The sequence below is a fragment of the Chlorocebus sabaeus genome, chromosome 9 (assembly GCF_047675955.1).
Source record: "Chlorocebus sabaeus isolate Y175 chromosome 9, mChlSab1.0.hap1, whole genome shotgun sequence".
Taxonomy (NCBI): Eukaryota; Metazoa; Chordata; class Mammalia; order Primates; family Cercopithecidae; genus Chlorocebus; species Chlorocebus sabaeus.
The window spans coordinates 90,725,585-90,869,763 of NC_132912.1; the positions used below are offsets into that span (position 1 = coordinate 90,725,585).

Below are 144,179 nucleotides of genomic sequence, written 5' to 3' on the forward strand. Positions count from 1 at the left end.
CGAGCGAGCGCTAGGCAGCCACACTGGGCATGCTCAGTAGAGCCTACGGCTTGGGGGCTTTGCGCTCGCACCCGGAGCTACCGCTCCTGCCCCCGCCTACCGCCCCCTGCCCTGCCCTCCCCTCGCCTGGCACGGTCCAGTCCGCCTCTCGTTCGCCTCCCGCCTCCCCTCGGTCTCCCGAGGAGCCCGGGCTCCCGGCGCGGCGGCGGAGGGGGCGGGCAGGCCGGCGGGCGGTGATGTGGCGGGACTCTTTATGCACTGCGGCAGGATACGCGCTCGGGCGCCGGGACGCGGCTGCGCTCAGTTCTCTCCTCTCGGAAGCTGCAGCCATGATGGAAGTTTGAGAGTTGAGCCGCTGTGAGGCGAGGCCGGGCTCAGGCGAGGGAGATGAGAGACGGCGGCGGCCGCGGCCCGGAGCCCCTCTCAGCGCCTGTGAGCAGCCGCGGGGGCAGCGCCCTCGGGGAGCCGGCCGGCCTGCGGCGGCGGCAGCGGCGGCGTTTCTCGCCTCCTCTTCGTCTTTTCTAACCGTGCAGCCGCTTCCTCGGCTTCTCCTGAAGGGGAAGGTGGAAGCCGTGGGCTCGGGCGGGAGCCGGCTGAGGCGCGGCGGCGGCGGCACCTCCCGCTCCTGGAGCGGGGGGGAGAAGCGGCGGCGGCGGCGGCGGCCGCGGCGGCTGCAGCTCCAGCTCCAGGGAGGGGGTCTGAGTCGCCTGTCACCATTTCCAGGACTGGGAACGCCGGAGAGTTGGTCTCTCCCCTTCTACTGCCTCCAACACGGCGGCGGCGGCGGCGGCGGCACATCCAGGGACCCGGGCCGGTTTTAAACCTCCCCTCCGCCGCCGCCGCACCCCCCGTGGCCCGGGCTCCGGAGGCCGCCGGAGGAGGCAGCCGTTCCGAGGATTATTCGTCTTCTCCCCATTCCGCTGCCGCTGCTGCCAGGCCTCTGGCTGCTGAGGAGAAGCAGGCCCAGTCGCTGCAACCATCCAGCAGCCGCCGCAGCAGCCATTACCCGGCTGCGGTCCAGAGCCAAGCGGCGGCAGAGCGAGGGGCATCAGCTACCGCCAAGTCCAGAGCCATTTCCATCCTGCAGAAGAAGCCCCGCCACCAGCAGCTTCTGCCATCTCTCTCCTCCTTTTTCTTCAGCCACAGGCTCCCAGACATGACAGCCATCATCAAAGAGATCGTTAGCAGAAACAAAAGGAGATATCAAGAGGATGGATTCGACTTAGACTTGACCTGTATCCATTTCTGCGGCTGCTCCTCTTTGCCTTTCTGTCACTCTCTTAGAACGTGGGAGTAGACGGATGCGAAAATGTCCCTAGTTTGGGCGACTATAACATTTAACCCTGGTCGGGTTGCTAGGTCATATATTTTGTGTTTCTTTTCTTGTATTCAACCTAGGGTGTGTTCGGCTAGACGGAACTCTTGCCTGGTTGCAAGTGTCAAGGCACCGATTGCTTGCTTAGGCTGTCTATACGGTCTCTTCCTGAGGGCTATTGTCCGTTAATACAGAATACAGTATGCTGTTAGTGGATTAGAGAGCTCGGTAATCCGGTCTCCTAAATGAACAAAAAAGTAGACGCTTTCAGGTTGTGCATATTTCGATTAAATCTTGGCTTAGGCCCTAGATCAAGGGTTTAGATCAGAATAAAATGAAAATTAGTGTTGCACGTATGCATATTGCATCAGAATCTTGCAGTGATTGTTTTAGTTTCCTGGGTTGCATTGATAGATTCTTTTAAAATATGACTGATTTGCATAACTTTAGAAGCAGAATAATTTTCAGTATATATGGTACACATTGAGTGCAAAAAGTAGTTAATGTTTTACACTTGTTACAACTTTGGACTGTATTTAGAAGTTTTGTAGTTTGAAATCAATAGTGCCATAATATACCTTATAAGGCGTTCTTACTAGATCTTGGTTATATTTACCTTTTTCTCTCCCTATGGGATGATGTAGGATAGGGCTTGAAATTTGCACTTCAGTAGCGTTTAATGTTCAGTGCTCTTGTCATAAACATGGAATGGATATTGAGTAGTTTTTGATCCCAGATGACAATGTGTAGGTTCAAGGGTATTGTGTGTGGCAAGTGAAGATTGCAAAGATAAAACTTCAGTTCATGCTTGAAATTTAAGTATTGTGATGCCAGAATTGCTGCTCACCGTTTTTAGATTTCAGGTTCTCTGACATCTTTTGGTATTGTTAATTTCACTGATTTGTGTAGAATGTCAAGTGAATTTTACCAGCTAATATCCAGAAATGCTGGCAAGAGGAGTTTACTCCAGCTTTAGATTGTAGGTATGTTAGCTTTTTTCATACAGTGTATTAAATTTACTGAGTCAGCTTGTTGAATAAGACAGAAGCCCAAGAATTTTAACAGTGTATAGCTTTAGTTGTCTGAAAGTTAGGCCTTCGGGCTTCAAAAGTTAGTGGTCACCGAAAAGCATGAATCTTTGCAGTTTCAGGTACAACAGACTGGTTTTGATTAGGGATGGGGATGGGGCCCTCATTTTGCAGAATGGAAAGTATTGACAGGAATTGAGAGCTATTGGTAGGCCAGTGTATAAGGTATGTGAAAACAGAAGTTATTGGTCTGAAGTGACTGAAGCATTTAGGCTCTATCAAGGCCTAAAATTTGGTAATATGAATTTGGTAATGCGAATTGTGGCAGTGGACAATATTTAGTTAAAATTATGTAATTGCATAAGTACTAGCAGAGTATTTTTAATAAAAATTATTTCTTAGCAAGTATCAGTTGCATTTTGTCTAAAGGTAGCGTGACACTGCAGTGTCTATATGTCCTGCTAAAAATTGTGGGGAAGATTTTTAAGACAACATTTATATCGGGAGAGGTTTTATTCCCTTGGATTATGTTAGCTGCATATACATGTGCACAGTTAATTTTGCCCAAGTTTTTGTTTTGAAATGAATATAAAACTTACTGAAGAAGTAGCTTCCCAAAATTTAGTTTTCTGTTAAGTCAGTAATATTATTTTAAAACAGTATTTGCAAATTTTGAAGTTGGCATTAATTGAAAATGTTACTAAGGCTAAACTGGAAGATAAAAATGTTACTAAGGCTAAACCCGCTTGCCCAGAAGATAATTATGGAAAAAATTCTTTTGTGACTTCCAAGCAGTCTACTATTAGCATGAATTACTGACAGTCATCCAAATATATAGGAACAAAAAATTAAATGTTTATATAACTTTGAAAAAAAAGCCTCTGAAGAAAATAATTGAATGCTGTCTGGGAGACAGATTTCTTTCAGCACTTAAAGTACATACACACTACTTTTACTTTTCCCACTTTATTTAAAATTGTCAGGGTTATTAAGACCTTAAAATTATTGTACCAGGTTTTTACATGTGAGCTGTGATGTGACTGGCATTTTCTTTGATTTCAGAGTATGTGGGTCTCTACACATGAAATTTATGTGACTTAAAACTTTCTCTAAAATTGTACTTTTAGTTATGCATAGAAAGCAGTATCAAATATTGTGTCAAATGACTAATAACACTTGATTTCTAGAGTTGTGGTTTTATTGAGCCAAAAGTTGGTATGAAAAAAAGTCAGTGAGGACAGTCAGTGAAGTGCTTGCTTTTTTGATAATTGCACTCCCAATAATTTTGATATTCCAAAGTACTTGGTTTGCTTGATTTTCTGTTTATGGGGGTGGGAAGGCATTAAAATGGTCATTGAGGACTTTGTCTTTGGCATGCTGTAGTATTTATTTCAGCAGCTAACCTGTGAAAAGTTAAATTCCTTTATGAAAGTAGTGATTGGAGTATTTTTATCTGATAAAGATTAATAATGAAGCCATTTCTCCGAGGAAAACTGAGGACAATAATTCAGTTTTAAAATATCGCAAAATTAAATTATTCTAAACATTTGTTAGTAGGGTTATATACTTAATATTAGTCTGAAATACAGTGCTGAATTTGAGACTTTAGAAAAATTTAGTGTATTTGGGGTATGTGGAAACTTTAGGCTTCTGTTGTATTTTTATTGTTTGGTAGATTTGCCTCTTTTCAAATAAATCTTCACAGGGAATACTTCTAACTTGTAGAGAGTACAGTGACTATTGAAGTTACCTAAACTACCTCAAGGTAAGTGATTACTGAAATTAATCATGAGGGTTTTAAAAATATTCTATTCACAATATTTATTTTACATTGTTTTGTATCTGCTAAGTTATATTTCCTGAAAAACGTGACTGGACCACCTAATTGCTATATGATAACTTACAAACTTCATTTTTCATAGTGCTTATTCAAGAGTAAAGCACAACTGAAAGGAGTAATGTACAGTTTATGTGAGGAAAAAGGAATTTTATTGCTGCCAGTGTAAAAGTTTGCACAGCAATATAGTCATCAATGCAGATTTACATTGCTTATAATATACTAAGTACATACTAAATGATTAAAGATAATAAAATATGGTGAGGTATAACCACCTTCATTTTAAACTTAGTTTTAGAAGATAGTAAAGTTCCTTTATTACCTTTTTAGAATTTTATTTTTAATAACATGGGGAAAGCAACTGGTGATATTTTAATTTTTGTATGAAACAGTGTATCTGCTTTCTCATAACCACATAAAATATATAAACTACTTAGTGTTACGAAATGGCTTACTTTTTGGAAGTGAAGTCTTCAGTTCTTATTTTCTAGTGTTATTTTGAAATTTGCCTCCATTTGCTGTTTGTTCATTTGGTGATAGCGCAATGCTTAAAAAAATATTTTAAGCTACTTCTGTAGTAATCACTTAAGTGACTTTTAATGGAGGAGTATTTGTTATGGGAAATTCAGTTCACAAAGTTTTAACATTAATTCACTTGAAGTAAACGTTTATTTTTAAATTTTCGTCTCAATCTTTTTGGTAAGACAAAAGCTTAGGAAATCAATTTTATTATTGATATTGTGTGTGACTTCAGAGTTTGTAAAGAGAATTGTAAAAGTGTTGCATGCATATGACAATTTTCTGCTTAATTGAAATGCGAGGCCTCTGCTATACTACAAGGATTTAGCTTCCAGAAAATGTGTTATTAACATAGCTTAAGAAATGTATTTTTTTTTTTTCTGTAGAAACCATTGGGTTAAACAAACAGTTCTGAAGTTTTATTACATAGAATCCATTAGTTCTTACTCTTGTTACTTTTTTCTTCATTTTTTCTGTTAAACTTGATTTTCAAAGTCAGCACTGAAGAATTCATCTCGTGGCCCAAATTCATTAAGAAAAGATGTTAGGATTTGTTCTGAAGATAGTGACTTAGGAAATTTGTGAGATTGGGGTAGTCAGTTCTGTTTTACAATTGCTTTCTATCTGGTAGCTTTGAAATTAATGCAGTTGCTATCAGAAAGAATAATGTTGAGGTTAGACTGACCTTAGATTGGTAAGGATTTGCTGAGCAAACTGATAACTGTAAGTCTTTTATAGGGTGTATTACCGCCACATATACATTGTTCCGTAGGTGGTTAAAAGTATATTGGTCTGTGTTTGATGATTCTCTTTGTACATATTGAATGTATGCATTCACTAATGTAAAATACTTTCATTTGTCAAGAAAGGTGAAATTAGTATATTGTACTTGACTCTTCACCTTTCCCCTAGTTTTTTGAATTTTTTTCATTGGTTGCAGAGGAAGTATTAGCAATTTCATTCTTCTAAAATAATTTGCACTGGATTAAATAAGTATTGGCAATTATTAATATAAGAAGAGTAACATAATTTAGGGGTGAATTAATTTTAGTTGGGAAGTTTTAGTTATGTATAGTTAAGGTAGACTGTTCATTTGCAACAGTTGACGTTAGGACATGTGTGGACATCTTCAAGGCATTACTTTTTGGCAGTGTTCAGAATTTTTTTTTTTTTTTTTTTTTTTTTTTTTGAGATGGAATCTCACTCGATTCCCCAGGCTGGTGTGCAGTGGCGGGATCTCGGCTCACTGGAACCTCTGCCTCCCAGGTTCAGGTGATTCTCCTGCCTGAGCCTCGCAAGCAGCTGGGATTACAGGTGCATGCCACCATGCCCAGCTAGTTTTTGTACTTTTAGTGGAGATGGGGTTTCACCACCTTGGCCAGGCTGGTCTCGAACTCCTGACCTCAAGTGATCTGCCTGCCTCAGCCTCCCAAAGTGCTGGGATTACAGGCGTGAGCCATTGCGCCTGGCCAGTGTTGAGAATATTTAGAGATGGATATTGTAGCTGTATCTGCCATCAAAGGAATTTTCTTGATCTCCACATAGTATAAAAAAGAAGACTGTTTATGCATTATATTTTAAGTAATTATACAAATAATTATTATTAGAACTTATCACTTTGAATATGAACAGTGAATTTAACAAGTATTTGAATTCTGTGTGTGTGTGTGTATATGTGTATACAAAGTTAGGAAACCTTTTATCTTAATATTTATTAAAAACAAAGTTTCGTTTCTTTAAAGAAAAGATTACCTTGGATTGTTCTAAAATTGTTCTATCATTTTAAAATATGGTCAGATCTATTTTAAATTACATTAAAATATTGAGTATTACATTTATCTATACTTTTAAGCATATACATTGTTTCATTGTAGATTTTAGGGAGGCAGTGTGGGCTCTGGAGCCAGGCTGCTTGTTTTATAATCCTGGATCTTCCATTTAGTAGCTGGATGACTTTGAGAAGGTTATTTAGATTTTCTCAATCTATTTTATCTGGAAAATGGGGATGATAATGGAACCTACCACATACGTTTATCTTGAATAGTAAGTGAGATAATATAAGTAATTCCTTTAGCATAGTACCTGCCACATTGTAAATAATTACATGGTAGTTACTGCTCTGAAAAACTGTAATTTCAGGTTATGTATGAAGGGAAGTTATTTGTGTTTTATGGTGTATGATTGTAACTGAATTTCCTCAGTTTGGGCCATGTTAGGATTTCAATTGTTTCAAGTTATAAGTGTCTTTAAAAATAAGGGTATTCCTTTAGGAAGTCCGAGTATGACATGTCTGTGATTTTGCTGTTTCATCAGAAATGGGAGATAAATCTCTGCTTACTCAAACTGTTGACCAAAGTAAATTATGCCAATCAAAAACTATTTGCTTTAAGATATAAAAGGCAAAAACTTCCTATTAGCATAGTGAAGTAGAATTTTTAAACTTTGTTATAATCTTAAATTTTCTTTAGTGTTGAAGATAGGTCAGTTTAACTATCATACATTTTTATTCACATAAACTCTGCCTCAAATGTAATAAACTTAGTATGAGTTATGTAAACTTTGGTCAATAGAGGTGTATTTCTTAGCATTTCCTTTTGAAAATTTCAGCTTTTCGAGGAAGTCTTGCAACTGAATGTCAAGTTACATTTATTACAATAAAATTTACACTTAATATAATCTGTAATGCATTAATATAATATGGGAACTTTTAAAGTATTCAATCTCTGTATTATTGTGTCCTATTTCCACATTTGGCCAGGATTCTCAATATGATTTAGGCGCAAGATGTGGGAAGAAAGAACTAAAGAACTAAATAATTTTTTTTTTAATGTTTTCTTATTGAATATGGGGAAAGATGAAATAAGCTTATCTGTCCAGTAAAGGCCATTGTGTGTACATAGGGATTGTTCTTTTTTTTCCCCCCCTTGACCTGTACTGATTTCCCAGATGTACCACAGCACCCTTAGTAGTGAAGCACTTGACTTCCAGTGAGTGGATTTTTTTTTTTTTTTTGCATGTTTTATATTGCAGAGTGAATACACTCTGTCTGATACTATGTAACTGTCTGATTATGTGATTTTTTTAAAATGCATTTTATGTGTTTTGTAAACTAGCTATATTTTTGGTCCATGTCTAGGTTGTAGAGTCGAATTGTGCATTTTGGCATCTTGAGCACAGCTGAGTTTTGTAAATCAGTCTCTCTCCTTGCACTTAGTTTTTGCTTTGGATCACTACCTAAAACTTACTATTGATTTAATACTAGAGCACTTAAGCATAGCTTTGACTTTTATTTCCTTTGATTTTTGTAGATTTTCAGGCTGAAGTACAATAAGGTTCTCTGTTCTTTACTAATGCAAAGATTGTATTCTGTGAATTTTGTTTGTTTAATACTTTTGATCTTTTGAAGAGGATGTAATTATTTGAGGTATTATGAAATGCATTGTGATTTGAATTAGATACTCTTTCGAGATGGAATTTAGCTCTTGTTGCCTAGGCTGGAGTGCAGTGGTGCGATCTTGGCTCACTGCAATGTCCGCCTCCTGGGTTCAAGCGATTCTCCTGCCGCATCCTCCCAAGTAGCTGGAATTACAGGCATGCGCCACCATGCCTGGCTAATTTTATATTTTTTTTCAGTGGAGATGGGGTTTCTCCATGTTGGTCAGGCTGGCCTCGAACTCCTGACCTCAGGTAATCTGCCTGCCTCAGCCTGCCAAAGTGCTGGGATTACAGGCATGAGCCACCATGCCTGGCCTCAGATACTCTGTTAATTAGATGCATTTAAAAATTTAACCCACCATTGCTGGCCTGAATAGTTGTATTTTTAGAGTGATTAATAAATATCATATACATGTTTAAAGTTACAAACTTTTTGCTTATTTTAAAATGCAGGATTCTTTTCCATTTAAAATTCCCTCTCTCTGTAAGACTTTTTGAGTATTCTGGTTACTCTAAACTGATTGGAGATTTAGAGAGAATTGAAAACTGTACTTCTGAAATGAAATTTTGGGGATGTCATTAAGCTTGATTTTTTTAGGTATTTTTTTTTTAGTGTGTATTATAAATTATTTTACATTGTCAGCGATAAAATGGAATACGTGGGATTTTTTAAAAATTTATTTTATTCATTTTTCTAAGGTAAAAACACTGTTTTGCTAGGCTTAATTTGACCATGTTGTAAAATTTATTGTATACCTTGAAAGAATCATTTATGAAAGATATTGAATTAGCTAGTATATACTCTGTCTTATGTAGTTTTTGATTAACAGTACACTTTTTAAATCATTAGCTCATTTGATTTTGCAAAGAAAAACAGGCAACCTAAGAGGCAGACAGAACAGGCATTACTTTTTTTTTTCTTTCTTTTTTAATTTTTGTTTTGCAGCTTCGGAATTGTAGCTCCAGTGGAATCAGTATCTTGTTAATGGCTAGTGAAAGAAATGAGTCTGAAGAAGGATGCCAGACTTTTTTGGCACTCGGTGCAGTATTTTTCCCATTATGTTACATCAGTGGTTCTTAAACTTCAGTGTGTTAGAATAACCTGAAGGGCTTATAAAACTATGGATTGCTTGCTCCACCCCCAGTGGTTCTGATTCAGTAGGTCTGGATTGGGACCTGAGAATTTTTATTTCTTAGAAGTTTTCAAGTGATACTGATTCTAGTGGTCTGGGGATCATACTTTGAGGACCACCGATGAACACTATCTCCCACCAACAAACCCTTAACACGTTATGCTCCTTTAGGTTATTAGAATTTATACATGCATTATCTCATTCTCATTTGATCTGTAAACTCTAAGTAGCTTTGCATGGAAAATGTTATCCTGATTTTATAGACGAGATAGTGAGTTTAGAAAGGCAGTGTGGTGGAATGGAGCATAGATTTGGAGTTGGCTAGACCTAAAGTCCAGATTAAATCTCTGCTCAAGGCTGGGCATGGTGACTTACACCGGTAATCCCAGTACTTTGGGAGGCCAATGTTGGCAGATTGCTTGAGTCCAGAAGTTCGAGACCAGTCTGGCCAACATAGGGAGACCCTGTCTCTACAAAAATATACAAAAATTAGTCGGGTGTTGTAGTGCGCACTGGTAGTCCCAGCTACTCAGGAGGCTGAGATGGGATCACCTGAGACTGGGACTTTGACGCTGCATCAGGCTGTGTTTGGGATATTGCACTACAGCCTGGGCAACAGAGTGAGACCCTCTCTCAAAAATAAATAAATACATCTCTGCTCAGCCACTTCTCAGTTATGTAGATACACTGCCTAACCTTAGTGAACCCTGTTTCAGCAACTCCAAAATGGGAGTAAAAATCCTAAATTTGGACAGTGGTTTTTTAGGTTTATTAAAAGTGTAGGTGAGGTCTTTTTTCAGATTATTGGTTGCCATCTGGGGATGATCCTCTTTCACCTCCTCTAGGACTTTTAGCATTGTCTGGAGACATTTTGGTGGTCACAGCTGGGGTGGTGGAGTGTGCTATTGGCTAGGGGTTTGAAGCCAGTGATGTTGCTTAACATCCTATATGGCACAAGACCCCTCCCCGTCAACGAAGAATTATCCCAAAATGGTGTGTAAAATGTCTGGTATATAATAAGTATAATATTTTATGAAAATCAGTACCTTTGCCCTCAGGTGTGATATTTAAGAAGGTCAACTTACCAATCAGTGATAGAGTTAGTCCTAATGTCTGGGTTTTCTGAATGCTGCTAGGCCAGTATTCTTTGTTTTAGAATAAGAGCTTTGTCCACAGAAGATATCCCTAATAACAAAAAAGGTTTATTTGCAGAGGGCTCATGTGTTCTTTGGCTGATTATGAAAGTGTTGCTTTGAACTTCTGTTAGAAAAGGTTGAAGATGTTTTCCAAGTGTTTTTAAGTATAATACTGTATGTAGTATTCAGAAGGATGTTTAAATTTTTTTTTAAATTTTGCTCGTAGTTTTTAAAGTAATCCTTTTTCCTTTAATTATGTAATTGTCGAACTGTTGGGAGTTACTTTTCTCTTACTATTTCGTTATTTAATGCATTCTTTGACCATATGCTTTTTTATTCTAAAGCTGCTTTTATTATAGTCAGATATGATGAAGTTAAATGTACAATGTAAAATTGCAAATTTCTGATGAGCTATACGAACTTCTTAAATATTTCTAGGTAAAGAAAATAGGGCTGACTCTAAGGTTCTCTGATCCATGTGTTGGCATTCTTTTCTAGGCCCTAAATTTGCTGCGCCAGCCTGTTGAATTAAAGTGCTTTATTTATCTAAATTAGAAACTTGTATTAAAGTGAAGTTTTAGAAAAAAAAACCAAAACGGAATGGAGTTTTAGGTTAGCCCAGAGATGGGAAGATGCCAAGGGGGTAACTTTAGTGGATTCTGAATTTTTTGGTTTTGTTTTGTTTTTAGGGCAGACAAATATAATTACGAAAGTGTTCTAGGAATAGATTGCTGTGATTTTTTTTCTGTTTGCGTGATTTTACAATTTGCTTTGCCTCTCTTTTTTGAATGCAGAATAAAATGTCAAGGCCTTATTTTTTAAAAAATTCTTAAGAAATTTAAGATTTGACGTTAACAGTTCTTTTTGAAATACAGAGGATATTTTGAGATACCAATTATTTAAGACAAATAGGACTCATTGTTACAATTCAGTTGAATAAGGCTTATGATGTTTATTTCAGTGTATGAATGAAAACTATGTGCTTATTGTACTTAAGAAAATTTCTTTTATTAAAAACATGACTAAAAAGAATTTTAAAAATCACCCATTGTCCTACTTCTGTGAAACTTAATGTTTTCATTTTAGCTTCCAGTTTTGTTCATATGCATGTACTTTCAAGCCTAGTTCATAAACTTGAGGGTGTTCTTTTTAAAAAATAATTTCCGTAGCACTTTGTCGTTGCCTTAATTATTTTAAATGGTGAAATCATCAGAAATATTTATTTTCCTGTACTTACACATTTATTAAACTTGTTTCCATTTTTTCTATTTTCTGATTTTTTTAATGGATTTAAGATGACCTAAATATTAGAGAAGATTTTCATGGTTTTGATTCATGAAATCATAATGTTATACAAACCCAACTGAAGTGTTAGAGCCTTGAAGCTTTTTCCCCCTAAATTACATATAGTAACTCTACTTGTATTTAATACTGAAAGCATATTTTACTTAAGTGAGACAAAGTAAAATTTAGCTGAATACTTTTGATCTATCAATTTCCTTTTCCTGTTGTAAGAATATTACATTGTATTGAAATTAAAGTGGATATAGAAGGTAATTAGAATAAACCGCCACATCATTTTTATAGTAAAGTGGTAATAACACTATTGCTTTCTGTTTTTTTAATCAAAAGGAGTATTGACTTGTAATGATGTTACTGTTCCCCGAAGCATGTTTTGAATGGTTTATATTTGCACAGTTGCCCAGGTAATCAGTGTGATATTAATAGATCAGTTTGCTATTTATTTGCATTTTTAATCAGTACTAGTATTTGTGCTAAAAAATTTTTCATTTGTTTTATCATAATTTTTAAGTGTCAGATACTAAAACAAATAACCTTAACTTTATTCAATTATAATTTTTTTTATCAATGAGGCGGTATTCATTTATTCATATAGTTAGAACAAAACAATATTTAAAATATTGAGGTAGAAACAAATTAGTCTCTTTTTAAATAAAAGCCAGATAACTTGTTAGACTACCATTTTTCCAAATGAGGTAAAATTGTTTCAACTCTTAAACTTAAGGAAATTTTGATCTAAGTGTGGTATATACCTTCTTGTGGGGTGCTAATGAACACAGGGATGGCAAAAAGAATTTTGTTTGTGAGTGTACGCATTTATGCTTTTTGGCAACCCAAGAAATACTCTTACATCTGAATATCTTCCATGGACTAGCTGTAGGAAATCTATATAAAATAAATAACTTAGTATACTGAAAGTATGACAGTTTTACATATCTATATTGTGGTTATGATTATATATAATACTGTAAAATATACTGAGATGCTGGTTATTAATACTATTTGGATTTTTTTTTAATACTGAAAAGGTTACACAGATTGTGATTATTGTGTAGTGTCCAAGAACTAAGGCCTACCATCTGTTACTCAAATGTATGAAAAAGTTAAGATAATTTAGTGATATAAGTGGTTTTGACACCACTGTTTTTGGAATAATCTAATTATGATTTTTATAAAGACTAATATCAAATTTTAAACTTTTGCAAAAATGAAACCTAATAGTTATACTGTTATTTATATTTTTCTATTAAAATACAGATACTGGCTGAGAACTAGAGATTGTGTAATAAACGCCTGGCCTTTAGTCATTTGGTTGTTTTTTTTGTGTGTGTTTTGTTTTTTTCTCAATTGTTTGGATAGTTAACTGGACATCATGTTTTAACTTGAGATATTAAGTTATACAAGATTTTGATATTTTAAACTAGTTTTCCTAATAGGCTGAGATATATAAGAATTCAGTATTACAGGACTCAATCAGGGAGCTGATTTAATAAGAATTTCTTAAAAATTTGTTTAAATGTTTTTCAAGTTCTTTGCTTCATCTTCTACAACTTAATTCTTGTCTGTATGCAAATTAGCTTCCCCATTTAAAATTTTGCTGTTGCATTTTAAGCCACTTATAGAAGTTGTTTCTGTAACTTTCACCCACAAGAATTTGGTCTTACCAAATTGTATAAGTCTTTAAAATTGTGTATTTGGCTTAATATTATAGAATCTGATTGATTTTAATTTACCTTGTTTTATTTATTATGTTGACATTTTCTTGAGAAATTTGTTATGCCAAATGATTAACATAATAATATTTAAGTTTAGATGCGGTTTTGAATTTACGTTTTCAAATGCAACTTTGTGTCTGTGGCCAATTTTTTTTTTTTTTTTTTTTACAAGAAACATCTTGCCAATTTTTAGATTAATCTGTGAGGAAAGTAGATTGCTTTACTAGAATCAGTTTGTAGACTTCGGTGAGAACTGAATTATAGGCTATGAAAAAAATACCTTTTGGGCCTTTCTGAATAGACATGTATACATAAATTATATCTCTTACATTAAGTGAGGCACGTATGTAGGTGAGATTTTTACCCGAATATTAAAAGTTTAAAAGTCATTACCTATTCTGTTTACTTAATAGTATTTAAAGGATGTGAAAGGTGTTATGTGTTTCTGTCCCTTGTTTTTATTCCTGTCTCTCCCATCTAACTATTGGCACTTTTATCTTCCCATGTGTTAAATTTGTATGTTTTAAAAGCTTATTTACTGGTTGAAATGGTTAACTTAGTTTTTTCTCTGAAGTTGCAGCCTAAATATTTTCTGTTTTTTTGTATGTCCTTTCAATATGAAAATTCTACAGCTAATCATAATTAGTAATTGTACTTTTTCACCATTACAATAATTGATTTCATAATAAAATGGTATCCCTTCGATAACAAGCATTTATAGGTAGTTTATTAAAACTAAGGGTGTTATCTATTCAAACCAAGCAGTACAGACTTACTCTTGAATCTGTTAATATATTTTACAATTGCATATTATTAAAATTTTAAATGATTTTGACTAGTATTTTAGTATATGTAATTTTAGATATTTTGATAATTCACTACTTGAGAATGAATTGTCAAGTAAGATTATAAAGTTGATGTAATAGTTAAAATAACCTTCTGTGGGAATAGGAATCATTTAATATTGTTAGATATTTATATTATTAGAACAATCTTCTATGATTCTTACTAATATAGTAATGAATGACAGACAATATGTTTGCTTTCATATTTAAAAATTCACGTGCATTTCTAGTTTATGTTTTTCTTTAGACTAAAATTCTGCAGCACTTAGACAAAGCTATTTTTACCAGTTGGAAAAAAAGTAAGTAATTTCCAACCAGTTTCCTGGCTTGCAGTATAGAATAAAGAGACTTGATTTTATTACATTAAAGCCAAATATAAAATGATGCAATCTAGCACACACTTGTTTGGAACTTTTCTCTTTTAAATATTCAAATTAAGAGGGCGTTGAAAGGTAGATTTTTGATTATTATTAGCAACTATAAAAGTTTTGCAGTTGGCTTATTGGAAAAAGAAAACTCCTTGCCAGAGACACATTTGTATTAGAACTTTGTTTTCTGAGTACCTTATGTATAGTAGGTTTCAAGTATTGGTGAATTAGTTCATGGTTAGGTCTGCATAATTACTGCATATGGAAATTTTGGAATCTTATTTTTTCAAAATGCAGCTATTGAGAGCATATGCACTAAATGTTACTAGATCTTTGTTTTTCAAAATACTGGTATCCCTTAACATCTTCTGCACTTTACCTGTTTGAATATCTTTTTTGCTGTAAAAATTAGTGGCCTTATGTCTTTCTGCATAATTATAAGAGTAGCCAAAACCTCTTTTAGGGTAATCACCTCTGGCAGAATAAATGATAAAAGCATAGCTTTTGTAAGCAGAATGATATTACAGAATCAACTTATAAATCTAACGTGGAATGTAAAGATGAGTATTAAAGGTGCTGTTTTAGGAACTTTATGGTATTGCCGGGTCAGCATTACGATTTTAACTTTTTACAGTTTTTCATATGCTTTTTTTGTGATTTTGTGTAGAAAATTAGTTGGCATTTGGCTTAGTTCAAGTATATGATGCTGTTGACAAGTATGTCTGACACATGTCATTGAACTAATAATATTTTTGAAAGCTGATAATGTAAGTTATATCTATATTTTGATTCTTCATTAGTGGTCAGTCTTAGATGTTTTTAGTGAGAGCAAAACTGTAGAGAAATGTGTGTGTGTGTGTGTGTGTGTGTGTGTATTTTAACAGCAGCAGAGTTCTGAAACAGGAAACCAGTCTTATCATATTCGTCCAGAGACCTAGGAAGAAGGTAATTGTTTGGTATACTCGTTAAAACCAGTTAGCTGGGCAACTTAAATTTTTAGAGGATCACAGATGTAGGCTTGAGCAGTTGTAGATACTTTCTTTTTTTTTCTTTTCTTTTTATTAAGATAGAGTCTCGCTCTGTCACCCAGGTTGGACTGCAGTGGTGCGATCTTGGCTCACTGCAACCTCTGCCTCCCAGGTTCAGGCATTTCTCCTGTCTCAGCCTCCTGAGTAGCTGGGATTACAGGCGCACGCTGCCATGCCCAGCTGATTTTTTGTATTTTAGTAGAGACGGAGTTTCACCGTGTTGCCCAGGCTGGTCTCGAACTCTTGAGCTCAGGTAATCTACCCACCTCGGTCTCCCAAAATGCTAGGATTACAGGCGTGAGCCACCATGTGTGACGATAGATTATTTCATAATTAATACCTGCTATGAAGAAAAGTTGATTAAAATAGTTGAGAAGTCTAGTGCACTGTCAGCTAATATACTAAATTATACTTTGGATTTTAGAGTATTGCTAACATTATCAGTGAGTGACTTGATATCTTCCTGAAGTTCTAATTTGCTTAACTTTAATCGAGGTTCAGAGCACCTTGATTGTTCCCTTAAAAATTAAATTTTGTAAAACTGTGTTTAATTTTCCTGTATCTGGTTTGGATAGATAGCTTTAAAAATGGTTCTTAAGTTTAATGAATTCAATTGGGAAAGTAAGTTAGTTCTATTTTAGATGTGTGTCACTGGAAATTATCTTTCCCTGTTTGTTATATGCACATTATTACAAAGTTGTAATCAGTGTTTTCATACTGTTCTCTGGTCTGCTTTTTTTTTTTTTTTTCACGAATACACTTTTTATTTGTCAACAGATACTTTTAAAGCTATAGAGGTAATATTTCATCAGGTGAGGCTAACTACCATGGTTTGCTTGCTATACTGTGTTAGGGTGATTTTCATTTTTTTTCTTTTATAAACAGTATAGTTGTGTATATGTTTATATAGTTTATTTTTGGTTTATTAGAATATATTGCTAGAGTGGGATTACTGGATTAAAGAGTGTACAGTATTTTAGTTTGTTTTTACAAGTTGCAGATTTGTTGCCAAATGAATCAGTTTGTAGTATTGCTAACGAGAAGAATTACTAGCAAGTCTTGATATTACTTTTGAAGAGTGTGATGATTCCATTTAGGAAGATATCTAAACTTCTATTTCAAAGCAAAAGTATGTGCAGATTTCTTACTCATGACAGATTCATATAATATAAAAACATGAAAGTTGTGAGGTCAGATTGTTTGGAGAAGTAGAAAACTTCATTAGAGTTTATAGATAGGCAGTCTTCCTTTCTGGTTTGGCACTGACAGCAGATTAACTAGAAACTGTTAGAAGGAACCTAAAATTTATGCTAAAGTCGATTTAAGTTAATTAATATGCCAGAATTCCTCCTTTTGCAATTTATTTATAAAAATACCATGTTGAGTTGCCTTGTAATGAGACATTTAAACTAAATTTAAATAACAGAATTCATGCACCATCTAATAACAACCCCTTATTTACGATTATAGAGTCCTTTTCAGTTTTATAGATATTTTCATGTATCCCATTTAGTCTTTGAAATAATTAGCGAAGAAGTTACACAAGTGATATTATCCTTATTTTACAGAAGAACAAAACAAAAATATATGTGGCCCAGAGACTGAGTGATTTACCTGAGGTTATGGGCTTGAGATTGCATAGCTGGAAGTAGAACCTTGGTCTTCTATATTAAATGACAATATTCATTAAGTTCTTAGCACAGGATTTGGTACCTAGTAAATATTTAAATGTTCCTGTGTTATTCCTGACTATTCCTTCTTTATTCTTAAAACCCCATTTTTTGAGCACTCTTCCTCTTAATATTTATAGTTCAAGCTTTGTACCTATGTACCTTTTTCCCTTTAGAAAATAAGATTTTAGGCTGCATTAATTTGATCTGTATAGGAATGATTATATGTTTTATATATTGGGACAAATTCCTCCTTTTTTTAATACTCTAAGTTCTAGGGTACATGTGCACAATATGCAGGTTTGTTACATATGTATACATGTGCCATGTTGGTGTGCAGCACCCATTAACTTGTCATGTACATTAGGTATATCTCCTAATGCTATCCCTCCCCCCTCCCCCCACCCCACAACAGGCCCCAGTGTGTGATGTTCCCCTTCCTGCGTCCAAGTCTTCTCATTGTTCTAGTCCCACCTATGAGTGAGAATATGTGGTGTTTGGTTTTCTGTCCTTGCAATAGTTTGCTCAGGATGATGGTTTCCAGCTTCATCCATGTCCCTGCAAAGGACATGAACTCATCCTTTTTTATGGCTGCATAGTATTCCATGGTGTATATGTGCCACATTTTCTTAATCCATTCTATCATTGATGGACATTTGGGTTGGTTCCAAGTCTTTGCTATTGTGAATAGTGCTGCAGTAAACATACGTGTGCATGTGTCTTTATAGTAGCATGATTTATAATCCTTCGGGTATATACCCAGTAATGGGATGGCTGGGTCAAATGGTATTTCTAGTTCTAGATCCTTGAGGAGTCACCACACTGTCTTGCACAATGGTTGAACTAGTTTACACTCCCACCAACAGTGTAAAAGTGTTACTATTTCTCCACATCTTCTCCAGTACCTGTTGTTTCCTGACTTTTTAATCATCACCATTCTAACTGGTGTGAGATGGTATCTCTTTGTGGTCTTTGCCTTTCTCTGATGGCCAGTGATGTTGAGCATTTTTTCATGTGTCTGTTGGCTGCATAAATTTCTTCTTTTGAGAAGTGTCTGTTCATATCCTTTGCCCACTTTTTGATGGGGTTGATTTTTTCTTGTAAATTTGTTTAAGTTCTTTGTAGATTCTGGATATTAGCCCTTTGTTAGATGGGTAGATTGCAAAAATTTTCTCCCATTCTGTAGGTTGCCTGTTCACTCTGATGGTAGTTTCTTTTGCTGTGCAGAGAAGCTCTTTAGGACAAATTGTTCTTAAATAATGAACAGTTGACACTTTTTCAACTGAAAAATTCAAGGAACTGCTCTTTCTGCTTTCTGCTCAATATGAATCTTCAATTTAGAAATGAGAGCCCATCATTAACAATTCAACATAGCTTATTAGAAAAAAAAACCTAGTAAGAAATGTAAAATCTTTGATTAAATGAGAAAGTAATAGAAGTTCATGAGATTTGTATTTAAAGCATACTTTCATTAGAAAAGTTGATAATATGGATTTAACTGTGACATAATTGGAAAATACTTGTTTAAACTTAAAATTTTAAAAGAAATGTAAATGCGATGTAACTTTTGAATCAGTTGCTGAGTTTCTTTTTTGCTCACAAGAACCCTAACTGTGTGTTGTTTGAAAACACTGATGGAAATCAGGGAAAAAGCTCCAAAAGTTCCTAGGAAATAAAACTAAGTGATAAAGTCCTGGTATCTGCTGACTTGCCTTCCATTCCTGTTCTCTTCTCTTCTTAATCTGATTTCATTAATTCTTTCACCCTGGCTACCGGTTTAAGTCAGTGTTTTATGAGTCACGCAGCTTCAGATTTTGCTTTTGAAGCTTTTTGTTCATTACCTCTAAAGCTGTATTATCACTTTCTATTTTATCATTCATATTTCATGTATATGTTATAGCTTCATATTGTTACTGCAGCTTTTAGTTAGCTATAATTTAAAAAATATCTGTGATCTGTGGAAATAATTATTCTTAAAATAGTTATGGCAGAAAAGTAGTTATTGGTTTGTAACACTGCATTTTACTGTATAAGTTGTTGAAGGATAAGCATACCTATATATTAAGCACTACAAAGAAACTTTTTACAATAGCTTTTAGCAAACCATCATAGTTAAAATAAGATTTAGTGTACATATCAGGAATACGTTCTTAATGAAATAAGATTTAGGGAGCTATTTTTAGTTACTATATCCTACTTGAAAATTGTAGTTAAATTTCTAGCATATACCCCATTAATTTAGATGCAAATACAGATTTGAGATAAGGTAGATACATTATTTAGATGTCAACTCAGAAGTTGTTCAAGAAAAGATATTTTGTTATTTAGATGTAACTTGGAACATATTTCTAGTGTTTCAAGTCATGATTGGATGCCTAGAACAGGCAATAAAAATTTACTTAGCTGGTAAGGATAGCCACATTATTTCAAATATAGTTTAGCTATATTATAGATTAAATTGATTTCTGTGGACAGACTTTAGAACTTAATTACATTTTTTTCTTTGGGAAGGTATTTGTTCTTTGGTGAGAAAGTATTCTTGTAACACCTAAGTCAAGACTGTCAAACATGGCATATGCAGTTTACCAATCAAAACAAACTAATCACTTAAAATCTGTGTATTTTGTTTTATTTGAATTATACCTCAATTAAAACAAATTTAGCATGTGGGAGGAAACTATCTACTATATCTGAGATCTCTTGGAGCTGTGGTAACCATCCAACTTAGGCAAAATAGCTAGTACCATGTATGCATTTCTATATATACAGAAATATACTGTATATTGTATATACAGTAATCACTGATATGAGAAAAATAATTTTTTAATCAGGAAATATTTTATCGCTAGTATATATTGAGTGCTTATTATGTGCTTTATATACATTGGACTCATTTAATCCTCAACACAACAACCCTATGTAGTTCATACTAGAATTATTCCCATTTAAAGACAGGGAAAGTGATGTTTAGAGAGGCTAAGTAACTTGCCCATGGCCAAAGTATTAGAACTGGGATTTGAACACGGGTAGCCTGATTCCTAAGTAAATGACCACTAACATTAAAAAGACATAAACATAGAGGTGTTTGTTACAATGTTTGTTATAATACCTAAAAATTGTGAACTAGTTAAATGTCCAACAGTAGTAAAATGGTTCATTAACTCACGGTACACCCATCAATATAATATTATATTGTCATTTAAAATTGTTTTCCCAATTTTTGTATTGGGAAAATATAATAAATTTTTGAAAAATGTAATAGGATATACTGTATGTATAATACAGTTATCACTATGTAACCAACATTTTTATTTCCATCAAAAATTAGTTAAAGAAATATAAATCTAAGAAGTGTAAAAGATACTACAATTGAGTACTAGATTTGTGTTAATATCTTTTATATTTATCTCTTGCATTTCCTATATTGGCCCTGTTTACTTTTAAAATAGTAAAAATCATATGCTCTATTTTAAAACTAAATGCTAGTTTATTAACCCAGGAATAATAGCTAACTATACATTCATATTTGATAAAATAAAAAGACACTCATCAGAAGGGATACATATGTATGCTAGTATATGACATTTTTTAAATCACATGAGTAATTTGTAATCATCATAGAAATATTAGAAATTACAAATAAGCAAAACACACACGCTGAAAATTTAGTGTTCCCAAATCTAAAACTCAGACATACTATTTTTTTCTTTTGGGATTGTATATTAGATATGTTCTTAAGTTACAATAAAATAAATACTTAAAAGGCAAATTGATATATTAAGGATTTCAAAGAGTAAAATTTTTTGTTAAGCTTTGATGTTCTTTAGAAAGATTAGGTTATTCCACAAGTCACTGTCATTGAAAGAAAAGTAGTTACAGTGGGGTCTTAGGGGATAAGGCATTACCATTTGTTCAATTGAGAGACAGCTATCACTATGTTTTAAGCATTGTTCATGTATTAGCTCATTTAATCCTCATAGCAACCTTGTATGATAGGTACCTTTACTAGCCCCATTCTACTTAGGAAGCAGGCACAGAAAGAGTATGTATTTTGCCTAAGGTGTCATAATAAGTGAAGCTGGAGTTCAAGTCCCAGCAAGTTGGTTCTAGACTGTATGTTATTAACCATTATGCCATACTGCTTGCAAGTAGATCTCTAGATGTCAGAAATACTCATCTTCCTCTGGTTACCTGGTTGTTATAAATCTTTATGCTTAATACTTACGTCATTATATGTAAATTTCATATTAAACACTCAACTTATTCAGAAGAATATCAGCTAAGTGTAGGTTAAGGCTGTTTTCTATCAGAAATCATTATATATATATGTATTCCTCAGTTCTTATGTTGTTTAGTTTTTCTAAAAGTATGTCAAATTTTATAACATACAGAGAAGTATAAATGTATATTAGAAAGATTTTGTTTATTTGTGTAATTTGTGGCATAAGAAATATTTGTCTCAAGATTCGGTGCTTGTTTAGGTAGTTGCTGGATCCCTTTTGGAAATGTCAGTAGATATTCATACTGTCTTTTGGAATTTTTTCAATTTTAACATTTTATTAGTAAATGTAATTACAGGTTAGTAAATCACTTTTATTTGAACCTGTTTCCTTTGAAAGTTTTATATTTTTATTTGGGAATAGAAAAACCTTAACCTCCTCTTGTTGGGCAGTATGGTGTAAAACGCTTGGGGTTTGGAGCTTCGTATATAATCTGGGTTCAAATTATAACTTACTTAATTTGCGCAAATTACCCAGTCTTTTTGACTCTCAATTTCTTTGTCTGTGAAATGTAGTACTATTTAGGATTGTTAGGATTAAATGAGAATATATTTGGCATACTGTCTGGCACATGATACTTAACAGGCACTAGTTGTCTACATCTTTCTAACTTATGGATGCCAATGTCTTGGGTAAAATCTCAAACTCTATGAGTAAGGAAGGTGAGAATTTGAGGAAAATGAAACCTTAAAAAGATTGAATTCCTAGACTCCATTTAAAGGAATAAATAGGTCATGAATAAGACTTGCTCTGCAAAGGCTTCCATGTTGATCCTGGTCTTTGACTCCTTATCTGTCTGATTAAATTGAATTTGCTGCCATGGCATCCTTAAAGCTGGACCTTACCTTGTCAGTCCTGCCTTCTCCATGTTGCTTTGTGTGTAAGCTTCACTGGACTGCTTGCTTTTTGCTGAATATTTTATGTATTTCCATATGTCTACTTTAGCCTTTGCTTGGAATGTTCTAACTGCTCTTGTTTCTTCCTCTGTTTACTGATTTCTGACTTAACTCTTAAGGATTATCTAATATATTACCTACTTGGTGAAGCTTTATCTGTGTCCCCACAGAATTAATCCTTCCCTCTTTAACTCTTAAGCTCTCTTATTTTTTATATAATAGGGCCTTTGGCACAATTATAGGTCTGTGTGTCTGTCTTCCCTAATAGAATAGGAAAGCCTTGAGGATAGTAGTCTTTGCTTACTTAGCCTTATATTATATTCTCAGTGCCCCTTGTACAAAACGTTCAATATATGTTTGAATGATTATGTGAATGAAGGAGGGGCCAACTGAGTTTACTTTAATGATTATCTAACACCCATTTATGTATAGTTATAGACTTGTCTGAAATGAGTTAAATCCTTTGCAACCTTTGCTACTATGCTTTGAATGTCTCTTACAAAACTCATGTTGAAATTTAATTGCCATTGTGATGGTGTTAAGAAATGGGACCTTTGAGAGGTGATTAGGTAATGGGATCTCTATCCTTATGAGTGGATTAATGCTGTTTGCATGGTAGTGCATGAGTTATCTTGGGAGTTTGGCCTCTGTCTCACGTGCTTCCTTACCTTCTGCCATGTGGTAACGCAACACAAAGATCCTTACTAGATGCTGATGCCATGCTCTTGGACTTCCCAGTCTCCAGAACCGTGAGCCAAATACATTTCTGTTCATTCTAAACTACCTGTTTTGTGGTATTCTAGTAAAGCAACATAAAACTTACTAAGAAAACTGGTAGCAAGAGTGTGATTGTTGCCATAACAAATACCTGAAAATGTGCAAATGGCTTGGGTTCTGGGTAGAGAAGGATGGAAGAGTTTGGATAAACAGGCTAGAAAAAGCCTGTGTTGCTGTGAATAGAGCACTAAGGACAATTCTGATGAGGATTCAGAAGAAGAGAGCTATAGGGAAAGTCTGGAACTTCTTAGAGACTATTTAAGTTGTCATGATCAAATGTTGGTAGAACTGTAAATAGTAAAGGTCATTCTGATGAGATCTCAGAAGTGAAGAACAAGATACTGGAAACTGGAGTAAAGGCCATCCTTGTTAAATAGTTGCAAAGTACTTGGTGAAATTATGTTCATGTCCTAGGACTTTATGGAATGCAGAATTTAAGAGTGATGAACTAGGTTTTGCTGCAGAAGAAATAACTAAGCAGTAGAGCATTCAGGCTACTGGATGGCTCCTTTTAACCACTTAAACTAAGCTGGGGGAAGGGAATGACCTGAAGACAGAAATTATAATTAAAAGAGAGGCAGAATGGAAATACTTGGAAAATTTGCAGCCTGGCCATAGTAAAGAATGCAAAAGGTATGTTTAAGAGAGCAAACTAAGGCTGTGGCCCAGGAACCATTTGCTAAAGAAATTAATATGCCTAGAAGAGAGCCAGGTGCTATTTATCAAGACAGTGGAAAAAGACCCCAAAGACATTTTGGAGATCTTTGAGGCTGCCTGCCCCATCACAGGCCCAGAGCTCTAGGACGGCAGAATGGTTTGTGGCTCAGGTGGTCCTTCACAAGCTTGCTGCCCAGGACTACCTCAGCTCCCCATATTTCAGCCCAGTGGGCCTTGGCTGTCCTAGGTCTGGTTCAGAGGGGCCCAGGTGTGGCTTAGGCTACTGCTGATTACTCAAATGGTAAACCTTGGCAGCGTCTATATGGTGCTAATTCTGCGGGCTCACAGGATGAAAGAGCTGTAGGAGACATGGCTACCACCACCAGGACTTCAGAGGATGATGGGGATAGTCTGGGAGAGACTTGTCACAGACTTCGAGCCTCTACAGAGTGGAAATGTGGGATTGGAGTCAGTACAGAGAGTACCTGCTAGGGCATTGCATAATGGAGCCATGGCAGCAGGCCACCACCGAGGCTTCAGAACTGTAGAGCTACTGGTATGCAGTGTGACCCTGGGAGAACTTGAGGCTTGAGACTCTAACCTGTGAAAGCTGCATGGGCTCAGTCCAGCAAAGCCATGGAGGTGGGGCTTCCCAGGGTCTATTGGGATGAAACGAATGTATTTTGTAGGTGAGAAGGGCATGAGTTTTGGGCAGAATGCTATGCTTTGGATGTTTCCTTCAAAACTCATGTTGAAACTTCATTGCCATGTGGCATTATAAAGAGGTGGAACCTTTCAGAAGTGGTTAGGTTATAAGGGCTTTGCCTTCATTAATGGATTAATGCCATTATTGCAGGTGTGGGTTAGTTATCTCTGGAGTTTGGCCCCCTTTTTCTCTATCATGTGCTCATGCCCTCTTTTGTCATGTGATGTCTTCTACCATGTTATGATGCATCCAGAAGACCCTCACCAGATGCAGCCCCTTGATCTTAGACTTCTCAGCTTCTAGAACTGTGAGTGAAATAAACTTATTTTCTTTATACATTATCCCATCTGTGGTAATTATTAATTAGTATTTATAGTGCAAGGATAAATTCAAGTTTAGCCCTCATTAGAATGACCACATTTCAAGGAAGGGGCTTTGTACTTCTGTGCATTTCTATAAGGATAAAAATCTTAATTATATTCTCACTGAAATTAATGGTTTAGGTTAGGTAAGGTTGTTAGTGCTAATAATTATTTCTTTTAATAAAATATTCCTAGTTGTATTAAAAAAACATAGATGATTTGAATTTATATTTTTTGACCAAAATATATTTGTAATTTTGAGTAGGAATTCCAGAGTATTGGTAGCTGTAACCACTTGGGGTTTCCTGCTACTGCTTCTGGTGCCTCATTTTTTCTGATGTCTTCCATTTTCTTACATTTGTCTTCTAAGGTGGAGTTGAGATTATTCAATTAAGATTATTTCACGGTAGCGCATGGTGGCTCACGCCTGTAATCCCAGCACTTTGGGAGGCCGAGGTGGGCAGATCATGAGATCAGGAGGTCAAGACCATACCTGCTAACATGGTGAAACCCTGTCTCTACTAAAAATACAAATAATTAGCCGGGCGCGGTGGTGGGCACTTGTAGTCCCAGCTACTCGGAAGGCTGAGGCAGGAGAATGGCGTGAAACCGGGAGGCGGAGTTTGCAGTGAGCTGAGATGGCGCCACTGCACTCCTGCCTGGGTGATGGAGGGAGACTCCATCTCAAAAAAATACCAAAAAAACAAAAAAGATTATTTCACTTTAGGCCTCTGCTGTCTTCTGCTTTCTTTTTTTTTTTTAGTGAATGGATATAATATCCCAATACATTTTGATAATTGAACAACAGCTACATTTTTAAGTGGGGCTGCTTTCTTCTTCTTATTTTTTAAATTCCTTTTTCTTAATTTTTTAAAAAACAGAGATTGGCTAAGAGTTGGGACAGCTTTCTTATGTGAGAATAGTAGATGACAGCAAATATTTGTGATGTTAAAATGATAATCCTAATAGTTTTCTTTTAGAATCTTTATAATAAAAATGCTTTGAGGCTGAGGGTGAATTTATATGTTTCTAAAGAGACAAAAAATGTTCCTGGGACATAGTAAATGTTATTTAAATCTTAGATTTTTTTTTAGTATAATTTTTGGGTAGAAATTTGGCATTAAAAAATGCATACAGAGCTTTTTCTAAGTCATACAGGGCAAGACAGCATTTTGTCATGGCAATTAGTAAATAGACTCAGATAATTATAAAACATCTAATTTTAAAAATTTATTACAGAAACGGTACAGGTACATTGTGGCAAAAATAGAAAATACAAAACAAGCAAATATGAGAAAAATATACATGCCGCCACCTACATATTACTTTCAGTACTTTAGTTTATAATCTTTTGTCTACATATGTCTATATGGATATATATATGTATTCTTTTATCCAAATGATATTGCATTGTACATTCTGTTTTGAAACCTGCCTTTTTAAGTCATTTACATCGACTTTTCCATTTCAGTAACTTTTCATCTTATATAATGCCCGGATCACATTAAAATTTTTCCAATTAGCTCAAAAATTCCTTTATGGCTGGTTTGGCTAAAACAGTATCCAGGTCAGCATTGCACCTATGAAATTGGCTGTTAGGAACCTTATATCTTTAAAAATTAAGGGCAGCAACCCATCCTCCCGCTTCCCCCACCTCTCACCCACCTCCTACCCTTTTTTTTTTTTTTTTTTAAAGATACTGGCTTGTTGAAGAGAGAATGGATCATGTCCTACCAATTTTCTGAATTTGTCCAGTTTGCTGTCTCATAGTGTCATTTAGCTTGTTTATCCTATGTATTTCCTATAAATTAAAATTTATATCTGAATCCTTGGTGGATTTGAGTTGGAGATCCTTAACTATCAAAGATGATACTGTGCCTTTGTATTGCATATCAGAAGTTACATGATCCTTACTTGATTCATGATGAGGAGATAGATGGCCACTGAAATTGGACCATGACAGTCTTTTCTGCCCATTGTTCAATTATATTTATCTCTTGACATTAGAAAGTATTTTAGGTAGTAGTATTTTGGTGCTGTAGGAAAGTTCATTTTCTCATCAACCACTCACCTATTGGTTTAACACCATTTGTTGATCTTTGAGTATATCAGTAATTTTATTAGGGTTTGCAAAATAAGACTTTAAATTCTATTCTTTTACAATATTAATTGATGTTTTTTGGTAAGACAGAACTTGTGAAATGGGACTATTTAGTTGTCTTTAAATACAGTCTCTATAGGAAAGACAAAATACTTAAATCTTTCTCTTTACCATTTTTCAAAGTGAAGAACTATTCCATTAACCACCTCAAAAGGTGATAAATGAAAAGGGTGTTTTTAGTTGTTTTAACTTTTTTTTTTTTTGAGATAGGGTCTTATTCTGTTGCCCAGGCTGGAGTGCAGTGATGCAGTCATGGTACACCAAAGCCTCAATCTCCCTGGGCTCAGGTGATTCTCTCACCTCAGCCTGGGACTAAAGGTGTACACCACCACAGCCAGACAATTTTTTTTTTTTTTTTTTTTTTTGTAGAGATGGGGTTTTGCCATGTTGCCCAGGCTGGTCTCAAACTCCTGGGCTGAAGGAATCCACCCACCTCAGCCTCCCAAAGTGCTAGGATTATTGACGTGACCCACAATATCTGGCCTTAACTTTTTTCTTTTGAGTGTCTTTATAGACTCAAGGACTTTTATTTAATTCAGGATGTTTTAATATACTACCATTTAAATGTTTTCTTTGATGCTCAGATTGTCACAGCTAGTCATTTGGACCTTTATACCACCTCCTATGTCCATTTGATATAGGCTGTTAATCTCTGTAAGCCTTCCTTGTTCTCTTGGAATGAAAAGGTATCCCAGACTCACCTGTACCTTCCCTACTCCAGAGCTGGCATTAATTCTTTTTCCAAGGAGTTTGGTACCTTTTGGTTTATTATAATATTAGAGATGAAAATCTGTGTTCTAGGAATATTTATTACTGCTATAATGATGTTGCTTTTAGGCCATTTCAGAGAAAAGACCTAGAAAACAGATTTTTATAGACATGAATTCATACTGATATTTTTAGTATTTTACATGATTTCTTGATTTTACAATATTATCTCTGTTTTCTTACACTTATTATTATGAACCTTAAAGTCATTAGCATAACTTCTTTGCTTATTTCTACAATATAAAGAAAATAGTCCTGGTGCGGTGGCTCACGCTGTAATCCCAGCACTTTGGGAGGTTGAGGCAGGTGGATTCCTTGAGCTCTGGAGTTCAAGACCAACCTGGGCAGCACGCTGAAACCTTGTCTTTACAAAAAATTAGCTGGGCATTGTGGCATGTGGTTGTATTCCCAGCTACTCAGGAGGCTGAGGTGGGAGGATCACCTGAGCCCAGGAGGTCAAGGCTCTAGTGAGCCATGATCATGCCACCACACTCTAGTCTGGGTGACAAAGGGAGACCCTGTTTCAGGGGAAGGAAAAAAAAAGATAAAATTGTTTGAGGAGGCTTTATGTAGTGGCTCATGCATGTAATCCTGGCACTTTGGGTGGTCGAGGTGGGAGGATGGCTTGAGCCCAGGAGTTTGAGACCAGCCTGTGCCACATCATGAGACCTGGACTCTATTTAAAAAAAAAAAAAAAAAAAGAAAGTATAGGAAATAGTTTGAAGATATCAATAATGATATTACTGGAATCGGTAAAACTCTCAAAAGAAATGAAGTTTCTTCCTAGTTTTTATTTTGTTTAGAATAGTTCCTATCAAGAAGTGTAGTAAAGTGCAGTGTCCAAATAGCCCTTGTAACAAAACCTTTCTCTTTCTCCTGGGTGCCAATTTGACATTTAATCAGTTTTGTTTCTAGCAATGTTCAATGTATGAGATTATAAGTCTTTTTTTCTTTATATCACAGGAATCCTGCTGCTGCCTGTTCTTGCTATGCTTTTCCCTTTTTCTTCCCTTTCTCTATGAAGCATCCATTTTTATTAGTTTCTCATTTATCACTGAGGCATGCGTATGTGTATTGAGGATGTTGACATTCAAGCAAATATATGTGTTAACATTCTTTTTGCCCTCCCTTATACAAAAGATATACCCTGTATACTCTATTGGGCAGTTTTTTTTCCTTAAAATATTCCGTAGATCTCTCCAGTTAGCACAGTTATCTTATAGATAGAGCGTATAGTATACATATAACCTTTTCTTAAACTATGCTATTAAAATAATAGCTTTCAGTAACTCGATAATTATTTTTGGATTGAAAATACTACTGAAATCAACTCAATAATGTGAAAGCTGCAGAAAGAAAAAGACCTAGAAAAGGGCATTGGATTAGGTCAACTTTGAATTTTATTTGGAAGATAAATGAGTCCGGAAGGGAGTGGGCGGGGATTATTGGAGTTGGTCTTAAAAGGAGGCATTAGGCAGATTATTGGCTGGGCTAGTGTGAAAGGTCTGTCAGAAAATCATGAGATTAGGTTGATATAGCTCAAAAAATGAGAGCTGTTGTGATGAGTGGGTAAGAATCATAAAAGTGTAGAGTGTTGATGATTTTTATAGTTTATAAATGGTTCTTGAGTGTAAAGGTTTGTTTTTATGCTAGCTATAGTCTGTAACATAATTGACTATAATAGGCATGCTAAATATCCATGACAGTTGACCCTTGAACAACATAAGGGATATGGGCACCTACCCCTGTGCAGTTGAAACTTCACATGTAACTTTTGGCCCCCCCAAAACTTAACTATTAATATTTAGCCTATAGTTGACTGGAAATCTTACTGATAATATAATGTTCATTAATACATATTTTATGTATGTGTTAGATAGCATATTTGTATAATAAGCTACAGAAAAAATATTAAAATCATAAAGAAGAGAAAATATACTTACTGTTCATTAAGTGGAAGTGGATCACCATGAGGGTCTTCATTCTCACTGCCTTCACTTTGAGTAGGCCGAGGAGTAGGAGAAAGTGGAAAGGTCGGACTTGCTGTCTCATGGGTGGCAGAGGTAGAAGAAGGTCCACATACAAGTGGTCCCACACAGCTGAAACCGGTTTTGTTCATTGGCCAACTGTAGTTTGATTGAAAGTAAGAATAATAAATAAGTTTCTACTTCAGTTCAGTATTATCAAGTCATAGATAGCAAGGGCTGGAAGAAACCTTAGTAGTAATCTCTTTGAGTCTAATTATGTAGAATATGAAACTGCGGTCTAGAAAGGTTAAGTGACTTGTCCAAATTACACAACTAGTTAGAGACATAGCCAGCTCTTAATTCTGACTTCCAGATTTTCACTGTGTCTTCTTTTTTCTACAGCATGTTGCCTTAATTTTTAGCCATGAAAAATTAGAAGTTGAACTCTTGTCTTTTCAGGCAGGTGCAGATTTTGGGGTTTTGTTTTGAGTTTTGATTTTTGACCTAAAGTACTTTAGTTCTGTGATTTATAAAGCACGAGTTTTCTGTTTTTCTTATATACATGAATACTGTAAATATGGAAGTTACCTTTTATCTTTACCAGTATTACACATAAATGGTTATACATAAATACATTGACCACCTTTTATTACTCCAACTATGGTGGGGAAAGCTTTCTTTTCATAACTAGCTTATGTTTTAAAATGTATACTTTTAGTTTGATTGCTGCATATTTCAGATATTTCTTTCCTTAACTAAAGTACTCAGATATTTATCCAAACATTATTGCTATGGGATTTCCTGCAGAAAGACTTGAAGGCGTATACAGGAACAATATTGATGATGTAGTAAGGTAAGAATGCTTTGATTTTCTATTTCAAATATTGATGTTTATATTCATGTTGTATTTTCGTTTAGAAAAGATTTCTAAACCACAGAAAAAGATACTTTGTGATGTAAACTTTGTTATTGTAGTGCTCTATAATCATTTTTTGGCTTACTGTACCTAATGGACTTCAGTGGGATACAGTTCATTTGATAAGAACTGACCTTAAACATAATCAGGTACTTAGGTGATATCATTTCTTGGACTCCATAAAATGCCTGTCACCAGGTTTAATACCTGAATTCCATTACAGTGTGATTGTTGTCTTATTTCATAATTGGGGATTAGGCTTAAAATCCTAGAGTGTATTTATTCAGTTAAATTTATTCACATTAAGATGTAGATGACTAATACTGATTCTTATGTAGACCAAATTTTAAGGTACCACTGTGCATAAGTATACCAAGTACTTGAAGAAGTATTTGGTTGTTAAAAGATATATAGAAAGGAATCGCTGGGTGTACCAAGGCTAATCAGTTTCATAATTTTGCATAATTTTCTAAGTGCAATTATCATTTAGTTTAGAACAATTCTCAAGACCCACGTAAATATTACTTTTAAAATATACAGTCTTAAGAATTTGTGGCATATTTTATGAGAAGAAGAATTCATGTGTGATGTACAAATAGTCTTAACATTTATATTGCCTAATTTCAGAGCAAAAATATGTATGTATGAATAAATTAACTGTAAATTGTCAGTAGGAACCTTGAGAATTCGTGGCGTAATTTATGAAAGAAGGAATTCACGTCTGATGTGCAAATATTCTTAACATATTTTTTCATTTCAGAGCAAAAACATATGTGTATTAATAAATCAACTGTAAATTGTCAGTAGGAAACTTAATGGCTTTAAAAGTTAAAATTTCAAGCCAGACATTGTGGTGTGCTCCTCAGGTCCCAGCTACTTGGGAGGCTGAGGTGGGAGGATCACTTGGCTGGAACCCCCAGGTAGAGGGTAGAGGCCAGTCTGGTTAACACAGCGAGAACTCATCTCTTAAAAAAGTTAAAATTCTGGATTATTTCCTTTACACTCTTTCATTAGTATCTTTCCTGGAGATTTTCAGTTTAAATACTTGGTGATTATGACAATTAGATGTTAAAATGGATGGGAAAGTACTTTGTAACTTATAAAGCGTTATGCAGGTGTAGACTCCTTTTATAATAGTTGTGTAAGTATATGAGACAACCTACATTCTTTTATGAGCTAGCTATAAGTTTTAGCAACTTGCTTTGAACCACAGTAGATTTACAATTTTTTGTAGTATTGAGTTGTATTCATTTAGAATTTTGTAATATATTCAAAATCAAATTTTTGTACCTACAAAAACTACAAAAAAAATCCCCCTAGTTTTTATAGTTTCTATTAAAATTATAGCCAGTACATAGGGATGCCAGAAGGACTGTTTAAGAAGCTGAAAATAGAGAAATGAATTTATCTTCTCATAGTTAGGCAGGGCACAGTAGAAGGATGCTTAACATTGCAAGCTGATGGGAACAGCAGGTTGATATAGCTTGTGATAACACTTCTAAAGAAAAAGCAATGAGCCATAGAAAAAAGAAACAGAGGATACATTTTGAATTAAGAAAGATGGTGAATCTGGGAAACAAGCAGTACAGTCACCAGACGTGTATTCTCTGCTATGGTACAGAAGTGTTTATCAGGCCTCTTTATGCCCTGCATGATATATCCCACAAGATGACCTACTTCACATTATTTTAATTCTGTGTTCAACTAAGCACTAATTCAACCCAGCCAGTTTAGTACTCATACCAAAAAAGAGTGAGCACTCTGAATAGAGGGCAGGTTTTCTGATTATGGTGAGAATATCTTTGTGGTAAATTAATCTGGTGTGCTAGTTTTTACGTTGGTCTCTTCTGAGTGTCATTAGTCACTGAGGCTGATTGATCATCTTTTAGGTTACTGATAAAAGTTCCTGTACAGCTGATTATCAGACCTTAGATTGCAGTAACTTCACCAAAAAAATACTTTGCTGGGAAGCATTTTGGTCCTTCTATTTGATTCATAACTCTTACCTTTATGCCTCTGAATGAAAAGATTCACATATTCAGTTTGTAATTAGTAATCAAGGCTGAGGTTTATTCTATCTAGCTTCACGATATATCTAGTTTGTTTTGTCTAGCCATATGATTTCTTCAAATCTGCTATGTCTAAAAAAAAAGTTTTATGTATCCAGATTAATACTTAGCCAGTGCTTCCTTAGCCAGTGGATCTTATCACCTCTTAACTATTGATAGCATGTCAACATGAAGAATTATCTGCTGAATATAGTAGCTTTGCTGTCCTTGTTTCCTTTTGTCTCATTCTTTTTTGAGAAAGCTTTGATAGCCTTCTATTGCCTAGGCCCCTCCTCTTCTTTTATGAGAGAAAGGATGAACAGTGACCAGAAATTAAGGGTTTGTTTTTTTTTTTCTATCAACTAAAATGGAAATAAATAATTCCTAAGTAATTTGTCTGTTAGGATTAAAGTCTTCAAGAGAATGGCTGTGCCTAGTACCTAAGTGATTAATTTCCTTGATTGGTTTACATTATATTGAGGATATTAGTAATCAGTAGTGATTCCTTTTTTGGTTCAAAGATGATACTGTCACAGTGAAAAGTGTTTTTACAATTTTTGTATACTTAATTTTTCTGTAACAAAAGTATTTTCAGTTGGATTTTTCTCTGCCCTCTCTATTAGAATGCCCAAAGAATATTTAAAGTTATCCTTTTCTCTCTTACTGCATATTTTTTCCTGTGATTTTTACCCAAACAGAAAATACTCTGCAGAGATTAGACTTGGTTATTGTTGTACTACATCATTGCTTTGACTAAAATAAACTTAGATTGCAAATGCTTTCAGGCTTACATTGCTCAATATATATATATTTTTTGGTAATATAAAACATTGTTTTATTCAGATAATTGATTATTCTGTAATATGTATGTTAATTTTTTTAAATTATACTTTAAGTTCTAGGGTACATGTGCACAACTTACAGGTTTGTTACCTATGTATACATGTGCCATGTTGGTTTGCTGCACCCATTAACTCATCATTTACATTAGGTATTTCTCCCAGTGTTATCCCTCTCCCATCCCCCCACCCCACGACAGACCCCGGTTTGTGATGTTTTCCGCCCTGTGTCCAAGTGTTCTCATTGTTCAGTTCCCACCTGTGAATGAGAACATGCAGTGTTTGGTTTTCTGTCCTTACAATAGTTTGCTCAGAATGATGGTTTCCAGCTTCATCCATGTCCCTACAAAGGACGTGAAACTCATCCTTTTTTATGGCTGCATAGTATTCCATGGTGTATATGTGCCACATTTTCTTAATCTATTCTATCATTGATGGACATTTGGGTTGGTTCTTTGCTATTGTGAATAGTGCCACAGTAAACATATGTGTGCATGTGTCTTTATAGTAGCATGATTTATAATCCTTTGGGTATATACCCAGTAATGGGATGGCTGGGTCAAATGGTATTTCTAGTTCTAGATCCTGGAGGAGCCACCACACTGTCTTGCACAATGGTTGAACTAGTTTACACTCCTACCAACAGTGTAAAAGCGTTCCTATTTCTCCACATCCTCTCCAGCACCTGTTGTTGCCTGACCTTTTAATGATCACTATTCTAACTGGTGTGAGATGGTATCTCATTGTGGTTTTGATTTGCATTTCTCTGATGGCCAGTGATGGTTAGCATTTTTTCATGTGTCTGTTGGCTGCAGAAATGTCTTCTTTTGAAAAGTGTCTGTTCAAATCATTTACCCACTTTTTGATGGTGTTTGATTTTTTTCTTGTAAATTTAAGTTCTTTGTAGATTCTGGATAGTAGCCCTTTTGTCAAATGGGTAGACTGCAAAAATTTTCTTCCATTCTGTAAGTTGTCTGTTCACTATGATGGTAGTTTCTTTTGCTGTGCAAAAGCTCTTTAGTTTAATTAGATCCCATTTGTCTATTTTGGCTTTTGTTGCCATTGCTTTCGGTGTTGATTAATCATGAAGTCCTTCCCCATGCCTATGTCCTGAATGGTATTGCCTAGGTTTTCCTCTAGGGTTTTTATGATTTTAGGTCTAACATTTAAGTCTTTAATCCATCTTGAATTAATTTTTGTATAAGGTTTAAGGAAAGGATTCAGTTTCAGCTTTCTACTTATGGCTATCCAGTTTTCCCAGCACCATTTATTAAATAGGGAACACTTCCCCCATTTCTTGTTTTTGTCAGGTTTGTCAAAGTTCAGATGGTTGTAGATGTGGTGGTATTTCTGAAGCCTCTGTTCTGTTCCGTTGGTCTATATCTCTGTTTTGGTACCAGTACCATGCTGTTTTGGTTACTGTAGCCTTGTAGTGTAGTTTGAAGTCAGGTAGTGTGATGACTCCAGCTTTGTTCTTTTTGCTTAGGATTGTCTTGGCAATGCAGGCTCTTTTTTGGTTCCACATGAACTTTAAAGTAGTTTTTTCCAATTCTATGAAGAAAGTCATTGGTAGCTTGATGGGGATGGCATTGAATCTATAAATTACCTTGGGCAGTATGGCCATTTTCACCATATTGATTCTTCCTATCCATGAGCATGGTATGTTCTTCCATTTATTTGTGTCCTTTTATTTCATTGAGGAGTAGTTTGTAGTTCATGAAGAGGTCCTTCACATCCCTTGTAAGTTGGATTCCTAGGTATTTTATTCTCTTTGTAGCAATTGTGAATGGGAGTTCACTCATGATTTGGCTCTTTGTCTGTTATTGGTGTATAAGAATGTTTGTGGTTTTTGCATATTGATTTTGTATCCTGAGATTTTGCTGAAGTTTTTTATCAGCTTAAGGAGATTTTGGGCTGAGACGATGGGGTTTTCTAAATATACAGTCATGTCGTCTGCAAACAGGGACAATTTGACTTCCTCTTTTCCTAATTGAATACCTTTATTTCTTTCTTTTGCCTGATTGTTCTGGCCAGAACTTCCAACACTATGTTGAATAGGAGTGGTGAGAGAAGGCATCCCTGTCTTGTGCTGGTTTTCAAAGGGAATGCTTCCACTTTTTGCCCATTCAGTATGATATTGGCTGTGGGTTTGTCATAAATAGCTCTTATTATTTTGAGATACGTTCCATCAATACTGAATTTATTGAGAGTTTTTTAGCATGAAGGGCTGTTGAATTTTGTTGAAGGCCTTTTCTGCATTTATTGAGATAATCATGTGGTTTTTGTCTTTGGTTCCGTTTATGTGATGGATTATGTTTATTGATTTGCGTATGTTGAACCAGCCTTGCATCCCAGGGATGAAGCCAACTTGATCTTGGTGGATAAGCTTTTTGACATGCTGCTGGATTCAGTTTGCCAGTATTTTATTGAGGATTTTCTCATCGATGTTCATCAGGGATATTGGTCTAAAATTCTCTTTTTTGTTGTTGTGTATCTGTCAGGCTTTGGCATCAGGATGATGCTGACCTCCTAAAGTGAGTTAGGGAGGATTCCCTCTTTTTCTATTAATGGGAATAGTTTCAGTAGGAATGGTACCAGCTCGTCTTTGTACCTCTGATAGAATTCAGCTGTGAATCTGTCTGGTCCTGGACCTTTTTTGGTTGGTAGACTATTAATTATTGCCTCAATTTTAGAGCCTGTTACTGGTCTATTCAGGGATTCAACTTCTTCCTGGTTTAGTCTTGGGCGGGTGTATATGTCCAGGAATTTATCCATTTCTTCTATATTTTCTAGTTTATTTGCGTAGAGATATTTATAGTACTCTCTGATGGTAGTTTGTATTTCTGTGGGATCGGTGGTGATATCCCCTTTATCATTTCTTATTGTGTCTATTTGATTCTTCACTCTTTTCTTCTTTATTAGTCTTGCTAGCACTCTATCAATTTTTTTGATCTTTTCAAAATACCAGCCCCTGGATTCATTGATTTTTTTGGAGGGTCTTTTGTGTCTCTATCTCCTTCAGTTCTGCTCTGATCTTAGTTATTTGTTGCCTTCTGCTAGCTTTTGAATGTGTTTTCTCTTGCTTCTGTAGTTGTTTTAATTGTGATGTTAGGGTGTTGTTTTTAGATCTTTCCTGCTTTCTCTTGTGGGCATTTAGCACCATAAATTTCCCTCTACACACTGCTTTAAATGTGTCCCAGAGATTCTGGTACGTTGTGTCTTTGTTCTCATTGGTTTCAAAGAACATCTTTATTTCTGCCTTCATTTCGCTATGTACCCAGCGGTCATTCAGGATCAGGTTGTTCAGTTTCCATGTAGTTGTGCAGTTGTGAATTAGTTTCTTAATCCTGAGTTCTAATTTGATTGCACTGTGGTCTGAGAGACAGTTTGTTGTGATTTGTTTTCTTTTACATTTGCTGAGGAGTGGTTTACTTCCAACTATGTGGTCAATTTTGGAATAAGTGTGATGTGGTACTGAGAAGAATGTATATTCTGTTGATTTGGGCTTGAAAGTTCTGTAGATGTCTATTAGGTCTGCTTGGTGCAGAGCTTAGTTCAAGTCCTGGATATCTTTGTTAACCTTCTGTCTCGTCGATCTGTCTCATATTGACAGTGGGGTGTTAAAGTTTCCCATTATTATTATGTGGTAGTCTAAGTCTCTCTGTAGGTCTCTAAGGACTTGCTTTATGAATCTGGGTGTTCCTGTATTGGGTGCATATATATTTAGAATAGTTAGTTCTTCTTGTTGAATTGATCCCTTTACCATTATGTAATGGCCTTCTTTGTCTCTTTTGATCTTTGTTGGTTTAAAATCTGTTTTATCAGAGACTAGCATTGCAACCCCTGCTTTTTTTTGCTTTCCATTTGCTTGGTAGATCTTCTTCCATCCCTTTATTTTGAGCCTGTGTGTGTCTCTGCATGTGAGATGCATCTGCTGAATATAGCACACTGATATGTCTTGACTCTTTCTCCAATTTGCCAGTCTGTGTCTTTTAACTGGAGCATTTAGCCCATTTACATTTAAGGTTAAAATTGTTATGTTTGAATTTGATCCTATCATTATGATGTTAGCTTGTTATTTTGCCTGTTAGTTGGTGCAGTTTCTTCTAGCATCGATGGTCTTTACAGTTTGGCATGCTTTTTGCAGTAGCTGGTACCAGTTGTTCCTTTCCATGTTTAGTGCTTTCTTCAGGATCTCTTGTAAGGCAGGCCTGGTGGTGACAAAATCTCTCAGCATTTGCTTGTCTGTAAAGGATTTTATTTATCCTTCACTTATGAAGCTTAGTTTGGCTCGATATGAAATTCTGGGTTGAAAATTCTTTTCTTTAAGAGTGTTGAATATTGGCCCCCTCTGTCTTCTGGCTTGTAGAGTTTCTGCCTAGAGATTTGCTGTTAGTCTGATGGGCTTCCCTTTGTGGGTACCCCGACCTTTCTCTCTGGCTGCCCTTAACATTTTTTTCCTTCATTTCAACCTTGGTGAATCTAACAATTATGTGTCTTGGGGTTGCTCTTCTCTGGGAGTATCTTTATGGTGTTCTCTGTATTCCCTGAATTTGAATGTTGGCCTGCCTTGCTATGTTGGGGAAATTCTGGATGATATCTTGAAGCGTGTTTTCCAGCTTGGTTCGTTTCTCCCCGTCACTGTCAGGTACACCAATGAAATGTAGATTTGGACTTTTCACATAGTCCCATATTTCTTGGAGACTTTGTTTCTTTTTACCGTTTTTCCTCTACACTTCTCTTCTCACTTCATTTCATTAATTTGATCTTCAATCACTGATACCCTTTCTTCCAGTTGATCGAATCAGCTACTGAAGCTTGTGCATGCGTCACGTAGTTCTTGAGCCATGGTTTTCAGCTCCATCAGGTCATTTAAGGTCTTCTCTACACTGTTTATTCTAGTTAGCCATTTGTCTAATCTTTTTTCAAGGTTTTTAGATTCCTTGCGATGGCTTTGAACATCCTCCTTTAACTCGGAGATGTTTGTTATTACTGAAGCCTACTTCTGTCAACTCGTCAAAGTCATTCTCCATCCAGCTTTGTTCCATTGCTGATGAGGAGCTGTGATCCTTTGGAGGAGAAGAGGTGCTCTGGTTTTTAGAATTTTCAGCTTTTCTGCTCTGATTTCTCCCCATCTTTGTGGTTTTATCTACCTTTGGTCTTTGATGATGGTGACCTACAGATGGGATTTTGGTACAGATGTCCTTTTTGTTGATGTTGATGCTATTCCTTTCTGTTTGTTAGTTTTCTTTCTAACAGTCAGGTCCCTCTGCTGCAGGTCTGTTGGAGTTTGCTGGAGGTCCACCCCAGACCCCGTTTGCCTGGGTATCACCAGTGGAGGCCACAGAACAGCAAATATTGCAGAACAGCAAATATTGCAGCCCGATCCTTGCTCTGAAAGCTTTGTCTCAGAGGGGCACCTGGCTGTATGAGGTGTCAGTAGGCCCCTACTGGGAGGTATCTCCCAGTTAGGCTACATGGGGGTCAGCGACCCACTTGAGGAGGCAGTCTGTCTGTTCTCAGAGCTCAAACATCGTGCTGGGAGAACTACAGCTCTCTTCAGAGCTTTCAGACAGGGGCGTTTAAGTCTGCAGAAGTTTCTGCTGCCTTTTGTTCAACTATGCCCTTTCCCCAGAGGTTGAGTCTACAGAGGCAGGCAGGCCTCATTGAGCTGCAGTGGGCTCCACCCAGTTCGAGCTTCCCGGCCACTTTGTTTACCTACTCAAGCCTCAGCAATGGCAAACGCCCCTCCCCCAGCCAGGCTGCCACCTCGCAGTTCGATTTGCAACTGCTATGTTACCAGTGAGCAAGGCTCTGTGGGTATGGGACCCGCTGAGCCAGGTGCCAGATATAATCTCCTGTTGTACCATTTGCTAAGACCATTGTAAAAGTACAGTATTTGGGTGGCAGTGTCCCGATTTTCCCGGTACAGTGTGTCACGGTTTCCCTTGGCTAGGAAAGGGAAATCCCCGACCCCTTGCGCTTCCTGGGTGAGGTGATGCCCCGCCCTGCTTCGGCTCGCCCTCCATGGGCTGCACCCACTTTCCGATCAGTCCCATTGAGATGAACCAGGTACCTCAGTTGGAAATTCAGAAATCACCTGTCTTCTGCGTCGATCACGCTGGGAGCTGCACACAGGAGCTGTTCCTATTTGACCATCTTGGAACACCCCCTTTTTTTTGCTGCACACAGGAGCTGTTCCTATTTGACCATCTTGGAACACCCCTTTTTTTTTGTTTTGAGGCCGTTTCTTGCTCTGTCACCCAGGCTGGAGTGCAGTAGCATGATCACGGCTCACTGCAACCTCTGCCTCCTGGGCTCAAGTGATCCTCCCACCTCAGCCTCCCAAGTAGTTGGGACCACAGGCATGTACCACCAGGCCTAGCTGATTTTTGTGTTTTTTTGTAGAGATGGGGTTTCGCCATGTTTCCCAGGCTGGTCTCAAACTCCTGTGCTCAAGTGATCCACCTACCTCAGCCTCCCAAAGTGCTGGGATTACAGGCATGAGCCACTGCACCTGGCCAATTATGTATGTTAATCTCATCCCTCAAGCTAATATTGAAGTTATCTAATTTATGTTATCTGGTATAAATCTAAGCAGTCTTTAACAAAATTGGTGTTTCATATGTTTAAGAGGCATAACTAAAGAATTGTTCTGTTTCTCATAAATCAGGAGAATGGAGGTTTCATAGAGGTGAACTGTCTTTCTCACTGCAGGACCTTTAATATGCCACTATGCGTTGTAAATCTCCCATGAGTGAGATTCTAGTATGATGCTTTTTCTTTTTCCGTTCTTTCCCTTTCCCTCTACCTCCTTTTTCTTTTCTTTCTTGGTGGCATGAGTCCTATATTATAAGGAAATGCTTTTAGAGTACAGTCTTCTGATATATAGTGATTTTTGAAAAAGATTTATTTATTGTCATGTTCACTGTGAGCTTTTTCCCCCGTGTGTAAGCAGCTGTGTAATAGATTCAAGAGCACTCCCCCCACCTTTTTTTTTTGAGACAGAGTCTCGCTCGGTCACTCAAGCTGGAGTACGGTGGTGCTATGATCCTGGTTCACGGCAACCTGGACTTCTGGGCTCCAGTGATCCTCCCACCTCATCCTCTCAAGTAGCTGGGACCACAGGCATGCATCACCGCACATGGCTAATTTTTGTATTTTTGGTAGAGACAGAGTTTCGCCATGTTTTCCAGGCTGGTCTCAGAACTCCTGAACTCTAGCAGTCCACCTGTCTTGGCCTGCCAAAGTGCTGGGATTACAGGCATGAGCCTCCACTCCCAGTCTCAAATATTCTTTTGAAATATTTGAAATACGTTGATCTCTCAGTCTGTCAACCTTAGTTGTATGTTGATTTTCAATAAAAAGGAGGTATTTGTTGCCCTAACATCACTATTGGCTATTCAGTTTAAAAAAGGAGTTAAAGAGGTATTATTTATAGGCAGGCTTCAAAATAATTTAGAGGAAAGAACGATCAGTTTCATTCTCCCTTTCTAGCATTTTCTGACTCCATCTCTCATATTACCTCCTTTTTCCCACATTTTTTCTTTAATGAGGTGAAATTCACATAACAGAAAGCTAACCATTTTAAAGTGTACATTCCGTGACTTTTATTACCTTTCCAATGTTACCTCTACCTTTGTCAAGTTTCAAAACATTTTATTACCCTAAAAGAAAGCCCTATTCTTATTGGGTCCCTCCTGCTTCTTTTTTTTTTTTTTTTTGAGACAGAGTCTAGGTTTGTTTCCCAGGTTGTAGTGCAATGGGGCTATCTCATCTCACTGCAGCCTCCACCTCCTGGGCTCAGGCAATTCTCCTGCCTCAGCCTCCTATAGCTGGGATTACAGGCTTGCACCACCATGCCCGGCTAATGTTTGTATTTTTAGTAGAGGTGGAGTTTCACCGTGTTGGCCAGGCTAGCCTTGAACTCCTGACCTTAGGTAATCTGCCTGCCTTGGCCTCTCAAAGCGCTGGGATTACAGGCGTGAGCCACCGTGCCCAGCCACCTCCTACTTCTTTTGTTAGTCTTAATTCCTTAGTGGATTCAACAGTGTTTATATTATCTACACCAATCCATTTTTTTGTATGTTATATAATAGGTAACATTTATTGGACATTTATTTATATACTTATTTGCATGTATAACTGTTGTATAGCCAGTTTGTATGTATTATCTTACTAAATCTCTACAGTAAATCTATCCCCATTTCATAGATGGTTTAAAAGAAGTTAACTTCCCCAAGCATTACTTTTAGTAAGTAGTGAGACTTAAGGTTGACTTCTGGTCTGTCAGATTCCAAAGCTGTTTCCTTAGGAACCATATTATCTTGTATACAACTCTTGGGCTAATCTTGTTAATATTCTTTATTTGACCTAACACTGTCGATTCATACCATATTTAAAACTGAAATACATTACCTGTATTTAGAAATTGAGACCTTACATAAACAGCTGTATTTCTAGCTGCTTTTGAAATTTCAAAGGATCTTCCAACACTTGGCTCACATTCCTGCGTGACAAAAATCAGCTGGAGTTGTGTAATGTCTGACCTGTCTCTGTCAATGAACAGATTATTCATTGCCGTTTCTCATCTATTTTGAGACTGTAACTTTGATTCTGCATAATTCATAGAATTAGTAGTCAGACCTATATATGTTAGTTATTACATTATTTGTATATGTATAGACTGCTTTAGACAATATTGTAGAGTGTTGTATGTTAATTTTATCAGTTAAAATGTGCTGTAAGATCATTGTAGAGATCTTGTCTCTAATTAACAGGATTCATAAAGAGAAAACAAGGGAGAGAAATCATCCAGATTGAAAAGACCTACATAGTGCCAAGCACAATAAAATAAAGCCTATACTAGGCAAATTATTATGAAATTTGTTTTAGGACATCAGAAATAAAGAGAATATCTAAAAACTTTTTAGAATCACTTAGGAGGGCTTAGGAATATGAATAGCATCTAACTTGTTGGCAGTAGAATTAAAGGTAGAAGGTGGTAAAACATCAGCTTGAAAGTTCTGCATTCAGCCTAGAATTCTGTATCCAGTGAAACCATCAATCAAGTGTGAAAGTGGGGGGAAAAACTGAAGGACTAAAAAAATGTACTCATGAAGAACATTTTTTTTGGACATTACTAGAAGATGTGGTTCAACAAAACAAGAGAATAAACCAAGAAAGGAAATAAAAGAGCTTCAGTAAACACAGAATCCCACTCAGAAGCAACAAAGGAGAAAGTCCCAGGATGACAGCTGTGACACAAGCTGAAAAGTTACCAGTTTTGATTGGAGCAGGAGATTAAAACTTCCGGGAAAATAATCAAACTGATAGATGGACGTTGAAATATTTGGAGAAAAATGTAATGGATTCTTACAAAACTAAACAAATTAGGAAAAGGAAACAATTACTAGCATTGGTTGATTGAGTTAACCCAAAATTGTGATATTGCTATTTTAGAGGAATTAAGATAAGTGAAACGTATGTGTGGAGTACTACTAGTTTTGTAAGTCTCCTTTACCATGGCAGGAAATCTGTAGTTAATAAATCTGTAAGAAGCAGTATTAAGAATAATATTTTAAAATACCTAATTAAATACGAGGAAAAAGAATCAGAGTAGTTGAGGGTGGTTGCATCTGGGGAGAAGCAGGAATAAAGGTTTGAAGATAAATAGGGCCAGAGATGAGTAATTTTGTTACTGTGATATTTTATATATATGTGTGTGTGTGTATATATATATAAAACATACACTTCAGTAGCATTAACATTTAGCATTCAGTACATTTACATTGCTGTGCTGTTGTCACCACTGTCCATCTCTAGAACTTTTTCATTATCTTACATTGAAATGCCAAACCCATTAAATAATAACTCCTCATTGCTCCTCCTCTTAGTACCAACCATTGTTCTACTTTGATCTCTATGTATTTGACTATTCTAGGTACCTCATATAAGCAGAATCATGCAATATCTTTTTGTAACTGGCTTATTTCACTGTCTTCAAGATTCATCCATGTTGTAGTGCACATTAGCATTTCCTTCCTTTTAAAAGGCTGAATAATATTCCATTGTATGTATATACCACATTTTGTTTATCCAGTTATTCATCAATGGACACTTTTGACTGTTGTAAATAATGCTGCTAAGAATATGGGTATATAAATACCTGTTTGAGTATCTGCTTTCATATCTTTTGGATATGAGATTGCTGGATCAAATGGTAATTCTGTGTTTAAATTTTTGAGAAACCACTATACTGTTTGATACAGTGACTGCCCAATTTTACATTACCACCATCACTAGGGTTCTGAATTTGCCACATCCTCACCATCACATGTTGTTTTGTTTATGTTTTTTTGTTTTTATAATAATGGCCATCCTAATGGGTGTGAAGTCTCATTGTGGTTTTAATTTGCATTTCCCTAATGATTAGCGATATTGAACATTTGCATGTGCTTATTTGGCCATTTGTGTATCAGCTTTGGAGCAATGATGTCTCTTCAAGCCTTTTGCCCATTGTGAATTCAGTAGTAGGACTTTTAAATTGTGTTGTAGAAGTTCTTTGTATACTCTGGCTGGGCACGGTGGCTTATACCTGTAATCCCAGCACTTTGGGAGGCCAAGGCAGGTGAATCATGAGGTTAGGAGTTCGAGACCAGACTGGCTGGTATGGTGAAACCCCATCTCTACTAAAAATACAAAAATTAGCTGGCATAGTCAGGCGTGATGGTGCACACCTGTAATCCCAACTATTGGGGAGACTGAGGCAGGAGACTTGCTTGATCCTGGGATGTGGGAGAGTTGCAGTGAGCCAAGATTGTGTCACTGCACTCAGCCTGGGTGATAGAGTGAGACTCCGTCTCGAAAAAAGAAAAAGAAAAAGAAGTTATTTGTATACTCTGAATATTAATCCCTTATTGGATATGTGATTTGCAAATATTTTCTCCCATAAATAATGGGTTGCTTTTTCATTCTATTGATTGTTTCCTTTGCTGTGCAGGAGCTATTTAGCTTGAAGAAATCCAACTTGTCTGTTTTCTTTTGTTGCCTGTACCTTTGGTGTCACATTCAAGAAATAATTGCCAAATTCATACCATGAAACTTTCCCCAGTGTTTTCTCCTAAAGGTTTTTATAGTTTTAGCTCTCACATTTAGGTGTTTGATCCATTTTGAGTTAATTTTTGTATATGATGTTACGTAAGAGTCCAGCTTCACGCTTTTAGATGTGAATATCTAGTTTTCCTAGCATTATTTGTTGAAAAGAGTGTCTTTTCCCCATTGAATAGTCTTGGCACTCTTGTTGAAAATTATTTGACAGTAGATGCAAGAGTTTATTTTTGGGCTCTCTCGACTCTTCTGTTGGACTATGTGTTTGTTTTCTTTATGCCAGGACCACACTAATTTTAGTACTGTAGCTTTATAGTAAAATTTGAAATCAGGAAGTGTATGTCTTGTGTATTTATTTATTTTTTGAAATAGCATCTGGCTCTGTTGCCTAGGCTGGAGTGCACTGGCACAATCTTAGCTCACTGCAACCTCCACGTCCAAGGTTCAAGCAGTCCTCCCACCTCAGCCTCCTGAGTAGCTAGGATTGTAGGTGCATACCACCATGCCCAGCTAATTTTTGTATTTCTTGTAGAGACAGTGTTTTGCCATATTGCCCAGGCTGGTCTCAAACTCCTGAGCCCAAGCAATCTGCCCTCCTCAGTGTCCCAAAGTGTTGCGATTACAGGCATGAGCCACCATGCCCGGCCCCAACTTCTTATATTTCAAGATGGTTTTGGCCCTTCAGGGTCCTTAATGAGTTTTAGGATAGCTTTTTTTTTTTTTTTTAACTTTCAAGTTTAGGGGTACATGTGCAGGTTTATTACATGGGTAAATTTGTGTCATTGTTTTTTGTTGTATAGATTATATCATCACCCAGGTATTAAGCCTAATACCCATTAGTTATTTTTCTTGAGCTTGCCTCCTCCCACCTGGATTTTTTTTAATTTCTGCAAAAAACTGTTGGGATTTTGGTAGGGATTGTATTAATCTGTAGATTGCATTGAATAGTATTGACATCTTAACAATATTAAGTCTTTTAACCCATGAACACCAGATGTCTTTCCATTTATTTACATATTCTTTCCTTTCTTTCAGTGATGTTTTGTAATTTTCAGTGTACAAGTATTTTACCTCCTTGGTTAAGTTAATTACTAAGTGTTTTATTCATTTTGATGCTCTTGTAAATCTGTTTTCTTAATTTCCTTTCCTAATTGTTCATTCTTAGGGTAGAGAAACACAATTGATTCTTTGCACATTAAAATTGTGCTCTGCTTCTTTGCGAACTTGCCTCATATTAGTGTGTTAGGAAGTGTTTCCTCATCCAGTTTTGGAAAAACTTTGGGAAAAAATGGTGTTAGTTCTTTAAATGTTTGATAGAATTCACAGATGGAAAAATCATATCTAGGGCTTTTGTCTGGAATTTATTTATGTTATTATTGATTTAGTCTTGTTACTAGTTATAGGTCTGTTCAGATTTTCTTTTTTTTGTGATTCCATATTAGTACATTTTGTGCTTCTTGGTATTTCTCCATTTAATCTAGATTATCTAATATGTTGGCATATAAATTGTTCATAGTACTATCTTATCTTTTTTTTAAACTCCTGTACAATTGATACTAGCGTCCCCACTTTTATTTCAGATTTTAGTAATTTGAATCTTCTTTATCTTAATATAGGTAAAGCTTTGTCAATTGTTAAATTTTTTTCAAAGAACCAGTTTTTGGTTTCATTGATTTTTCTCTGTTATTTTTCTATTATTTATATCATTTCTAAACTTTGTTATTTCCTTCTTCCTGCTAGCTTTGGGTTTATTAGTTTCTTCTTTTTCTAGTTCCTTAAGATTTGAAGTTAGATTATTGATTTGAGATCTCTTTCAATGTAAATGTGTACAACTACAGATTTCCCTCTTAGGACTGCTTTTGCTGTTCTGTAATTTTTGGCATGTTGTGTTTTTTTTGTTTTCATTTATTTCTAAGTATTTTCTAAGTTCCCTTGTGATTTGTTCTGTGTTTAACAGTGTATTTTTTGATTTCCGCAGTTGGTGAATTTTCTACTTTTTCTTCAGTTACTGATTTTATTGATTTTCAGTATCATACTGTTGTGATAGGAGAAGATATTTTATTTGGTTCCTTTTTTTTTTTTTTTTTTGAGACAGAGTCTTGCTCTGTCACCCAGGCTGGAGTGCAGTGGTGCGATCTTGGCTTACTGCAACCTCCGCCTCCTGGATTCTAGCGATTCTCCTGGTCTCAGCCTCCTGAGTAGCTGGGATTACAGGCACACGCCACCACACCTAGCTAATTTTTGTATTTTTAGTCGAGACAGGGTTTCACCATGTTGGCCAGGCTGATCTCGAACTCCTGACTTCGTGATCCACCCGCCTTGGCCTCCCAAAGTGCTAGCATTATAGGCATTAACCACCTTGTCTGGCCCAGATCCTCTATTTTCTTACTTATATTCTGACTGGGTGTTTTTTTTTGTCCATTATTGAGAGTAGGGTATTGAAATGTCCAGCTGTTATTTCAGAACTATTTACCTTCAGTTCTGTCAATTTTTGCTTCATATAATTGGGTGGTATCTTATTAGGCATGTAAATGTTTTTGATAATTATATCTTCTTGCTAATTGACACTTATTGATGTGTAATATCTTTTTCATCTCAACCTTTTTTGATTTAGTTTGTCTAATGTTAATGTAGCTACCTGCACTCTCATTTGGTTATTACTTGTATAGAATATCTTTTTACATCCCGTATTTGTGTCTTTGGATCTAAAATGAGTCTCTTGTAGATAGCATATACAAGCTCTTATAGATTGTGTTTTTCTTATACATTCTGTCAACCTCTGCCTTTTGCTTGCAGTTTTATCATTTACAATTAAAGTAATTATTGATAAGGATTTAACTGCTGCCATTTTGCTATTTATTTTCTATATGCCTTACAGCTTTTTTGTCCCTCATTTCCTGCCTTACTGGCACTTGTGTTTAGTTGATATTTTGTAGTGAAGTGTTTTACATTTCCTTGTTATTTCCTTTTGTTTATATTCTGCTATTTTCTGTGTGTGTGTGTGTGTGTGTGTGTGTGTGTGTGTGATTGCCATTGGGGGTTACATTTAATGCCCTGAAGTTCTAATACTGCAAATTCAACTTATACCAGTTTACTTTCAATAGCATACAAAAATTCAGCTCATAAGATTCAGTCCCTGCTCCCTTCCAGTTACTGATGTCGTAAAATTACATTTTTATGTATTGTGTGTCTAAAAGCATAGACTAATAATTGTTTTTTAATGCAGTAGTGTCTTAAATTATGTGGAAAACAAAAAGTGGAGTAGTAAACCAATGTTACAATAATGCTAGCTTTGGTAATTGCTCGTGTATTTATCATTTCTCAAGATCTTTATTTCTTAATACAGCTTCAAGTTACTGTCTAATCTTTTATTTCAGCCTGAAAGACTCACTTCAGTGTTTCTTGAAGGACAGGTCTAGTCATAATGAACTCTCTCAGCTTTTGTTAATCTGGAAATGTCTTAATTTCTTCATTTTTAAGGACATTTTTGCTAGATATTGTATTCTCAGTTGACAGGCATTTGTGTTTGTTTGTTTTCCTTTCAGGATTTTAAATATATCATCCCACTGCCTTCTGTCCTTCAAGAGTTCTAATGAGAAATCTGCTGATATTGAGGATCCCTTTTTATGTTACAAGTTGCCTCTCTCATTCTGTGTTCAGGATTCTCTTTGTTCATAGTTTGATTATAGTCTATCTCAGTTTTTCCTACTTGGATCTCTGAATTTTTCCTACTTGGAGTTAATTGAGCTTCTTGAATATTTATATTCATGTCTCATCAAATTTGGGAAGTTTTTGATTAATATTCCTTCACCTAATCTTTCTTGCCCCCTTTCTCTTTTTATGCTGGGATTCCCAGAGTGTTTGTGTGTTGGTCCACTTGATTATGGTGTTCCACAGGTCTCTTAGGCTCCTGTCTTCAATTTTCCTTCAGTTTTTTTTTCTGTTCCTCAGACACATGGTATTTTCAGTTGTTCTACCTTCCAAGATTACTGATTCTTCTGCCTGCCCAAATTGGCTTTTGAATTCCTCTAGTAAATTTTTATTTCAGTTTTTGTACTTTTCAGTTCCAGCATTTATTTTTTGATTTTTTTATGTTTTCTGTCTCTTTATTGATATTTCAGTTTTGTTTCTTGACATTATCCATATCTTCCTTTAGCTTTTTGAGTACCTTTCAACATTTGTTTTAAAGTCTATGTCTAGTAAGTGTCTGCCATCTGATCTTCCCAGGGACAGTTTCTGTTAATTTATTTTTTTCCTTTTGGCCTATACTTAATGCTTTCTTTGGGGTGGGTTTTTTTGTTTGTTTGTTTGTTTGTTTGGTATGCCTTGTGATTTTTGTTGTTGTCAAAAACTGGAATTTGAATCTTAAAGAGTGGTAACTTTGGAAATGAGATTTTTCTCTTTTCTCTAGGATTTGGGTTTTTTTTTTTTTTTTTTAAATTTATTGTAGAGTATTTCTATGCTGGGTGTAATCTTAAGATCTTCTTGGCCTGTGTTTTTCGCTGGGCATGTATGGTGACTCTCTAAATTGCTCTATGTATGCAGTTCCTTTGCAGTAGTATCCTCCTTAAATGTTTGGCTCCTAAAAGGCAAAATAAATACATAAATAAATAAATCAAAGGGGTGAAATAGCTCTGGATCTTTAAATCCCCTGGAAATTTTTTCAGCCAATGGCAGTTGAACAATGATAGTCTGCCTCTGTGTCACATTTTGATCAGAAGCGGCAATTAGTGATCAGAACACAGATTCCTGATATTTGGAGGGTCAAGTCTTCGTTGCCAACCTTAACTCTTACAAACTGTATGCAGGGTCCTCTAGGAACATGTGCATGGTTGCCTGCTATGAGAGTGGGTGATGGAGTAGCCACAACTGCACAAAGAGCTGAAATGGACTGAAACTGTGATTTACCATTCAAGCCTTTCCTTAGAAACTGAAAGCCTGAATAGACTCCAGAGTTCCAGAATCACAGATTCTGCTTGCAATTGTCTAGGTAGGGAGATGGGTGCCTGGTATTTCTTATTCTACCATCTTTCTTTGACTAATTTTTTTGTTGTTGTTCTTGAAATGGAGTCTCACTCTGTTGTCCGCCCAGGCTGTAGAGCAGTGGTGCGACCTCAGCTCATTGCAACCTCTGCCTCCCGGGTTCAAGCAATTCTCCTGCCTCAGCCTCCCAAGTAGCTGGAATTACAGGTGTGCACCACCATGCCTGGCTAATTTTTTGTATTTTTAGCAGAGACATGGTTTCACTGTGTTGGCCAGGCTGGTCTCGAACTCCTGACCTCAGGTGATCCACCTGTCTCATCCTCTCAAAGTGCTAGGATTACAGGTGTGAGCCACTGCGCCCAGCTCTTGGACTAATTTTTTATTCCAAACTTTTTTTTTTTTAATCATTTGAAAGGTATATGTTTATTATTTTGTCAAAAATAATTTTAAAATGTATTCTTGAAGCTATCTGTTTCATAGGAACTGTGAAGAAAGTAAAGAAACTAAAAAATAAAGACAGATTTTCTCACCCTGCTTAAGGGTGCATCTCTTGCTAGCCTTTTGCAAGTATCAGGAAGTGTAACCCGCAGGAGGCATCAGGGCTTTGGGCCTGCATGGTCTGAGTGCTACCCCGTGAGTTTCAGAAGGCGCAGCAACCGGTATACCTGAAAACCATCTCTGCTGGGGCCGGTACCTGGTGTCCCCACCTACATGGGTCATTGTCAGGCCCAGGGCAAGCCTGCTGTGCTGTTCCTTCCCTATTCCCTCAGGGGTGGGATAGAGAGCGCAGTGGCTTCCCAGGGAGGTAGAAGCTGCTCCAGACTAACAATCAGAGGTGCCAGTTCTTAATCCCCAAGACCGCCAGTCTTCACAAGTACATACTGAGGTCTGTGCTGTTAATGCCCCACTACTGCACTCTCTTGAGTAGCCCCACATTCTTGTGCTTGTTTCTTTTTTCTGCCCTCTTTCCTTGCCCAGGTAAGAGGTCTGCCCATACGGGATATTTTGCAGCATGCGAAGCTTTTTAAAAAGTTAGGCTTATTGAAGTATAATTTATACACAAGAAAGTAAAAAACAAACAAAAAAAAACTGTTCTCAGTTCTGTGAGTCTTTCATTAATGAGTTTAGATGTTTACATATTGAAATTATTTGAAGTAAGATATGTGTGTATTAGAAAGATTTGTAGTCTAGATTATCCAAGTTTTGGGAGTATTACCTCGCTGCTTTTATCTACTTTTTTAGTCTCTACTTTCCAAGTATCTATAGGCAGATTTTCCCATTTCCCTTGGAAAGTGCTGTTTTCTTGCTTTTTTTTCCGCCTTTCTATTGTGTCAGACTTATAAGGCAATCAGCCAACTGTGGGCATGAAATCCTTGGGAGGAAAGAGAAGGAAGTGGGAGGGGCAGCCATGGTGAATGTTTCCCTAAGTAATAGTCAAGTTATTTGAGAGAACATACCTCATCCCCTTTTTAAAATGTTGTAATAGTTTCTTTTAAATAGATTGTTAAATCTCCTGCAAGTCTCTCAGTTGCTCACAGTGGTAGGTAAGAAGTTATAAAGTTCAAATATTAAAGGGAGCTCACAAAAGAGCATGGTTTCACCAACCCTCACTCAAAACAAAATTATGGGAAAATACTGTAAAAGAAACCAGAATTCTTCCTTGCAAATGATAGAAAGAGACTCTGATTTACCTAATCAGAAAGGAATTTTTAAAAAAGTATTAGGTAGGTCATAGTTTGAGAACAAGACTTGGAAGATAGTTGGAAGCTAAGGGGGAAGCAAGGCATGGCCACAAGGTTTCAACAGGAACAATCTTCTTAGGACTTTGCTGCTTGGACACTTGGTGTAATAGGTACTGCCACTATGCCTCAAAACTGGTGACTGTGCTCATTAACTCAGCTCCTCTGGTGATCTCTAGAAATAATCTCTGACTCTCCTGTACCTTGTCCTCACTAGGATTTGGTATCCACAGCAAAAAGACCTATGAATAGTTGGTATCAGGCCTGTACATGTGTTAAGAGAAAGATGAGGAAAGAAGTACCTGCTTCTAATCTCTTGAAATTATCTCCAAATTGGAATGGTATTTTGATTGCCTAACAGCCTGAAGATAACAAATATCCCCTACAAATTTCTCCTATTTTACCCTCTTCCCAACTATATCTATAATTTAAAGTTTCACGTATTCTTTTGAAAACTGTTTTCATCGTTTACCCACTTTTTAAGAAAACCAAATGGGAACATACTACCACTGTTCAGCTCCTTTCAAAAATTTTTTGTCTGAGGAATCTTCCATATTGTTGTGGATATCTACCTACCTGATTCTTTTATTAAGAACCTTTTGTTTCATTTTATGATCATGCTATAATTAACAGGCCCCATGATGAATATATAAGTTGTTTCCAGTTCTTTTTTGTCATTGAGAACAGTTCACATATGTATCTTGTTGTCTTTTCCAAGTATATCTTTAAGGCAAAGTCTTAGCAGTGGAGTTGCTAGGTCCATTGCATCTATGGTTTAAACTTGTGCCTTCAAAAATGATATTTTATATACTTACTGTTCAAGAGTGCTTCTTCCTTCTATCCCCACTAACCTTGGCAAACTGAATAGTTTCAAACTTTAACTTTTTATAGCTTGTTGGCAAAAAATGCTATCTTGTTATTTGATTGTGTTGTTTTAATTGTGAGGTTTAGCGACTTTTTGATGTATTGGTCTTACGTACTTTTTGGTGTGTGTGTATGTATATAACTGACCCTATTTTCAACTTATTTTTCTTTTAGGTTGTTTGTGTTTTCCTTAATGATTTTCAGGAAAACAATTTTACTCTTTCTTCAGACAGTTGTCTAATGTTCTACCTGTCTTGCCATTTGAATTTTGTGACTACAAAATACAGATGAAACAATAATATCATAAAGAACTTGGTGGGTTATCTTTTGTTTTGCATTATTGATTGTTTATTAACAAATATTCTTCAAAAGTCACCTTTCTTAAATTAGCAAGTAGAAAATGCTTTTAATAAAGAGAAATGTTGTGTGCCCACTACTCCTGACTTACTGAATCATCTTCTCTTGAATAGAGAAGGTAAAAGTGAAAAGGGAATTTAAGAGTTCCTGCCTTTTTCCTTGTCTTTAGCATTATATAACTGTTTAATGTGTGGGAGTCTAATTTCTATTTTCTTTTTTGAGACAAAGTCTCACTCTGTTGCCCAGGCTGGAGTGCAGTGCCGCAGTCTTGGCTCACCGCAACCACTGCCTCCCAGGTTCAAGCAATTCTCCTGCCGTAGCCTCCTGAGTAGCTGGGACTACAGGCATGTGCCACGATGCCCAGCTAATTTTTGTATTTTTAGTAGATATGGGACTTTACCATGTTGGCCAGCTGGTCTTGAACTCCTGACCTCAAGTGATCTGCCTGTTTTGGCCTCCCAAAGTGCTGGGATTACAGGTGTCGGCCCCTGCACTTGGCCTAATTTTTTTATTGTTCTTTTTGGTATGAACATTCTCCCCTCCAAGCCTTTCGTTTTTACTATTTTCACATTCCTTTATATATGCTGCTGTTTTGTTTCATCTGTGGTTCTCTCTCCCTGTCCCCTTTTTTAGCTATTATAATATATATATGTACCTTTTAAATCTGAGCTTTGAAGGTAAATTCACTGCAGCTGTGTTGGTTGATTTTAGGTAATTTCTGTATTTCCTCCTTTGTCTTTTTAAAACTAGAGTCATTTGTAGTTGTTTATACAGAATTTTAGTTTTTAAAACCACAAGTCTTTCATTATAGGTTGAGTTATGAATTCATAGCCTGTTATTTAAATGAAGCTTTTGAAATCTGTTTTACTGATCTGTATCATATCTAACTACACCAGTATTTCCTTCCTTGTCTGACGTGAACTCTAAAATTATGTGAACACTTTCTCCCTGTTTCCTGGCATTTCCACTCAGACTTGTTCCTCATTCTTGGTTAGAAATATATCCAGAATTATAGTTTCTTTCTAATCTAATGACAGAAGCAAATTAATCAAGCATAGCAAGAATTTATTGGTAAGCTGCATGTAGTTGAAAATACATTTAGTATATATTTTGACAGTTGTGAAGTCTCTAATTTTTACTGTACCTTTTCTCCATTCCAGTTTTATGCTCTATTCTAGGGATGTACCCATTCCTACTACCTGACTAGGAAGCATGTGTATTGTATCCCAGTAGATTTTTTTTTTTCCATAGATAAATACTTCTAGATATCTGTTATCCAGTGTAGGTAGCCACTAGCCACATGTAGCTATTTATGTTTAAATGTAAATAAAATAAAATAAATTTACTCAGTTGTTTTTGCTAGCTACATTTCACGTGCTCAGTAGCTACATGTGGCTAGTGACTACTGTATTAAGACAGCATGGATACAGAACATTTTCATTATTGCAAAAAGTTCTGTTAGACAGTGCTATTCTATACCGTGTCATTCTGCCTCTCATTCTAAAAAGTTCTAATTCCTAAAGATGATGTACTCCTTTTGTTGCTATCCTCTAGTTGAAGCAAAATAAACTTTTTAAAGGTAGGTTGCATTTTACATACTAATATTTCTAAATCAGAGGCTATTTTTATTACTTTTTTTATATTTTTAAAATTAACTTTATTGGAGTATAATTTATATGCAGTAAAATCTATCCATTTTAAATGTACAGTTCATTGACTTTTGATACACACACACACACACACACACACCCCTTCTTGTAAACACCACAGCAACCAAGATTTAGAACACTCGCTTTATAAAAAGTTTCCCTCATGCCCATTTGTAGTCCAGTCCCCAAACCTGGTCTCAGGCAATCTCTGATCTGCTTTCTATCACCATAGATGTTTTGCCTATACTAGGATTATATATAAATACAATCATATAGTATGCATTCCTTTTTGTGTCTGGTTTTTTTCTTTTAGTATAATATTTTTGAAATTTATCCCTGTTGTTGCTTGTATCAATAATTTGTTCTTTTTTCTTGCTGAGTAATATTACATTGTATGGATATGACATTTCTTTACTAGTGTGGCGGGCATTTGAGTTGTTTTCAGTTGGGTCTGTTATGAACAAAGCTGCTTTAAGCATTCATGTGCAAGACTTTTGTGGACATACATTTTTGTTTCTGTTTATTCAGTACCTTTGAGTAGAATTGTTGGGTCACATAACGTAAGATCAGTTGAACAGAGTAGATTCCAGAAAAGCTCACATACACATTTGTTGACAAAGGTGCTGAGATTATTCACGGGAAAAGGATAGTGTTTTAAACAAGTAATACTGGAACAATAGAGAAAACAAAGTGAACCTTGACTTTTACATCTTATCATACACAAAAATTAATTTGAAATGGATTGTTGACCTAAATGTAAAAATAAAATTTAAAAATATAAAACTTCTAGATGAAAACATAGGAGAAAATCTCTGTGACTTTTGGTTTAAAGATTTCTTAGACAGTATATATAAAATTAACCATATAAGAAAAAAATGGACAAATTTGACTTACCAATATTAAAAATTTCTGCTCGTTGAAAGACTCAAGAAAATGAAAAGGCAAGCAGCCTTGGGGAAAATATTTGCAATACGTATATCTGAAAAGGGACTTGAATGTATAATATATACATAAACATGCTCTTACAACTTCATAATGAGAAGATAACCCCATAAAGAGAAGGGCAGGCTGGGTGTAGTGGCTCACGCCTGTAATGCCAGCACTTTTGGAGGCTGAGGCGGGTGAATTGCTTGAGCCCAGGAATTTGAGACCAGCCTGGGCAACATGGTGAAACCCAGTCCCTACAAAATAAAAAAATACAAAAAATTAACTGCGCATGGTAGCATGCGCCTGTAGTCCTAGCTGTTTGGGAGGCTGAGGTAGAAGGATAGCTTGAGCCTGGGAGGCGGAGGTTGCAGTGAGCTGTGATCGCACCACTGCAACCTTGCCTGAGCAACACAGTGAGATCCTGTCTCAAAAAAAAAAAAAAAAAAAAAGAGAGAAAGAGCAAAAAATGTAAAAATAAATTTTACAAAAGAAGATATAGAGATGGCCAGTAGGCATATGAAAAGATGTTTAAAATCAGTCATCAGGGAAATGAAAATTTAAACATAATGAGATATCTTATATTTACTGGAATGGCTAAAAAAGGGCTTACAGGAATTGGCAAAGATACAGATTAACTGGAACTCTTATGCATGTTAGTAAAAGCACAAAATGATACAATTTCTGGGGAGAAATATTTGACAGTTTTTAGTATTATTTTTGATAGCCTTCTGAATTTCTTAGTGAGTTATAGGTCAGTTCTACCACTGTTTCTTTCTTCCTTTTTTTTCTTTTTTTGAGAAGGAGTCTTGTTTTGTTACCCAGACTGGGGTGCAGTGGTATGATCTTGGCTCACTGCAACCTCCACCTCCCGGGTTCAAGCAATTCTCCCTACCTCAACTTCCCCAGTAGCTGGGATTACAGGCGCATTCCACCATACTTGACTAAGTTTTGTAATTTTGGTAGAGGCAGGGTTTCACTATGTTAGCCAGGCTAGTCTCGAATGCCTGACCTCAAGTGATCTGCCCGCCTTGGCCTCCCAGAGTGCTGGGGTTACAGGCGTGAGCCACTATGCCTGGCCTGCCACTGTTTCTTTCTTTTCCCTCCAGCTTTATAGCTATTTAAAGAGAGTAGATTTTCTTGAGTACTAGGAATCACTATTTTTGAGCAGAATTACTCAAAGCTGTTATTATTTTTTCTTTAACTTAAGACAGTATAGGAGAAAGCAGTATTGTGCAGGTAAAAGTTACAAACAGGAACATTTTAAACAAGATAGTTACTTTCCATGTATTGGATATGTAACAGAAGTAATTCCAATAACCATCCTGAAGTTGGTCAGGAGGCAGTGGTTAAGAATTGAAATGTCTGGAGCTTGCCTGTGTTGATGGGATTAAGGCAGAGATGATTTATGTGTAAATTTATGTGTTAGTAACAGCAGTAACAGCTGTAGTTACACTAGGATTTTAAGATCAAATGTTGATTAAACATGAATGCAGCAGGGGTGATATGGTTTGGCTCTGTGTCCCTATCCAAATCTCATGTCGAGTTGTGATCCTCAGTGTTGGAGGAGGGGCTTGGTAGGAGGTGATTGGATCATGGGGATGGTTTGTAATGGTTTTAGCACTATCACCCTAGTGCTGTCTGGCAAAAGAGTTCTCCTGAGATCTGCTTGTTTATAAGTGTGTAGCACCTCCCCACTTTGCTCTCTCTCTCCCTCCTACTCCTGCCGCGGAGACATGCTTGCTTTCCCTTGGCCTTCCGCCATGATTGTAAGTTTCCTGAGGCCTCTGATTAAACATTTCTTCTTCTAAATTACCCAGTCTCAGGTAGTTCTTTATAGCAGTGTTAGAATGGACTAAGGGGAAATATATATGGTTACCAAATAGCGAATTAGCCATGGGAAAAAGTAGCAAATAAATAATTATTTTGCTTTTTCAGATGCTAATTTTTCTGTTTCATTTATTTTAGGATTGGTGGGAGCTGTCCAATGTCCTTAGGCTGTTTTCCAAATGAGATACCAAAAGCTAGTTCTCCATTGGGTTTCTCAGGCTGCTGGAAGCATTCATTATTATGGTTGTCATTACTTCGAGTTCTGTTGCCACTATGCCCACAGTAGTATTTGTTACATAACAGGTGCTTGATAAATATTTGCTAATTTTTGGAAAATAAATCTGCCACGCCTTTCTTCTGCAGTCTACAATCTGTTGAGATCATCCAATAGATTTTTTTCCTCAGATATTGTACTTTTGAGGCCTCAAATTGCTGTCTTTTGTATTTTCTATGTCTGCAGAGACTTTCCATCTTCCACTCATTGTAATCTTTTTTTTTTTTTTTTTACATCTTTGTGCATATTTATAATAACTGTTTTAAAGTCATTGTCTGTTAATTCAAACATCTGGTTCATCTTGGAGTCTTGATTTTATTGTCTGCTCTTTTTTCTTCGTAATAAGTCATGTTTTTCTGCTTTGCCTGTCTAGTAAATTTTAATTGTATATTGAAATGTAGAGAGTCTGGATTGTTACTTCCTTTAAGGGTGCTGAGTTTCATTTTGTCAGGCATTTAAATTGACAGTTGATTTAGTATTGTCAGGTTTGGTTCTCTTTGTTAAGGCAGGCCTATTTCAGATTTGTCTTTTGTCCTGGGGCACAGTTTTTACTTCGAGGTTGCCCTTTCCAATGTCTCAGCTAAGTATCTGAGGTGTTCCATGAGGTCTCTTCCACTCTGCATAGGCCAGAACTCCAACTTCTCCCAGTATTATATTTCGTTACCTCTGGTGTCATCTCCATTATGCTTTCAGATCTTGCACATAGACAGCCCAGCCCCCAGCCAAGGACCTGAGATGAAATCCATACAAAATTCTTAGTCCCTCGCTCTCCAAACTCCAGCAGCCTTAACAGTCTAATCTCTTCCTGTTTACCTCAGTGAATTCTGTGTTCTACTTGAGTTCCATTTCCTTCTTTATCAGGGAAGAGCCACCATGCTGAAAGCAAGGGGCACTATGTTTCTTTGTTTTTAAGGATGGTAGCCTATTTGCAACAACTGTAGTGTGATATAAAAATATATAATTTATGTTGGTGACAGCTACAAATACTGCTTGCACTACTTTATAACATAATTTTTCAGATTCAAGTTCATGTACTGTTTTTCTCCACCTCACCATACACATATTTTCAGACTTCCTCCTCATCCTTCTTGCCAGTAGTTGTATTGTAACTCCTGCCAGGAGTTACATTATAATTTTGGTTATATCAATATTGAGCTTTTATGGGATTATAACTAGATAAATGCCATTCATAGTTAAGTGATATGATATATTGTGACTTTTTTCGTGCATGTTTTGTTCTTCCTGGACTTAACAGTTGTCTCCCTCTTTTTTTTTTTTAAATTAGTTTTAAATGTTCTTAACTTTAATTCATAGACTTACCCCTAATTGTATAAATCTCTCAACATGTTTAAGCACATTTGGCATTACATCAGTTTTATCTTTTCCAGGTGCCTTCTGATCTGTCCCAGTCTGGGCTAATTGTTCTTCCTGGCTTGCTGTATGACTGTCTACTCAAGATGTCCCTTCACCATCATTCTAGGGATTTTCTTTTCCTCTCTTGCGGGTTAGATTCTTCAGTTCTTGGAAACTGTCATCTTCTTTCATGGTTTCCCACTCTTGTTTTGGCGGAGCACATCTTTAGTAACTTCCTGACTAGTGTATGGGAAGCAAAATTATTTGAGATTTTGCTTATTTTGAAATGCCTTTATTAAATAGTCACACTTGATTAATAGTCTGCTTGGTATAGAATTCTAGGCTGAGAAGAGTTTTCCCTCAAAATCAGAACGTTTTGCCCAATTGTTTTTTAGCTGCTAGTATTGTGGTTAAAAAGGATAATCTCATTTTGATTCTAGATTCTTTTATGAAACCTGTTTCTTTGGCAGCTTTTAGGGTCTTCTGTTTCTTTGGTATTCAGAAGTTTCATAAGATATGTGTGCTTGTATTTCGGTCTTATTTTCATCTGTTTTGCCAGGTACTCATGTACCCTTCCAGTTTGAAAACTCACATCCTTCAGTTTTGAGTATTTTTCTTGAGTTATGTCTTCAGTTTCTTCTCAGTGTTCTCTGTTTCTGGAACTCCTAATATAATATTGAACATCCTGAACTCTTAGGTTTTGTTTAGTGTTCTGATTTTCATTTGTCTTTTTATTCTATATATTCTGTTAATTCCTCGGCTTTATGGTCTTCTAGCCCTTCTTTTGCCTATCTTAGGGGGTTGAGGATTAAACAATTTATATACCTGAGGTGCTGTCATATAGTAAGTGCTTATGTTAGCTGTAATTGTTGTTTACTTTCATAACTGTCTTGAGGGAAAGGTCTTTGGTATTGATTCTTTGACTTCTTGGCTGTACATGACCTTGGGCGAGTGCTGTAATCTCTTTGAGACCTACCTCTCTCTCCTGTATAATGTTAATAAGCTCTATCTCTCAGATGTTTGTGAGGATTGAATGGAATATATATGTGTAAATGCTTAATACCTTTGTACAGAATTAATAGTTAATGCGTGGATTTTCAAATATCAAAAGTTTTTAGTTTGAAGGGAAAATGATGCCTGAATTTTCAGGGTTGTTTTTAAGAGTACTTGATTATGACTGTCTTGTAAACCTGTATGAGCTATGTATACTTGCACTAAATGCTAATACTTTTTAAAGAAGTTATGTCTTAGTATTCAATCTCATTATGTTAGGTTGAAGATAGAAGATTATGAAAATATTCTCTGAAAATCTCTGGCTTTACTTCAGATTGTATAAATCTGTGTAATGTAATAATTATTTAAGAATGACATGATTACTGATCTAAACCCATGGAAGGGATATTTGTTGGATTATTTATTTTCACTTAAATGGTATTCGAGATTAGGAAAAAGAAAATCTGTCTTTTGGTTTTTCTTGATAGTATTAATGTTATTTCAAATGTTAGCTCATTTTTGTTAATGGTGGCTTTTTGTTTGTTTGTTTTGTTTTAAGGTTTTTGGATTCAAAGCATAAAAACCATTACAAGATATACAATCTGTAAGTATGTTTTCTTATTTGTATGCTTGCAAATATCTTCTGAAACAACTATTAAGTGAAAGTTACTTACTTGTTAGAGTGAGGTAGAGTTAAAGATATATTTTAACAGAATTGTATTCCTAAACCAATTAATTCAAGAAGTCCAAGAGCATTGTTAGATCATTTAGAAAGCGTAGTGATGAGGTAAAACAATGTTGGCACAGATTCATGTTACTTGATCTGCTTTAAATGACTTGGCATCTAGCCCATATTTGAGCCCATAACCGTGTGGTAATTTGAAGTGTAATTCACAGCAGAGCTTCTGTTAAAGCACTAATAGCATCTTCCATGGAGGTATACTTTAGAGTGAATATAATTTTGTTTATCCTGTGTCTCTAGAGCTATTGACTGAAAAAGCTGTTAGGGCATTCTCTAACTGTACATAACATAAGTTATTTAAGATTGCTGAATTAGTTGGCTTGTCTTGTCTAGGACAGAGTTTTAAGGACTGCCCACCTGATTGATAGAGCTAGTTGACCTTATCTTTAACATTTTGTTTTTCTTTTGACTTTGGGAGTAGAGATGTGAAAAGGTAAAAGGAAGGAAGGAAGAAAAAACTTAACTATTTTTGCCCTTGAAGACTGTCTTTCCTTCTCAAAATATTGACCATTTTCTGATTTTTAAAAATCGACACATAAAACGTATTATTTTTTGACCTGACTTTATCTTTCCTATGTGATATCTATAAATTATAGATAGGAAAAATTTTTAATGTAAAGTTATACATACTAATCCACAGTTAACAGTTTTTCTATAGAGTTTATCAAATGGAAGAACAAGATTCACTTCTGCCTTCAGTGGGCATTTAAACTTCTACTAAAAAGAAAGAAAGATTCTCTGTGCCTTCTTGTCTTGTGGAGTGTTGCTTTTTTATCTGTAATTTAGTGATCTTTCTAGTGTGATAAAACGGCAGAAGTACTTAGAGTGGAGTGGACATCGATATTGTTACTCTCAGTAAATTTTCACTGATTTTTCTCAGATTCATGAAGGAACAAATGTTTGTTAAGTCCTTATCACTTATTAGATATCACAAAACATGTTGAGGGGTGCGTACAGAGGTGAATAAGATGTAGTTCCCGTTCTCAAGTAGCTTACATTCTAATGTAAAAGGTAGACAAAGCATTACAGAAGTAACTCTTGTATAGAAGGTTGCGATGAAGAGAATACTGGCAATAGTAATTGCACCTTATAGAGAAGGTTTCATAAAGGAAGGCATGTTTGAGCTAGGGTGAAAAGAACCAGTAAGGGTTGACTTTCAAGCCAAGGAGAGGAGGGGAAGTGACATTACAGGCCAAAGGAATGGCATTGTAAGAAGCTTGTTGGCATAAAAGTGTTTATGGCAGTGAATTCATTATCATCAGATTGTGGTGTCTGTGTGTTGAGGGTGGGAGAGAATCACGGTGGCAATAGGCAACAAGATAAAAGAAAGTAAAAGGTGTTATAGAAACTTAATGGGCCCAGCTTACAAATGATCTATGCATTTAGGGGTCTTTCTCTTTTCCTAATAAACCTCTCCTCTCCGACAAAGAGCCTTGTTCCAGATACCATAGTGTTTCTTTGGAGGGAAAGAAAAACCACAAAGCTTTGTACTTTTTGCACCACTGGATTCAGAATCTAAGTAATAAAAAAGGACACGAACTTTCAAAAGCTGGAAGCCATTAAACTGAGTCACTTCAGGGTTAGACTATCAGAATTGGGGATTTAGAGAGTCTCAGAATGGAGATCGAAGGACACCTGAGACAAATTCTGCCTTTTTCAAAATTTTATTCTAGTTTAACATATTCAAAGAAAGGGAAGGAAATTCTTTTCATTCCTGTGTGTAGTGACTTCCTGCTTCAAGAACTTAGGACTTCAGCTGCACTCTCAGTATTGTAGGTCACTTACATTATTATGGTTAAAATTGGCATTGCAGAGAGCCTAGGAACCTGACTGCCTGTTTGTTTTTATATTCCCAAACATTGGATTCCCAAGTTAATGAAGTTTCTTTAGTAGTTGAGGGTAGCTTTTAATGCATATATTTTAATGCCCCTTCCCCACATGGAATCATAGGCTTTCAGAACTGGAGAGTACCTGAAAGAGATCATTTAGTCCAACCTTCTCATTTTACAGATGGGGAATCTGAGGCCTAGAGAAGTTAAGTGAGTTGAACAAGGTCACACAGGTACATATGGTAGCAGACCATCCACTGTTTATGCCAATATTCCCTTTATGTTTTGCTTTTTTGCTTGTTCGTTTTAACCTCTCCAAATTTTACTGACTTCAGAAGTTCCTAGAACTACTATATAGCATGTTATGAGTTCTAATGTCACTTTCCAATCTTCTTTATCTTTTTTCTACCTCTGTTTATATTTCTGGTTCTGGGTAAGTGAGTCTGGCAAGCTGCAGGTGTTCTATTTTATTTCCTTTATTTTTAGGATAGTATTATATGTGATATATATGTCTTTGCAAACATACATAATTTGAAGATCTTAAAATATTTGCACTAGGCATACCCACATTTAATAGTATGTTAAACCTTTTACAGCAATTAATATATACATGGTGAAGAAGAGTTCTTAATATGGACTTTCTGATTAATTGTATCTTTTTATATCTGTTTTCTTCAGGCATTCATAACATTAAGCAAATTCAGGTGTACTGTTACTTAATTGAATTAATAAGTTTGTTTTGTACAAGTATATTTTATTTTTGTTCTTTGCTCTATAATCTGGTAGGAATGGGGAAGGGGAGATAGTGAATAAAGAGATCGATACTTCTTGCCTTTGAGGAATTTAAGTGTTCACTGTATACTCATTTTTAAAAGGTATTTACTGTATTTCAGTGCATATTTTATTTGACATGCTTTATCATTTTGTGGTAAACCTTTAGCTTTACTAATTTTTATCTACTAAGTTTTCTTTTGTAAGATGGTGATAGCTTCATTGAAGAGAGTAAAGAAGAGACCTGTCTACCTAGCTGATTCTATGGCAAGTCTCACTTCTCTGGAAGCTTTTCCTGTTAATCTTATTCTTTTCTTCAGTTTCTGCCTCTTGTTTCATAAAAACTCATTCTTCAAATGTTTATTCCTTTCTCTTGTCTCATATAAGCCAATATGAGGTAATGGCATCTTTTGAGTTTTAGTTATAAGGAAATATAAATGGTTAAATTTAAATGGTTAAACCCCATTTGCCATTTGTGTATCTTTAATTTTAGTTCGTTGCGAGACTTATCACTACCAAACTGCAAAGAATTTAAAAGAAACTGGGTAGATGGTAGGTAGAAGGAGGGCATTTATCAGAGATTTTAATTTAAGAAGAAAGTCTTCATCCTTATCCTACCAACCCCCATTCCCTGAGCACATTTATCATTACCAGTCCCGGTATATTTGCTCCCATATTTGCTATGCTTACCTGTGAAGATTTTCATAACTTTTTTCTTGCTTTTTACTGTCACTGTTGGTTCTGTCGTTTATGACAGATACTGCTGTTGTAGGAATGCTGGCTTTGACTAAAATTTGTTATTGCTTTTGTATGTAAAACTTTTTTTTTATAAGTAGAATTATGGAACAGTAGTAGAAAAAGTTTGACTTTTGTAATCAGAGATACTGAGCTTGAGTTCTTGCTCTTTCATTTGTATACTGTTATTTGGAGCAAGTTTTTTAATGCTCTTAATTCTTAGCTTTCTCCTATATAAAATGAAGATAATATTAGCAGGTATCACGTGGTTGTGAGGATGAAACAAAAAAAGTGGAAAGTCTTTGTAAGGTGTGTTCATCTAGTTGACACTTAGTAGTCATTACTTCCACTTTCCATCCATATAGTACTCTTAACAGTAATATATGAGAGCCATTTTTATTAAGGCAGTCTTAAGGAGTGTTCGTCAAACCACATGTTCTGGGATTCTGAGAAAGTAGGGGAAGTTTAGAGAACTTAAGCTGCACAAAACTAACGTTTATTTTCTGTTGTGTTGTCATGAGACCAGCTTCTTAGATTCTGTTTCCTAGTCCTACATCTCTGATTCCTTATAAAATACTCCATTATGAATTCTTCACTATTGACAATTTCTCCTCTTTTATCTGTACCAAAGAAAGTGTAAAATGTGACTGTCGTCTTTGTCAGTCCTCTTCTTCCTGTTTTTCATATCAGTGGATATGAAATTACTAGCAAGGATGCATATATGTGCATATGTCATTACTAAATACATTTTCTTTCTAAAAAAATTCAATATACTAAATTATACTAAAAAGGAAAAGCTTGTTTTGAGTGGTAATATGAAAGTTGTTTTATTTTAGGTCTGACCAGTTAGAAACCAGTGGATTTCAGTTTATTTATAATTGGTTAAACCTTCATGTGAATTTGGTTTTGAATTTCCTTTAAAGTAGAGAAACTTTATAGATGTTTTCAGGGTTTCTAAATGTACAATACAGGTTCACAATCACTTATTTGAAACTCTTGGGGCCAGGAGTGTTTCCATTTTTCAGCAATTTTAGTTTTCAAAAGGTAACACAGATGCGTATACTTTTACATAAACACCCCAGTGGGATGTGGGTCAATACCTGAAATGAAATGTTTCACTCTTCACTCTAAGTGTATTAAAGATTATATACAGTCTTAGTACTTCAGATCAGGATTTGCTGTAGTTGAGTTTGCCATAAAACTTAAGAGAAAGTGTTAGATGTTTTGAACTTTTGGGATATTGAAATTGCAGGTTAAGGATCTATGGACGTTTATTTGTTTTAAAATGCTAAGATTTTATTTTAAATAATTTTTTAAAAAATTGTTTTGCATAGTAGTTGGAGTTACCAGGCTACTGCTAGCCACACTGATACATAAGATCTCTTTCTGAGCCTTGTATTGTTTGTAAACATAGGCTGTTAATTATTAGAAAGCCAGTACATACTAACGAATATATCACTGCTATTAAGACAAATATTAGCATACTCAAGTAATGACAAGTCAGCATTTTACTATTCTGTATTGCTTTTGCTTATTCTTTCGTTACTCTGATACTGTAATTAAAACTTGCAACCTGAGAGACTGTTGTAAAAGGTGACCATTGGCTTTTCAACAGGGAGAAAGGTCTGTTTTAAAAAAATTGGTGGCCGGGCGCGTTGGCTCAAGCCTGTAATCCCAGCACTTTGGGAGGCCGAGACGGGCGGATCACGAGGTCAGGAGATCGAGACCATCCTGGCTAACATAGTGAAACCCCATCTCTACTAAAAAATACAAAAAAACTAGCCGGGTGCAGTGGCGGGCACCTGTAGTCCCAGCTACTCGGGAGGCTGAGGCAGGAGAATGGCATAAACCCGGGAGGCGGAGCTTGCAGTGAGCTGAGATCTGGCCACTGCACTCCAGCCTGGGCGACAGAGCAAGACTCTGTCTCAAAAAAAAAAAAAAAAAAAATTGGTAAGCATTGTGTCCAAGTAGATTAACATCATTCAGTTTTTCTTTACTGTCCTTATGCTTTTATTATTTTTAACATATATCTTTTTGAAGAATAGTTTGGGAATTATGTATGCTTAACTATGAGATACAGATACTATTGAAACTAGTCAGTTGTTTATAGGTACTTGTAAAAAAAAAAAAATTCCAATAGCATGCAAATTTTTCATAAAGGAAATTTGAAAGCATGGAAGCACCTGAATTTGCAGTACTCTATATTAGTGGCATCACAAGTTTTGTAAGCAAATTTATTAGCTCTAATTGCATACACTTAATCTTTTAAGCTTTGGTTTTATTATTATTATATGGGGGTGATAATAGTATCTACTTAATAGAATTCTTATTACATGAAATAATTAATGTTAAACAGCATAATATGTGTCACATTATAAAGATTCAGGCAATGTTTGTTAATATTAGTACTTTTTTCTTCCTAAATGCAAAAGATAACTTTATATCACTTTTAAACTTTTCTTTTAGTTGTGCTGAAAGACATTATGACACCGCCAAATTTAATTGCAGAGGTAGGTATGAATGTACTGTACTATGCTGTATAACTTAAACCCAATAGACTATATCTTAACTATCATAATAATGAGTCATCTAGATTATTGAGTGAGATATATATTTATCTTAAGAAGTATCTTAAAAATTTTCAAAAAAATTAATTTTGCTGTTTTTTAGGAAAAAAGTATTGCATAAAGCTATTAATATTGTCAGGAAGACTGAAGTGCAGAGTAGACTAAGAATTAAGAAAATTCCTAGACTAAAAATAGTATAAGGAGAGGGTTTACCTACTGTTTAAGGCAGTAGGTCTAATAGTAAGCAACTATAGGGAGAAAGCAGAACTACTTAACTCTTCTGTGTTGAGGAATGACATAAAAGGTAGGAAAGGATATAACAAATGTTGATAAGAGAAACCTGATGGATGAGAGGAGGGAATTGCTTTAAATGAGTTCTACTTCCGACATAAGTTAATTCTCAGAGCCCACAAAAACTTTCACTTTTATTTGTGAAATACAGCTCAGTTCTATGACCTAACACTTTAAACCATGAGAGAACTGAAGAGTTGAGAAGCTAGGCAGATGCCGCTGTGACAGTCAAAAAGAGAAAGTGGGTGCCATGAGCTACTATTGATGTATTTGCCATTGATCCCTCCTGAAAATCTAGAATGGACTTTCAGACAGATGGTTTGAAAATTCTAAATCACTCATGATTGAGATTTGGTATAGATTCACTAAGAACGTTTTGTTTTTGTTTTTGGTGGATTTAGGTTGTTGCTTACTAGGCAAAGCAGGCTTTAGTTGAGGTTTATGTTGCTTTAAATAGACATTTAACAGGTTTTCCTGGAGGTTTTTGTGTACCACTGGGAAAATGGAGTTAGGCAGATGACTAAGTGAAAGCTGTCCTTCTGACTCCCTATAATGATAGTCATTGTCTACCAGAAGAGCTGTCCTGTCACACCAAAGGATAATTGATTGTATCCTGTACCATATTATGAGTGACTTGATTGGAGATATAAGACATACTTCTCACATATTTAGGTAACACAGGATAGTACGTTGAGTATCAGTCAGAGTTTTTAAGGATCTTAATAGAGTGGAACTAAGGTAGAAACTATTAACAATTAATAGTGATATATCTATAGTCCTGTTTCTAAAGAAGGTTTTTTAAAAACCTCAACTCTGACTATAGTGAACAGAGAAGTCTTGGACTCTTATAATTCATGTGAGAAGACCTGAAACTTTGGTAGCAATTATATACATTTTGTAAGTAATTTCTTTGGTGTATGCCTTCACATATCTCTGTATGTGACCTATGCTACCAGTCCATTGAGCGTAAATTCCCAGAATGTATTCTCCTGCAGAAAATGGAGGAAAATAGTACTTGGCTTCCCTAATGATTTACATGTGTATACAACACTAATATTTGCAAGACCACCTTTAAATAACACACTTAGCATTTTTATTTTATGAAATGTAATATGCAGTTCTTTCTATAGTTTATTAGTAATCTATTCTGTCTTTGGAATATGTTTTGTGATGATGAAATAAATACTATAAATAGTATTCCTTTTGCATTGAGAGTCCTGATGAAATGTCCATGTGACATTTCATTTTGGGTTTAGCTGTACCTCTAATATGTGACCTATGCTGTCAGTCCGTATAGTGTAAATTCCTAGAATATATCCTTCTGAATAAAATGGGGGAAAATAATACTTGCCTTCCTTAATGATTATATTTGAGACTTATCAAGAGACTATTTTCTATTTAAAAATTAGAAAGTTAAGCAATACATTATTTTTCTCTGGAATCTAGTGTTTCTTTTAAATACCTGTTAAGTTTGTATGCAACATTTCTAAAGTTAACCTACTTGTAATTAAAAATTCAGGAGTTTTTTTTCTTATTCTGAGGTTATCTTTTTACCACAGTTGCACAATATCCTTTTGAAGACCATAACCCACCACAGCTAGAACTGATCAAACCCTTTTGTGAAGATCTTGACCAATGGCTAAGTGAAGATGACAATCATGTTGCAGCAATTCACTGTAAAGCTGGAAAGGGACGAACTGGTGTAATGATTTGTGCATATTTATTACATCGGGGCAAATTTTTAAAGGCACAAGAGGCCCTAGATTTCTATGGGGAAGTAAGGACCAGAGACAAAAAGGTAAGTTATTTTTTGATGTTTTTCCTTTCCTCTTCCTAGATCTGAGAATTTATTGGAAAACAGATACTGGTTTTTTTTTTTTCCCTTCAGTTTTATTGAGGTGTAATTGACAAGTAAAAATTCTATATAAATACAATGTGTAATATGATCTTTTGATGTATGTATATATACATTGTGTAATGATCACTACAGTAAAGCTACTTAACATATTCATCACCTCACATAATTATTCTTCTCCCTTCAAGGTGAAAGCATTTAACATCTACAAGCTTCAATTTTCAGTTATACAATGTTATTATTAACTATAGTCACTGTGCTGTCCAGTAGATCTTCAGATCTTGTTCATCTTGTGTCCCTCCCCGCCCCACCCTCAGTCCCTGGAAAACAGGTTTTAAAAATAGTTGCTAATCCTTATTTCTTCTAAATTTTTAAATCAGTTGCTGCCTCAGTTTCTATATGAGAAATGACTGATTGATTTCATTTTTCTGTTCACGCTACCATTTTCATATCATACTAGCACATGTTACCCATTAACTGTATTGCAGATTTGGTCTCATAAAATTCTTTTAAAATAACATTTTTAAAAAGCTATCAAAAATAAGCTTATATTTCTGAAGCTTGTTTGAGCATAGAATGGCTTTGGATAAAATACCATTACCTAGTAAAGTGTGAACTTTTATAATACATAAAAATTATTCTTTTATAAGAATATTCATAAATGTAGTTAGATTAATAGAAGATTCTTGATTCTTTGATCAGAAAACTAAGGACTATATTGAAAAATCAGTGATAAATTTAATTCTTATAGTACATCTGAAAGCAAAAAGAAAACTCTTGGGAGAACTATTACAGTGATTTAATTTTGCTGTTGATGTATTTCTTTGGGTGGTAAGTATGGCAAAACATGTTAAAATTTAATACAAAGAGATTTTGTTCATTTTTCCATCTCTAAAGGGACAAAGCTTGAGCCCCTCCAGACAGATAGAAAAACTCATTTAGAGAGTTCCCCTTCATGTTAAGCTAATTTCTTCTTAATTCAGCTGTAAAACAGAAATAGAATGATCATATTAATCATTTAAAGGTGTGTAGTTGCATTGATTCCTTGTTCCTTTACCCCCTCTCATGTCTTGTTTCCTTACCCTTTGTAACTTTTTTTGCATTATGTATAAGGATGCCAAAGTACTATTTATTGTTGATAGTTTACAAAATTGAATCTTACATTAGTGCATAATTTTGGTGAATGTTGGAAGTTTATGGTAGATTGCCTTACATTTCTGCATATTGTTTGCACCTTGGAATTATAGCACTGGCATGAATTATAGAGCTGAGGATCTAAAGATTTTTACTTTGATTTATCCCATTATCATCTGCAGGGAAACAGTTGCTTTTACTGATTAAAAATATAGGCCAGCCGCAGGGGCTCACGCCTGTAATCCCAGCACTTTGGGAGGCCAAGGCGGGCAAATCACAAGGTCAAGAGATCAAGACCATCCTGGCCAACATGGTGAAACCTCGTCTCTACTAAAAATACAAAACTTAGCTGGGTGTGGTGGCGCGCACCCGTAGTCCCAGCTACTCAGGATGCTGTGGCAGGAGAATCGCTTGAATCCAATAGGCAGAGGTTGCAGTTAGCCGAGACCATGCCACTGCACTCCAGCCTGGTGACAGAGCGAGACTCCATCTCAAAAAAAAATTAAAATGCAGTAGCAAAAGCGATGGTAGAAATTTAAAACCGAGTTGATGAGTAGCAGATAACTTGGTAGTGGGAAAAAAGTCAGGTAAAACAATTTTTGTAATAAAATAGACAGATTTTGTAATGTGGAGGCACAGAACACTAGATTTAAGCCAGGGGGTCTTAAGTTGTGTTACATACCTTTTAAAAGTCTGATGGAAGGTATAAATGTTCTCCCACCAAAAAATGTACATAGTGTACATAAAATTTTGCACATAGTTTTTATTACATTGAAATATATTATTTTAAACAGAATGTAAAAGAACCTTCATGAAAACTATGTCACTTTTTTTAATACAAAAACCAGTGGCCACTACCTGAGAGCAGTGAATAAATCTAAGTGGTACAAATTAACCAAAATTAAGCTTTATTTCTGTTCAATAAGAAATTTTAATGAAAAAACTGCTATTTAACTTATAAAATAACAAGTTGAAACTATGCTCTTTGACTTTGCAACTTTTATATCCAATCTTTGATATCCAGTCAGTGTTGACTTTGGTAAAAAGTGCTGAAAATGCTATTTTACAAAAGAGAAAAGAGTAAATGGAATCTGAAGATTCTCTTGCCTCATGAAAGTAGACTTGTCAAGAAATAAGAATTCTCCAAGACTTGAGATAAATTCATGTTGCATCATTTTCTTTGCCTTCAAGTTACTGAGATCATTTTTGGCAAGATCTGTATCATTAATAGTGTGTTAGGAAGGAAAAGATTATGACTCCATATTTTACTTTCAAGGTTGAAGAGTTAAACTCTTTAAAAAGAGTGTATTTTACCCTGTAAACAACAGTATCAGGCTGTAGAATTTGTCTTCTGAAAGCAGTGAACTTACATATAGCAGAGAACTTTCATAGAGCTCCCATTTCTTGACAAAACCTCTCAAGAAGCTCTTGATTGAAAGTCTTGGCTTTCGTGAATCTGGCAACTTTCACAATAGTAGATTTTTCATGACAAATCCTCTTAGGCGATTATTCAAGGGTTGGCACTTGAAACAGTAGAATACTTTCACAACAAGAGATAAGATTTCTTTCAGAATTGATGACAGTCTTGCACCCTAGTGCGTACTGATGAAGAAAGCAGTGGGTGACCATGACATGGAGAGCTGCTGTCTTTACCAGTGCCACAATATCAGATGTGTTCTCTGGCAGTAAGGTGTACTATCTGCCTACAGTATACTGAGGTTTCTTCAGGAGAAGTTTTGTGGTAAAGAAACTTCACTATTTTGAAAGTGTTAATGTTTTCTGAAGTTTCCAAAAAGGATTCCAAAATGGGAATGTTTCCTTGATTGTGTCACCTTGCTTGCATTTGATGAAAACTAGTAGCCGGCTATACTGAGAAATCATATCTGAAGAAAAGTGGTACTTCCAATCTTTTTGTGACCTACTTTATTATTATTTTTTTAATGTCAGGGTTTTTTTTGGAATGGATAAAAGTATTTGATAGAGGTATTTGCAACAGTCTTATTCTTCTTCATGCTACAAGTATGTTTGACTCTTTCTTTTTTTTTTTTTTTTTTTTTGAGACGGAGTCTTGCTCTGTCGCCCGGGCTGGAGTGCAGTGACCGGATCTCAGCTCACTGCAAGCTCCGCCTCCCGGGTTCACGCCATTCTCCTGCCTCAGCCTCCCGAGTAGCTGGGACTACAGGCGCCCGCCACCTCGCCCAGCTAGTTTTTTGTATTTTTTAGTAGAGACGGGGTTTCACCGTGTTAGCCAGGATGGTCTCGATCTCCTGACCTCGTGATCCACCCGTCTTGGCCTCCCAAAGTGCTGGGATTACAGGCTTGAGCCACCGCACCCGGCCATGTTGACTCTTTCTAAGATACTTGCCATCACCGTTCAACTGTGTGACATTTTTATTTGTTTAGCATTATAGTCAATAGCCTAGTAGATGATTTAATCAGGAGTTTTAATTGGAACAAATAGTTTTTGTAATGGTCTAGACTTTCCAACTAACTGTGCTCTCACATGTGGTCTCTTTTTCTCCCTCTTACACACTCCCAGCCACACACATATGCACACATACCCTGTCTGATGTAGCTGCTTCTTCAGAATATTTGGCTGTGCTCTGCTGATGGTGAGAACTTGCCATTTAAGAAGGACTTGGGACAGTCCATCTCATCATGTTCAGGGATAAAAGTAAAACCCAAGGATACTTAAACTTTATTGTATTTTATTTTCTGTTTCCAGTTCAAATTAAATCCAAGAGAAGGCTCCATAATCAAAAAGTAAGGACATATTTTAAATTTGCCAGCGGGAAGATATTCTAGTCATTACAGTCTTGTAATACTATCAATTCTGTTTCTCTTCAGAGGTGAGGAGAGACTATTTGATGAAATCATAAGTCCTGTAGGATTTTGTGAAATAGGGCCAGAATGAAAGCTAGCAAGAATAGTAGTTATGAAAATAAAATGCAAAGTTTATAGTATCATGTGGTAAAATGTAATAGTATCTACTTCATCAGTAGAACTGCTCTAGTCGCCATATATTCTCCGTCCTTTGTATAGGTTGGATCCCCCAAGTGAAAGGAGATGATGGGCTATTAGTAAATAGAAAATGGAGATCTGTACATAGAGTGTTAAGGGTGTAAGAATGTAAATATTAAAATTGTTATGTTTAGCTGTTATATAACATTAAGACTCAGTGTTAAGTAATTTCGCTGAAGTTGATCACTTTTTGTATCTTGGAATCAAAATAAATAACTGAAATCTACTATACTTGGCTGATGCTTAGTTAATGTACTTAGACCATATTTCGGATGAATTATTCACAGGATCTAAAGGAGTATCCTAATGTGTTCCTACCTTCTTTATCTCTGTGTTTATTTAAAAAGGCAAAAAGAAATGTAGGAGCAGATGCTGTTGACCATATTTGACTAAACAGTAGCATTTGTGTTTAGATTGAAACAGCATTAGAAAACTAGATATGGATTAAAGTCAATGGTGGTTTTTTTTTGTTTTTTTTTTGTTTTTTCCTTCCAGGAATGTTTCTTATAGATGATCAAACAGGCCCAGAAAGGGGAAGTGTTGTGATCAATATTATCCAGTTCATATTAGCATTCAGAGGAAAATTTGAGTCCTCTTATATACCGTTAAATTTCTTTCTATACTATCAAGTCCACAAATCCTGGAAGTGCAAAAGAATTTTCAGACTGTTCAAAATAATTAATCTCTGTTTAGGGTCAGGCTTTCCTGCAAGGTTATGAAATGCTGATAGAATTGGTCTATTTTGAAAGGCTCCTCAGCTTATACCCTTCCTTACAAATGCTAAAGCATTTAATGACCCCTGATTTAAAGAGAATTTGGACAGATTGAGGTTGTTGGTCTTGGAAATAAATACTGCAGCCTCCTGTAAAATACTTGAAATGTAATTGTTTTAAAACTTTCAAAGATATCACTTGTTTGCCTATTGGTTAGAATACTAGTGAAATAATTTTTAATCTTTTATGAATAGCTAACTTCATCATAAGAAAACTTAGCTAAGCATGGTAAAGCTGTTGTTATACAGCTGTGGAGTTCTTCCTGAGGAGTAACTGTCTTATAATAAATGTAATTGATTATCTAAAGTAGTTTTATTATTGGAATATCTCATAATAGGTTTATTCTCTTCTTGTCAGTATTTCCTTGTAGATTGAGCCTGTGGATTTGCATTTTTGTAATTGTGAATCTCCATTATAGGAGATACATATATTTTATCTACTTTTCAGTTTGTATGGGGTTAACTTTTATTAGAATCATCTTTAATGTTATTTTGCTTATATCCTTAATTTTAATCATAGACAAACATTAAGAAGCTGGAGAAAATTATGTTCTAGTGACATTTATATAGAAGAAGAATCTTTTTTCCCCCTTTTTTGAAGAGAGATGAGGCAGTCTCATATTTTGGTAAAGAATTTGTAGACTTTGTAGAGGTCTCTTCAAAATAATCTGGCTCAGAATCTTGACATATCCTCAGCAGACATGGTGCAAATTAGATGGCAGAGTGGTGGGTACAAGTTGACTATAAAATAAAGCATTAGGTTAGTAATGTCCAAATAATACTTTGGGTTTTGAGTGTTGCAGAGAAGTCAGACAACTGATACTATAAAGAAAAATGTTTTGAGAGTGAGGTAACTGCTTGAGGGAAGGAAGGCTCCTTCTGTCTTATTCACTAATTTACAAGAAGACAATTGTGTTACACTTCCTTAGGAGTCATTCATTTGTATATTTGATACTTTTGCTTTATGAACATGTGAAGATTATTCAAAAGCAAGCTGTTGGTGTTTTTTTCTTCCAAGAAAGCATGCCGCAGGGCAACTTTCAGCGTTGGTTCTCGTCTAGCCCTATGCCCCACACTGTCTGCATCTGCACTTAAGTTTCAGTATTAGATAACTCACATGTTTAAACTATGAAGAAAGAGTTAAAACATCCTGAGAATGCTAGTAAATGTGTATTTTTGAAAGGACTACCAAAATTTGAGTTTAAAGAGGTAAACTCCTTTTTCATGAGAAAGTTACTTAGAATCACTACTGCTGTTTCCCTCTCCCTTGCCTTCTCCTTGTCACATGCATACCCCCAACTGTGTTCCAGAATGATGGCACATAAAGTAAACATTCATATTTCCCTTTTTTTTTTTCTTTTTTTGAGACAGTCTCACTCTATCACCTAGGTTGGAGTGCAGTGACGAGATCTCAGCTCACTGCAACTTCCACCTCCCGAGTTCAAGTGATTCTCCTGCCTCACCTCTGGAGTAGCTGGGATTACAAGTGCGTGCCACCAAGCCCGGCTAATTTTTGTATTTTTAGTAGAAGTGGGGTTTCTCCCTGTTGGCCAGGCTGGTCTTGAACTCTTGACCTCAAGTGATCCGCCCACCTTGGCCTCCCAAAGTGCTGGGATTACAGGTATGAGCCACTGTGCCTGGCCTCTTATTTTTTCTTTGGTTAAACTTTTAGGAAAAAAGTTTGAGCCGCTTTTAATTTTCTTTCTGTTTTTAAATAAATTATTAGAGATAAAGTTTCTCTCTATTAGGAACTCTGTGTACATGAGTTCATTGAGCTTATTCTTAATAAAGACAAATCTTCCAGAAATAATAGTTGTTAACTTTAAGTGATCTCAAGAAAAGGAAAATTTTTAGTTTCTCTGGGGAATGAATTTTCATGACCTAATCTTAAATCAGGTTATTTCTTCTAGCCTGTTTACTAAATTTCTACATGTTGTAACCTAATGAAATTTTCTTACCTCCTCTTTATTTAAAACAAACGATAATTACTGTCTTTTAAAAAATCTTCCAATGTAATGTTCTTATTTTTCTTAACACATTAATTTTCCTGGGCCAAATTGTGTTACTATGATCCACATTAAGGCTGTTATATAATACAATAAAATTGTAGAACTTTCATACCTTGAAGGATCTTAGCAATTATTTAATTCAAACCCATTCTAACATAGATGATAAAACAGATTTGCAGAGTTGGGTGACTCATACCTGTAATCCCAGCACTTTGGGAGACTCAAGCGGGAAGATTGCTTGAGCCCAGGAGTTCAAGACCAGCTTGGGCAACATAGTGAGACGCTGTCTCTACAAAAAAAAAACTTAAAAAATAGCCGGGCATGGTGTCACATGCCTGTAGTTCTAGCTACTTGGGAGGCTGAGGTGGGAGGATTGCCAGAGCCTGGAGGTTGAGGCTGCAGTGAACCATGATTATACCACAGCACTCTAGCCTGGGCAACAGATCGAGACCTTGTTTCACAAAATAAAACAAAACAAACAGATCTACAAAGATCAACTTGTTCTAAGTCATATAATCTTTTTGTGTAATAACTAAAAACCACATCTTCTAACCTCAAACCTGGTATTTTTTTCTACGAAATTATGTTCTACAGTCCAAATTATTTTTCTTTATTATTTTGAATCCTAAAGTAGAAATAGAAACTTAGAAAAATAAAAAGCAACTCCTTTATAATATATGAGGACTTTTTCAGTTTTAAATCAGAAAAACCCAACTCAAGGTAGCTTAAATAAAAGGACTTACATAACCTAAAAGCTCTGGCCTGGATCTAGGTGCTCAACAGATCTCAAGAGTATCTCATTCTCTCTTCCTCCCTTACCCTTCTCCTCCTTTCTCTCTTCTGTATATATGTTATTTTCAAACAGGCTGTAACAAGTAGTGGCGAGATATAGTTCCTAATAGCTTCAAGTTTGCATTCTACCTACTTTAGCAACTATGATGGGAAGAGAGCTACAATTTGAGCAAAAATTTATAGGGTGAGTTCTGATTTCCCTGGATCGAGGCACATACCTATTCCTGAACCAAATATTCTGGCCAGGGAATGGAATTCTCTGGGACATGTATCTAAAGCTGAAGTATAGAGCCTGCCACACAGGGATAATAATAGTTTTCCAAAGAAAAATCGAGGAGGGGAAAGAATGTTGGAAAGAGAAAAAAATATCAGTTGTCTGCTTCACATTTATTCTCAATAATTAGTTTCATATAAGTGAAATACTGTAACACCCTAAACTTCAAAGATTCTTCATAGACAGAAAAAATAAGAGCTCAAAGAAGTTGTGACTTCGTTCAAATCACATAGTTTCTATACATGCTATTAGTAAAACCCAGGACAGCTGAGTACAAGTTTTACCCTTATATTCACATTGAGGTCCAGATCCTGGTTTTGAATGAGATAATTATGTGCAGTAGGACTGTTTTCTGATCCTTAAAATAGAGACAATGATATCTATCTTGTAAAGTTGTGGTAGTGTTAAAGATATATAAAATGATGGCAAGTACCTTAATATACGAAAAGCTGCTGTATGTTGTCATTGTAATAATAGCCATGTTTCTTCCTTTGTTGAATTGCTTTCCTATAGTAATCTTACTGTGATCATCCTGAAACATAGATTTCCGAGCTTCAAGCAAACACTATTATGTTGAAACATCTACATTATTTCTAAGTTTAGCAGTGCCGGTGGAAAGTTTACTGAAATAGAAAATTGCTTTTTTAACTGAGGAATGTAGATTATAAATTCATGATTCATCTTCTCAGAAGATGATCGGAGTATTGATAAATATTGATGCATAGAATATGAACAAAACATTACATATCTTGTGCTGTGATATTAAAGTAGTATTCTGTTCTGGTGGTAGTATGGCAGTATTTTAGGTCTGAAAGATGTATATAATCTGTACTTTTAAATGTGTTTTTTAAGAGATTAATCACAAGAGATTTACATAAAACTAAGGTTAAAAATTAATGGTGGATTGGAGATACATCAGGCAAATTTCAGTTTCAAAAGCAGATGACAGAATCTCAGTATCAGAGTAGCATTTAAAGCAAAAAGCATTAAACTGGATCAGAAATGTCATTTTACATTAACGCAGGGTATATACTCCAGGTAAAGACTTAGCAGTTATGAACCAGTGTGCTAAACATAACATCAAAATGTATTAAGCAAAAGCTGAAAAAAATGAAGAATAATTGGTAGAAAAGCAATGATAGGAATCTTTATGGTACTTCAGAACTTACAAAGAAAGAAGACACAGTCATGTGCCACATAATGATGTTTGAGTCAACGCCTGACAATGGTCCTGTAAAATTAAAATGGAACTAAAAAGTTTCTATTACTTAGTGATGTTGAAACCGTTGCAATGCAATGTATCACTGACATGTTCGTGGTAATGCTGGTGTAAGGAAACTACTGTACTGTCAGTTGTATAAAAGCATAGCACAGTTATGTTCAGCACGTAATACTTTATAATGATAAACGAATATGTTACTAGTTACATGTTTGCAGTACTATTTTATTATTTTAACATGTGCTTCTGCTTATTAAAAAATGTTAACTATAAAATAATCTTTAGGCAGATCCTACAGCAGGTATTCCAGAAAACGGCGTTGTTGTCATAGGAGATGTCAGCTCCATGGGTGTTATTTCCCCTTAAGACCTTCCAGTGGGACAAGATGTATAAGTGGAAGACAGTGATATTGATGATCCTGACTTGTAGAGGCCAAGGCTAAAGTATGTGTGTATTTATTAGTTTTTAACAAGAGTTTAAAAAGTAAAAAAAAAAAATTAAAAAATAGAAAAAATCTTACAGAATAAGGATACAAAGAAAAAATGTTTTTGTGTAGCTGTGTAATGTTTTTAAGTTAAATGTTACAAAAGAGTCAGAGTTAAATTTTTGTATGTTTATAAAGTGAAAAGTTATAAAATGCTAAGGTTAATTTACTGAAGAAAGAAAAAATTTTAAAATAGATTTAGAGTAGCATGTTTATAAAATCTACAGTAGTACACAGTAATATCCTAGGCCTTCACATTAACTCACCACTCACCCACTGACTCACCCAGAGCAGCTTCCAGTCCTGCAAGCTCCATTCGTGGTAAGTGCCCTATACAGGTGTACTGTTTTTATGTCCTTTATACCATTTTTACTGAACCTTTTCTATCTTTTAGATACACAGATACCATTGTGTTACAGTTGCCTATGATATTGAATACAGTAACTTACTAAACAGGTTTGTAGCTCAGGAGCTGTATCATATAGCCTGGGTGTGTAGTGAACTATACCATCTAGGCTTGTATAAGTATATTATATGATACGGTGATGAAATCACCCAGATGCAGTTTCTCTTAAGCAACATATAACTGTAGATATATAGGTGGCTTGAATAATAAAATAATGAAATGTATTTTTTTCTGTCATGAACATTACCAATCTTACAAATTAGACCAACTACAAAACAAAATCTCACTCGAAAATAAAAATATATAAGTCCCATTTCTTGATTACAATTCATTAGAACTGGAATTTTTTTTAATGTTTAAATTTATATGGAAATATAAAATCATGTTTTAAATAATTTTTGATTCAATGAGGAAATGTAAATTTACATTAGAAATCAAGATTAATAACAAGTAGAGATTTATAAAGGCAAAAATGTTAATGAATTAGGAAACAGTAAACCATTTGAACTAATAAATCTAAATACTGATTGCTTGAAAATGCCAATAAAATCAATACATATTTTTAAAAGCCAGTCAAGGATAAAAGAAAAGAGGGAAACTAAAAATGAGACATTAAGTACGAGAAAGGAGATAAAACTACAGTGTGGAGGTGATGTTAAAAATTATATTCAGGTCTGTGCTAATCATTTTGGAAATTTCAGTGAGAAATGGGCAATTTTCAGTGAATATGTTATTGTAAATGCTTTAAGGAGAGAGACAAAATCTGAACAGACCCTGCAATAATGAAAATGTCTAGGAGCCCTCAAGAAATACCTGGTTTAAATTGCATTTCAGGTGGCTGCTTATCAAACCTTGAAGTGTCAGGTAATTATGTTATCTAAATTGGACCAGGTGCTAGAAAATATGTAAGACTTCACAGGTGGCTGCTTATGTAGCCCTTATACCTTAATCTGATAAAGGTAGCATATATGTAAAAAGAAAACCAGAAGGTACAGTTTAGGGAAAATTAAATATTTCTATTTGGCCAAAGTAAGAGTACATTCAAGGGAATTGTGAGAGGTAAGAGTGGAAAAAGAGGTTGGAGCTGTATTTTTATGCTGTGATTGAATTATAGTGTGTGATAAATTGCTCTTGTTTGGGTAGAATAACATTTTGAATTAATTGGTAATTGGATTAATCTTAACTTTAAAAAAAATTAATCTAAGAGTGGTATAAAGGATAGATTACAGAATGGATAAAGGGTGATAAATCAGTTGGCTATGGCGGAATTGCAGGAAGAAACTGAAATAGGCCACAGAAAACTGAAACTGACATTTTGAGTAGTATTTTGGAATCAAGATCTGGATTTTGGCAACTGAGTAGATGCATAGGAATCAAAGATGAGTATACTAAATGAACTTAATCTATGATTTGTCTCATTTTATTGTGTACCATTAGTGTGTATCCATGTATGTATGTGCCAGGTAGTTAATATGCTGACTGTGTCTGTTAGCTCCCCTCTGCTGCCTGGACCTTTGCCACAGTGCTAGAGTTCCCTCACTTCTCTTTTCTATAACCCTGTGATATTACTGCTGTCTCTCAACTGTGTTTCCTTCCTCAAGCAGAAAGAAGATGGCAGGATCATATAGTAGTTGACTAGAAGCTGTGGAGTTTGAGTGCTGGGATTATATCTAGTTCCATTACTTATGAAGATATATGACCTTACCTCATTATAAAATGGTTTGCCAATCGTACCTACCCTACATGGTTTTATGAGTATTAAATTATGTATTTCTAAAGAGATTTAGAACAATACAAAGAATATGGTATGGTGCTGGAGAAAATAGTGAATATCTATTGATGGAAAGAAGGGGGTTTTCCAAGTTAAAAAGCTTCAGTTTTTGGAAATGCGTGTTGTAAGTATTTCTGAGATTACCAGGTAGAAATTCCAGCCAGATGTTGGAATTCTGCACTGGCAGTTGGGAATAAAGTCATGTTGAAGGAGATAAGTTTTGGAGTTATTGTGTAAAATTGGTAAAGCACTGGAATAGATTGGATTGACAGAGGGGAGACTCTTTTCAGATAGGCCTATATTTAGGGACAAGAGAAGAGACAACCAATAAGGGTTGAAAGAAACCTTAAGAGAGTAAGTCCTATGACAGAAGCAGGGAAGTTTCAGAATGGATGCAGAAAGATCAGCCAGGGTCTTCCTGTTCTCCATCGTGGTGCGGCATCAAGGTGAAAAGGATAACACCATGCAGGAACTTTGCATCTGCAGGCTCTGCTTCAACATCTGTTTAGGAGAAAGTGGAGACAGATTGACCTGAGTAACTAAGGTGTTGGAGCAGCTTACAGGTCAGACCTGGTGTTTTCCAAAGCTAGATAATACTGTTAGCCCTTTTGGCAATAGAAGAAATTAAAAGACTGTTGTCTGCTGCACAGTTTGAGGGGCCAAGGCAGATGAAATCTTGGAGAATGGTCTAAAGATGCATGAGTGTGAGTTAAGAAAAAATACCTTCTCAGATACTGGAAACTTTGGTTTTGGGACCCAGGAACACATTGATCTAGGTATCAAATATGACCCAAGCATTGGTGTCTACAGCCTGGACTTCTGTGAGGTGCTGGAAAAGCCACGTTTCATCATGGCAGGTAAGGAGTGCAGGACAGGCTGCAGTGGTGCCAAATAGAATCAGCAAAGAGTAGGCCGTGCACTGGTTTCAGCAGAAGTATGATGGGATCATCCTTCCTGGCAAATAAATTCTCATTTCTACCCATAAGGCCAATAAAAAGTTTTCAGTGAAATGTTTAAAAAAAAAGATCAGCCAGCAGCCAGTAGGGTAGTTTGTTGAGAAAGCACTAATGACCATTAAGAAATCAGCCTCGACTGGGCATGGTGGCTCATGGCTGTAATCGTAACACTTTAGGAGGCCAAGGCAGATTTCTTGAGTCCAGGAGTTGAGACCAGCCTGGGCAATGTGGCAAAACCCTCGTTTCTACTAAATAAATAAATAAATAAATAAATAAATAAATAAGCAAGCAGGCAAGCAAGCAAGCAAGCAGGGCTTGGTGTTAGGCTCCTGTACTCCTAGCTACTCGGGAGGCTGAGGGGGTTGAACCTAGGAGGCAGAGGTTGCAGTGAGCCAAGATTGCACTACTGCACTCCAGCCTGGGTGACAGAGTGAGACCATGACACGCCCCCTCCCCTCCAAAAAGAAATCAACCTCATAATCAATTTCTCTGGATTAAGGAGTAAGAGCGTCTCAAGATTTGCTATTTATAGAGAGGGCGGCTGATAGTTTGAGAGAGGTACAGAATCTAGGGAGAGTGTGTGTTTTTGGTCTTTCAGTTGTTTGCCGGCCTTGGATAAAGATTAAAGATTACTTGAGCATATTATTTAGAGACAAGTGGAGAGAATAACGGCACATGCCAGATAGGAGATAATTAATAAAGCACTTGCCCAAAATAGAACCTCGTAGAACAGGAAGAGACATCAAGCATGAAGCAATTTTAAGATGGGAGAAAGGAATTTTGAGTGTTCATATTGGATGACCTCAGGGTTCCCAGTAAAACAGGAGCTGAATTCATTGAAGATGATGTGTTGGTCAGGATAAAAAGAGAGGTTGGGAGAACAAAGTACTAAAATCATTGTGGTCAAGAGTTTAGTAAGTGTATACCAGAGGAGTTATTGAGTGATACGAGTTTGAAATAGGCAAAGCTGTAGGAATGGGGGCTGGAAAGAATATTAGAAGGAACACTAAATATACTTCTGAGGTCTACCTCCTGGTCTGTGAACATAAAGGAGTTGAAAGAGTAATGGCTGAAGTTCTTTAGCTAAAGTTGTTTAGCTAAAGTTAGAATGTGTTGAAAGTTGTATTTCAGGAAAAAAGGTTAAGGATACAGTTGACCGTTCGATAATGTAGCCCACTGTTGACCAGAAGCCCTACCCATAACATAAACAGTCAATAACACATATTTTGTGTATGTATTATATAGTATATTCTTACAATAAAGTAGAGAAAAGAACATGTATCAAGAAAATCATAAGGAAGAGAAAATACATTTACAGTACTGTATTTATTGGTACTATACATTTATGTTGTCGGTTTACAAGATGAAGCATCTGAAATGGCCAGCAGCTATAGCTGTACATATCTACTGTACATATCAAGCAAGTCACCTTATTCTTATAACATCCATGACTTTTCTCCACTTCTTGAAAGCACTTCTATCATCACTATTGGCACTTCATATGGGTCTCATGGTGTTAAGGTTTACAGCATTGCATTAAGCACAGTGAAAAATACACAAGAGGGCTGGGCGCGGTGGCTCACGCCTGTAATCCCAGCACTTTGGGAGGCCGAGGCGGGCGGATCATGAGATCACGAGGTCAGGAGATCGAGACCATCCTGGCTAACACGGTGAAACCCTGTCTGTATTAAAAATACAAAAAATTAGCCAGGCATGGTGGCATGTGCCTGTAATCCCAGCTAATCGGGAGGCTGAGGCAGGAGAATCGCTTGATCCCAGAAGACGGACGCTGCAGTAAGCCAAGATCGTGCCACTGCACTCCAGCCTGGGTGATAGAGCAAGACTGTGTCTCAAAAAAAAAAAAAAAGAAAAAGAAAAGAAAAAAAATACACAAGAACCGTGAGAGAGTGAGAGAGAGCTTTTGATTGCAATATACAGTTTACTGGAGAGATGAGCTGATCATACAGAGATGATTAGTGTCACACGGTGTTTTAAATAGATTCTTGCAACCCTTGAGCTCACTGCAGTAGCAACAAAAGTTAGCTATGAGATTTTAACAGTAGTATAGTGTGTACTACAGTTAATATTACGTAACTGATTTAATGCTGCATCTTCGCATTTGTTTATTATCTTGACTACAAGTGGTATTATGTCTGGTCTTAAGGTTTGTGTGCATATGTTTTGATGAATTTTAACTTTTTATAATAGATTTGTGTATATTTTATGTCAGTAAATGATAAAACAGACTAATAATCTACATACATTTTATGTATTCATGACATAAATCTAACTTTTTCTTAACTTTTTGATATTTCCAGGCTATGTGTTTCATCTGCAGGTTTTTTCAAATTGTTGAAATCTCTGAAAAATGTTATTGAAAAAAAAATCCATATATATAAGTGGACCCACACATTTCAAACCTGTCTTCAAGGGTCAGCTGTGTAAATAATTTTCTTCATAATTAAAGTGGAAAAGGAGAGTTACCACTAGTAGAAAGTAGAACTGTGTACCCTTGAAGAGTGTGTGTGTGTGTGTGTGTGTGTGTGTGTGGTTACAGATCAATTTAACTTAAAACTTCTTGGTTAGAGATAAAACTGGTCTTTATTAGCCTTAATTTACATGAAAAATGCAAAATGTTAGGCCAGGCACAGTGGCTCATGCCTGTAATCACATAACTTTGGGAGACTGAGGTGAGCAGATCACTTGAGGTCAGGAGTTCAAGACAGCCTGGCCAACATGGTGAAACCCGTCTCTACTGAAAATACAAAAGCTAGCCAGGCGCAATGGCACATGCCTGCAATCCTAGCTACTTGGGAGACTGAGGCAGGAGAATTGCTTGAACCCGGGAGGCAAGGTTGCAGTGGGCTGAGATCGCACCACTGCACTTCAGAGTGGGTGACAGAGCGAGACTCCGTCTCAAAAAAAAAAAGAAAAATTTGAAAACACAGAGTATTTTTTAATCTGCAAGAGCTTTATAGCCTTTTATTCATATGTATAAGCTTTTAAAGATGAGTAAAATTTTAATTTAGTGTGGACTTTCCACTCATTTGAAATCCTACATTACAGGTGTTAATTCAATTTTAGTGAGTGTGCATCATGGCTCAGAGAGATAGGACTAGAATGAGGAGGTCACATTGGAGACTCTGAAACAGATACATGTGAGCCTCCCAACTTTTTAATATTTGTTAATCTAGAAATGTTGAATTTCGGGTGCTGACAAGGCAGCAGGTAGATAATAATTGCAAAGTTAAGAAAATAGACTATAATTTTGATGGTAAACTAATCGATTAAATTTTAAAATGTACTTTTCCATGGTTTTCTTTGAATTGTCAGTAATTTTGTTTCAACTGGTATTCATACATAAATTATTCACCCAATGTTGACAACTAGTAGATTTACATATTTTTTATGTTTGCCTATCCTTTTTTGAGTAAGGATTAACAGAATGTATAAACACCTACATTATAGGTACACTACTAATCACTTGCTACTTGAAAAAACCTAAAGCTTTGAAATCTTTTTTATTATTGCACACAGACTTATGCCAAAAATGGAGATAAAGAGAAAAATGTCATCCACTAAACCCCAACAAATAATGACAATGTGGTCTCCTCGTAGACTTGCATTGACTTAATTTTTAAAAAAAATTTTATTGCATATTTTGACTAGATTATAAATGCATGTGGTTAAAAAATTCACATGATTCAAAAAAGTTCCCCTCCCACTCATCTTCCATGTGATATTTCCTTTAGCTAACCTACTTAGCAATTCTGTATTTATCCTGCTAAACATGAATGACAGTTGTTTGCTGAAATTACATTGAATGTGATGTAATAAGTCATTGTAAGTTTACATTTTTTAGCTTTAATAATTTTTAATGTTTTAATGAAGGAGGAGTAGTACTGCTCTTCAAAGTACTACTACTTTCCCTTACCTTTTACTGTTTTGTTAAGAAAATCATACAGAAATAAAATTCCAGCGATTCAAAAACTGTACCTTAAGTACAGGTAGAGAATTGCTAAAACCGTATACTATTTTGTAGTTTTAGCATGCTTTTATGTAACTGCATCTGGTGTTTGATCCTCATGAGAACCCTGTTAAGAAGGAAGGGTACATATTATTGTCCTGATTTTCCTTCGAAAACACGTCAGAGTTTGTATTTTGACTGTCAGCATTGAAAATACAAGTCTTTTATTTATAAAATTGTGGTCTTTATACTGTGGCCAAAATCTTAAATCACTTGTCAGGGTTAGAAATGGTTTATACCTGTTTTTTTGACATTTATACACATACACACATATTTTTAAATTGTCTATAATAAAATCATGCGCATCTTTGAAAAAATATTAGGAGTACTACAATGGATACCTACATACTTGCTATTTATCATACCTGGTTTTTTGTTTGTTTGTTTGTTTTTTGAGACAGTCTGTCTCTGTTGTCCAGGCTGGAGTGCAGTGGCGCGATCTCAGCTCATTGCAACCTCCGTCTCCCAGGCTCAAGTGATTGTCCTGCCTCAACCTCCCAAGTAGCTGGGACTACAGGTACACACCACCACGCCCAGCTAATTTTTTGTATTTTTGGTAGAGACGGGGTTTCACCATGTTGGCCAGGCTGGTCTCGAACTCCTGACCTCAAGTGATCAGCCCGCCTTGGCCTCCCAAAGTGCTGAGATTACAGGTTGTGAGCCACTGTGCCCGGCCTGTTTTTAAATTCACATAAATATGTTTTATATTTTTCATTAGGGAGAATAAGGTTATTTGTGTCCAGAATTTTTAAGACACTGGGGAGATGTAGATGCCAGTAGTAATTTAAAGAGAAATAATTGCAAATTCTTTTTCCTCTTGAGTATACTTTCATTTAAATTACAGTTTTCTGTAAGTTACTTTTAACTGTTAAACTTCTTAATGTTGCTTATTGTTTGTCTTATATTTCTAGGTTGGATTTTTCTTAAGTCACATGTCTAATAAACCCTTAAATACCTCATTTATTCATCATCGTTAGTGAATGCATTATTGTACATATTAGATTTTTCTCTTTAGATAACTCAGCTTCCCCTATTAAATGCCACATATATATATTTTGTTTATGTTTTATTATTTAATCAACTCTTGAGAACTACATGCATTTTAATCATTCGTAATACTTACATTTTCTAAAATCCTTCATTTTCCCCTGGTTTCTTCAGCAAAGAGATGCATGTAGTACAGGGATAGCTTTACTTCTGTTAGAAGATTGTTGCACACATTTACATCATCTGCATACTCCTGTTTTTGTTGGACTCTAATGCCAGCATCAGTTTTTGCTGCTGCTATTTCTGCCTCTTAAAGGCAATATGCCTCTATCTAGTTTGCTGATTCTGATACGCTTTGCCCTGGAAAGTAGGTAATCAAGTTTGTGAGGAACTGTGTGTTTAAGGAGTCCATAAATCCTTGTGGGGAGCCCTAGGTGTAAAGAGCACAGCTGTAGGGCAGAGGCCTTTGACATTTATTTTGGATATGCAGTGGCCTTTGCCTATGGGGTTCATGGGTCAGAGCACTGTTGTGACCTTTGAATAAATGGGGTGTTACGATAATTGTTTCAAGGGAGAAGAGTTATTCTTATATTATCCTTTGTATTGATATTGCTCTTATTTATTACTGAGCTGGATTTAAGTATTAATCATTTAAGGTCAAATTTCTGATGTACATATGTTCTCCAATGGCTACAACCCAGTTACTATAGCAATTTAGTGAAATAACTATAATGGAACATTTTTTTTGAATTTGGCTTCTCTTTTTTTTTTCTGTCCACCAGGGAGTAACTATTCCCAGTCAGAGGCGCTATGTGTATTATTATAGCTACCTGTTAAAGAATCACCTGGATTATAGACCAGTGGCACTGTTGTTTCACAAGATGATGTTTGAAACTATTCCAATGTTCAGTGGCGGAACTTGCAGTAAGTGCTCTGAATTCTCATCCTTCCATGTATTGGAACAGTTTTCTTACCATATCTAGAAGTTTATATAAAAATTTAGAAAGAAATTTACCACATTTAAAATTTATGCAGGCGACTATATTTCTGAAGCATTTGAACAAATTAATTAGCTTTGTTGTTCAACTCATTGGGCTAAAGAAGCCAAAAGCAATGGGTTTTAATGTAGTCGAAGCCAAATTATATTTATGAAAGAAATATTCTGTGTTATACACCACATACAGCCCAATTCTGACCAGATGATGGAAGAACCTGTCCCATCAGAGGTCCAGCATGAGGTCCAGCAGAGGTCCACCAGAGGAGTTCAGCAATTTGCTGGTCTTAGGGCAGGGATCAAGTCCTTAATATCTTAGGAAAACTAGGTATTGACAGTAATGGTGACAAAGCAATAAAAAGGAAAGGAAGAAGTGATATAAGACATGGCAGCAAGCTGAAGTAAGATTAGTAAAGAATAGGAATCAAAGTATGTGGAGTGTTAGAGAAAACCTGGATTTAGATCCGGATTCCTATCCTAGATCTGTCATTAATCTATTGTGTAACCCTGGGCACATCATCTACCTCTCTTTGAGTTTGCTTGTCAATAAAATGAAGAGACTTTGAAATCTGAAACTTCTGGATAAGTATGAAGTACAGATTATGTCACTGATGTCTGCCTCTAATTTATTTCTCCCTTTTACCCTAATCTCTATAAGTCTACCTCAGTCATCCTGATCCTATCCTACTTCTCCGATGTTGTTTGTCAGATAGGTGTGATCATCATCATCAGATCTTTTCTGTATTCTTAGAGACAGATAACTTTATCAAAGACCGGAGTTTATTAGTATAGCATGTTAAATAAAGGCTTCTAAAGAGTCTCATTGATGCTCTTTACATCTCAGTACAGTTTTTAAAACTGCTGAATGCAAAGTACTGGGCTGTTGGAAGTGACTAACAAAGAAATGTAACAGATTCATAGAGAAGGAAAAAGGAAGAAAAAACTCATGCTCTTCTTGTAGTATTGATGTTAGTGTAAGAGCCAAGAAAAAGGTATAAAGTATCATGGAGATATTAAGGGAGAGAAAACATTCACTTTAGTAATCTTTCCTAATTTTCTAGTTTCCTCTTATGTACTATGATTTAATACTGTAGTAAAGCTTTAATAAAAAACTAGCTATATGTAATTAAGTGGGAGGTTGTGGGGCTAGGCATAAGGCTCACACCTGTAACCACAGCACTTTGGGAGGCTGAGGCAGGCAGATCACTTGATCTCAGGAGTTTGAGACCAGCCTGGGCAACAAGGTGAAACCCCATCTCTACTAAAAACACAAAAATTAGCTGGGCATGGTGGCGCGCACCTGTAGTCCCAGCTTCTCGGGAGACTGAGACAGGAGAATCGCTTGAACCTGGGAGGCCAAGGTTGCAGTGAGCCGAGATCATGCCACTGCACTCCATCCTGGGCATTGGAGCAAGACTTTGTCTTAGAAATAAATAAACAAAAATAAAATAAAATAAATGGGAGGTTCTGTGTATCAATTACAAATGCTACATTCAGAAAAGCTTTTGAAGGTTTTCAAACAGTTTCTTAAAGGAGGTTCACCAGCTCTTTATTGAACATTGGAAAAAACATACAGTTTAGATTGGCATTAAAACTGAAAGAAGTGGCCAGACGCAGTGGCTCACACCTGTAATCCCAGCACTTTGGAAGGCCGAGGTGGACAGGTCACCTGAGGTCAGGAGTTCAAGACCAGCCTGACCAACATGGTGAAACCCCAACTCTACTAAAAATACAAAAATTAGCCAGGCGTGGTGATGCATGCCTGTAGTCCCAGGTACTTGGAAGGCTGAGGCAGGAGAATCGCTTGAAGCCAGAGGTTACAGTGAGCCGAGATTGCGTCATTGCACTCCAGCCAAGGCAATAAGAGTAAGACTCCGCATCAAAAAAAAAAAAAAGACTCCTGAAAGAAGTATTACAGGCAATGGGAAATAGCTTGAGTTGAAGTGCAGCAGAAGGAAAAAGCTGGACAAGAATGTAGTGACAGATATTAGGTATGGAACGTATGACTGACTGTTAGAGGATCCTGAATGGGGATAACAGACTTGATTTGATAAATACTGAGATGTCATGATAACACTTGAGGATTAAACCATGTTTTTAAGGACAGTTGTATGCAAAGTTATAATCGCAAGAGTAAAACATAGTGGAAAAGAAACCAGTAATAAAACTTGCCTTAATGCAGGTATGCTAAGACAATCAAATGAGATTTCATTAATTTTTTATTTGCCATTTATAGCTAAAGATTTTGTAAAAGTTTTGATCCCAGTCAGGTGAAATAGTCACAGAAAGAAAGAAAAGTGAATCTGAGACTTGAAGACATTAATGTTGATATTTTGGTTTTAAACGTGGTTTAAATCTCGTAAAAGTGAGCTTCTCACATGACAATATTCAGTGGGTACTTGGGAGTATGGGTTCGAATCTAGGTAGGAGATATATCAATATTTTGGGCAGCATCAGGAAAGGGAGAGTAGTTAAGCCTTTCATATAAATATGGTCTAGTGTTTGGGGATGGGAAGGCTCGGAGGAAAGGAAGAAAAGGAGAGGGTGAAGACTGTGATAAGAATGGCAACTTGGGTTTAGGAAGAAGAGGAATCAATAAAGAAAACAGAGGTAGTGCTGAAAAATACAGCATCTTCTGTAGGGATTGGCAGCTTTTTCTTACTTGATTTTTGTCTTAGTATTTCCAAGTGATAGAAAAAGTTACTATACTCTAGACATTTAACAGGGTTAAAAATGTTACTGAAAGATGATCATTGTGGTTTTCTTTCAAGACTATAACAATATGTATATATCTAAGGAAATTTAATTCTGATTTTAAACAGTTGTTTTACTTGTATAAATTTAGGGACACAAGTGTAATTTTGTTACGTGTATAGATTGTGTAGTGGTCAAGTCAGGGCTTTTAGGGTGTCCATCATCTGAATAATATACATTGTACCCATTAAGTAATTTCTCATTATCTCCTCTCCCTTTCAAGTCTCCACTATCTCCCATTCTCTGCATTCTGATTTTCATTTGCTAGGTGTATTAGGTTGTTTTTGCGTTGCTATAAAGAAATACTGGAGGCTGAGTATTAAACAGTTTTAACCTGTTTTCTTTATAAATTCTTCTTTAATTGGTTCATGGTTCTGCACGCTATACAGAAAGCATAGCAGCATCTGCTTCTGGGGAGGCCTCAAGAAGCCTCCAATCATGGCTGAAGGCAAAAGGGGAGCATGGTGAGAATGGGAGCAAGAAAGAGAAGGAGTGGTGGGGATGCCAGCTCACTTATCACCAAGAGGATGGCCCAAGCCATTCATGTGGAATCTGCCCCCATGATTCAAGCACCTTCCACCAGGCCCCAGCTCTAGCATTGGGGATTACAATTCAACCTCAGATTTGGGAGGGAAAGATATCCAGACTATATCACTAAGTCTGGATCTTGTTGTTTATTTTTTGGAACATATTCAGTCATATACGAGGATATATGTTGTAGAAGTCCACAGAACCATACTAATATTGGACTTATGCTTGGTTAGGTCTTACCTATCTGAAACATGATATTCATATTGCAGAGAAGATTATTTTCTTTAGTGATTGAGGAAATCTTTACTACTTGTAAATTTTTATATAATACTAAAATATTTGAAGATGTACATTTTGGATGTAGTTTAATTGAAACCTGGAAGTACTATTAATTTGCTTTTGAAAGTCCTAAAATCAGGTTTATCAGATTCGGAATTAATGGAGTTTAAAAAGATTACAAGGCAGTTTTGCAATTTTATTCTGATTAATTTTATCACAGCTTTGGAATCCTACTGTTTATTTGCTTCTTCAAGTTAGATTTCCCAGTGAAATTTCAGTATCACATAAAGTCTTATGAAATGACTCATTGCACTTTGAACTTTGAGTGAAGGAAGGGAAATTTATTGATAGATTGTTGGTGTAATATTTCTCCTCTTTGTGGTAGCTTTTTCAAATAATGTATCTTAGAAGACCATGTTAGAATAACCTGCATGCTTTTATCAAACATATTAATTATGTGGTTGCTGATAGTTCTTTAAATATTACATAGAAATAGTAGTAGGTGTTTACTAAACTGGAAATTTCGTATAACTTGGTTTAGCTTTTGCCTTGTTCTCAGGACATTGATAAAAATGTAAGACTTTTGTTTATCTTTTAGAATAATGACACCTTTTGGTGCTGAGAATTTTTTGTTTGTTATATATATATACATGGTATAAATATAAAATATATTTAAATATAATATTTCTCATAACTTTATGTAAGCTTGTGTTTCTCTTTCTCTGTAATCTTTGCATGTTTTCTTCAAATGGCACTTCATAACCTCCTAAGGTTAATAAATTTCTTTGTAATGGACTTTTGTTTTCTAATTCCTCAACGTATGACAAATGAATTATATATACTTTGTCAAATTATTTAGGTAACTTTAAGTTTTTGATGTCCTGGGATCATAACATTCATCAGTCTTTAATTTCTGTCATTAAGGTCATTAGCTATAAATGAATTTATGAGTAGATTTAAAAAATAAAACATATAATCGTTCCCTTAACACACTTTCCCACAATTGCTAGTGTAAAAGCATGATGAATTTTGAGAAGTTATATTTTACCAGTTACTTTATTTTTTATTTCATTTTATTTTTTTTGAGACAGAGTCTTGCTCAGTCGCCCAGGCTGGAGTGCAGTGGCGCGATCTCAGCTCACTGCAAGCTCCGCCTCCCGGGTTCACTCCATTCTCCTGCCTCAGCCTCCCGAGTAACTGGGACTACAGGCGCCCTCCGCCACGCCCGGCTAATTTTTTGCATTTTTAGTAGAGACGGGGTTTCACCGTGTTAGCCAGGATGGTTTCGATCTCCTGACCTCATGATCCGCCCGCCTCGGCCTCCCAAAGTGCTGGGATTACAGGTGTAAGCCACCGCGCCCGGCCAGTTACTTTATTTTTTACCAGTTATTTAAAACAGACATGAGCCAAAGCCAGAATACTTGTTAATGAAAATGAGATGTTTTGGAGGAAAGGGAGGTTGTGCTGCAGTTTTTACTTGAACTCTGTTGCATTTCTTTACAGAAATTTCAAATCTTTTGTTTCCTGTTTCTTATGATGGTAGCATTATATATCTTTAAAATGTGATCTATAGGTAAAATGAATGATGGTTAATTTTTTTATAAATATTTAGACTTGTGTTTTTGAAATTTATTATAACATTGTTATAGGTTTTATCCTCTTTCTCTTGTGAACATGTAATGATTTATATTTTGTGATCTTTGCCACATGCTAGAGACTTCAGAATACTATAGCAAATATCTGTCTTCTTTATGTTTTAAAATTTTTCCTGACCACTGCCTGTTGATACCTGTCTTAAAAGTTATTTTGATGTTGTTCACAAATGTACCAGATAATTATTTCATCGTTTTTAATGCTTAAAGTTTTTATTTATATTAGGATTTTTAGTATGATTTTAATGTTAAAGTTTTGAAGTTATTCTGCCGCTAAAAGTCTAATCTTGGGACTTACTATTCAGGAAACAGAAATTGACTTTTATACAAGTAATAGGACCTTATTTTGAAAGTTCAAACTGGAGAAAATCTTACATTTTTTCTATTTCTATTTCATTTATTTCCATTGATTTGCTTTAGATCAAGATTGCAGATGCGGAATCCATATTTTGTGAATATTGCTGATATTAATCATTAAAATCACTTTTGACAGTTTGACAGTTAAAGGCATTTCCTGTGAAATGATACTAGTATGTATTTAACCATGCAGATCCTCAGTTTGTGGTCTGCCAGCTAAAGGTGAAGATATATTCCTCCAATTCAGGCCCCACACGACGGGAAGACAAGTTCATGTACTTTGAGTTCCCTCAGCCGTTACCTGTGTGTGGTGATATCAAAGTAGAGTTCTTCCACAAACAGAACAAGATGCTAAAAAAGGTTTGTACTTTACTTTTATTGGGAGAAATATCCAAAATACGGACAGATTAAAAGCTATATTTTATTTTATGACATGTAAGGAACTATAATTTGTTTTCTATTAGATGTGCAGGTGTTTTGCTTACTCTGGCATTGATGAGACACTATAAGGGTAAATAATCCTATTTGAAGGAAAAGGCCTTACAGCATTGGAACATGAGAGGAATTTTCCTTAACAAGGATGGTTAACTGAGAAGAAATTAGCATGGGACCAAGATTTTAAAAATTCTGGTCTATAGTAGAAATGAGATCTGTTCTGTGGTCTTACATAGTGACACAAACCACTTTTTCTTCATTTTGGCTTATGTTTCTTTTTCTTTCCCCTTTTTCTTTTCCTTTTTGTTAGAGAGAGGGTCTCGTTCTATTGTCCAGGCTGAGTAGCTAAGACTACAAGCATATGCCACCACACCCAGCTAATTTTTTTTATTTTTATTTTTATTTTGTAGGGAAAGGGTCTCACTGTGTTGCCCAGTCTGGTCTCAAACTCCTGGGCACAAGCAGTCCTCATGCTTCGGCATCCCAAAGTGTTGGAATTATAGGAGTGAGCCATCATGCCTGACCTTATGTTTCTTAAGACTTGATTATTTTCTATTTAGCTTCTGTGGATTTACTGATTAGTTTTTTAACTAGGAGAGAAATCAGTAAGAAGAGGAAGTAATAAAGAATGAAAACATGGTATTGAAATGTGCAGGTTTAGAAAGTTAATCAAGTTTCAATTTGATTGACCTGTATTTAGAGAAGGCAACGACTTAGTTTAAAACCAACTACTGGCCCAGCGCGGTGGCTCACGCCTGTAATTCCAACACTTTGGGAGGCTGAGGCAGGCAGATCACCTGAGGTCAGGTGCTCGAGACCAGCCTGGTCAACATGGTAAAACCCTGTCTCTACTAAAAATACAAAAAAATTAGCCAGGTATGGTGGCAGGTGCCTGTTATCCCAGCTACTCAGGAGGATTGAGGCAGGAGAATTGCTTGAACCCAAGAGGTGGAGGTTGCATGAGCCAAGAATGCACTGTTGCACTCCAGCCTGGGCAACAAGAGTGAAACTCTGTCTCAAAGAAAAAGGAAAAACAAAAACAAAAACCAACTGTCTTCATTTAAAATATTAAATGTGTATATTTAAAGTGAGACTAAGGTGCAACATTTTTAGATAGTAATGAAGAAAAGCAGTAAATTCGTATTGTTGCTGCCTTGTTAAACATACTAGATAGCATATTGCTAATCTTTAAACATTCTCAATAATAGGATATATTTAGTTGTTCTGATTTTTAGCTTTTCTTTTGAAAGAAAATTAGAGGAAGTTTCATTTACTGCACAATTTTAAATGCTGCTTTGATGTATCAGAAGAAATATAATTTCCTTTATCCAGAATCCAAGTAGCTGGGGAAAAAAATCAAAATGTACTGAACATCTTTTTTTAAACCAGAAACCCATTTCCTATCATCTGTACAAGTAAAAGTTAAATATCTCTCAATAACTTTGAAAAATTATTTTTTGATAATCCAGGAAGTATTAACAACTGTTTTAAAATTAAGATAACTAGTAATTTTTATTTTGCTTTCAAAAATAGGCACCTACATCATCATCTCTGCATACCTTTAGGAATTTACTAATTCTTATTTCCCTTCATCTGTACTTTAACACATGCAAAATTGAAGGTTAATTACTTAGGATTTACTTGTTTATCCTTGACTACACAAATTTCCATTTTATTGATTTTCCCTGCCTTATTTAAGAATATGCTGTGATTAAAACAGACAAAAAGTTTTAGTATAATCCATATATATATATGGAATTCACCTTTTTGTTATTTAAATATTATTAGCTTATTTTCTTCTAATTCTAAGTAAAATACAGTTACTGGCTGAAATAATTGAAATAAGCAAAAAAAATGTAAAGACTTGTAAACAAAGTTACTTTGTCAGGTACTGCTAAAAGATGCAATGAAATTTAAGACATAATATCCTTAAAGATCTTATTTTCTAGGGGAAAAAAAACTTTAAGATAAATTAGAATAAAAGATTTAAATGGCATTTTAAGGTACCAATAAGATGACACAAGGCTGTACATCATTAATTGCCAAATTATTTATGCAGGCCAGATTTCTGTGTTAGTCAATAGAGGTTTAAAGTGATGAACTTCTGTTGTGGTTTTTTATTAAGAAAGTATTATCTTATTAGAAGTGATTTTTTTAAGAACAAGCATTTTATAACATCAAAAGAAATCAGTAGTACTCTTCCCTATCCCCTCATATTTATTCTGAAAGTATTCAAGCATTATATTGTCATGTAAGAAAGTGGAGCTTCTCATGTTTGTATTGCTGTAGAAGTAAACGTGTATTTGTGGTGTGTCATCAGGGAAGTTGCACTCACCTTCCAAGAACTTTTGTTAAAGTAAATCTTGGAATAGGTAGCTCATTTGAAAAGTAGAAGAAATTAAGTCCATATCTGAATTTTGTTTTTATATGTATGTACACATAAACTAAAAACATATTTAAAGCTAGTATTAGACTAGAAAAGAGGTTTTTTTACTTAAAAATTTAAGACAAAAGTAATTTATCTTAGATCTTGTGAGATTGTATTTTTGGTTTAAAATTTGAGTGCCGAAAAATCATGTGAATGAAAATGCAACAGATAACTCAGATTGCCTTATAATAGTCTTTGTGTTTACCTTTATTCAAAATATCAAATGATCGTTTATTTTGTTGACATTTTGGCAAATGTTTAACACAGGTGACATATTTTCTTTTTTTAAAAAATAAAACATCATTAAATAAAATGTGTCATTTCATTTCTTTTTCTTTCTTTCTTTCTTTCTTTTTTTTTTTTTTTTTAGGACAAAATGTTTCACTTTTGGGTAAATACATTCTTCATACCAGGACCAGAGGAAACCTCAGAAAAAGTAGAAAATGGAAGTCTATGTGATCAAGAAATTGATAGCATTTGCAGTATAGAGCGTGCAGATAATGACAAGGAATATCTAGTACTTACTTTAACAAAAAATGATCTTGACAAAGCAAATAAAGACAAAGCCAACCGATACTTTTCTCCAAATTTTAAGGTCAGTTAAATTAAACATTTTGTGGGGGTTGGTGACTTGTATGTGTGTGATGTGTGTTTAATTCTAGGAGTACAGCTGATGAAGAACTTGCTTGACAAGTTTTTAAATTATGTATTATTTAGAAGCTGTGTTTACATAGCAGTAACATGAAAGTTTCTAATAAAATACCCAATGTACACAGAGTCAAAAAAGCTGCAATTTTCCTTTTCCCAATTCTTTGTTGTTGTTTGGTAAAATCTGGTGCAAAGGTGCGGGAGGGGGCTAAATGACTGGGATATGAAGTAGGAATGGGAGAGGAAAGAAATGGATGGGAACTCAGTCATTTGGGAATGATTGATATTGAATGTTTTTACTGCTTCCACTCCTGTCTCCTTTCCAATTTATTCTCAACCCCTCAGAGTGATCTTAAAAATAGACTTGATTGTGTCACTTCTGTTTACACTTTATAAAGACCTTGTGTTTTTTTTTTTTTTTTTTTTACCATGACCTACAAGGACCAGCATAATTTAGCACAGGCCTACCTCCTACATCAGCACTAATCACCTTCTCTTTTTGCTTCTTGAGATTCAGTCATACTGGTCTCTCTTCAGTTCTTCAAAATGCTAAGCTTCTGCCTCTAGTCGTTCCACTTCTTTTCCTTCTCCCGGTACCTTTTCATCTCAACCTTTTCCCCCGACCTTCTCATAGCTATCTTCATATTTCCAGCCTTAGCTTCAATCTCATATTCTCTGAAGGTCTCTGATTGTCCTCATGTTATTCTTTTTTTAAAAAAAATCCTATTTCCTTATATTGTGTCTTACAATTATTTGGTTTGTTTCATTTTTGTGTATATGTGATATGTGTATTTATACATAGGTATATATATCTACTTATAGACAATAATTCTTCAGATTAAAAAAATCTGATTTGTAAACATTCCCAAATGGTTTGCCATTTTTTTCTTCCCCTTTCCTATTTCTTGTTCTACCTGATTTTCCCCTGTTCATTCACCACACTCTTTTCTTTCACTTTTTTACTCTCTCTTAATTTGTCATTCAGTTTTTATAACGTGTAACAAATCTAACTGTAGCTTCTGAGTTTTTAAGAATATTGCAGTAATACTTCACCTGTAATCCCAGCACTTTGGGAGGCTAAGGCAGGCAGAGCACTTGAGGCTAGGAGTTTAAGACCAGCCAGGCCAATATGGCGAAACCCTGTCTGCACTAAAAATACAAAAATTAGCTGGGCGTGGTGTCACACACCTGTAATCCCAGCTACTTGGGAGGCTGAGGCACAAGAATTGCTTGAGCCTGGGAGGTGGAGGTTGCAGTGAGCCGAGATCACACCAGTGCACATGCACTTCAGCGACACAGCAAGACTCTCTCTTAAAAAAAAAAGAAAAGAAAGAAAGAAATATATATATATGTTTGTATATTGGTAGTAATAGTAATACTTAAAAAAAAGTAAAGGGGCCCCTACATGTTTTAAGTGAAAATAGATCTAACGTTAAATGCCTTTAGCTCTTAAATTTTTTTAAGTGTTTAGAAATTTCCCTTTTTAAAAAATTTTAATACATAATAATTGTACATATTTATGGGATACAGAGTGATATTTTCATGTATGCAGTATGTGATGATCAAATCAGGATAAGAGCATATGAATCACCTTAAACATTTGTCATTTGTTTGTGTTGGGAACATTTAAACTTCTATCTTCTAGCTATTTGAAAATATACGGTAAATTATTATTGACTAGTTACAGTTCTATAGAATGCTATAATTTATTCCTCCTGTCTGTAATTTTTTGTCTTTTAACCAACATCTGCCTATCCTCCCCTACCCCTCCCTTTCCCAGCCTCTAATAACCACACTCCTATGAGCTCAACTTTTTTAGCTCCCATATATGAGTGAGAACATACAGTATTTATCTTTCTGTACCTGACTTATTTTACTTGACATCATGTCCTCCGGGCTAGACATTCTCTTTAGAATCCACAGGTTTCCTTTCTTGTCTCTAAATCTGCATTTTGCTCAACCACTAACTTTTAAAATGTCTTTTTCCCTTTAGTTTTATTGTTTTTTCTGTTTCAATATTGCAAGACGTGGCCGGGCGCGGTGGCTCAAGCCTGTAATCCCAGCACTTTGGGAGGCCGAGATGGGCGGATCACGAGGTCAGGAGATCGAGACCATCCTGGCTAACACGGTGAAACCCCGTCTCTACTAAAAATACAAAAAACTAGCCGGGCGAGGTGGCGGCGCCTGTAGTCCCAGCTACTTGGGAGGCTGAGGCAGGAGAATGGCGTGAACCCGGGAGGCGGAGCTTGCAGTGAGCTGAGATCCGGCCACTGCCCTCCAGCCTGGGCGACAGAGCAAGACTCCGTCTCAAAAAAAAAAAAAAAAAAAAAAAAAAAAAAAAAAATATTGCAAGACGTTTTATATTTGTGACTACAAAGAGAGACAGGATAGAGAGTAATCTTGGTTTGTGTGTTTTTTGTTTTTTAGCTAGGATGATTAGAGAAGGCCCAACCAAGCAAATAACATTTAAGCAGAGGCCTAAATCATGAGTGAGTTATACAAATATCTGGGAAAAGAGGGAAGAGTAGAGATGCAGAAGCCCTTAGACAAGAATGAGCTTGGTATATTTGAAGAGTGGATACGTCATTTTGACTAAAACAGAGTGGACGAGAAAACCAGTCCAAGTGTAAAGATACTAGTATGTGTTCAGCATAGGAAGGATGTCATCTGAATTTTGTGTTTAATATTCCCTGTGTTAATGCTTTCAAAACATAGACGAGTGAGGCAAGTAGGGAGAAGGGGTAATAATGGAAGCTGGGAGATTGGTTAAGAGGCACTTGACCATCCTGGCTAACATGGTGAAACCCCATCTCTACTAAAAATACAAAAAATTAGCCAGGCATGGTGGCGGGCACCTGTAGTCCCAGCTACTCGGGAGGCTGAGGCAGGAGAATGGCGTGAACCTGGGAGGCGGAGCTTGCAGTGAGCCAAGATCCCACCACTGCACTCCAGCCTGGGCGACAGAGCGAGAGTCTGTCTCAAAAAAAAAAAAAAAAAAAAAAAAAAAAAAAAAAAAAAAAAAAGGCATTTGAATAGTTTAGTAAAGGTGAGAGATGATGTTTGCTTCTTGTTGCCCCTCACTGTGTAGAATAGTGGCAGTGAAGGGTAACAAGAAGCTGTCAGATTAACTTAAAGAGTTTACTGATGCAGTGGATGTTGGTTGTAAGAGAAGAATTGATAATGACTCTTAGATAATAGGGGAGGGGCTGTCGATATAATGAAGAAGGGATTGAAGTCAGATCTGATTTAAATCTCACAGCCACTACCTACTGTTAATAGATATGTAGCCTTTAACAAGTTCCCTAACCTTTCTGGGCCGTAGCTACCTCCCCTTGGAAATGGAAATACCTAACATGTAGGGTTGTTTTGACAGTTATTTTCACTAGGCATGTAAAGGCCCTTGGCTCTCTGTTTAGACCACTATATTATGTTAATATCTCTCTCCTTCCTCCCTTTAGGTAAAGTTTTTAGGGCTAATAAATCCCAGTATCAATGTTGATCAGTAGTTTGTGTCTGTGTAGTGTTGTTTATATCAAAAACTACATTGAAGCCGGGCACAGTGGCTAACACCTAAAATCTCAACCTTTGGGAGGCCAAGGTGGGCAGATCACCTGAACTAAGGAGTTTGAGACCAGCCTGGGCAACATGGTGAAATCCTGTCTCTACAAAAAATATAAAAGCTGGCTAGGTGTGGTGGCATGCACCTGTAGTCCCAGCTACTTGGGAGGCTGAGGTGGGAGGATCACTTGATCCTGGGAGTTTGAGCCTGCAGTAAGCTGTGGAGATGCCACTGCACCCTAGTCTGGGTGACAGAGCAAGACCCTGTCTCAAAAAAAAAAACAAAAAACAGAAAGAAATACATTGATTTTTCTCATAGGTAGTAAGAGAAACATTCTTTTTGAACTCAGTCATTTGTGAATTGAATTTTATAATGCAAAGGCTATATTATGTAAACTAGTGATGACTTTCAATCTGCATTTGTTTTATATAATTGTTTAGTTAATGTTTGCAGCTTATATTGAAAAATAAAATTGAGGTTGGGCGTGGTGGCTCACACCTGTAATCCCAGCACTTTGGGAGGCTGAGGTAGGTAGATTGCCTGAGCTCAGGAGTTTGAGGTCAGCCTGGGCAACATGATGAAACCCCATTTCTACTACAGTACAAAAAACTAGCTGGGCGTGGTGGTGTGCACCTGTAGCCCCAGCTGTTTGGGATGCTAAGGCACGAGAATTGCTTGAACCTGGGAGGCAGAGGTTGCAGTGAGCTGAGATCATGCCACTGCACTCCAGCCTGGCAACAGAGCAAGACTGTCTCCAGAAATAAAAATAAATAAATTGTATTAACATCCTGATAGTTTATCTGTTCACTACCTAGCAAGAAAGAAAATGTTGAACACCTTAATAAGAAGAGGGTCATTTAAAAGACCTCTTCAAGATCATGTTTGTTATAGTGCTGTTCATCTGCAAAATGGAATAAAAAAATTAATCTGTTAAAATATATTTCACTAAATAGTTTAAGATGAGTCATATTTGTGGGTTTTCATTTTAAATTTTCTTTCTCTAGGTGAAGCTGTACTTCACAAAAACAGTAGAGGAGCCGTCAAATCCAGAGGCTAGCAGTTCAACTTCTGTAACACCAGATGTTAGTGACAATGAACCTGATCATTATAGATATTCTGACACCACTGACTCTGATCCAGAGAATGAACCTTTTGATGAAGATCAGCATACACAAATTACAAAAGTCTGAATTTTTTTTTATCAAGAGGGATAAAATACCATGAAAACAAACTTGAATAAACTGAAAATGGACCTTTTTTTTTTTTAATGGCAATAGGACATTGTGTCAGATTACCAGTTATAGGAACAATTCTCTTTTCCTGACCAATCTTGTTTTACCCTATACATCCACAGGGTTTTGACACTTGTTGTCCAGTTGAAAAAAGGTTGTGTAGCTGTGTCATGTATATACCTTTTTGTGTCAAAAGGACATTTAAAATTCAATTAGGATTAATAAAGATGGCACTTTCCAATTTTATTCCAGTTTTATAAAAAGTGGAGACAGACTGATGTGTATACGTAGGAATTTTTTCCTTTTGTGTTCTGTCACCAACTGAAGTGGCTAAATACTGGTTCACATCCTACCCCTTTGCACTTGTGGCAACAGATAAGTTTGCAGTTGGCTAAGAGAAGTTTCCGAAGGGTTTTGCTACATTCTAATGCATGTATTCGGGTTAGGGGAACGGAGGGAATGCTCAGAAAGGAAATACATTTTATGCTGGACTCTGGACCATATACCATCTCCAGCTATTTACACACACCTTTCTTTAGCATGCTACAGTTATTAATCTGGACATTCGAGGAATTGGCCGCTGTCACTGCTTGTTGTTTGCGCATTTTTTTTAAAGCATATTGGTGCTAGAAAAGGCAGCTAAAGGAAGTGAATCTGTATTGGGGTACAGGAATGAACCTTCTGCAACATCTTAAGATCCACAAATGAAGGGATATAAAAATAATGTCATATATAAGAAACACAGCAACAATGACTTAACCATATAAATGTGGAGGCTATCAACAAAGAATGGGCTTGAAACATTATAAAAATTGACAATGATTTATTAAATATGTTTTCTCAATTGTAACGACTTCTCCATCTCCTGTGTAATCAAGGCCAGTGCTAAAAGTCAGATGCTATTAGTACCTACATCAGTCAACAACTTACACTTATTTTATTAGTTTTCAATCATATACCTGCTGTGGATGCTTCATGTGCTGCCTGCAAGCTTCTTTTTTCTCATTAAATATAAAATATTTTGTAATGCTGCACAGAAATTTTCAATTTGAGATTCTACAGTAAGCGTTTTTTTTCTTTGAAGATTTATGATGCACTTATTCAATAGCTGTCAGCTGTTCCACCATTTTGACCTTACACATTCTATTACAATGAGTTTTGCAGTTTTGCACATTTTTTAAATATCATTAACTGTTAGGGAATTTTACTTGAATACTGAATACATATAATGTTTATATAAAAAAGGACATTTTTGTTAAAAAGGAAATTAGAGTTGCAGTAAACTTTCAATGCTGCACAAAAAAAAAGGACATTTGATTTTTCAGTAGAAATTGTCCTACATGTGCTTTATTGATTTGCTATTGAAAGAATAGGTTTTTTTTTTTTTTTTTTTTTTTTTTAAATGTGCAGTGTTGAATCATTTCTTCATAGTGCTACCCCGAGTTGGGACTAGGGCTTCAATTTCACTTCTTAAAAAATTTCATCATATATTTGATATGCCCAGACTGCATACGATTTTAAGCGGAGTACAACTACTATTGTAAAGCTAATGTGAAGATACTATTAAAAAAGGATTTTTTTTCCAGAAATTTGGTGTCTTCAAATTATACCTTCACCTTGACGTTTGAATATCCAGCCATTATATAACTTATTGGTGCTGAAATTGTTCACTAGCTGTGGTCTGACCTAGTTAATTTACAAATACAGATTGAATAGGACCTACTAGAGCAGCATTCATAGAGTTTGATGGCAAATAGATTAGGCAGAACTTCATCTAAAATATTCTTAGTAAATAATGTTGACATGTTTTACATACCTTGTCAGTTTCATTCAACAATTTTTAAATTTTTAACAAAGCTCTTAAGATTTACACATTTATATTTAAACATCGATGAGTATTGATTGATTACTCCTAAGTTAAATTGGTAAAGTTAGAGACAACTATTCCTAACACCTCACCATTGAAATTTATATGCCACCTTGTCTTTCATAAAAGCTGAAAATTGTTACCTAAAATGAAAATCAACTTCATGTTTTGAAGATAGTTATAAATATTATTCTTTGTTACAATTTTGGGCACCGCATATTAAAACATTTATTGTTCCAATATGTAACATGGAGGGCCAGGTCATAAATAATGACATTATAATGGGCTTTTGCACTGTTATTATTTTTCCTTTGGAATGTGAAGGTCTGAATGAGGGTTTTGATTTTGAATGTTTCAATGTTTTTGAGAAGCCTTGCTTACATTTTATGGTGTAGTCATTGGAAATGGAAAAATGGCATTATATATATTATATATATAAATATATATTATACATACTCTCCTTACTTTATTTCAGTTACCATCCCCATAGAATTTGACAAGAATTGCTATGACTGAAAGGTTTTCGAGTCCTAATTAAACCTTTATTTATGGCAGTATTCATAATTAGCCTGAAATGCATTCTGTAGGTAATCTCTGAGTTTCTGGAATGTTTTCTTAGACTTTTTGGATGTGCAGCAGCTTACATGTCTGAAGTTACTTGAAGGCATCACTTTTAAGAAAGCTTACAATTGGGCCCTGTACCATCCCAAGTCCTTTGTAGCTCCTCTTGAACATGTTTGCCATACTTTTAAAAGGGTAGTTGAATAAATAGCGTCACCATTCTTTGCTGTGGCACAGGTTATAAACTTAAGTGGAGTTTACCGGCAGCATCAAATGTTTCAGCTTTAAAAAATAAAAGTAGGGTACAAGTTTAATGTTTAGTTATAGAAATTTTGTGCAATATGTTCATAACGATGGCTGTGGTTGCCACAAAGTGCCTCGTTTACCTTTAAATACTGTTAATGTGTCATGCATGCAGATGGAAGGGGTGGAACTGTGCACTAAAGTGGGGGCTTTAACTGTAGTGTTTGGCAGAGTTGCCTTCTACCTGCCAGTTCAAAAGTTCAACCTGTTTTCCTATAGAATATATATACTAAAAAATTTCAGTCTGTTAAACAGCCTTACTCAATTCAGCCTCTTCAGATACTCTTGTGCTGTGCAGCAGTGGCTCTGTGTGTAAATGCTATGCACTGAGGATACACAAAAATACCAATATGATGTGTACAGGATAATGCCTCATCCCAATCAGATGTCCATTTGTTATTGTGTTTGTTAACAACCCTTTATCTCTTAGTGTTATAAACTCCACTTAAAACTGATTAAAGTCTCATTCTTGTCATTGTGTGGGTGTTTTATTAAATGAGAGTTTATAATTCAAATTGCTTAAATCCATTGAAGTTTTAATTAATGGGCAGCCAAATGTGAGTAAAAAGCTTTCAGTTTTTTTTTTTCCTGCTGTCCTTCAAAGCCTACTGTTAAAAAAAAAAAAAAAAAAAAAAATGACCTGGGAGTAGAGTATCTGTCTACTCATGTTTAATTAAGAAAAACACATTTTTAGGGCTTTAGTCATCATTTCATAAATTGTATAAACACATTAAATAGCATTCTAGTCCTGAAAAAGTTCAAGATTCTTGGAAAATTGTGCATATTTTTATTAGGCCAGATGTTTGAAGATAATTCCCCAGAATGGATTTGATACTTTAGATTTCAGTTTTGTGGCTTTTCTCTATTATTCATACTCTGCCATCAGCATATGGAAAACTTCATCTACTCATCATGACTTGTGCCATATAAAAATTGATATTTTGGGATATTCTAAAGGACTTTTTGTACTTGAATTTAATCATGTTGTTTCTAATATTCTTAAAAGCTTGAAGACTAAAGCATATCCTTTCAACAAAGCATAGTAAGGTAATAAGAAAGTGTAGTTTGTACAAGTGTTTAAAAAATAAAGTAGACAATGTTACAGTGGGACTTATTTCAAGTTTACATTTTCTCCATGTAATTTTTTAAAAAGTAAATGAAAAATGTGCAATAATGTAAAATATGAAGTGTATGTGTACACACATTTTATTTTTAGGTATCTTAGGTATACGTATGGCTGAAAACTATACTGGAGTCTAAAAGTATTCTAATTTATAAGAAGATATTTTGGTGATGTTTGAAAAATAGAAATGTGCTAGTTTTGTTTTTATATCATGTCCTTAGTATGTTGTAATATGAGCTGGCTTGGTTCAGTAAATGCCATCACCATTTCCATTGAGAATTTAAAACTCACCAGTGTTTAATATGCAGGCTTCCAAAGGCTTATGAAAAAAATCAAGACCCTTAAATCTAGTTAATTTGCTGCTAACATAAAACTCTTTTGTTTCTTTTATTTTTGCCAGATAATTAGACACACATCTAAAGCTTAGTTTTAAATGGCTTAAGTATAGCTATTGATTAGTGCTGTTGCTAGTGCAGAAAGAAATGTTTGTGAATGGAAACAAGAATATTTAGCCCAAACTGTTGTAAGGACAGTACCTGAAAACCAGGAAACAGGATAATGGAAAAAATCTTTTAAAGATGAAATGTTGGAACCAACTTTCTTATAGAATTAATTATATGTGGCTATAGAAAGCCTAATGATTTTGCTTATTTTTGAGAGCAAATTATTCTTTTATGACCATAATCTTGCTATTTTTCCATCTTCCAAAAGATCTTCCTTCTAATATGTGTATCAGAACATGGATAGCCAGTCAGAGAAATTCATATTGGTTGGTAGCTTTAAAAAGTTTGTAATGTGAAGACAGGAAAGGACAAAATAGTTTGCTTTGGTGGTAGTACTCTGGTTCTTAAGCTAGGTATTTTGAGACTACTTCCCCATCAAAACAACCATAAGTAGTCACTCGTAATCCTACCACCTGGAGACATAGCCATTATTAATATGTTAGTGACTATACAATCATGTTTTTTTCTGTATATTCATGTATGTTTTTTAAAAATGAAATTTATACCGTACCTGATCTCAAAGCCTTTTAGCTTAGTATATCTGTCATGAATTTGTAGGATGTTCCATTGCATCAGAAAACGGACAGTGATTTGATTACTTTCTAATGCCACAGATGCAGATTACATGTAGTTATTGAGAATCTTTTCGAATTCAGTGGGTTAATCATGAATGTCTAAATATTGTTGACATTTGGATGATACATGTAAATTAAAGTTACATTTGTTTAGCATAGACAAGCTTAACATTGTAGATGTTTCTCTTCAAAAATCATCTTAAACATTTGCATTTGGAATTATGTGTTAAATAGAATGTGTGAAACACTGTATTAGTAAACCATCACCTTTCTACTTCCTTATAGTTTGAACTTTTCAGTTTTTATAGTTCCCAAACAGTTGCTCAATTTACAGCAAATTAATTTAACATCTGCCAAAAAAAGGCTACTGTTCCTTATCAATTATCTTTAAATTTAAATGCTCATGTGACTTTTATCACATCAAAAAATGTTTCATTAATGGTTCACCTTTAGCTCTGAAAAGTGCCGTGTTTAGTAATTATAGTGGGCTTATAAAAACATGCAACTCTTTTTGACAGTTATTTAAGAATTTTGGTGAAAAATATTTACTTGAGGGCAGTATATAACTTATAAACCAATATATTGATATTTTTTAAACATTTTTACATATAAGTAAACTGCCATCTTTGAGCATAACTACATTTAAAAATAAAACTGCATATTTTTAAATCAAGTGTTTAACAAGAATTTATATTTTTTATTTTTTTAAATTAAAAATAATTTATATTTCCTGTGTTGCATGTGGATTCTCATCTGTCCTTATAATGGTTAGAGATTTTATTTGTGTGGAATGGAGCAAGGCTTGTAGTCATGGTTCTACTGTTTCAGTTTGCCAAGTCTGCTTACTGCAGTGAAATTCATCAAATGTTTAAGTGTGGTTTTCTGTAGCCTATCATTTATTGGCTATTTTTTTATGTACAGCTTTAGGATTTTCTGCCTACTCTATCCAGTTGTCCAAATGATATCCTACATTTTACAAATTCCCTTTCAGTTTCTATTTTCTTTTTCCATTAAATTGCCCTCATGTCCTAATGTGCAGTTTGTAAGTGTGTGTGTGTGTGTGTGTGTGAATTTGATTTGCAAGAGTGCTAGATTTCCAATTTGAGAGATTAAATAATTTAATTCAGGCAAACATTTTTCATTGGAATTTCACAGTTCATTGTAATGAAAATGTTAATCCTGGATGACCTTTGACATACAGTAATGAATCTTGGGTATTAATGAATTTGTTAGTAGCATCTTGATGTGTGCTTTAATGAGTTATTTTCAAAGTTGTGCATTAAACCAAAGTTGGCATACTGGAAGTGTTTATATCTAAAGTTCCATTTGGTTACTGATGGACAAAAAATAGAAATGCCTTCCTATGGAGAGTATTTTTCCTTTAAAAAATTAAAAAGGTTAATTATTTTGACTATTCGGTTTTAAACTTTTTATTCATCCAACAAATATCAAGTCCCTGCTGTACATATGGGTTTGGAATACGTTAGTGATCAAAATAGACACACTCTATCCCTGCCCTTGAAGAGTTTACACCCCAGTAGAGGAAACAGAATTTACATTAATAATTATAAATTGTGATATATACATGCTGTGGAAAGTGAGGTGCATGTAAAAATGGTTATCAAACATTATGCTCCCCCAAATTTCCATCCCCTTGCAGTTGAATGAGGCCTGTGTAACTAGTTTATTCTAATGTAATGCAGAAAGTAGTGTGACACTCCACTTTCTGTAAAGGCAATGAAAAAAATTTACCGTTCAGTTTCTCTCTTCCCCTACTTCTGTGATTAAGGATTTTGCATGTTCTAGATGGTACAGCTCTGTCAGCCCGGGTTTTGAGTGATACTGGAGCAGAACTCCCTCAAATTCTCCCTCTGCCACACTAAACTTGTTAGATATTAGCATGAATAAGAAACCATTTAGACTGATGCTTTGGGACAATTTTTTTTTATCACAGTGTAAGTTATATCCTGACTAAAACAGTGCTTTGGAAAGATCAGGGAAGGGTTTCTTGAGCTACAAGAGGGAGTTAAGAATGAAGCAAAATGAAATATGACATCTTTAAATGACATGATGCAATAAACTTTAAATTGCAAGTTATTCAGTAGTTACTGAGCACCAGGTATGTGTCAGACACTGTTCTAGATGCTTGGGATACAAGTGGCTGAACAGCAGGACCTTGCCTTCATGGAGCTTACATTCTACCAAGGGAAAATAGTCAAATACGTGAGGTAATGTGTGCTACAGTAGAAATGAAAGGTAAGGGAGCTCAGGATTGCTGGGTGCAGAGATTTCAGTGTTGAATGGGGTAGCGGGACTCACTGGGAAGGTAAGATGTGAAGGCTGCTGAAACAGTGGCATTAGGATTTTCCTTCATTCTTTCAACCAGCGAGATACACTCAGAACCCTCTATACAATTTTATTCTCACTTTATACAACTGTACATTAGTTCTGAGTTTTCAAGATTATTATTGGCATATCTAGGGAGAATTTTTAGGAATACCACCCAAAATAGTCGCAGTGTTCTAAAACCATTTTGTTTTCTAAATTGGTTTGGCAAACTATACAAACAGTCTGTTCCTTTTCGTTCTCTAAGTTGAGGTTTTAAATTTAAATTTTTCTTATATACTCTGTGCATTTTGACAATACTTAACACTTTTCAGAAGACATTAAAGTTCTGTTATGGCCTTAAGCATTTCTGTAAAGCTGAAAGGAAATATCATTTATGATTTATTGATGGGAAACAGTTACAAATTTTGAGTTACTTGAAAAACAAACGGGATGAGATTTATGGCCTAGTATTGTGTTTTCTTTCTTCACCCATAAGCAAAAATCTCTGGAAAAGCACCAGTATCTAGTAAAATATTTTTCCCCAAAAAATATTTTCTATTTTCCTCTCATCTCACCTCAGAGTTTAAGAAGCTTAACATTGTGATCAAAGGAAAATAGTATAATTGAATATTTTGTACTGTAGAAATTTGCAACTATATAAAGGCATTATTAACGTTTTGCTAGTGATCAGTTTCCTATTAGGGCAGCCACATAAAATCAGGCATGAAACTTTAAAAGAAAATGTTGACTCTTAACTTTTCCTCCTTTAATGCTTAATTTTAAAATAGATTTAAGGAACTTTAAAAGCATTTTCCTGAGCAACTGCATTTTGTTTTCTTTCTGAATTTAATGAGACTCTTTTTTTTCTTTTACATTTTACTTTGCTTTAGAAAGGATTTAAGGTAGCTGAATGGGTTTCCCAGTGTGAGAAAAATTGTCATGTAAATTTAGAAAAAAGTATTGTATATATCCCTTGATTTTGGCTTAAGAGTTAGAATTGACGTAGAATGTTTCCTGACCCAACTTCATTGGAATTTGAAAGTACATTCCAATAGTATTGTGAGCTGCTCCTTTAAACATTGATAAGTAGGCCTCAAACTTAATTTTCAAGGAAATAAGCCATGCTTTTACTGTAGGGTTTATTAATCTGAAATACCTGAGAGTGCAAATAGTTATGTGTTCCTATTTAATAATATAAACAGTTAAATGTGACCTGTAAATATTGTGAAATTTAGCAAAAATATAACCTGTAAAATTAATCTCTAGTAAGCTAATATTCTCTCAGTAATAAAACTTAGAGAGCTAAAATAGCCCAATTAACTGACATTAGAACACATTGTGATATGTGGGAGAACTATTAGTGAATTATAGTCATGTTTATACTTCTCTTTTCAATTATAATCATGTTTTTGAAATGAGATCTCATTTTCCAGTCCTTATTACCTATAAGGAAGAGAAATGTGTGTAAATTTCACAAATTCATACGAAAATTAACAAACTTCTTAAGTGTTATTCAGTATTTCTGCAGAGATATCATTAACAGGAAAGCCTAACATTTTACATGGTTATCTTTAACAAGGGAAGTACAATGGTTGTTTAATTAATTAGCTAATACTTCATTTACTGTGTATAGTCATCATAATTCATATGAATAATACATGGATCTTTTAGGATTATTAGTACTGTATATTAAATAAATGCTTGAAAGGGAAAATACCTTTTAGTGTTTGGTAAAAGAGTAAGCATAAGGTAAATTTTCCCTTCTGTTAGACTCAGCAGAACTATTTAATGTGTTTAACTGTCCTTGGAGAAGACTAAGCCATTGTTTCTGTAAAAATCCAATAGGGTTAAAACAAAAATATCACTTTGAACATGATTTACTTGGCTAGGAGGCACTTGAAAGCTTTAAGCAACTCAAATCTTTCTCTAGAAAATTAGACACAATTCTACCTCAGAAAACTTGAAGACATTTACAATTCATAGGAATTCTGTGGTAAGTCAGCTCACCTACCTAAAGACCAAAATGAAGGAGCACAGCAAGAAAGGAAGCTGAAGTAAGGAGAGAACAGAAAGCGGAAGGAAAAGCATGAAAAGAGCCCAAATTAACTCTGACTACTGGGGGCTGCTACAGGGAATGGGAAGAGAATAGCATTGTTCTGAGCCCACAGTATGTGCCATGCTGCAGTAGTCAGTTCACAGGCTTGACACATTCTTCAATGTAGGTGATTTTATCTCATTTTATGCACAAAAACTGAAAGGGAACTGAAATCATCCAGGTGTCTCTCACAACTAGTAAATAGAGAACTGGATTTGGACCCACAGCAGTCTTATTTCTATCATACTATACATACTACTTCTTAAACAGAATCAAGTTTACAAAGCAAACAAAAAAGTCTGGCCAGGTTTGGTGTCTCACACCTGTAATCACAGCACTTTGGGAGGCTGAGACAGGAGGATTGCTTGAGCCCGGGAGTTCGAGACTAGCCTGAGCAACATAGAAAGACCCTGTCTCTACAAAAAAATTAAAAAATTATCCAGGCATGATAGTGCATGGATATAGTCCCAGCTGCTTGGGAGACCAAGCTGGGAGGATTGTTTGAGCTTGGGAGGTTGAGGCTACAGTGAGCCATGATCTGTGCCATTGCACTCCAGCCTGGGTGACAGGGTGAGACCTCGTCTCTTAAAAACAAGTCTAAAACAACTCACAGGTAATGGAGTCATGACAAAATTTTTTTTGTTTACTGACACAAGAAAAACAAGCTAATGACGAGTTGATGGGTGCTGATGAGTTGATGGGTGCAGCACACCAACATGGCACAAGTACACATATGTAACAAACCTGCACGTTATGCACATGTACCCTAGAACTTAAAGTATAATAATAATTTTAAAAAAAAGAAAAGCAAGCTAACACAAGGCATAAATCCTGCAAAATGAACACCAAAGAAGATAAATATTTAACAATTGTTCAAGCTACAAATGAGAAAATTATGTATCTTGCAACATTCTTGACAGGTAAGATGGTAAGATGTTGGTATATATTTTTATATCAAAACCTAGAATTAGAGTTCTTTGATTTGCTAGTTTGGTATAAAATCCATTAAATAAACTTGTGCTTTATTTTTGCTTGAACTAGAATGCCCAGACTGTTTAAAATGATTCGTTCTCAGTTAAATAGGCCAACCGGCCACCTAACAAGTATTTGTTGCATGCCTGCTGTGTCAAGTTTGAATATAATAGTGGAGAAGTGAGAAAAGGCCATCGATTTTACATTTTAGAGTGGGGAAACAGATTTTATTCAGAGAGAGGAGCAAGTATTATGGCTTAATGTAGGAACAAACTTGGTCACGTAGGAAAGCATAAGAAGAAAAAGGCTAGAGGAGAGTAAGTGGTGGGAGACTGATGTAAGATAAATTTTGGAGAAGTAGGCAGGAGAACTTCTGGTTTCAGCCAAGGTGGAATAAAACTGCTAAAGTCTGTCTCCCACTGATGACAACCATCAATAAACTTTTTCTACCCTGTTTTATTCAAGCTCATTGGTTTATTTTATTCTTTGAAGATATCTTTTACCCCTGCCTGATTTTGTGACATCATCGATGAGTCATTTGGAAAATACAGGTTCACTGAGTTTTGTAGATTTTCCAATGTTGACACATATCATTATGCAATGCAGAAAAAAAATCACATTTAAAAAAATATCACAACACATTTTTAGAGCTGACCAGAATAGTCTTTAAATATTTGGAAGAAGGCAGATTATGAAAGAGAGTCACAACTTGGAAAAGCAACCTATATTAGGGATGTTTCTTTTCCTCTGTTGTCTTAACAGCTTCACCCCTAGGGTGGGCCCCACTTGTGGAGCTGCACAGCCATGGTGACTTGAGCAGCTCACACTGACAGAAATCAAGCTTTTTGGCCAGAAGAACCAGAAAAAGAGTCTCCTGTGGGCCAGTGGGCATGGAGTATGAGGGTGAGGGGAGGGTTGGGGAAATCCTGAAGAGGAGAGAACTGGAAAAGGGAATCCTCTAATTCTGAGTTTGAACTTCTACAAATCCTGGGCTCACTCCTGAGCTTGCATGCACAGGACAGACCAAAGAAGCATAGCAAAGGTTTTGAAAATGAAACAGATTGGAATTATCACTCATAAACGATGAGACATCACTTGCAGCCTGAGCCTAATCGAGTGGATTGCCTGAATCAATTGATTAATCAATCATCAATCAAACATTTTCAGAAAATTTCAACAGGACCCAGAGTCTATGCAACACAGTATCCAACATTTCTTAACTAGGAAGAACTGGAAAAATGTGACAAATTATCAGGGAGAAAGTCAATCAAGAGATGGTAACCACAAAATAACCCAGATGTTGGAATTATCAGATGTAAAAACAGCTATTGTAATTATGTTTCATGAGATAAAGATAAACACACTTGGAACGAATGGAAAGGCAGAAGTTCTCAGCAAGGACACAGAAATTATAAAAAGAACCACATGGAAATTTTACAACTAAAAGGTACACTATCTGAAATAACACTGGATGGGCAATAGAAGAATGGAAATGACAGAAGAATCAGCAAACTTGAAGATAACTTTATAAATATCCAATTCTAATCATGGCTTTAGAGTCTTAAAGGTGGATGAAGCTTTGAAAAGCGAAATATATCTGATTGTAATAAGCCTCAGGGAGCCTTAATAAAGTACTAATCCAAGTGTATTTATGTGGCTCCCACAGATACATTTGAAGAAGTTCCTGTTGTTTGTCAATTACATTAAGTAAAGGAATTAGCGTTATCATAGGTCCAAACATGGTGATTATGAGAATTTGCTGTTACAGTGTTACACAGGCTTAATAAGTCAAAACAGCCCAAGGTGATATATGCATTGACAGAGTTTTCTGGTTGGGTCCATTAAGTGTATACCTGCAGTAAAAAGCAATTTAAAACTTAGCAAAGTCATAACTAGATCACTGACAAACTCATCCTTGGAGACAGTACTTGGTAATTGCTTTGCTCACCTGCTCATATTAACACTTTGATTCAGCCTAACTCTTTCAATTCAGCATTTGCAACAGCACTTTTTCCAAATGTGATGTTATTACAGAGATGTCATACAAAAATTGACCTATCATGTAGGCACAATGCATGCTTTTCAGTATTAGAACAGAAAAAACAAATATGATGTTTAATGCTGCTAGTGCCTAGAAATCTGGTATGAGAAAACATTAAGGTGAGTTTGGAGACAAACTGAGCTGCTATTGTGTTTGGAGAAATGACTTCCTGATTAAGAAAGAATTTCAAGACTTTAGAAAGCCTCCCTTGTTATATTAGAACCATATTACTCTTAAAAGGTAGTATAAATTTTTGTAATGATGATAATTCTGGGTTTAATAGTTTAACAAGTATTGCCATTTAATTCTCATAACATAGGAAGTACAATTATATCCATCTTATACACAAGGAGCTATGGTACAGAAAGGTTCAATAACTTGTTTAATATAGTCAACAAGAACGAGACCTAGTAAATGACAAAGTCGGGATTTAAATCTAGGTCAATTTGATTGTCAAGCCTGGGCCATTTACTACTGTGTTACATATGTTACTTCCTATAAAAATAAGAAGGTCTTTCATTTTCAAACCGAAATGGACAGAACACTGGTGTAAGCAGGGTTCTGAAGCTTTTGGTCTCAGGGTTCCTTTACACTCTTAAAACTTACCAAGAATCTCAAAGGGCTTTTGTTATTGATATTTACTACGTAAGAAATGAAAACTGAGACATCATCTGATAATTAAAAAAAAACAAGCTAATCACATGATAATATAAATAACATTGTAGTGAAAATAACCATGTATTCTAAAACAAAAATGTTAGTGATAAGGTGGTGTTTTGTTTTTTACTTTTTTTTTGAATTTTTTTTTTTTTTTCTTTTTTGAGACTGAGTCCTGCTCTGTCGCCAGGCTGGAGCAGTGGCGCGATCTCGGGTCACTGCAACCTCTGCCTCCCCGGTTCAAGCAATTCTCCTGCCTTAGCCTCCCAAGTAGCTGGGATTACAGGCGCACACCACCATGCCCAGCTAATTTTTGTAGTTTTTAGTAGAGACGAGGTTTCACCATGTTGGTCAGGCGGGTCTCAAACTCCTGACCTCGGGTGATCCACCCACCTCGGCCTCCCAAAGTGCTGGGATTACAGGCGTGTGCCACCGCCCCCAGCAGACATATTTCATAATACAATGCAAAAAATGTCACATTTTAAAAATGTCACCACCGAGCTCACCAGGATAGTCTTTACATATTCGGAAGCTGTCAAGTTCATGGTAGCAGGTATAAGATTTTAAAAAACGAATTTTTGCTTAAAAGCTTGAATTTTATCACTTATAACCCACAGGGGTTATGGGCCACACTTTGAGGATCACTGGTGTTAGAGATTTGATTGGAGAGACACAAGTAAGAGAACATTTCCCTAACAGGCCCAAACACATTCCTTTTCAGAGTGCTGAAGGAATTTGAAAATGAGGTCTCAGAATTACTAGCAGTAATTCCTGATAAATTAAGAAAAATGGGAGAGAGTTCAGAGACAAAGACATGAGGAAAGATTGCCGTAACTCTCTGGGAGGATGGATTCTGGGTAATGAAGGCCAGTATGTTTAACACTGATTCCCAGAAAAAGACTTTAATATATTCAATAGCAGGTAGTTTAAGAACATTAGAAGATAATTTGGTTATTACCAGATGTCAATGAGGGCTAGGTAGGTCATTTCAAAGCCCTCTCAAATTCCATTTTTTCTTTATGATCACCTGCCACAATGCTTTATGTGATGTACATACGAAGAAGTTTGCATAACTATATAAAACAGTTGAATAGTAATTGTATAGCATATTGCTTATATAAACTGCACAAATCTCATTTGAATAAAAACCATTTATAAAGTACTTGCAGTATGCAAAAGACCCTTTGTTAGGCAAAGGGTAGGTCTGAGAGGCACACACGAGGAAAACTAAAAGAATTTGCCTTGAGAACAGAAGCCTAAGGGCATTTTCAAGTGTCATGAAATATGTGAAGTCTGCCTTGTGAGGGAAGGTAGCATTGGCTTGTGGAAAGAGCATAGCACAGGAAATTAGAACATCTGGTTGCTCATCCTGGCTTTACCATCAACTTAATGAATGACCTGGAGTAAGTTACTTCACTTCGAGACCTATGCTCTATATCTGCAATATTGAAAATGCTGGATAAGATCATCTCTAAAGCCCCAGAAAAAGATGGAGTTGTACTCTTTCACTCCAAGGAACATATACTGGAACTTATGAGTAGAACTTTGGAGAGACCAAGTTTGCCTCACAATGAGTAATATTCTAGCTCTGTGCTATCGTATATGACTACAGTCACTAAGCTACATGTCTCTATGGAGCACTTGAAATGTGACTGGTTCAAGTGAGATTTGAGATTTGCTATAAGTATAAATTACACATCAGATTTTGAAAACTTAGTATAACAAGTAGAAGGCAAAATATCTTGTCAATTTTTTAATATTAATTACATATTGATATGATAACATTTTTGATATAGTAAGTTAAATTATATATATACATATATATATACATATATATATATATATATATATATATATATATAGAGAGAGAGAGAGAGAGAGAGAGAGAGAGAGAGAGATGGGATTTCACTCTGTTGCCCAGGCTGGAGTGTGGTGATGTGATCTCAGCTTACTACAACCTCCACCTCCCAGGCTCAAACCTTCCTCCCACCTCAGCCTCTCAGGTAGCTGGGACCACAGGTGTGCACCACCACGCATGGCTAAGTTTTTGCATTTTTGATAGAGATGGGGTTTCACCATGTTGCCCAGGCTGGTCTCAAACTGCTGAGCTCAAGTGATCCACCTGCCTTAGCCTCCCAGAGTGCTGGGATTACAGGCATGAACCACTTCTTGCTCTAAATTAATATATTTTAAAAACATTTCACCTGATTTATTTTTTAAGATATATATGGCTAATGGAACATTTAAAATTACATATATGGCTCATATTATATTTCTATTGGACAGGGTAATTCTAGCTAATAGAGTTTCCAACAAAAGGATGATAACTTGAAGAGGAACCTAATTTTACTTTTCATTTTGCATTTTGAGGTACACAAGCAGAGTTCTGACAAGAGGACCTCACAGAAGACTCCATTTAGTGTGCATTTGATATAAATTTGTGTTCTCAATCTCTGCTCAGATGAATGCCTGGGCTCTAGCAGCACCCAGATTTGTCATAGGGGAAGGAGGAGGAGGACAAAAAGGTCTTTCTGTCTTCCCTTCCTCTATTCAAAGAGAGAGCTGGTTAGTATGTATTATTGAATAAATGAATGAGTGTACAAAATATATGTATATATTTCGGGTAAAATGGATGATAGTTTAGGGTTCAGGCTTTGGACCAGGTCTGGCCACCAGTTTAATTCTTGGTGCCACTGTTTACTGGCTCTATGATCTTACTTACCCACTCTGTGCCTCAGTTTCTTCATCTGTAAATGTGGGGTTTGCATGTACAGTTTTGAATACAGTACAGTATATTTCCCTAGAAACATGGCTTGCTCCTAAACATTTGGCAATGCTATTGCATAAATTAATCTTGCAAGACAAAACTACACACAACAACAAAAAACTCTTATCTTGCCTGTAAACAGGTTGTTAAACATGTTCTCACTTCCTTGCCTTCACCACCTGTGCAGCATGTTTTTAAAGCAATTCCACAGTGCTTGTGATTAAAGCAAATTTGTACACTGCCTGGACACCCTTAGCAACTTGATCTTATGGTAGGAGAACAATTTGTGGAGAACTGGAGACTTCATATTCAATAAGGACCTGTTAGGGGCAAAGTGATACAAGCTGCCTTCTCTTTACTTTTGCCTTTCCCATCCAAACATGACCCTGAACATCTGGCAGCATGAAAAGGGGATGTGCTTATCCCATACACCTGCTAGCTGACTCTAAGGATTCTACATCTTAGGTCCAAATAGTTAGTAGTGTATGCTTTTGTAATCCAACACTAGTTGACATCCTACTATACTCCTCTCTGGCCAGTTCTCTTCCATTCCACAAACTTTCTTTTTATTATTTATTTATTTGAGACAGAGTCTCATTCTGTAACCCAAGTTGGAGTGCAGTGGCGTGATCTCGACTCACTGCAACCTTTGCGTCTGGGGCTCAAGCAATTCTCCTGCTTCAGCCTTCCAAGCAACTGGAACTAGAAGCGTGCGCCACCACACCCGGTTAATTTTTTTTTATTTTTGGTAGAGACGGGGTTTCACCATGTTGCCCTGGGTGGTCTTAAACTCCTGAGCTCAGGCAATCCATTCACTTCGCCCTCCCAGTGTTGGAATTACACGCATGAGCCACTGCGCCTGGCCTCCACAGACTTTCTTTGCCCTGCTTGGTCCAACCTTCACACCTCTTTTATTCTCTCAGAAACTTCCATTGCCTTCTACTGAATAGAGAAAATTAAGGCTATCATGCTGCCTGGACTGCTTCAACATCCTGTCCTTTTCTCTATTATCAACCAACTCTCTACCTCCCACAATGTGCCTCCCTCTCATTTTAGAGGAAAAAAATATTTCCCTTCTTGTTTTTCCCCCCACCCACCCCCGCCCCCCGGCAGAGGGACTTTTGCTCTTGTTGCCCGGCCTGGAGTGCAATGGCACGAGTTCAGCTCACTGCAACCGCTGCTTCCTGGGTTCAGGCGATTCTCCTGCCTCAAGCCTCCTGAGTAGTTGGGATTACAGGTGTGCACCACCTGTAAAAAATTAGCCCAGCTAATTTTTGCATTTTTAGTAGAGACAGGATTTCACCATGTTGGTCAGGCTGCTGTTGAACTCCTGACCTCAGGTGATCCACCCACCCCAGCCTCCCAAAGTGCTGGGATTACAGGCGTGAGCCACCGTGCCTGGCCTCCCTTCTTGTTTATTTTATTATTTATTTACTTATTTATTTATTCATTTATTTATTTTTAGACAGAGTCTTGCTCTGTCACCCAGGCTGGAGTGCAATGGCGCGATCTTGGCTCACTGCAACCTCCACCTCCCAGGTTCAAGCAATTCTTCTGCCTTAGCCTCCCAAGTAGCTGAGATTACAGGCACCCGCCACCAGGCCTGGCTGACATTTTTGTATTTTTAGTAGATACAGGGTTTCACCATGTTGGCCAGGCTGGTCTCGAACTCCTGACCTCAGGTGATCCAGCCACCTTGGCCTCCCAAAGTGCTGGGATTATAGGCATGAGCCACTGCGCCTGGCCTCCCTTGTTGTTTAGAGCTAATTCTTCTACTGTGCTCTTTCTTTCCCAGGACAAAGATTGTGTTTTATTGGATTATCTCTTTATCTTCTTATTTTCAACATTTGACTCTCCTTGGGATCATTTCTTGTAGCTGAAAAATATTCTTAAATCTCTCCATTTTTATCAATAAAGAGAGAAAAAAGAAAGCTTTCTCTATTTTGTATTCTGTTTAGTTATCACTCTCCTCTCTCTTTTAAAACTCAAGTTCAAAAAGGAAAAATCTACCCTTGTCTCTACTTCCTCACATCTCATTCACTAATTTTTCTATTTGTAATATCTACTATTTTAATTTAGTTACAAATGCACATATGTGAAAGAATATATGTAAAATAATACCTTTAATATCGATTTGGATATATTCTATACCCCCCCGACCGGATCATTTCCACTGACCTTTTCCTTCCCTCCACCCCAACCACCAACTCCCATTGTAATAGGCTTGATCCTGCCATTTCCAATTAGCAAAGCTCTCGCAAACCTGTTTTCCAGCATCCACCTCTCTCTCACCTCCCGCATTTTCACTCACTTATTTTTATACTACTTCTACTTCAGCATATTTAAACCTCCTAAGTCTTAAAGTCCACTGAATGTAAATCTTTTTCATTATTCATTTCTGCTCTTCTATCCTTACATATCTTCATACCCATTTCCTGGTTCATCATTATAATGACTCTCTTATAGCACATTGTTAATTTCTTTGACACTCTCTTTCTCATCATTTGCCTGGCAAATCTGAAATTGTCTATGTGCTACTGTGTGCCTACATTTCAGCAGGGTGCAACACAACTGTGTTTTTTGGTATCACTGGATGTTAATCCCCAAATATCAAAAATAGACATCACCACCACACGGTAGTCTTACTTTTTCCTGCAACTTTTCCTGGTACATTTACTTTCACATTCTCTAAGACTTCTCACTCTTCAGACTTCCAAAACTGTGATCAGTGACTCAAACATACATTTTATAGACATCACCATGGAAATTATCACATGGAAACACATCTTCTTACCACAGAATCTACTAAGCTATCAGAATCAGTACCATGCTCTGTGTCTTTCTTCTCGTTACAGTCAAGGAGTGATTTTACTCATTTCAAAGACCAACCTCTTCATATTGAATTCTATCTCTTCTAGTGGTTTCAAACCTTTCTAATGCAATCATTTTCTCTCATTAGCAATTCTTTTCTTTATACTTGCTCATTCTTATTACCATACAAACAAGCTCAAGTACTTCTATCACAAACACTCCCACATCCTTAGTACACCATACAAAACCTTCCATCATCTGTCTGCTCTTATCTTTCCATTTTCATCTTCCTGTGTCCTACTTTCGAGTTCCCATACTATTTGTCAAATGATTCTTCTGCTACATGTGTCTAGACCTTTGGTTACATTCAGTGCACAAAAAGCATGAAAATATGGCCATAATCAGGAGAAAAAAAACAACCAAAAATCCATTCATGATAGGGCCCAGCAAACTAGGAATAGAGAAGAACTTCCTCAACTTGATAAAGAACATCTACAAAAAACCTGCTACTAACATCATACTTGATGGTGAGAAACCAGATGCTTTTCTGCTAAGATCAGAAACAAGGCAAGGATGAACTCTTTCACCACGGCTTTTAAATATCATCTGGAAGTTCTGGCTAATGAAATAAGAAAAAAGGAAATAAAAGACGTTAGACTGGGAAGGAAGACATGAAACTGTTTTTGTTAGTAGATGACATGATTGTCTGGCATGATTGTAGAAAATCTGAAAGAATCAAATAACAACAATGATAACCTTCTGGAACTAATAAGTGATTGTAAGAAGGTTGCAGGATGCAAAGTTAATATACAAAGTCATTTGCTTTCCTGTATACCCCCAATAAACAAGTGGAATTTGAAATTAAAAACACAATACCATTTACATTAGTACCCTGCAAAATAAAATACTCAAATATAAATCTAACAAAATATGAACAAGATCTATGTGAAGAAAGTTATAACACTTTTATGAAATAAAGAACTACAAAAATGAAGAGATAGTCCATGATCATGGATAAAAAGTCTCAATATTGTCAAATGCTAGTTATCCTCAACTTGATATACAGATTCAATGCAATCCAAATCAAAATCTCAGTAAGTTAACTTGTGGATATTGACAAACTGATTCTAAAGTTTATATGAAGAGGCAAAAGATCCACAGTAATAAACACAATGTTAAAGGAAGAGAACAAAATTGGAGGACTGACACTACCTAACTTTGAGATTTACTGTAAATGTACAGTAATCAAGACAGTGTGGTATTGGTGAGAGAACAGACAAATAGACCAATGGAACAGAATAGAGAGCTCAGAAATCGACCCACATAAATATAATCAACTGATTTTTGACAAAGGAGCAAAGACAGTGCATTGGAGAAAGAACAATCTGTTCAATAAATGGTACTGGAACAACTGGACGTCCACATACAAAAAATAAATAAATCTAGACATAGGCCTTATATCCTTCACAAAAATTAACTCAAAATGAATTGTAGACTTAAATATAAAATGCAAAGCTATAAAACTCCTAGGAGAAAACACAGAAAAAAAACTAGGCCGGGTGAGGTGTCTCACACCTGTAATCCCAACACTTTGGGAGGCTGAGGTGGGCAGATCACTTGAGGTCAGGAGTTCAAGACCAGCCTGGCCAACATGGTAAAACCCTGTCTCTACTAAAAATATAAAAATTAGCTGAGCATGGTGGCATGCACTTGTAGTCCCAGCTACTCAGGAGGCTGAAGCAGGAGAATCGCTTGAACCTGGGAGGGGGAGGTTGCAGTGAGCTGAGATAGCGCCACCACAGTCCAGCCTGGGTGACAGAGTGAGACTCTGTCTCTAACAACAGCAACAACAACAACAACAACAAAAACTAGGTGACCTTGGGTATGGCGATGACTTTTTAGATACAAAACCAAAGGTATACTCCATGAAAGAAATAATAAGCTGGAATTTATTATGTTAAAAACTTCCATTATGTTTTTATGTCTTCACATAAACACAAAAACAGTCAAAGAATGAAAAAACAAAGCCACAGACTGGAGTAAAATATTTGTAAAAGACATACTTGATAAAGGACTATTTCCAAAATACATAAAGAACTGCTAAGTTTCAACAATCAAAAAAGAACAACCCAATTAAAAATGGGCAAAAGATCTAAACAGACACTTCATCAAAGAAGATATACAAACAACAAATAGGCATATGAAAGGATACTCAACAGCATATGTTATTGGCAAGCTGCAAATTAAGATGAGATACCACTATAACCTATTAAAATGATAAAAATAAATATCCAATGCTGGTGAGCAAGTGGAGCAAAAGGAATTCTCATTCATTGCTGTTGGGAATGCAAAATGATACACCTACATTGAAAGACAGTTTGGAAGTTTCTTATAAAACTAAACACACTCTTACCATAACCATATAATCCAGAAATTGTGCTCTTTAGTATTTACCAAAATCAGTTGCAAACTTATGTCCACACAAAAACCCACATACACACGATCCAAATGAGTTGCAAATCTATGTCAGCACAAAAGCCCACTCATGAGTCTTTATAGCAGGTTTATTCATAATTGTAAAAACTTGGAAGCAACCAGGATGTCCTCCAGTGGGTGAATGGATAAATAAACTGGGATGCATCTAGAATATAGAGTATTGTTCAGTGCTAATAAGGATTAAGCTATCAAGTCAGGAAAAGACATGGAAGAACATTAGATGCATATGACTAAGTGAAAGAGGGCAATCCGGAAAGACTACATACTGTATCACTCCAACTATATGACATTTTGAAAAAGGCAAAACTGTCAAGATAGCTTACAGATAAATGGTTGCCAGGGATTAGCGGGGAGGAAGAGATGAATCAGTAGGGCACAGAGGATTTTCAGGGCAGTAAAATTACTCTTTATAATACTATAACGGTAGATACATCATTATACATTTGTCCAAACCCATAGCATACATAACACCAAGAGTGAATCCTGACATAAACTAAAGACTTTGGGTCATAAGGACGTGCCAGTGTTAGTTTGTTGAGTGTAACACATTTATGACTGTGGTGTAGGCTGTTGATAGTAGTGGAGATTATGTGTTTGTGGGAGCAGGGCTATATTAAAGCTTTCCATTCAATTTTGCCGTGAATCCAAAAACTACTCTAAAAAGTAAAGTCAATTACTGAAAAAGTATCAACCAATAAAAAGAGACAGAAATAACAGAGATAATAACATTTTAAAGAACATTACACAGTTATTATAAATCTTATATGTGTTAAAGGATGTAAAATAAAACATCAAAATAATGAAGAGAAAAATGGAACAGATAAAAACACAAATAGAAGTTACAGAGCTGAAAAATAAAATATCTGAAATGAAAGTATTGGATGAGGTTAAGAGCAATGTAGATACTGCAGATGAAAGATTAGGAAACGCAAGGGCATGGAAACAGGTGTTATCTAAAATATAGCAGAGTGGGGAAAGACTGAAAACAAAAATGACTAGAGCTTTGGTGAGTTGTGGAACAAAATTACATAATCTAATCTATAGGATTGTTTTCACAAAAGGAGAACTGAAATAAATATTCAGGGAAGTAATAGCCGTAAAACTTTCACATGTGATAAAAATTATAAGCCCATAGATTCAAGAATAAACATAAAGAAAACCACATCAAGGTATATCACAATCAAATTGTTGAGAATCAGTGATGAAGAGAAAAACCTTAAAATGGAGGTGAGTGGGGTGGGGGAAAGGCACCATCTTTGTCTGTTTTGTGATGCTATAGCTGAATACCTGAGATGGGGTATACTTTATAAAGAACAGAAATTTATTTCCTACAATTCTAGAGATTGGGAAGTCCAAGAAAAAGGTGCTGGCAGGTTTGGTGTCTGGTGAGGGCCTGGTCTCTGCTTCCAAGATGTTTTCTTGAATGGTGCATCCTATAGAGGGGAGGAGCTGTTTCTCACATAGCAGAGTTGCTTAAGAGAGAGAACCCACACCTATAATCCCAGCACTTTGGGAGGCTGAGGTGGGTGGATCACCTGAGGTCAGGAGTTCGAGACCAGCCTGACCAATATGGTGAAATCCCGTTTCTACTAAAAACAAAAAACAAAAAACAAAAATTAGCCAGGCGTAGAGGTGTGTGCCTATAGTCCCAGCTACTTGGGAGGCTGAAGCAGTAGAATCACTTGATCCCAGGAGGTGGAGGTTGCAGTGACCCGAGATTGCGCCACTGCACTCCAGCTTAGGTGACAAAGCGAGACTGTCTCAAAAAAAAAAAAAAAAAGAGAGAGAGAGAGAGCAAGAACCTATATCTAGAACCCCTTTTATTAAGGCATTAAACCCACTCATGAGATCTCTTAAAGGCTCCACTCGTCAATACCATTACATTGGCAATTAAATTTCAACACAAATTTTGAAGGGGACAAACAAAGAATAGCAGATATCTTATGGACAAAGATAAGAAGAACAGCAGGTTTCTTGTTGTAAACCATGTAGGCTACATGACCGTGGCATGATATCATTTTAGAGCTAAAGAAAAAAAGATCGACCTGGCAATCTAAATTCAGGGAAAATATCTTTCAAAAATGAGGGGAAATGAAGACTATTTCAGAATAAAGGAAACTAAAAAATCAATTGCCAGAAAACTTGAAGAAGGAAAATGATATCATATTTGGATCTACACAAAGAAGTAAAGAACACCAGACATAGTAAGATTGTAAGTAAATATAAAATAAAATTTCTCTTATTTTTTAGTCATCTTAAACGTAATTGTATTAGTCAAGATTTTCCAGAGAAACAGACCCAGCTGCATGTGGATAGATGGAGAGATAGATATAACTTTGTTTTAAGGAATTGACTCACAAAATTGTGGAAATTTGATAAGTCCAAAATCTGCAGGGTAGGCTGGAAGACTAGAGGCTCAAGAAAGAGTGACAATTTTAGTCCAAAGGTAGAAGCTATAATCCCAGGAGAGCCAATGGTGTAGTTCTAGTCCAAGTGTGAAGGCCTGAGAACAAGGAGGGCTGATGACGGAAGTTCTAGTTCAAGGGCAGATCATTGTCCCAGCTTAAAAGCAGTCAGGCAGAGAGTGAATTCTCCCTTACTACTAACCCTCCTTCCTTGATTCTATTCAAGACTCCAGTGAACTGGATGAGGTGCATCCACATTGAGGAGGTCAATCTGTTTTACTCAGTCTACCTATTCAAATGTTAATCTCTTCCAGAAACACCCCCAAAGACCATGCAGAATAATGTTTAATTAAACATCTGGACCCCCCATGGCCCAGTCAAGTTGACACATAACATTGTTACAGGCAGTTTGCTGGCAGAATTCCTTCTTGCTCAGGAGAAGTCAGTCTTTGTTCTATTAAGGTCTTCATCCGATTGGATGAGGCACGTCCACATTATGGTAGATAATCTGATTACTCAAAGTCCACTGACTTAAATGTTTATCTCATCCAAAAAACACCTTCAGAGAAACATCTAGAACAATGTTTGACCAAATATCTGGGCACTGTGGCCCAGTCAAGTTGACATGTAAAATTAGCCATCTCACTAATTGACTATATAAAGTGATAACAATGTACCATAAAATTTGTAACATATGTAAAATTGAAATTGATAATTTAACATTGGTAAATATGAAGTATGATAAGCAGTAGTACAAAGGATGAGAGGAAGGAAATGGAAGTATACTGTCGTAAGGTTTTTACACTATACTTGAGGTGGTATAAAATTATCTGTAGGTAGACTATGATTTGTTAAAGATGTATATTATAAATCCCAGGGCAACCACATCAAAACCAAAACAAAAAGGTGTAGCTGAACACCAGGCATGGTAGCTCATGCCTATAATCCCAGCACTTTCGGAGGCCAAGGTGGGAAGATCAGTTGAGTCCAGGAGTTTGAGACCAGCCTGGGCAACATAGTGGGACCCTGTCTCAATAAAAAATGCGAAAATTAGCCAGGCATGGTGGCATGCACCTGTAGTCCCAGCTACTCAGGAGGCTGAGGTGGGAGGATCACCTGAGCTCCAGGAGGCTGAGGCTGCAGTGAGCTGAGATTGCATCACTGCACTCCAGCCTGGGTGACAGAGTGAGACCTCATCTCAAACAAACAAACAAACAAACAAAAAACGTGTAGCCATTAGTGAAGATAAATGCTATCATAAAAAAAAATACTTAATCCAAAAGAAAGAAAGGATGGGGGAAAGGGAACAAGGAAGAGATGGAACAAACAGAAAATAGCAAAAAGATCGATTTAAATTTAACCATATCAATAATGCATTATGTGTAAATGGTCTTAATACTCCAATTTAAAGACAGAGATTGTCAGATTGGATAAAGAGAAAAACTATACTCAACTATGTGCTATAATGCAACTAATACTTCATATAAAGACGCAGGTTAAAAATGAAAACAATGGGAAAATATATACTATGTAACTACTTAATGCAACTACTTATCAAAAGAAAGCTGGAGTGGCTTTATTAATATCAGACAAGATAAACTTAAGAACAAGAAACATTATAAGAATTAAAGAAGGGCATTTTCTAATGATAAAGGGGTCAAGTCAACAAGAAGCCACAGCTATTTTAATTGTGGATGCCGCTGATAACAGGGCTTTAAATATATTAAACAAAAGCTAAAGACCTGAAAGTACATGTAGAATACACTACAGTTATAGTTGGAGATTGTATTTGTAAATATGAAGTTAACGAAAATTAGGCAAAATTAATTTAATTTTCATTTATTTTGAATGAGTATTTCATTCATGGTTTAAAATCAGAAGGATATAAAATCAGAAGGATATAATGTATAACTACATTGTCACACATTTCTTAGCCAGTTCTCATTGAAAACAACCACTGTTACCATTTGTAAAATATTGCCTAAAGATATTTTACGTATATGTAAAAAAATTTTATTCTTTTTCTTTTCTTTTCTATTTTTGACAGAGTCTCACTCTGTTGCCCAGGCTGGAGTGCAGTGGCACGATCTCGACTCACTGCAACCTTCGCCTCACAGGTTCAAGCGGTTCTTGTGTCTCGGCCTCCTGAGTAGCTGGGATTACAGGCACGTGCAACCACGCCTGGCTAATTTTTGTATTATTAGTAGAGATAGGGGTTTCACCATGTTGGCCAGGCTGATCTTGAACTCACGACCTCAAGTGATCTGCCTGCCTCTGCCTCCCAAAGTTCTGGGATTACAGGAGTAAGCCACTGCACCCGGCCCTCTTGTTTTTCTTTTTTAAAATTCAAATGGTAGTACACTATTCACATTTCAGAACTCCATTTTATTTTACCACTTACTAATGTTTTGATTCCATTACTGGCACATATAACTCTAAGTAAGAGTTAGGGTTTGTCACTTTCTGCATTGCTCTGTGGATTCTTCTTTTGTATGCAATTGTGCATGCTATGGTTTGAAATTTTTAAACAGGTTTCAGTCCTCCAGGGAGAGTGTATTCATTTTTTTTTAAATTGAGATGTAATTCACACACCGTTAACATTCACCTTTTTAAAGTGTACACTCGTGGTTTTCTGCTATACTCAGAAAGTGGTGCAATCACCACCCCCTTCTTTTCCAAAACATTTTCATCACTGTATCCATTAGCAATCATTCTCCATTTCCCTTTCCCCTGTATTCTGAAACCAGTAATCTACTTTATGTCTCTACAGATTTGTTTTCTCTGGACATTTCATACAAATGGAGTCATACGATAATAGCCTTTTGTGTCCAGCTTCTTCACTTAGTATAATATTTTCAAGTTTCATCTGTGTTGAATGACTTCATTCCTTTTCGTGGCTAAATATTTCATTTTGTGACTGTATCATATTTTGTTTGTATTAAAATTTTAAACATCCTTCTTAATAATATACATCCTTGTATAATTCAATCAACACAGGACCAGGTGGCACTATCTAGTATACATTACAATAGAAGCCCCTTTAGACCGTGAATTTGAAGAGGTCTATTTTCAATATACTACAATTTGATACTTTTTATAGGGATATTTAGACATGAGTTGAGCACATTTAGGAGAATCAAGAAACCTTGCCACAGGCTTCTGGGAAAGATGGCAGTTTATGTCTAAGTTTCTGAAGCTTTTCTCAGAACTGGAAATGGCCAACAGACATTCAAAAAAACAAAATGCTCCCAACTAACTTGTTTTGAAACCAGGGAATGTTGCCAACCACATTCCACAAAATTCAAAGAATTTCTATTAGTTATGGTGCAAAGAGCCCGGACTGAAGAGACAGGGAAAGGAACTCCTGGAAACCCAGCTGGAACCCCTTCATTTAGAGAGAGACTGAGGAAGAGTGGGAGATGTGGCTATAAGAGTCCAGCTTATACTGGGCCGGGCACGGTGGCTCTCGCCTCTAATCTCAGCACTTTGGGAGGCCGAGGCGGGCAGATCACGAGGTCAAGAGATCGAGACCATCCTGGCCAACCAACATGGTGAAACCCTGTCTCTACTAAAAATACAAAAATTAGCTAGGCGTAGTGGCGCACGCCTGTAGTCCCAGCTACTCGGGAGGCTGAGGCAGGAGAATCTCTTGAACCCAGAGGCGGAGCTTGCAGTGCGCCGAGAACACACCACTGCATTCCAGCCTGGGCGACAGAGTGAGAGTCTGTCTCAAAACAAAACAAAACTCAAACAAAAACAAACAAACAAAAAGAGTACAGCTTATAGTAACAAAAAGTAAATGGAGTATTTTCTTTGATTCGCCTTCTCAGTAATTTAGGGCTTCACGTCAAGGAAAAGAAGGACTTTCCCAAACAGAACTATCAGTGCTCACTTTCCCACCAAGAGAAAGGGAAACTGTATCAAATGGTGGGTGTACCAAGAGCTGCTATCAAACCAAAGAGCAATGGACATGGGAATCTACCTTCCTATGAGAGAGGGTGAAATACAGAAGTCAAATAATAATTTCGTCATCCTCACCTGATCCCAGGCAGGCTGGCCTCAGCTCTCTCCAACGTTGCTTAGATTTCTTTTAGAACAGTTATGAGAAGACCATACATCATCAGCCCTCCAGCTGGATTTAAGAGGCGATTTTCAGTGGTGCCTAGGATTAATAAGAAGGCTCAGGAGAATACATGCACACTATTTAGGATAAATATTCCAGTCCTGTGTTTACCTCCATATTTCTAAATAATATGTCAATACTCTCTTTGTTTTTTAACTTTAGAGATTATACTGGCTTCCCATTTTGTTAGATGCTGTTTAGCACACATATATATCTCCACACCCCAAACTCTTATCCCTTTTTAATCCTCTGGAATAGTTATATCATTGTTTCTACTTAAATCCCTATTAAACATTTGTATTAATGGACTAAATTAATATTGCTCTCAGCTTGGCCAAGTAGTGTACTGATTGTTTCTTTTTCTTATTCAACTTTCTGTTTTTCCTGTACATAGTAATTGCCTGATTTATTTTCATTTGTTCATTTCCTTGTACCTTGCAGCCTTTGCTAATTTTTCTTCCTTCTTTCAGTATGATGTCCGACATGGTCAAATCTTGTAGGAATCTATCCATTCCATTTATTTTTCTGAAGACCATCCTCTGATCTTCAGTGATTACCCTCTAGGCCTGCTATACAGCTGTCATCCTGGGACTTTCCTTTTCTTTTCTCCTGTGTTAGGTTCCCTATTTCCTGCCTACTGTATCTTCCTTCTTAGTTTAATCCCTATTTTCAGTGATGCTTATAATTTTGGAGCTTCCTGAGAAAAGGTGCAGGAGAAGTAAATTTTGGGGCGACTTTGCATGCCTGAAAATATGTTTTTTTTGGTTTTTTTTTCTTTTTTTGCTCATTCCTGTAATCCCAGCACTTTGGGAGGCCAAGGCGGGCAGATCACCTGAGGTCAGGAGTTCAAGACCAGCCTGGGCAACATGGCGAAACCCCATCTCTACTAAAACTACAAAAATTAGCCAGTGCTAATTACAGGCGAGCACCTGTAATCCCAGTTACTAGGAAGGCTGAGGCATGAGAATCGCTTGACCCTGGGAGGTGGAGGTTGCAGTGAGCTGAGATCATACCACTGCACTCTAGCCTGGGTGACAGAAAGACAGAAAGAGACTGTCTAAAAAAAAAAAAAAAAAAAAAAAGATTTTTTTACATTCTCATACCTATTTAAGAGTTTTAGTTAGGTACTGACTTGCAAATGGCAGCTCATTTACTCATTTACCCTCAGAATTTAGAATACTTGTTCAATTTATCTTCTTTAAGTATATTTAGAAAATACTTAAATCGCAAATATTAGGTACCAGACACTATTCTGAGCGCTTATAAATACAAATTCACCTAATCCTCATAACAACACTATGAGGTAGATACCATCATTAATGCCATTTTTCCCATGAGGAATTGACTGTGTAAGGTAACCTTGCTCATAGAGTATAGAGTCAGGATTCAAACCCAGCATCAGGTTTCCAACCTTCACCCTATGCTGCCACCTCTGATATAGCTGTTGTAAAGTCAAATAGCTGTTGTAAAGTCAAATCTGTCATTTCTATGGGACCTGTTTTTCTGTCTGGAAGCTTTTAGGATCTTATTTTTGATGTTCTAAAATTTTTTGATAATGTGTCCTAGGGATCTTTTAATATTCATTTCGTGTAATTGTGGATCCTTTTAATTTACAGTTTTATGTCCTTGAATTCTGGGAATTAAGTGTGTGTATATAAAATAATTTCCCTCCCATTATTTTCTCTGTTCTTCTTCCTTTCTGGAAGTCATCTTCTGGATTGATCCTGTTTTTTTCATCAGAGCTTCTGGCATTCATTACCATTCAGATGTTCCTACTATAACATAGGCTTCATCAGAGGCTGGACTGATAATTTAATTGCAAAAAGCTTTCTCTTCTTGTTCTAAATTCCGGGAGGAAGTTTTCTTTGTTATTATTAACAAGTCCTTGATTTCAAAGAAAAGTGAGGGATTTTCTTGAGTTTTATCTTCCAATTGCTCTATTGATTTTTAAAAAGTCATTGCAGTTGTATTTTTATTTCCAAGATCTCTTTCTCGTTCTCTGAATTTTTCTGTTTTTTTTTTTTTCTTTTTTCTTTTTGAGACAGATTCTCACTCTGTTGCTAGGATGGAGTGCAGTGGCACGATCTCAGCTCACTGCAACCTCCGCCTCTTGGGTTCGAGCGATTCTCCTGCTTTAGCCTTCTGAGTAGGTGGGACTACAGGCAGACACCACCATGCCCAGCTAATTTTTGTATTTTTTAGTAGAGACGTGGTTTCACCATGTTGGCCAGGATGGTCTCAATCTCTTGACCTCGTGATCCATCTGCCTCAGCCTCCCAAAGTGTTGGGATTACACGCGTGAGCCACTGCGCCTGGCCGAATTTTTCTTTTATGTGGCTTCCTGTTGCTGATTTATATATACAATATATTCTTATCATTCTGAGGGGAATAATTACAGTGTTTTAAATTTCAAGATTTCTTCTGCTTTTGCACTTTTTTTCCTCTTCAAGTTCCTTTTTTCAGTTTGAATCTCTATTTTTATATTACTGTAAATGTCTGGAAATACTTGGTTGTCCATTCATATTGCGGAGCAAAAGATCCAAAATCCCAAGTCTCTGTTTTCCATTTTTCTCCCTTTTTTATAGTACTGGACAACTCCATTTTCTGTGTCTTTTTAGGGTTAGGTGGAGCCAATGAACTTTCTTCTCATCAGTATCTCTCTGCAAGCACTGGCTTCACTTTCTACTGTTCTTGTAGGTAGTTACTATCCTTCCACCTCTTTCTATCTTCATATTTTTGTGGGCTGCAAGTGTCTCTAGCATTCATTAAAGTTGGAATTTGTGTTTCTGTTCTCATTCTCTTTGTTGTCTGAAGGAGATTTCTGAGAGAAATGTGTAGAAGTATCTTCATTTTGCCATTTTAAATGAAGGTCAACCACTGTTCTTGAAACACCTTTCTTTCTTGGCTTCTGTGACTCCACAGTCTTTGGGTCCTCCTCTGTATCCTGATGACTTCCCAAGTTTATATTTCCATCTACTACTTCTCCACGGAGTCTCTATGTTGTCTATTTTTTACATGCATCTCAAGCTTAACATGTCCAAAACTGAATTCCTGATTTTCAGCCCTAACCCTGTTCTTCCCCTAGTCTTTCACATCTCAGTAAACAGCAGCACTATCCACCTGGTTGTTCAAGCCAAAGGCCTAATATTTTTTTCTCCTTATTTTACAACCTTCTGTCCACCACATTTAATCCAATCCATTTAATCTAAGATTCTTATTCCAAAATATAACTTCAGTCTTTCTGTCTTAATCCAAACTGCTGTAATTTCTTACTAGGATTCCTGACAAACCTTCCTAATTGGCCCTTGCTTCTCCTTTTTTCTTTCAACCCCATTCTCCAGACAGCAGTCCTAATAAACTTGAAGCATCGATCAGACCATGTCAGTCCTTTCCCCTAAAGACCCTAGTAACTTCTCAAGGCATTTCCAAGAACGTCTATGCTTGTACAACATTGGGAATGACCTGGTTTTTTCCAACCTCTTTATCTCCTGCAGAGTGATTAGGGTGGAGAGGAACTGGAATGTTTCTGACCTCAGGGCTTTGTATGTGCTGATATTTTTACCTTGTTCATTGTATTTTTTTTTTTTTTGAGACAGAGTCTTGCTCTGTCCCCCACGCTAGAGTGCACTGATGTAGTCTTGGCTCACTGTGACTTCTGCCTCCCGGGTTCAAGCAATTCCCGTGCCTCAGCCTCCCGAGTAGCTGAAATTACAGACATGCACCACCACGTCCGGCTAATTTTTTATATTTTTAGTAGAGATGGGGTTTCTTCATGTTGGCCAGGTTGGTCTTGAACTCCTGACCTCAGGCGATCCGTCCACCTCAGTCTCCCAAAGTGCTGGGATTACAGGCAAGAGCCACTGCACCTGGCCTAAATTTTATCTTAAATGGTACTTCTCAAGAGGTCTAGAGAATCACCCAAACAAAAGAGGTTCCCCAAAGTATTCTTTCTCATAGGACTCCCTTTTTCTTAAATGACTTTCCCCAATTCACGTTGGATATTTCTTTGCTTACTTGTTTAAAGATTTTTCACACTAGAAGATGAAACTGCAAGCTAGTGCTAATATTTTTTTCTTTACATTTATCTCAATAAATATATTTTGAAAATTATTTTACTTATTTATTTAAGATGGGATCTTGCTCTGTCACCCAGGCTGGAGTTCAGTGGTGTGATCACAGCTCACTGCGGCCTCCAACTCCTGTGCTCAAGCAATCTTTTCACCTTTGCCTCCCGAGTAGCTGGGACCATAGGTGCACACCACCACACTTGGCTAATATTTTATTTTTAGAAGTGGTCTCAACTGTATTGCCCAAGCTCTTCTCGAACTCCTGTACTCAAGGGATCCTCCTGCCTCAGCCTCCCAAAGTGCTGAGATTACAGGCATGTGCCGCTGCATCCTGCTTTATTTTTTAAATTAAATGAATGATTTCTAAAGTAGAGAGCAATGAAACAAAACAAAACAAAAAATGGGATATATAAAATATTCTGCCACATCAAAGTAGAAGATTATCATAGCATTCCCCAGACCAAAGGCTGAACATACTCCAGAAAAGACAGTTCAGTTTTAGGGAGCATTTGCTTAGCAATTCAGGATACTTACATAAATTATGATTTCTTTGAATAAGAGATAGAAGATGTTATGGTAAGACAACAGAATGAGAATAAAAAAGAAATGTAAGACTAAAATATAAGGGAACAAGTAAGACCTCAACAGGCATTATAATTCTATAAGAAACAATGAAGAGTGGAATCACCACTGCAGAGAATCAAGCCAGTTAAGTGAGATGAATATAAGAAGCTTTTTAAGAACACAGAGGAAATAGACAAGGAGACCAGAGAATTAGAAGGAATATAATAGACACAGGAGACAAATAATAATGGTGTAACATGTGGATAATTGGTGATCCTGAAAGGGAGAGAACAAATAAAACAAAGATATTTCTGAACAAAAGAATGATCCAGATATGCCTATAGCTAATGTATAATTAATGACAAAATGAACAACACCTAGAATGGTCTTGGTGACTTCCTTGTCTTTAAAGTTTTATGGAATTATTCATTTAAAATTTAAATATAAGTGAATAAAACTCCTGAAGTGAGAAATCATGATATGGAAGGGCTAGTGATAGTAATGAGCCTTGAAACTATTCAATTTAGAACAGAGTACATAAAACTATGATAAACATGGTATATTAGGCCACTCTTGTGTTGCCATAAAGAAATATCTGAGGCTGGGTAATTTATAAGAAAAGAGGTTTAATTGGCTATGGTTCTGTGGGCTATCCAGGAAGCATGCTGCTGGTATCCGCTCTGCTTCTGGGGAAGTCTCAGGAAGCTTACAATTATGGCAGATGGTGAAGCAGGAGCAGGCACATCACATGGCGAGAGCAAGAGCGAGAGAGAGAGAGTTGTGTGGGGGAGGTGCCACAACTTTTCAGTGACCAAATCTCATGAGAATTCACTGTCATGAAGACAGTACCAAGCAATAAGGGATGTGTCCCCATGACCCAAATACCTCCCACCAGGCCCCACCTCCAACACTGGGGATTACAATTCAGCATGAGATTTGGGTGGGGACAAATATTCAAACTATATCACATGGTTACTTAAAAGATTGCAAAAATCATATTATTAAAAACCACAGGTCAATATCCCTGATGAACTTGAATGCAAAAATCTTCGATAAAATACTGGCAAACCGAATCCAGCAGCTCATCAAAAAGCTCATCCACTACAATCCAGCTGGCTTCATCCCTAGATGCAAGACTGGTTCAATATATAAAAATCACTGAACGTAATTCATCACATAAACAGAACTAAAGACAAAAACCACATGATTATCTCAATAGACACAGAAAAAACCTTCAATAAAATTCAACATCCCTTCCTGTTAAAAACTTTCAATAAACTAGGTATTGATGGAGCATACCTACAAATAAGAAGAGCCATTTATGACAAACCTACAGCCAATATCACACTGAATGGGAAAAAGCTGGAAGCATTCCCCTTGAAAACCAGCACAAGACAGGATATCCTCTCACCACCCCTATTCAGCATAGTATTAGAAGTTCTGGCCAGGACAATCAGACAAGAGAAAGAAATAAAGGGTATTCAAACAGGAAGAGAGGAAATCAAACTGTCTCTGTTTGCAGATGACATAATCCTATATCTAGAAAACCCCATCATCTTAGCCCCAAAGCTTCTTAAGCTGATAATCAACATCAGCAAGGTCTCAGCATACAAAATCAATGTGCAAAAATCACAAGCATTCCTATACACCAACAATAGACAAGCAGAGATTCAAATCATGAATGAACTTCCATTCTCATTTGCTACAAAGAGAATAAAATACCTAGGAATACAGCTAACAAGGGAAGTAAAGGACCTCTTCAAGGAGAACTCAGACCACTGCTCAAGGAAATCAGAGTGGACAAGAACAAATGGAAAAACATTCCATGCTCACAAGTAGGAAGAATCAATACCATGAAAAAGCCTATATTGCCCAAAGCAACTTATAGATTGAATGTTTTTCCCATTGACATTCTTCACAGAATTAGAAATAACTACTTTAAAGTTTATATGGAACCAAAAAAGAGTGCATATAGTGAAGACAATCCTAAGAAAAAAGAACAAAGCTGGAGGCCTCATGTTACCTACTTCAAACTATACTACAAGGCTACAGTAACCGAAACAGCATGATACTGGTACCAAAACAGACATATAGACCAATGGAACAGAATAGAGAACTCAGAAATAAGACTGTACGTCTACAACTATCTGATCTTCAACAAACCTAACAAAAATAAGCAACGGGGAAGGATTCCCTACTCAATCAATGGTGCTGGGAGAACTGTCAAGTCATATGCAGAAAATTGAAACTGGGCCCCTTCCTTATACCTTATACGAAAAGTAACTCAAGATGGATTAAAGACTTGACTGTAAAATCCAAAACTATAAAAACCCTAGAAGAAAATCTAGGCAATACCATTCAGCACATAAGCATGGGCAAAGATTTCATGGTGAAAATGTCAAAAGCAATTGCAATGAAAACGAAAATTGACAACTGGGATCTAACTAAACTGAAGCACTTCTGCACAGAAAAATAAACTATCATCAGAGTGAACAGACAACCTATAGAATGGGAGAACATTTGTGCAATCTACCCTCTGACAAAGGTCTAAGAACCATAATCTACAAGGAACTTAAGCAAATTTACAAGAAAAAAACAACCCCATTAAAACGTGGGCAAAGGACATGAACAGAGACTTCTCAAAAGAAGACATTTATGTGGCCAACAAACATATAAAAAAAGCTCAACATCACTGATCATTAGAGAAATGCAAATCAAAGCCACGATGAGATACCATCTCATACCAGTCAGAATAGAGATTATTAGAAAGTCAAGAAACAACAGATGCTGGTGAGGCTGTGGAGAAATAGGAATGCTTTCACACTGTTCATGGGTGTGTAAATTAGCTCAACCATTGTGGAAGACAGTGTGGTGATTTCTCGAAGACCTAGAACGAGAAATACCATTTGACACAGCAATTCCATTACTGGGTATATACTCAAAGGAATATAAATCATTCTATTATAAAGATACATGCGCACATACGTTCATTGCAGCACTATTCACAATAGCAAAGACATGAAATCAACCCAAATGCCCATCAATGATAGACTGGATAAAGAAAATATAGTACATGTACACCATAGAATACTATGCAGCCATAAAAGGGAAAGAGATCATGTCATTTGCAGGGACATGGATGGAGCTAGAAACCATTATCCTCAGCAAATTAACACAGGAACAGACGACCAAATAGCACATATTCTCATTTATAAGTGGGAGCTGAGCAATGAGAACACATGGACACAGGGAGAGGAACAACACACACTGGGGCCTGTTGGCGGGGTGTGGGAAAGGGAGAGCATCAGGAATAATAGCTAATGCATGCTGGGCTTAATACCTGGGTGATGGATTGATAGGTGCAGCAAACTACGATGCCTAATGTTTACCTGTGTAACAAACCTGCACATCCTGCATATGGATCCCAGAAGTTTAAAACAAAAACAAAAACAAACACAGAAACAACAACAACAACCAAAAAACCCATTACATTATTGAAAAAAAAAAAAGGTTCACTGTGCAAACAATGATAATACTCTAAACATATACAGTGTTAGCATTTACAATAATTTGCTGAGACGAAAGTCCCAAACCTTACCTCCCCCAACTGGCTAGATGGCAGGTAGAAGGGAGGCCATAGAAGGAAGTATTTTTCATATGAAATGTCAATAGATACTCTTCATTTATAATATAGATTGAGAATATTGAAGGAAGTATGGATTTAAGTAACTTTTTAAAAAGATAGCTACTGGCAGAACTAAAACATTTCAAATTACTATAGAAGAAAAAACATATCAGTGAAACAGATAAAAGTTAGAAAATAGCAATAAACATTTAAAAACACACAACAACATGGACCAAGTGCATGTTACTAAAAAAAAATAAAAATGAAGTAAAATCACCTATTAAAGAGAGAAAGTACCACATTGGGTCAAAAACAAAATCCGATAAGATAATACCTAGAAGAGACATCTACAAGGAGGTAACAAAGTGTAACCAGTATTTGATTCAGTAGATCAATGAATCAAATTATTGCAGGCCTACTTGTGCCAGGCACTGCTCCAGATGCTGGGTTAAAAATGTAAGAATTAGCAAAACATGACATACAAATACAAACAAAAATAAAACAGGAGTCCCAGTTTTGACATAGGAGTATTTTATGTTCTTATAAAAATCAAAAAATAGTACAAAAGGATTACTGTTTTATTGTTGACATGTCAAAACCTCAATAAATACCTAACTGTAGTGAAATTATATACAATAGACAACAACATAATGATAAAATACATAATGTAAAATCTATTTGCAACGTGTGAAGAAAAAATCTGTGGTAGGAGAACATTAGCATATTCCTGTGAGTCATTAACTAACCAAAGAGACAAAAGTATGCATTATACTAGAGAAACTGAATAATATAATTAATGAGATTTATTTGAATATATAACAAATTTTATTGTTTGCCAAAAAACTTTCCTTTTTTTTTTTTTTTTTTTTGAGATGGAGTTTCACTCTTGTTGCCCAGGCTGGAATGCAATGGCGTGATCTCGGTTCACTGCAACCTCCGCCTCCTGGGTTCAAGCGATTCTCCTGCCTCAGCCTCTCAAGTAGCTGGGATTTCAGGTGTCTGCCACCATGCCTGGCTAACTTTTGTACTTTTAGTAGAGACGGGGTTTCACCATGTTGGCCAGGCTGGTCTCAAACTCCTGACCTCAGGTGATCCACCCGCCTCGGCCTCCCAAAGTTCTGGAATTACAGGCGTGAGTCAACACACCCGGCCCAAAAACCTCCTTTTTAGTGTCCACAGGACACTAAATGACAAATTTTTAATAAAAAATGACTCATGTATTTAATTTTATTTTAAAAATCCATATATGTATATAAATATATTCATACAGATAAAAATAAAGCAAGATGGAGATTGCAGAATTAATAGTACTTTTTCTGGGTGGTGGTATTTCTAGTTATCAATATTTTCCTCTTATTTATATGCATTTTCTAACATTTCTACAATGAAGATGTTTGTACAATTAAAAAAGATAAAGGAGAGAGCTGGCAAATCTATGCTAAATGAAGTATTATTAGAAGAGAGTTGGACTGTCACGAGAGAGATGATTAGTAGGAACGAGGAAGTGTGCACAGAGGGAAGAAACCTTTAGCGTGTTTTGGAAAGCTTTATTAAACTCCAAAAACTGAGAGAAATCCAAGAAAGATGCATTGTTAGTTCATATATGGAAAAGCAAGCCAAAGTGGTGTATAACTAGAGTGGAACATCTCATCACAGGCAGAGCACGTTCCCGGAGCATACCGCAAAGTAAAGAAAAGAAAGAGAAATAGATCTCAAAGAACTATAGATATTAAAATTAATGCTAACCCTGGAAGGATTATGTTACTATGCTGTTGATTTTGGAAAGTGAGGGAAATTTCAAGCCTGTTGAAATGATAAAAGGCACAGTGGTATATTATCAAGAACCATGTGGAACTGGCACACTTGAGTTAGAATTCAAGGTCTGCCACTTAACCAGCTTGTAACCCCATTACTTAAAGGTCTCTTGCCCTCTGTTTTCTTATCTATAAAATAGAAATATATGCTTTCTTTGAATGACTATACCTTTGAATCATCCAAAAAGCATATAAACATATACATATATGTACATATATACGAATATATGTATATATACACATACATATGTAGCATCAGGCATAAGTGAATCCTGAGATGGTTAGGAAAAGCTTTCAAAAGAAATTGATTTGGATCTTGAAAGATTAATTTACTATGTATTGAATACTTACCACAAGCCAGACACAGGGGTCACCGAGGGAAACAATAGGAACAGTCATTGCCCTCAGGAAGCTTCTATTCTAGTGATGAGTAACACTTTTTAAGGCAAAAAAGGTGCATCCCTGAGCTGGAGAATAGTGGAAACTGGATTACATTCTATATATCAAATACTGCATGCATAATTATAAAAACCTTGCCCCAAATCGGTCTTAATTATTCACTAAAACCTTTAAATCACCCATTTACTTAGTATAGCAGTTTATGGGGAGAAAAAGGTATTTATTCAACAAACAATGGCATGCTTCTGTAAACTCAGTACTCTGAGAGTCCTTTAAAGATAACAAAATAAGAGTATGTGTATTATTTCTTTAAGAAACTTGTAGTGCAGTGGGAAAGTTAAGACATATGAAGCGATGTCTACAATGTAGTGTAGTGCAAAGTATTAGAGAAGGGACTGCATTGAGAACAGAAAGTTTATGTTGGACAGGGAGGCATCATGGGAATTTCGTGGAGGGATATTGGCGTTCAAACTAGACCTTGCAGGAAAGCCAGAATCTGGACATACTAATCACTGGGCAGGAGGAAGTGTGATAGAACACATTCCTGAGATATGAAAAGGGATGAAAAAAGGCCAGAGAAGAAAAATATGTTATCAATAACCAAATAGGATTTGATTAGATTGACAATAATCACAGCATCATTTTTTTTTTCTTTCTACATAATTTCAAAGATTATGGTTTGGGCAGTAATAATGCAGGCCTATAGAACTGAATAGGTAATTATGGGATGTTGGTAAAGATCAAATTCTTAAGTGTTAATTTCTTACTGCCCGTGACCAGCATTTCTTAAGACGAGTGGGAAATTAGTACCCACATGTTGAGTAAGATGTTCATGAGAATGTCAAGGAGCCTGTTGTCAACCTTGACAGACAACTGATGTTAAAAAGACAATAAAGAAATTCTCATAATTTAATGGAAAGAGATTGCTATTTAATGCCAGAAGAGGAAGAACTAATATATGCAAAGGCCTGTAGAAATGAGGAATATGAACAAAATAATCCCCTTTTTGTTTCAGGAAAATGTAAAGTAGTGCCCCAGGGACTGTTGGCAAATATTATCATCTTTGAAAGCTACTGCTTAACACAAATTCCGGGAAGCTGGAGGCTGCTGGGTAATGTGAATCACAAGGAAAGAATGCCCCATTTTGTGGCTGAAACTTTTAAATGGGATACTGGTTGATCTCAGTAAAGAAGGCTGGGAGTCCGAGTTAGTTTGGAAGAATTGTCAGCCTAGTGCTGTAGAGGCTGCTACATAGGGCCCTGACTTTGGTTTGCTTCTTTTTTGGCCTGTCTGATTAGGATGTTCCATGTGACAATCTGCTGTGGAAACCACTCACATCTCTGGGGACATGATTCTTTCTCCTCAATATATAGAATTATAACTGTTAAGAATTTTGCTTACGATGTAGCTTAGGCAGGCACAGTGGCTCACGCCTGTAATCCTAGCACTTTGGGAAGCCGAGGCTGAGGTGGGTGACTCGCTTGAGCCAAGAGTTTGAGACCAGCCTGGGAAACACGATAAAACCCCAGCTCTACAAAAAATACAAAAATTAGGCCAGGCATGGTAGTACATGCCCGTAGTCCCAGCTACTCGGGATGCTGAGGTGGGAGGATCACTTGAACCTAGGAGGCTGAGGTTGTAGTGAGCCGAGATGATGCCACTGCACTCCAGCCAGGACGACAGAGCTAAACTCTGTCTCAAAAAACAAAACAAAACAAAAAACACAGTTTAACAGGGTTCTACTCATTCTTTTAAATGAATATTTATTAAGCACTGATTGTATACATGGTTCCTTCCTTTGATAATTTTTATTTCATTTAGTGGCAAAGTATACTTATTTCATATTTTTATATATTGTGCATTTCACTGACTGGATCTTGAAAGAGAGGGAGCTACATAATATAAATATAACATTTAATAAATATAAAATATAAATGTGTAAATAATAGATACAATTTAATAAATATAAAATGTAAATATAAAAATTATATTATGTATATATCTTGATATTTGTGTATATATATCCCGATATATATATATTTATGCTTTATATATATATTTCTTTAAAGTAAAAATCCTGACCAGTGCTAACTCATTATCCTACTTTAAAGTAAAGAAATATATATGTATATCAGGGTTATTTGTTTATATATTTATAAATATTTCTACAGAAATAAATACATATATATACACACAAATATCTAGTCAGTGAAATGCATAAAAATGATTATAACGTAATCAGTGGTGAAGTAGCTCTCTGTAGTAAATGCTATGGGAAGAGGTTGTATGAACCGCTGTGTGCTGGAGATAGCTTCAAAAAAGATATCATCTGAGCCTCTTTGTGAGGAATGGGAGGTTGATGGTAGGAAAAGGCAGGGTGAAGGGTAGGGGAAGAAAAACACTTTGGGAGAGAGGGTAAAAGACTTGGATGGGCAAAGGCCTACGCTATATAGTCAAGGAATTACAAACAGCTCCGTGGGGTTAGAGCATCAATGAATGCAGGACATGAGACTGGAACAGGACATGAGACTGGAAAGAATTTGGGACCTGCCAGGATCAGTCTTGTGCTTAGGATGAGGCATGAGCATTGGCCAGGACTGGCAAGAGTGTCATTGAAAGTTTCTACACATATCTACGCCACGTGAAAGTGTACTGAGCAAGAGACTGAAGAGAGGGAGGAGAGTTAGTAGGAGTAAAGAAAGGAGAAGGGCTTGACTTGCCGCTGTGTAGCACATGGAGGGCAGGGGAACCTAGCAATGCCAACAATGTAGAATGTGTAGGACTTGGGGAACTAGATGTAAATGGTGAGGGAAGATAAAGTAATTCCCAGGGCGCCTGCTTGAGTAACCAATTGATAGTGATGGTGCCATCTACTCAAGAAGAAGGGGAAATTTAGTATTTTTCTTTGTTGTTGTCCCTACATGTTGATTTTTATTTTTGACTGTAGGTCCAGAAGGTGATGGAATTCAACAAGCTGATGGGATTCAAAATGGAAAATGTTAAGCCTACCTAAATGGTGGCTGCCCCATTGCCGATAGGGAGAGAGTAGATGGCACACCCATTGCTTTCTCCATTGGCAGCTTGCTTCCTAGAGAGACACAGATTATGCAAGCATAGAATAACAAGGCAGAGTGACAATTACGGAGTAGAGGTTGCTGAGCTGGGGGAGGAGCTAGCTTCCAACTTTGCTGGGGATAGAACCTGAGGTGGGGTGTTACTAAAGGCTTCCTGTAGAAAGGGACTCTTTTTGTTTAATTAAAATGTTTTGTTTATAATTATTATTAGTACATAATAGTTGTATATATTTATGGAGTACATGTGATGCTTTGGCATAGGCATACAATGTGTAATGATGAAATAATGATAACTAGGATATCCATCAGCTCAAGCATAGACAAAATTTCCTTCATGAACAACCTAAATGTCCATCAATAGACAAATGGATTAAAAAAATGTGGTACATATACACAATGAAGTACTATTCAGCCATAAAAAGAATGAAATCCTATCATTTGCAACAACATGAATGGAACTGGAAGTCATTAAGTGAAATAAGCCAGACACAGAAAGATGAATTTTGCATGTTTTCACTCATATGTGGGAGCTAAAAATTTAAAAAACTGAATTTATGGAGATAGAGAGTAGAATGATGCTTATCAGAGGCTGGGAAGAGGAGCAGGAGTGGAGGATAAAGTGAGGATGGTTAATGGGCACATAAATACGGTTAGAATGAATAAGTTCTAGGGCCAGCCATGGTGGCTTATTCCTGTAATCCCAGAACTTTGGGATGCTGAGGCGGGTGGATCACTTGAGATCAGAAGTTTGAGACCAGCCTGGCCAACATGGTGAAACCCTGTCTCTACTAAAAATACAAAAAATTAGCTAGGTATGGTGGCCTGCACCTGTAATCCCAGCTATTCAGGAGGCTGAGGCACAAGAATCCCTTGAACCTGGGGTGCGGAGGTTGCAGTGAGCTGAGATTGTGCCACTGCACTCCAGCTGGGGTGACAGAGTGAGATTCTGTCTCAAAAAAAACCTGAAATGAATAAGATCTAGTATTTTGTAGCATAATAGGGTGACTTTTTTATTTTTATTTTTTATTTTTTTGAGATGAAATTTCACTCTTATTGCCCAGGCTGGACTGCAATGGCGCAATCTCGGCTCACTGCAACCTCCGCCTCCCGGGTTCAAGCGATTCTCCTGCCTCAGCCTCCCAAGTAACTGGGATTACAGGCATGTGCCACCACACCTGGCTGATTTTGTAATTTTGGTAGAGACAGGGTTTCTCCATGTTGATCAGGCTGGTCTTGAGCTCCCGACCTCAGGTGATCTGCCCACCTTGGCCTCCCAAAGTGCTGGGATTACAGGCATAAGCCACCGCGCCTGGCCAATAGGGTGACTATTGTTAGCACAATTTATTGTATAGCCTGAGCAACATAGTGAGACCCTATCTCTACAAAGAATAATAAAAATTAGCTGGGCATGGTGACATCTGTGGTCCAAGCTACTTGGGAGGCCAATGTGGGAGGATCCCTTGAACCCAGAGATTGAGGCTGCAGTGAGCTGTGATCATGTCACTGCACTCTGAGTGAGACCCTGTCTCAAAAAGAAGAAAAAATTTATTGTATATCTAAGTATAACTAAAGAGTGGAACTAGAATATTCCTAACGTGAAGGGACTCTTGAGCTGAGGCTTGAGGGATACGTGGAAGTTTTGCAGGGGAAAAAGTGAGAAATGTACACATAAAAACATAACATATGAGAAAATATGGCTTATTTAAGCAATGACA

At 36.2% G+C, this 144,179-nt stretch overlaps 1 protein-coding gene, 1 non-coding gene and 1 pseudogene across 2 annotated transcripts; 2 read left to right on the plus strand and 1 right to left on the minus strand.

Moving 5' to 3' along the window:
• Nucleotides 1–436: 436 nt before the first annotated feature.
• On the plus strand, nt 437–104,500 carry PTEN (phosphatase and tensin homolog; the record flags this gene model as incomplete). The annotated part of the gene is made up of 9 exons (XM_007963471.2): nt 437–1,235; nt 30,674–30,758; nt 60,343–60,387; nt 66,327–66,370; nt 68,278–68,516; nt 87,208–87,349; nt 93,186–93,352; nt 96,226–96,450; nt 101,067–104,500. Coding segments are annotated over 9 exons (1,932 nt in total), but the record flags the coding sequence as incomplete, so codon positions are not given.
• Nucleotides 68,523–81,859, plus strand: LOC119627939 (large ribosomal subunit protein uL5-like; annotated as a pseudogene).
• A 26,148-nt stretch (nt 104,501–130,648) lies between the features above and the next one.
• LOC119628190 (small nucleolar RNA SNORD74) lies at nt 130,649–130,728 on the minus strand. The gene has a single exon (XR_005244494.1). It is a non-coding gene; the product is annotated as a small nucleolar RNA SNORD74 (small nucleolar RNA).
• Nucleotides 130,729–144,179: the final 13,451 nt, after the last annotated feature.